Here is a 144,179-nt window from a genome sequence, read left to right as displayed (position 1 = left end):
ACAGCCAATACTGTCCTGGAGAACTGGAGCTGTCTCTTTCAATTTCCTATATATTGTTGTACAAGACTCCTCCAAAGAAGTTCTCAGATATGATCTTTCTTTCTTTTGGTGTATGAATTACTTCTTCTAATCTGAAGAATGGCTGAGCACATCGCAACTGCAACTGAAAATTGTAGGAACTGCTTTAAAAAAAAATCTAAAAAATCATGTCTAGTCATTTAAAATTGGGCTCTGGGAATGACTGTGCACTTTCTGACCTTTATGTGTGGTGATGAGAATTTGTAAAGTATGTGCTTCTAAAATGGGAATAACACCCTTTCAGATTCCTGAGGTTTTGAAACATGTAATTAATGTTTGTGAACCAGATATTATAGTTATAATCAATGTAGAAAAGCCTCAGGAAATTAATTATATTTTTTCTGATACCTGCTGAACAAAAAGATAAAATGAAATACTAAATACCTGCTTTTTAACATGAGCATCATCTATCCTGTGTTCTGAATGAATTAGAAATTCTACAAGACAATACTATTGTAACAATATAATTAAGTCTCTCTTAAGGCAAATGAACAATAGGACAGAATTTGTACTCTGCTTTAACTCTGCCATTTCCTAACTTCTGACATTGTGACTATGCAAGTTGAATTTTTTAATATGCTTGAGAAGGGAAAAAAAGTGAATTGCAGTTGTAAGAGAATGCAGTGACAACTGGAAACTGGTACTGAATACGTAAGTTCTGTGTGCCAAAGCACAGTCCAAATTATGTCCTAAGTACGTATCAATACAAATGAAAACAATGAGTTAGATTCTGTATATATATAGATGAAGCATAGGAGAATCGGCAAGGAATCAGAATCTGATCCTGCTGCTCTTTTTTATTCTATTTTGTGTACAATCTGAATTATAAAATAAGAAATGTAATATATAATAAATATGCATAAATAAAAAATTCTCTTCTCTACAGACAATAATTTTAGACAAACTTATATCACTATTAATATCATATTATCCTTTTAATTTTATTAGTGTGTCATAGCACAGTTAGAAGCAAAAATTTTCTACTTCATAGAATCGTAGATTCATAGAATCACACAATCATAGAATGGTTTGGGTTGGAAGGGACATCAAAGATCATCTAGTTCCAACCGCCCTGCTGTGGGCAGGGACACCCTCCACTAGACCCAGGTTGCCCAAAGCCTCATCCCACCTGGCCTTGAACACTTCCAGGGAGGGGGCATCCACAACCTCTCTGGGCAACCTGTGCCAGTGCCTCACCACCCTCACAGTAATAATTTCTTTCTGACATCTAATCTAAATCGACCCTCCTTCAGCTTAAACCCATTACCCCTTGTCCTGTCACTACACTCCCTGATAAGCAGTCCCTCTCCAGCTTTCCTGTAGGCCCCTTCAGGTACTGGTAAGCCGCAATTAGATCTCCCCGCAGCCACCTTTTCTCCAGGCTGAACAAGCCCAACTCTCTCAGCCTGTCCTCACAGCAGAGGTGCTCCAGCCCTCTGATCATCTTTGTGGCCCTCCTCTGGACTCGCTCCAACAGCTCCATGTCTCTCCTGTACTGGGGCCCCCAGAGCTGGACGCAGTACTCCAGGTGGGGTCTCACCAGAGCGGAGTAGAGGGGCAGGATCACCTCCCTCGACCTGCTGGTCACACCTCTTTTGATGCAGCCCAGGACACGGTTGGCTTTCTGGGCTGCAAGCGCACACTGCCGGCTCATGTTGAGCTTCTCATCAATCAACACCCCCAAGTCCTTCTCCTTGGGGCTGCTTTGAATCCATTCCTCGCCCAGCCTATAGTTGTGCTTGGGATTGCGCCAACCCATGTGCAGGACCTTGCACTTGGCCTTGTTGAACTTCATGCAGTTTGCACAGGCCCACCTCTCCAGCCTGTCAAGGTCCCTCTGGATGGCATCCTTTCCCTCCAGCGTGTCGACCACACCACACAGCTTGCTGAGGGTGCACTCGATCCCATTATCCATGTCACCAACAAAGATGTTGAACAGTGCCGGTCCCAGTACCGACCCCTGAGGAACACCACTCGTCACCATTCTCCACTTGGACATTGAGCCGTTGACCACAACCCTTTGAGTACGACCATCCAGCCAATTCCTTGTCCACCGAGTGGTCCATCCATCAAATCCATGTCTCTCCAATTTAGAGACAAGGATGTCGTGCGGGACAGTTTCAAATGCCCTGCACAAGTCCAGGTAGATGACATAAGTTGCCCTTCCCTTATCCACGGATGCTGTAACCCCATCATAGAAGGCCACCAAGTTTGGGACTTCTGCTTCTACTGTCCTTAAAAAAAGAAAGAATTGTTCCATTCTGGGTTCTTTTATCCCGCTGGTACAGGGATGAAAGTGTCTGGAAAGCTCTGCCTATTAGTGATCAGGGGCAACGGCTTCAGCTGATGATATGACCTGAAGACGTAAGCGCTGTCATTCTGGCCTGAGCCCCTTCTCATGTCATGGTAAGAGTGTTGTACAGCCCCTAAAATTATCACAGCTCACATAGAAGTGAACTAACAAACACCTGGTTACACCTGACATCTTTTCCATGTTAAAATTCTTATCTGGGCAAAAGCTCTAAAACAAACAACACAAATGCAAGTAAGCCTCCTACGCAGAGAGTCCCATATGTGTTTGACTTACTGTGCACACACTAAGTGCCCAAGTGTAAGATTTTGTTCTGGTTTTTGGCCTGGATAGAGTTAATTTTCACAAGAAGTTGGGAGGGGACACAGCCAGGACAGCTGACCCAAACTAGCCAAAGGGATACTCGATACCATATGACATCATGCTCCGTAGGTAAATGGAGGGAGCTTGCCAGGGAGAAGGGATCACTGCTGGGGATGGGCTGGGTATTGCGTTCCTGGTGGTGAGCAAATTGCATTGTGTATCACTCGCTTTGTATATTCGCTTAGTATTGCTGTTGTTATTTTCCTCTCCTTTTGCTCTCCTAGTAAACGGTCCTTATCCCAGCACATGAGTTTTACCTTCCCGCTGGGAGGAGAAGTGAGTGAGCGGCCACGTGGTGCTCAGCTGCTGGCTGGGGTAAAACCATGACAGATTTGCAAGAGTAAATTTTAACTATGTGAATGTTGTGCATGTGTCTGGATCATAGACCTAACAAGCTCCCTGTGTATGTGCTGCAGCATCCATGTGCCTAAAAAATCTTATATAAAAAACTTAGGACGATTACTAATGTAGTCAGGATCAGAGAGTACTCTCTCTCCCACTCTTTTGTATGACTCTATGCAGACTAACTACAATCTAGAAAATGCAGTAGGGAATCTTCTTAAATACTCATAGAATAGATCTCATCAACTCACTGACTGCAGTTACAACACATGCTCCCAGAATGCTTTCAAATTGCACAGGTAATGAATACTAGTAAACAATTTTCAGTTCAGGAAAGCAGTAAGTAATCATAAAATCATAGAATGGTTTGGGTTGGAAGGGACCTCAAAGATCATCTAGTTCCAACCCCCTGCCATGGACAGGGACACCCCCCACTAGACCACATTGCCCAAAGCCCCATCCAGCCTGGCCTTGAACAGTTCCAGGGATGGGGCATCCACAACCTCTCTGGGCAACCCGTGCCAGTGCCTCACCACCCTCACAGTGAAGTATATCTTCTTGTTATCTACTCTTAATCTCCCCTCCTTCAGCTTAAGACCATTACCCCTTGTCCTATCACTACATGCCCTGATAAACAGTCCCTCTCCAGCTTTTCTGTAGGCCCCCTTCAGGTACTGGAAGGCTGCTATAAGGTGTTCCCAGAGCCTTCTCTTCTCCAGGCTGAACAACCCCAACTCTCCCAGCCTGTCTTCACAGGAGAGGTACTCCAGCTCTCTGATCATCCTCATGGCTCTCCTCTGAACTAGCTCCAGCAGCTCCATGTCTTTCTTGTACTGAGGACCCCCACAGCTGGATGCAGTACTCCAGGTGGGGTGTCGAGACTCACAAGCGCTCAGTAGAGGGGCAGGATCACCTCCCTCAACCTGCTGGTCACACTGTTTTTGATGCAGCCCAGGACACGGTTGGCTTTCTGGGCTGCAAGCGCACATTGCTGGCTCATGTTGAGCTTTTCATCAAGCAACACTCCCAAGTCTTTCTCCTCAGGGCTGCTCTCAATCCATTCTCTGCCCAGCCTATAGTTGTGCTTGGGATTGTGCCGACCCACGTGCACTTGGCCTTGTTGGACTTCATGCAATTCACACAGGCCCACCTCTCAAGCCTGTCAGGGTCCCTCCGGATGGCATCCCTTCCCTCCAGTGTGTCAACCACACCGCACAGCTTGGTGTCATTGGCAAACTTGCTGAGGGTGCACTCCATCCCACTGTCCATGTGACTGACAAAGATGTTAAACAGTGCCAGTCCCAATACCAACCCCTGAGGAACACCACTTGTCACTGTTCTCCACTTGGACATTGAGCCATTGACTGCAACTCTTTGAGTGTGACCATCCAGCCAATTCCTTATCCACTGAGTGGTCCATCTGTCACATCTATGTCTCTCCAATTTAGAGACAAGGATGTAGTGTGGGACAGTTTCAAATGCTTTGCACAAGTCCGGGTAGATGACACCAGTTGCTCTTCCATTATCCACCAATGCTGTAACCCCATCATAGAGGTCCACCAAGTTTGTCAGGCACGCTTTGCCCTTAGTGAAGCCGTGTTGGCTGTCACCAGCCACCTCCTTATTTTCCATGTGCCTTAGCATGGTTTCCAGGAGGATCTGCTCCATGATCTTGCCAGGCACAGAAGTAGGACTGACCGTCCCGTTGTTCCCTGGGTCTTCCTTTTTGCGTCTGTTTAAAAATGAGGGTTATGTTTTCCATTTTCCAGTCAGTGGGAACTTCACCGGACTGCCATGACTTCTCACATGTGATGGATAGTGGCCTGGCCACTTCATCCACCTGTTCCCTCAGGATCTGTGGATGTGTCTTATCAGGTCCCATGGACTTGTGCACCTTCAGGTTCCTTGGATGGTCTTGAACCTGACCTCCTCCTGCAGCTGGTGATCCTTCATTCTCCCATGCTCTGCCTTTGCTTTCTGAGACTAGGCCGCGGTGGCTAGAGCCCTTGCTGGTGAAGACTGAGGCAAAAAAGTCATGGAGTACCTCAGCCTTCTCCATATGCCAGGTAACCAGGTCTCCTGTTTCCTTCCAGAGAGGACACACATTTTCCCCTCATCTTCCTTTTATCACTGACATACCTATTGAAACTTTTCTTGTTGTCCTTAACATCCCTGGCCAGGTTTCATTTTATCAGGGCTTTACGTCTCTTAATCTGATCCCTGGCTGCTTAGACAGTTTCTCTGTATCCCTCCCAGGCTACCTGCCCTTGCTTCCACACTCTGTAGGCTTCCTTTTTTTGTTTGACTTTGCCCAGGAGCTCCTTGTTCACCCATGCAGGCCTCTGGGCATTTTTGCCGGACTTCCTCTTTGTTGGGATGCATCGCTCCTGAGCTTGGAGGAGGTGACCCTTGAATACTGTGTCTTTACAGAAAGTCTAACTAATCTCCAACTTTTTTACAAAAGTTCTTATATAATCCATTTTTGAAAACTGTTTTCCAAACACTGTAGCTCTGATAATTTCTTTTTCTCCCCCACTTCCCATAAAATAGTAGATTGAGCCTTAGATATTTCCTTTTGGCCTCTCTCTAACTCTAATTATTCTACTGCAACAGCTACAGCCATGGCTTCCACGAGAAAGGGATGTTAGTTAAGAATTTACTATATATTTCTCTGTATTTTGCTGTATATTTTCTTGCAAAATGACAGAGTAGCTTTTCAACAGCCTACTTCAGCAAGGGCTCTGCAAGCCACCAATTTTCTTCAACAGTAGCCTGAGAGCCCTAACTTTTGTCTCATTGCCATTACACGCACAGAAGTGAATCTGGTACTTCTGATTCATTCACTTATCTTAAAAGTGTGCCTTTTTATGTCCTTGTATCTTATTCATTGACAGAAATAAAGGGGAAAATGATGAATAAAAACCCCAACTTACTTTATGTGCCATTACAATGTAGAGGGCTTTGCTGGTGCCGTCCACTTAAACCTTTTTTTTAAACCCAGATAACTGGGCTTAAGTGGCATGGAGAGATTTGAATGAGCTCTTTCCAACCAAATGAATTGATAAAGAAACCTAAATGTTTGTACAGTCTCATTGAAATGATGGAAGTGTTTTCTAATTGCTCTGGGAATGACAAAGCCAGCTTCTTATACAGGAATAGTAGAATAGTCACTGTCCTCAACTTCTAACAAGAAGGTAATGGTGAGGCATCCAGCACAGTGCTGACCCATAGGAAGGAGAGCTGTTTGTCATCTTGGAGAAAGGATAGCAAGGCAGGAGGGAAGTTAAAGTCCAAACTGAGCTCAACAGCCTCTATTTAAATTGCCTTTAAGGGGGCATAATCCAGGTTTGTTTGCAAATATTTGATTGTTTTTAACTTCTGCACAGGTACAGGAAAGCATAGTGTTGGAAAATGTATAATCTGATCAGATGGAAAACATTGTGTAAAAGCTCTTAGAAAGAATGAGCAGGACATGGTACAAAAAGATTTAACCTAACAGTATCCTGGACACTGAAAACGTCATATATCATTTAGATGATGTCTTGCTTTGTTAAAACTTTAAACCAGAGGAGGTATTCTGACCAAAAACTTTCGAATCTTGCTAGTGTGCCACTTCAACCCAGCTGAAAATGTACGATGCTCAATTAATTATGCTTACTAGCTGGAAAGTGGACAGAGTTTACTAAGTATACTTTGCGATGCATCCAATTGAACCATTCTGGGAAAGGTAGTGTATTACTATGCCTATTATTCATATTCTAATCAAATCTTGCTGTTTATTTTTGCTTTGTTACCACGTGGTTTCTGATCATAACTGTAGCATTTTTCAGTTTACCTTGTGCAACTTAGTATCAACATTAAAAAGTTGTCACTAGGATTTTTTAAATACTCATAGATCTGTTAATCACTTGGAACTTGCACCTTGGCTGGATTAACAGATTGAAACTAGTGGGCTGAACTACAACTTCTCCAAGTGGTGGAAATTTCTGCAAATACGCAGGTTCTGGCAAAGCCAAAGGCACATGTTCCCTGAAAATTATTAAGTACAACATCTGTGTGCCCAGAATGTGGAAAAATCAGTGGGAGTGATTGTCCTGGTTTCAGCTAAGATAGAGTTAATTTTCTTCATAGTAGCTAGTATGGGGCTATGTTTTGGATTTGTGCAGGAAACAGTGTTGATAATATAGAGATGTTTTCGTTCCTGCTGAGCAGTGCTTACACAGAGCCAAGGCCTTTTCTGCTCCTCACACCACCCCACCAGGGAGTGGGCTGGGGGTCACAAGGAGCTGGGAGGGGACACAGCTGGGACAGCTGACCCCAGCTGACCTAAGGGATATTCCGTACTATATCATGTCATGCTCAGCATATAAGGAGCTTGGGGAAGAGGAAGAACACAGTGAGGAGCAGCAGCATTCAGAGTGATGCGTTTGTCTTCCTAAGTCACTGTTATATGTGATGGAGCCCTGCTTTCCTGGAGATGGCTGAACACCTGCCTGCTCATGGGAAGCACTGAATGTATTCCTTGTCTTGCTTTGCCTACACCTGTGGCTTTTGCTTAACTTATTAAACCATCTTTATCTCAACCCACAAGTTTTCTCACTTTCTCTCTTCCAATTCTCTCCCCCATCCCACCAGAGGGGAGTGAGCAAGTGGCTGCATGGGGCTTAGCTGCCAGCCAGGCAACTAAATCACAACAGTGATGGAGGATTCTTGTCCTTTCATTGTTGAAATTTAAATCAATATGATTTTCTTTTGCATCAGATAAAGAATAGCTGCTGCAATATTTCTTATCCGGATTGCTCAGCTTCTGCAAGAGGATAGACTGGTGGCTCTACAATGTGATTTTTTGTTTAAAAAAAAAAAAAAAAAAAAGGACAAAACCCCCCAGAAATCAGGTTCTATCCTTGGGTTAAAGTCTAATATTGATTTATAATTCAACTAACCAGTAAAGGCTGTTTCATCTGAAATGATAAAGCATGCAAAAGATTGAATAGAAATTGTTAAGGATATATATGAACTTTTAAATGCTCCACACTGGAAAAAAGTGGGAATATTAATTAGTAGAAAATGGAAAATCTGTGGAGGTCAAGCATCTTGACACATGTTATTTTATACTGGGAACACTGAAGATGTCATGAGGCTCCAATGTAATACAGATTTTTGTATAGACCTTCACTAGTTTACAGGAGTGCTTCTAAGAACTCTCCCTGAAGTCTCTCTGTTCCTGAGCTCTGTGAAGACCCCTGTTATGCCACTGCATACCTTCACTCATGCACAGCACCCCACCTGGAAGCAGGTGGCTTCTCAGGAACCCAAGTCTGAGACATTATGAAGGTTAGAGAGACTCATCTATCACTCTCACAACTCACATGCTACTCAATCCTGTCATCACTAATGACTTTGCCAGGGATTTGGCTACGGGGTGCACTAAAACTCAAATTGTTTTAGCGTATAGTTAAAATCCAGGCAGTTGAATATGTGCCTGTCCAAGTGCTGTTGCCAGCTGAGACTTCCCTGATGATGTGATGATACATCATAGGCAGACAGGCAATGACGAAATTCACCTCAAAAAAAGGGAGACAAACACCACCAGGTACAAATCTGCTGACTTAATGGGAGGGACATTTTTCCAGGAGCTAGGAGGACAAAGAAAATGTTAGCATGTAACTATGAAAAATTAAAAACTACACAAGAGACTAAGAACTGGAATAAAGGCAAGGGGCGAGATGGACTTCTTTGTGATAGGGGCTAAGGAAGGATGAAAAGAAATACAATAGGTCAAAATACTTAATGTTGTGACTGTGTGTGAAGCCAAAGAAGTATGATGAAAAGACAAAAGGAGCTGGCAACTTGAATATGTGATCAAAATTGTGACTTAACTTCTCTTCAGAAAGAAGAGAAGCCAAAGAGAAGACAGTAGCTTCTGCACAGAGCTGTGACCACTTGGGAGGAAGTGAGAGTGAAAAATTGAGACCAACTATAGTACCACAGAGCTCATGATCATGCAAAGGATTGGATGAGATTTTAGGTGACCTGCCAAAAGAAGAACAGGTAAAATATTAAAGGAGCTCCCCAGTGATAAGAGCATCTTCAGACAGGGAGGACTGTAGAAAATATAGTTTCAAAGTGAAGGTTTACTCCAGGTTCTTGTCTTGATGGGAATACTCCTGAGTTTGTGCATGGTTACTCTAGAGAGGCTAAACTTCAGAATTACAGAGGCTTGATTTCTTTTTTCTTCTGCTCAAAAGACTAACAAACAACATTAAAAAAAAATATTTTTATGTCAGAAGGTATTAGTCTTTTAATATGCCCAGACTTATGAACAAAACCACAGCTTGCAATAGTTGCCATCAATTTAGAATATGTTTTATTAATCTTAGAAATGTTTAATTAAGATATTAAGATAAAAAATATTAAATATAATAATCCCAACCTTTTAAGATTCAGCATTGCCAGTTGTATCAGATACCAAAGGGATACTATTGGACCTAACTCCAATATGCACCCCAATTTCATCTGGAAGAGCTGAACACAATATCCACCTTTGCTTTTACATGAAAGTTATTTAGATGCTGAAATTCTTCTTCTTGTTATCCAGAAGCAACTAAATCTTCATGATACTGTGAAACATAATGCCTGTCTTATGCCTTGACCTTGTAAAGATAGTAATTTTCAGCATCTCTCTGTCTTGCCTAGGGGCTCAATCTGGTAAGCACGGTCCAAAGATACACTAAATAGCCTTTTTATGCATAAATAACTCGAGAGGCGTCTTCATCAACAACATAGGTATCTGAAATTTACAGAGAAAGTAAAGTTTCACCCTTTAAGGTGATTCGAGATTTCTTCCTCCATTTCCCAAAAGGTACCCTCAGTAGCAACTACTGCATACCTTCATTGGCTTTCAATCCTTCTTGCTGAAGATATTTGACTTCACATAGAATGATTAATGAGAAGGAAAGAAAGAGAGGAAGAGAGAGTGAATGTGGGTTGGCAGTCATGATTGCCACTGACAGCATGGGAGACCTGTATTCCACTCCCTCCCACTCTGAAGGGTTAATATAAACTCACTAAGAACCATCTAACTGGAACTAGAAGGCCACAGTCCACCACCCTCCAAAGAGCCTAAGTATTATAACAGGGTGAGGAGTCTACAGTTTTGGAGACGCACAACTCTGACAAGCTATTGTGGTGCAGCTGCCATGCTGGAGCTATATTGCATGTCCGCTAGCAGGGCAAAAATTTGTGCTGGAGCTGTCTGGTGAACTCAACCTCCACCTCTGAGAAGAAGTGGCCTAGCAGAGGCTTCTGAAGATCACAGAATCACTGAGGGGATGAGCTTGTAAGGGTCCTCTGGAGATCATCTTGTCAAACATCCTGCTCAAGCAGGGTCAGCTAGAGCAGAGTGCCCAGGACCATGTCTAGTATCCTCACATGGAGACTCCACAACCTCTCTGGACAAACCATGACAGTGTTCAATGACCCTTACAGTAATATGGTTTTTCTCTTTTTTTAAATTGAGTTTCTTGTATTTTCGTTTGTGCCCATTTCCTCTTTTCCTGCTACTGGATACCACTGAGAAGAGTCTGGTTCTGTCTTCTTGACTCCTCTTGACTCCCTCCATTAGCTATTTCTACACATTGAAATTAGATCCTCCTGAGTCTTCTGTTCTCCAGGCTGAACAGCTCTCCCTCCCTCTTACCTGTATGGCAGATTCTCCAGTCCCTTAATCATCTTTTTGGCCTGTCACTGGACTTCCTCCAGTCTGCCCATATCTTTCTTGTACTGGAGAGCACATACCTGGACCCAGGACACCAGGTATATCTCACCAGGGCTGAGCAGAGGGGAAGGAACATCTCCTTCAACCTACTGGTAACACTCTTCCTAACACAGTATGCTGTTGACCTTTTTGGCCACAAGGACATATTGCTGGCCTGTGTGACCAGCAGGTTCTTTTCTGCAAAGCTGCTTTCCAGCTTCTTGGGAGTTGAGGACAGGCTGACTGGACTACAGTACCCAGATCCTTCTTCCTGCCCTTCTTGAAGGCTGGAGTGACATTTGCTTCCTTGCAGTTATCAAGAACGTCATGGACTTGCATATATCCAGATTTTTTTAAACTGTCCCTAACTGATATGCCTTCACTAAGGATGTCTTCTTTGCTCCAGTCTTTCCCACTGATCTCAGAGGCCTGGGATTCCTGAAGGTCAGTCTTACAAGATGACTTTCCTGAATTGTCCTGGGACTCCAACACACATTGTGTCCACCTAGACCTCCCTTCCATTTGTCAGGTGAGGCTGCAGTTTGTCGTTCCTTTACCTACCGAGGTTTATGTTTCATGTGCCTTCTGGCCACATAAAAATGTTGTCAGGCAGTTCATGGGTGAGAAAGACTGGCTGCTTGATAGGCTGTCCAGAGATTCCTCTCCATCTTTGGCTTAATTAGTGTTTAGTAAGTGTATATAGCCTTTCAGTGTGAAATACAAAACTTATTTAAATTTGACAAGGTAAGCATCCTAGGTAAGTGCTTTGGCAGATAAAAGCAGAAAGTAACTGGGAACTGTAAGAGCTCCTACTACAATGGAGCTCTCTGAGCTGTTGGAAAAGGGAGCAGTGTGGGAGAAAAGTTGATGAAGTCTCTTGCATGCGGATACAGGAAAGTATGTGTGAATAGAGGCAATACAATTTGGACCTTTGATATTTTCTTAACCATCCTCCAACACTTATATATCCTAATTGATTCACTATATCCTAGTGGATTCCCTCTACAAATATATGTAATGTAAATATTATGCAAAATTCTTCTGGAATCCTCATGATTTTTAAACATAAAATAAGAGTATTTCAGAATAACAACACCAAAAAACAAACCAGTACTTTCTCAGAATCTCAGAAACTATATCCTGCTACCATTTGTGCAGTATTTCATTGTGCAGTCTGGTTTTGGTTCATTGCAGTGATTAATATTTCAGCAAGTGATTCATGTTTAATTTCTTTTGCATCCCAAATGTCTCCCATATAATCAGAAGGTTTCAAATAAAACCATTTTATATTATACTGAAATGAAATTATCTCAGAAACAAGTAGAAATGTTTTGCATTTCTAAAAGCAAACTTGGCTGACTTCTCTCTCAGTTGCTCCTCTGTAATCTACTGATTTTGAGAACCTGATTTGCATAATCACTTTCTGGTTATTTTTCATTAATTTTACAGGATAGTCATCAATACTCTGAGCAAAAGAAATATCAGAGTGTAGTGATTTGCATAATCCATACAAGAGCATGCCACTCTTCCTGTTATGGTTGGTTAATAATCTTTTAGGTATGCGTTTGAAATCAGAGCACTAAGGCTGTTTGCCAGATGACAGAAAAACACATTCATATATCACTCTTCCATGCTGAACAAAAGAGGTTTCATGTTTCATAGTTTTCATGTGTTTCATTGGGTTTTTAACAGAAAATTTTATATTTTTCGTGTAACAGAAAACCAAAACTGATAAATAAAACCTTTGTATAGATAGTAGTAGTATGAAACAAGAAACATAATTACCATTAAAAAAATTATGCAAAAAGGCAGCAGCAGCAATATGGGCCCTTCTAATTGGTCAAATACTCTTCTTTCTCCACTGAAGATCTTAAATACCAATGTCTTCCTTATGAGTAAAACATGGACCTTGTTTACACCTCTCATAATTATGGTAATATTACAGCCTTCTGATACTCTTTACTTGCAGAATAAAAAAACAAAAAATTTAAAAAAAAAAGGAAAAAGAAAAAGAAAAGGAAAATTATGGATCCTTGTTTCATTTATCACATGAAGTGGATGCCCAGGTAGCCACAGAGGAACAGAATCAATAACTTCAAAGACTGTTGGGTGGAAGCGGAGCATCTGAAAAAAAGCCAGCAGCTTGAATTTGGAAACATAAAGTTCATATGAAATGGCAGACTTTTTATCAATGTCTCCTTATCAGAGATGTATAGATCAAAAAATACAGTCATATAAATAATGCAAAATAAATTTTATTGTAGAAAAGAGAAAAAGATGGAGCCAGTTGAACAGATAAAGAATACATTGATTGCTCAGGCATCTGAAAAAGTAAAGATACTTAATATCAGTTGATCTTTCTTGATTACAGAATCTACAAAACTGATGATGATCACTGTAAGTGAGGAGAATTTATGAAAAAGTGCCAGAAAAACAGCTGATCTGAAAGATTACAGAGCCTTTGAAAAATTACAGACAGCTATGAAGAACATCCACATATGCTCCTCTTCTGCAGTGCAGGAAATACAATACAACTTGTAAAAGGCACAGGCAATCCAAGACATTCCTGGAATATGTTGATGATAACTTCCTTCTCCAAGTGACAGAGGAACCAACAAAGAGAAGTGTCATGCTGGACCAACAAGGAGGGGCTGCTGGGGAATGTGAAGCTCAAGGGCAGCCTTGGCTGCAATGACCATGAAATGGTGGAATTCAAGATCCTCAGGGCAGCGAGGAGGGCAGACGGCAAGCTCAATACCATGGAGTTCAGGAGAGCAGACTTTCGTCTCTTCATGGATCTGCTTGGTAGAGTGCCATGGGACAAAGCCCTGGAGGGAAAAGGGGCCCAAGACAGCTGGCTAATATTCAAGGGTCACCTCCTCCAAGCTCAGGAGCGATGCATCCCAACAAAGAGGAAGTCCGGCAAAAATGCCCAGAGGCCTGCATGGGTGAACAAGGAGCTCCTGGGCAAAGTCAAACAAAAAAAGGAAGCCTACAGAGTGTGGAAGCAAGGGCAGGTAGCCTGGGAGGGATACAGAGAAACTGTCTAAGCAGCCAGGGATCAGATTAAGAGACGTAAAGCCCTGATAAAATGAAACCTGGCCAGGGATGTTAAGGACAACAAGAAAAGTTTCAATAGGTATGTCAGTGATAAAAGGAAGATGAGGGGAAAATGTGTGTCCTCTCTGGAAGGAAACAGGAGACCTGGTTACCTGGCATATGGAGAAGGCTGAGGTACTCCATGACTTTTTTGCCTCAGTCTTCACCAGCAAGGGCTCTAGCCACCGCGGCCTAGTCTCAGAAAGCAAAGGCAGAGCATGGGAGAATGAAGGATCACCAGCTGCAGGAGGAGGTCAGGTTCAAGACCATCCAAGGAACCTGAAGGTGCACAAGTCCATGGGACCTGATAAGACACATCCACAGATCCTGAGGGAACAGGTGGATGAAGTGGCCAGGCCACTATCCATCACATGTGAGAAGTCATGGCAGTCCGGTGAAGTTCCCACTGACTGGAAAATGGAAAACATAACCCTCATTTTTAAACAGACGCAAAAAGGAAGACCCAGGGAACAACGGGACGGTCAGTCCTACTTCTGTGCCTGGCAAGATCATGGAGCAGATCCTCCTGGAAACCATGCTAAGGCACATGGAAAATAAGGAGGTGGCTGGTGACAGCCAACACGGCTTCACTAAGGGCAAAGCGTGCCTGACAAACTTGGTGGACCTCTATGATGGGGTTACAGCATTGGTGGATAATGGAAGAGCAACTGGTGTCATCTACCCGGACTTGTGCAAAGCATTTGAAACTGTCCCACACTACATCCTTGTCTCTAAATTGGAGAGACATAGATGTGACAGATGGACCACTCAGTGGATAAGGAATTGGCTGGATGGTCACACTCAAAGAGTTGCAGTCAATGGCTCAATGTCCAAGTGGAGAACAGTGACAAGTGGTGTTCCTCAGGGGTTGGTATTGGGACTGGCACTGTTTAACATCTTTGTCAGTCACATGGACAGTGGGATGGAGTGCACCCTCAGCAAGTTTGCCAATGACACCAAGCTGTGCGGTGTGGTTGACACACTGGAGGGAAGGGATGCCATCCGGAGGGACCCTGACAGGCTTGAGAGGTGGGCCTGTGTGAATTGCATGAAGTCCAACAAGGCCAAGTGCACGTGGGTCGGCACAATCCCAAGCACAACTATAGGCTGGGCAGAGAATGGATTGAGAGCAGCCCTGAGGAGAAAGACTTGGGAGTGTTGCTTGATGAAAAGCTCAACATGAGCCAGCAATGTGCGCTTGCAGCCCAGAAAGCCAACCGTGTCCTGGGCTGCATCAAAAACAGTGTGACCAGCAGGTTGAGGGAGGTGATCCTGCCCCTCTACTGAGCGCTTGTGAGTCTCGACACCCCACCTGGAGTACTGCATCCAGCTGTGGGGGTCCTCAGTACAAGAAAGACATGGAGCTGCTGGAGCTAGTTCAGAGGAGAGCCATGAGGATGATCAGAGAGCTGGAGTACCTCTCCTGTGAAGACAGGCTGGGAGAGTTGGGGTTGTTCAGCCTGGAGAAGAGAAGGCTCTGGGAACACCTTATAGCAGCCTTCCAGTACCTGAAGGGGGCCTACAGAAAAGCTGGAGAGGGACTGTTTATCAGGGCATGTAGTGATAGGACAAGGGGTAATGGTCTTAAGCTGAAGGAGGGGAGATTAAGAGTAGATAACAAGAAGATATACTTCACTGTGAGGGTGGTGAGGCACTGGCACGGGTTGCCCAGAGAGGTTGTGGATGCCCCATCCCTGGAACTGTTCAAGGCCAGGCTGGATGAGGCTTTGGGCAATGTGGTCTAGTGGGGGGTGTCCCTGTCCATGGCAGGGGGTTGGAACTAGATGATCTTTGAGGTCCCTTCCAACCCAAACCTTTCCATAATTCTATGGTTCTATGATTTTATAAATCCAGATCTAAAAAGGACCTAGATGCCCAAAATGGCACCTAAGTACCAGACTTAGGTACTGGAAATTATGTACCAAAATTCCAGACGTCAGCTGTCTTATCTGTTAATTAAAATCCACAGACAGGCAACATTCCCAGTCGTAATAGCTGTGAAGGCTGTTGATTGACATGCCAGCATGGAAATATGAAGGTGGAATTTCCATTCCACGTGGTCCAGTATGGCAGTTTCTTTGTTTAAGCAAATGCAAAGGCACCATATAATAGAACATTGATAGAACTGGTGATACCTGACATACTTTGAAGGAACATGGCTACTGTTCAGAGTTCAGAGCTGCAATGTATGTTTTACCTATTTAAGTCTTCTTACTCTTACTCCATTTCTTACTATGCTTTCACTTAAATGATTAATGGTTTGGGTTTTTTTGTTTTTGTTTTTGGTTTTTTTTTTTTGGAGGGGGGGTTGTTACTCATTGTATCCTTTCACTAGCACTAATTTACCTAAATAGAAGACCTGTTTCTAAATAATCTAGTTTACTACTTCTAAGAGACTTCTGCAATACTTTTAAGGTCATATTAACTACAAACAACAAATAGTCGGAACACTTAACTTTGGTACACTGCATAAAAGTAGAATGATATAAATTTTAAGCATACCAATGTTACATAAACAGGCACTAGAAAGTTTTCTTTCTGAAAAAGCCAAAAAACATAAGTTTGCCAAAGATAGCTCTTAATGCTGTCTAATCTTTAAGGAATAATTTTTCTGATAGGCTCAAAATGTTAGTGGTATGAAATATCAGGTTGCAAATGGCTACCCCAGCAAGGAAATGTGAAACCTAACTAGGCTTACACAAAGAGAAATCATGGGGCAAAATATGAACATTATTTTACTATGCTGAATCCTAAAAGACAGCGACTTCTTTGTCACTGTGATGACTTTTTCTTGTCTACCTGTGAGACATTACTACTTCATAACAAGAAGTAAAAAAGTCCCTCCCCATCATGTTTAAGATATCTGTGAAGAAACAATAACAGATGAAGTGAAATGAAGCTGTAAGCTATAATTTCCCATTAATGAAAAAAGAGTTTGAAAAGTTCAAATTTAGTCACTAGGAAACATTTCTAAATATCTCAAAGTAACTGGAAGTGCTGCCAACACTGGATTAACACTGTACCATATGCAATTCCTCTTGTCATACACCAGAGGATGCATAGAGTGATAGGAATAAATTAAAATTTTATCTTTCAAATGTCTGTCATTTTTCAGAACTCCCTATGAGGCTGTTTATACAGAGTTCAAACAGAAGCCTTTTAACTGCACTGAAGGCAAGCCAGATACCATTTTCTGTACACTGAAAAGACAGAAAGCTTGGTCCTTCTCAATTGACATTGGTTTGCAGTTGATTTACTGTTCAAATGAATATTGTTTTACAATTATTTAATTTAAGTTAATGAGATAGATAGTTAAGCTCTTTTAGAAAACTTAGGGAAATTCTTTTGTCTCAGTGTATGCACCTAAAGGAAAACTGGAAGGAAACATAACCTCATTCCTTCACATGAGGCTGAAAGTATTTTAATACTTTTAATACAGGGGAAAAAAGGAAGACCCTAATCAATGCTTATTTGGGCTACAAATTTCTTGTATTAATCACATTGTAGTAACGCAATATACATCTTCAACCTTGCCAACACAAAAATAGGCATCAGAGAGCTTTTTGATACCTTTGTGCTCCCCAAGACACCCGACTGAACCAGTGGACTGCATCTGCAGAGATCACTTAGAATTCCATCAGCTTATAACAGGCACCATTACTCAAACAAAAACTTCCTCCAGCAACAGCACCTTCTGTGCTTCCTGTGACCAGAAGCCAAGACACTGGAAACCCTTATTCTGGGCCAGACCAGTGGTAGATAGAAGATCTGTTACTCCATCTCACTCCCTTCTAGATCTTGCAAATGAGCAAAACAACATTATTCAGTGTTTCTTATCCATACAAAAAATAGGATGAATATGTCCCTGTTATAAGACAACAGGAATTGGCACTGGTACACTATAATGTTTATTAAATAGCAGAATAACAGAATACAGTGCTACCATTTTACACACCTTATGTAAATAATTTTCCAGCATTTGAAATTTTAAAAATATAAATGGAATGTACCACAAATAAAAGAAAGATACACTACAGAGACACTGGGACTTATTTATTTCTTATTTATACATGTACCAAGAACAAGTGTAAAATTGGTGAAATTATACTAGTATAAAAGTGGCACAGGAGAGGAATACAGGACATTGTAAAGAACATACAGGAAATCATTTAATGTAATCTGCCACATGATTCCTAGATGTACCAAGTCACCAAGGAGGAGAAGCACACAAAGTTGGCTGTATTTGGCTGGTCTAGCACCAGAGCTGGATGAGGATGGAACATGTCTATCAACTCAGCAGATGCTGGGCCATTACAGCTTCCTCAGTAGCTTAATGACAATAATCCATTCGTGAATTAGTCATGAGTTACGCAAAAGATGCAGCTGATACTGATACTGAGCTCACATCAGAAATGGCATGCAAAAACCAAAATACATTAACCTTCACAGCCTTTCCTATGGAGAGCTGTTAATTTTACAACTGAACAAGAATTATGTAACCAACTATATCATGTAACCAACTATACATATTTCACATATGTGAATTTTCACTGAATTGTCCCCACAGCAGAGTGCCAAGGAACACGTTTCAAATTTCATATATTTATATATTTATAAAGTTCAGCTTCATATTTTTATATATTTCTAAAGCTCAGCTACAATGAGCTCACTCACTACTGTCTATTCAAAATCCTTGGCATGATCAACCCTTTTCTATATGGCACATAAAAAGGAGAGAAAAGAAAAACCAACACAAACCCTACTAAAAATGAGGTTTTGAAAAGGTGAGACCAGTGAGACAGCAGAGCAGTAGCAACCACGCAATACAGTCAGTGGAATTATCATGCAAAGCAGGAGTAGAAAACAGGAGATACAAATATCTGACATCTGTTGCCCAAATTAGAAGAGCAAGGTGAATATCACCTGAAGATGCTGACAGTGTAATGAAAACAAAAGACTATCTTCAAGCCTAGTGTTACTGAACACTGATAAAACAGTTGGGGTGAGCCTCTGCTCCAAACAGCATTTAGAGTCCAGCCTAGCAATGATTTGCTGGAGAAAGAATAAAGAATTGCTAAGGTCTCTTAACTGATTTTCAAGGATATAAAAACATAACAAGTCCTGCTCTGCCACTGACTGTGCAGTCAGTCAGCTAGCTAGAGTACGTAAAGAGTGCATTTTTCAGATTATTTTTTAAATAATGTTGTGACTAGCTACTCTAGGTTGCTTTATTTCAAGTAGGTTGAGAGGCTAGAGAAGGACACAAGAGAAATGTTTTTGCTCTGGATAATGGAGTGTGAAGACATGATTAGGCCCATTTTACATGTGCAATTATATTACAACTTCTCTTTTATAGGAACTGGTTCATTTTTTTCAGCAAGCCATTTACAAAATTAGAACATCGTGTTCATACACAGCCAGATCCATGCTCACTGTAGGCAATGAGGCATATTATCAACCTGCAAATCTGTCTGTGTGTTACTCACGCTATTGAGACGTGTGACGAATTACTTCAGTGTGACATAGCACACTTTGTTGCATGCTGGATTACAGCTGAAAATGTTAAGTTTTTTTCTAAAAATGGATTATCTTCTTTGATTTCACACACACATGGGATAAACTAATAAAACAAAAAGAAAAAAAATGGTTGCAGTCTCCAGGAAAAGTTTATAGTGCACCATTCCCCTGGTGCTCCACGTTTAGTATCTTGCATCTGCCAGGTTTTCCATAGGTAAGTTAATTCAGCCCGTCATCACTACAGTCTTACTATGACAATTCCCTCATCAAAACTTCCAGTAATGTTTTGAAACTTTCTTCACAACAAAAGGGTGGGCCATCCCTTTTGTGGGTAGAAAAACCTATAAGTCAATGCATGTATGTGGGAGATGGGCAAACTCTTTGCTGCCACACTTTTTTCTGGTGAGAGGGCACATAAGAATCTGTCAGTGTTTTGAGGTTTTGGGGTTTTTTCTTCTACTGCTGTGGAAAGTTAATATGATCATTCTGTTTCATATTCATCTGCAAACATGAAAGTACCTGAAATCCTGAATCTCCCTCTTCAGAATTCTCTTCTGCTGGGAGGACAGGGGACAGTAAAGGGACAAGAGGCCAAACAAATTACTAAAGTAAGATATCCTTCTTCTGTCTCTCACAACCAGAAGCTCTGTGCCACCAGTGGGAAAACCATACTTTCTTGTTTCTGTACTGAGAGGTTTCCCACCACAGTCTGCATGGTCAGACTTCCTCTCACTAGCAATGGAGGTATGTGTCAGTAAGCACTTAGAGAAGGAGAGAGCACATACACCAATGAGAAAAGAGGTTACAACACACACATAAAAAAACATTTATTAGGGCTTTTAATTTGATTTTACAAAGATTATGTTCATATTATTATCGAAGCTTCTCTGTTAACATTGATTCAGCCTAACGTAGTTGGTGTGAATGGAACTGAGCCAACATAGAGCTGAGGGCATGGCCAAATGATTCTCCAACCTCTATCATTTCATGTCAGAGGGAAGTGCTACTGTGTAAACTGCCAGTGCAGATGCCCCTTTGGTGTTGTCCCTATATATGCAAGTTGAATACTTCACGATCAGCTCTGTGCAACTATGGCAAACCTGCTAATAAAACAGTAAGGTCAAGGTCATTCAAAGACAGATGTGACATTCATGGAAAGATTTTCATCTGATTAAAGAAGAAAAAAATTGAGCTAAATAGGCATGACTAGAAGCACTAGATGCTAAATTATTCTGTATAATTCTGTGATTCAGAAACATGAATTAGCTCATGCTCAAGGCAATGAACTGTTGAAGTTTTAATGTGGAAAGTTCTGCCTATTGCCATTAATAAGAATTGCCCTGACTTCTCTCTCACATGCTGCATACGTCCATGCAATGATGCTCAGCAGGACATGGGTAACAAGAAATTTACTGCAACTTCTTCTGAAATCTACCTTAATACGTGCCAAGACTTATCATAATTCTGACATTTACTTTCAGAAAATGAATAATACATAGTGATGAATAGGGCTGTGAAGTTCAGATTTGGGATTAACCTCTGTTTTGAATGTACTATATGGAGATAAGACAAGGGCAAGATTCATCAAAACAGTGCACATATCATAGTGGCAGAGCAATGAGGCACAACATAATCATACATCCCTTCTATCAGTAATGGTACATTAACAGTATTTTTTGTCATGTAATAATTATTTGGGATGAAGGAAGAAATTACAATATACAATAACTGTTTGAAAATGTTCCTGAAAGTATGAGCTTAAATTTTTAACAGATGCTGACATGCATATTCCTCCTTAAAATATTCTCAACACTAAGAAGGGAAAATCAGGTTTGCATATTTTAAACAAAAGAGTACCATGGCGATATTCTGCATTTGAACCCATACTTTGTTCATTTATGTTGTCAAAAATTATAAACTGAAGTTTTATAGATAATATTTGTCTTATCTTCTGAAGTTTTGCATAAACAAATTCTTTAAACCCCTTCTATATTGTCATATGAGTTTCAAACAAGATCTCATTTAATTAACTTTAGTTCTCACAAGGTCTGTTTCTCTTTGAACTTTTGGTGCAATTTCAAGTAAACCAGTACCCAATCCAAAGTAAATATCTATTCTAAACCAGTACAGTCACACAGAAACTATACAGCAACTAGTTGTATTTATATGATATGCTATTAGGTTTGTGCTGTAGTGGTTGTAATCCCTCACAACATGGACCACCTATTTGTTCTTGAAAAAGCTCTTACTGGTCAATGTGAAAGGTAGATTTATCACTGACCCATAATTCTGAAAAATGACAGAGAATATTAATACAGTAGATTTTAAAACAAAGAAAAACACCCATAAAAGAAAATACATCATTATCCATTGCCATTTAATTACAAGAGCATTTCTCCTAAAGGATAAGGTCATAAAAATGTATCTCATTAACATTTCTCGTGCCTTCTTTTTAATCATTAATGTGTTTGTTTAAAGACCTCATAAAAACAAGATTTTTATCTTGAAGGCTTGTACTCATGGTCTGATTATGAAAAAAAAATAAACTTTTAAGCCCTTGAGTGCAGATCTAGAAAGAAGCTACCAAGTCCACTTACTTTTCAAAACTCATGTATGGATGCAGTTAACTATATTTGCAGGTTTTAGATCAAATGTTTAGAAACACCAGTTCCCTTGGCTCTACATGTCAATTCCTTTGTACGTTGAAGTCAAAGGCAAAATAGAAAAGCACATATGAACATAAAGAGATTTTTAAAACACTGAAACTCTACAAATAACAATACGGAAATATCTGCATGCTTTTATTAAATACATTCACATATATTAGTTTACATGTTTTCCAAATAATACCAATATTTTATGTTAGATAAACCATCCTGGAACCTCTTTATTAAAAAGCTTCTCATAATAGAAGTTAATAAAACTTTAACATTTCTGAAAACTACATCAGTTCTGACATCAGAAAACAATACTTGCAAGGTCTTGTATACCAGTCTTTTCACTTATTTACAGGTCATTGATTTTACTATTGGATATAGTTTGGAAATATGCTACTGTGAATTTTGTCTCAGATCATTTGTAATACCAGTGTGTTTATAATTGTGGTGGGCTGACCCCAGCTGGAGGCCAGGTGCCCACCAGAGCCGCTCTATCATTCCGCCTCCTCAACTAGACAGGGGAGAAAAGGTATACCAAAACGCTTGTGGGTCGAGATAAGGACAGGGAGAGATCACTCGCCAATTATTGTCATGGGCAAAACAGACTGAACATAGAGAGAAAATTCATCTAATTTATTACCAAGCAAAACAGAGTAGAGGAATGAGAAGTAAAATCAAATCTTAAAACACCTTCCACCACCCCTCCCTTCTTCCCGGGCCCAACTTCACTCCCCATTTCTCTCCCTCCTCCCTGCCAGCGGCACAGGGGGACGGGGAATGGGGGTTGTGGTCAGTTCCCCACACGGTGTCTCTGCCGCTCCTTCCTCCTCAGGGGGAGGACTCCTCACACTCTGCCCCTGCTCCAGCCTGGGGTCCCTCCCACGGGAGACAGTCCTCCACCAACTTCTCCAACATGAGTCCTTCCCACGGGCTGCAGTTCTTCACCAACTGCTCCAGCGTGGGTCCATCCCATGGGGTGCAGACCTTCAGGAACAGACTGCTCCAGCGTGGGTCCCCCATGGGGTCACAAGTCCTGCCAGCAAACCTGCTCTGGCGTGGGGTCCTCTCTCCATGGGGCCACAGGTCCTGCCAGGAGCTTGCTCCAGCATGGGCTTCCCACGGGGCCACAGCCTCCTTCAGGTGCCTCCACCTGCTCCGGCGTGGGGTCCTCCACGGGCTGCAGGTGGAATCTCTACACCCCCTCATCCTTCCTCCATGGGCTGCAGGGGGACAGCCTGCTTCACCATGGTCTTCACCACGGGCTGCAAGGGAATCTCTGCTCCGGTGCCTGGACACCTCCTCCCCCTCCTGCACTGACCCTGGTGTCTGCAGAGTTTCTTACATCTTCTCACTCCTCTCTCCGGCTGCAAAAGCTCTCCCTTTTTTCCTTCTTCAATATGTTATCACAGAGGCGCTGATGGGCTCGGCCTTGGGCAGTGGTGGGTCCGTCTTAGAGCCGGCTGGCATTGGCTCTATCAGACACAGGGGAAGCTTCTAGCAGCTTCTCACAGAAGCCACCCCTGTAGCCCCCCTGCTACCAAAACCTTGCTATGCAAACCCAATACAATAATGAATTCAAAATAAATTTGTATGGCAATCTACTGTTTGTGAATGTATCATTACTTATTAGTGTAACAAACACCAGTGGATGACACTTTTAAAAGCAGACAATACGGGACTTTAATATCCATCTTTAGGTGTCATTTGATGGATGTGAGTAGCTAAGAGTTAAGAGGAGTTCACCACTTCTAAGAAAAATGAGAAGGATTTAATACTCTCTTTCCCTAAGAGTAAGAAATGAAGTATGGGGCAGAATGCCCAATAAAATGTACTTGCCACTGCTGGGCTGTGGTTAAAGGTGAGAATTCTGGCAAAGTGCTCAATCTCAGAGTAAAACTGGGATAACCAAATAGCTTTTATATTCATTGCTGAGTGTGCATTGGGTCTGGCTGAGCTGGAGGCAACTTTCCCCATAGCATCCCTGACAGTGCTGTGCTGTGTATCGGTAGCCAGCAAGGTGTTGGTAACACACCAGGGTTGTGGCTGCTGCTGAGCAGTGCTGGCACACAGCAAGGCTGTCTCTCCAGTAGACTGGGGGTGGGCAAGATCTTGGGAGGGGACATTGTCTGGACAGCTGACCAAAAATGACCAAAGGGATATTCCATACCATATGGTGTCCACTCAGCAATAAAAGCTAAGAGAAAGGAGAAGGAAGGGAGGGGCATTCAATATTTATATTTATCTTCCAGAGTAACCACTACACATGCTGAAGCCTTGCTTCCTGGGAAGTGGCCGGACATCGCCTGCTGATGGGAAGTAGAGAATAAATCTTTGGTTTTTCCTTTTCTTCCATGTGTGGCCTTTTGCTTTTGCTTTTGCTTTATTAAACTGCCTTTATCTTGACCCACAAGTTTTTTTCTATCTTATTTTTCTCCCCTGCCTGTCCTGCTGAAGAGGGCAATGATAGAGCGGCTCGGTGGGCACCTGGCATCCAGCCAAATTTAACCTACCACAAGTGCTCATGTCTGAATTCATTAATTTGCAAACTAATCCTTGATTCTATCACCTTCTCTGCCAACATTTGAGCTGTTTGAGATTCTACTTGAGCTAATTGCTTCCTTCTTCATTCAAATTGGTTTTATGCAACTTGACAGTTTAATCAGAGACCTAGTGATTTGTCGGGTAGAAATACCATGCCATTGAGCTGCATAAGCCCCAACGGGTATGTTAGACATAACTTGACAGTCCTCCATATTGAGCATTACAAGTTTTAAAGGATTGTACGTATGTGTAAAGAAAATTATATTTATGAGAGCCAGCCTGTAGCACATTCCTACTTCCGGTTAGTCACTCCATTCAGACACTTCTGTTACTGCTTCTGCAACACAAAGAAATCTGTTGATAGCTGTATTCATCTTTCAAAGCCATAAAAAGCTAGAATAAACATCATGAATTCAGTATTGTGCAGGATAACTGTTAGGGTGCAAGAAGAACAGTAAAATTTAATGTAAAGTAGATACTAAGATTTTGAGTTGAGGAAAAAAGTGGCGAATACACTGAAAAATATCTGTAGTTACAGCAGAGCACCAAGTACTTCATTTGTTTACAATACAAAACCTCTCCCACTAGCCAGTCACTGAGATAACTTGTTAGGCACACATATACCTCTCTGAAGCAGGTAATTTAAAACTGCATCTGCAATTCTTAGCCCAGAACAACTTGTTAGTTTTTCAGTATTATACTATTTATATCCCTTTCTTCTAAAGAAGTTGATACTTGAAACAACAAAGCAGAGCTGCCAGACCAGGTGTTGCACTGCAGAGGCAGCACAGCCATAGGGACTGGCAGGGTCCAGATCCGCAGCTTCCAGCAGGCCCACTGAAGAAAATGCGACTAGCTGCAAAACGTGGGTCTGGCTCTGAACTTCTAGCTCAAGGTATCATTTTGCGTCCATTGTCATTAAGAAACTTACTCCACCATTACACATGCTTTTTCTGGGTCTACTTCTCCTCCTTCCAATCTTACTACTTTTGGATCCGACTGTGATCTTATTTTGACAAATTTTTGAGCAGCACAACTTCACTAGCTTCAGGGAAAGTGAATTTGATTTACAGTGGTGCAGTTATATTAGAGTTAAACCAATGATTTTGACATGATCATTGTCAATGTCAGACCCACTTTGCAAAAAGCTGATTTTTTTCCTCATTTGCTGTCCCTATGGCAACAACATCCAATGACTTGCTGCGACAGCATAGGCAGGGGTGGGAGTTGTGATGAAAATGAAGCCATAAAAATATTCCTCTTGGCAACAAATTAAATCTGAAGTAGAGTCATGTTACTATTTTATCTCCATACATCTAACTTTTCCATACTATCTTTCAATCTGATTGTTAAAAATCCCTGGTTGCTATTTCTAAACCATGTGATGTGTGAAAAGTTTTTTGCTTCGGCACTTTTAAGATTGGAGACTGCTGATGCAGAGTTCTCAGGCTAATAAATTCAGGATTTAGCATTTACCTTGGCTCTTTAAGGCAATATTTTATTACTTCTCGTAATTACAGAAAAGCCCTGAGGGGACCTTGAGTGATATATACAGTATAAATATGAATATTGATTCAGTCAGTCAATCAGCCAGGCCTTATTTTATATAGTACATCTACCTTTCAGTGTTCATCTTTGGTCACTGTAGATAAATAATGCAAAAGGAATTAGAACCATAAATAGAGCTCCTGCACAGGAAGAATAGTTCTGACAGAAGATGTAGCACATAATAAATATGCACATGCGAGAAACTTATTAATAAGATAGCTAGTATTATAGCTTCTGTAGTAGCGCTCTCAATCGTGCTATGAACCAGATGCCAACCACATTCCCGAGAGGCCAGCTATTAATTCCTTGGCTAAGCAGCAATATAAGCAACATTACTTTAAACATGGGCTGTTTCTTCTCTACTCTTTAACTATCCCACAGTGCTGAAATTGTAATGAAAAGAGATATGGAGCTCAGCCAGACAGTCATTTGCAATCCAGTCAAGTGGCTATAACTGCACAGAGACTTCTTTTTTTTTTTCTTTTTACGCTTTTTATCAAATTAAGGTTAAATACACCTGGTTTCTTAAAATTCCTCCTTTCCCTCCTATAAGTATATGTACTTCAAAGTGACCTTTTAATTTGTAGATCCACAAATTGGATCTTATTTTTGAGAGTGTTAGCTCAGTTTGAAGTGAAATATATGTGTAAGTGTTTTGCTAGATAAGATAGAAAGTTTTTACATTTCCACTATTTCCTTGACAAATAATTGACACTAAAAATTTAAAAAATTGACAATAGAATATCTGAAATCTGGTTAAGTTTTGAATACTATGCTAAATCTTGTTTAGTAAGAAGAGAAGTTTACTGGTATTTCAACTCTCAAAAAGACATTCAGATTTACCAACAAAATATGTGCTGGGTTAACTCTGGCTGGCAGGTAAGCCCCACCTTATCGCTCACTCAATCCCCCCCACAGCAAGATGCAGGAGAGAACTGGAATATCATTAATGAGTTAAAGATAGTTTAACAAGTGAAGGAAAGGAGAAGAAAGAAAAGAAAAAAAAGGGGGGGGGGGGGGAAGTGATACAAAGGCACTCACCACCTCCCACAAGTAGACTGATGATCAGCCAGTCCCCAAGCAATGGCTACCTACTCAAAACCCAGTTTTAATGATGCTCATGGTGTAATATGGTATGGAATATCCCTTTGGCCATTTGGAGACAGCTGTCCCGGCTGTGTCCTCTCCCAGTTGCTTGCCTACCCCCAACCTACCTGCTGGGCACAGTGAGAGACAAAGTAGGCCTTGACAGTGTGCAAGAGCTGCTTAGCAATAGCCAAAACATCAGGGTTATCAACACTGTTTTGGTAACAAACCCAAAACACAGCACCATAAAGGCTGCTATGAAGAAAGTTAACTCCACCCCAGTCAGATCCAGAAGAGCTATAATTCCAGAAGAAAAGAAGGAAAAATGTTCAATTCACAATACAGAGAATTAAAAGAAATTTTTAAAATAGATTGTGATTGTTTATGCATCAAAGCAGTATTAGATAATTTGCAAGTAAAACTGAGTCTGTCCAATAAAAACCAGAAAGTGTGAAGATGAGCCTGCACAAAGACCTAGACTCTAATATCTTTCCACTAAGACTGATGATCTAGTAATCATTTTCTAGTCTTACTTCCTATGAATAGTACCTGTTCCACATACTGTTTATTTCAGCAGGAGTACTTATAAAGCTTTCTTCCTATAATCAAGGCAGCAGAGTTTTTCCTACATGGGTTCCCACCTGCAATTCAAAACCAGTTGGGAGAAATTATTTTTTGATCTGTGCCACAGTCTAGCATGAACTATTAACGACCTACAGCCCAGTGAATGGCTCCTGCTAAGTTAATCATATCTGATCAACACTGCTGCATATTAACAGATCACATAATACCTTCTCCAAATCAGATCTGAAGTACTCTAATAACATAACATTGTCTTGTTGCTTCCAATTTCCTGTCTATTCAACTCATAAGCAAAGTTGTTTGTCAAGGATGCTGATATACGACCTCTTGGCAATATTAAATTCTTTTAAAGAAATGTAAATTAATGCCTGACCATTTAGTTGTTATTCTGTTTGGTAAACCTTTATGGGATTCTTAAATAACAGCTGAATGAATAATGGACTTCACCTAGAAAAGAGTAATTTGCTAAATTATTTCAAAGTGGCATTTACCAGAATTATATTAGTGAAAAGCACATTATTGTATTACTTTTTCCTTGACAGTATGCTGAAATATAAAGTACTCTTTGGAGAGGTCAGCAACATTTCACTTTGTTCAGCGAAACTGATTTGATTTCTGATTTGAAAGTTGCTCTCCACACCTTAACAAGCCTATCCAACTGTATCATAGCAGGAAGGCTTTTAAGCTGACAGTTTAAGGAACAGAATGTAAATATCTTCATGTTTTCCATTCACACACACACACATATTGACAAGAACACAACTGCTGAGATGGAAGGATATTCCAAGAAACACATAACAGAGCCTCAGTACCAAAATTAATTTGAATTCTTGTCAATTTATGTAACAATTTATATAATCTATACTTTATATAATATTTCATAAATAGGGGAATAATTCTGGGGACATTCCTGTTTACTTTCCAGAGCTGACCAACATGTTACTATTCTGAAAATCCCTAGAGCATCCAAGTGCAGTCTCAAGTATCCTCAAAACTAGCACTATTCCCTCTGAACACGATTTGTCTTAATTGTCTTTGCTTTTGAAAACTGTCAGGTATATAACAAACGAACATCATTATTAGCATCATAATGCTGCCAGGATGATTGAACACTGAATAATGTAGAAATATAATGCATGAGTCTAATTTAAGTCTCCATTTATTAGATGCTGTCTTCCCAAGATCTATTTGCAAAGACTGTATGAACCATTTCCAGTCTTTTACAAACCTCTCTTTACTTATACATTGTTAGGGGGAAAATGTCAACATTTCTAATTGCCATTTAGAAGCACAAAAGAAGTGGGGGAAATGCTACCACAGAAATCTTGCTATATGCCTATCCTCCCAAATTCTGGTTGCTTTGGAAAAATGGACTTTCAGACTCTCTCATCTCAGTTATTTAAAGTATATAGATACTTCAGAAGTAATGAATATTCTTCTCCATGTCAGGCCAGTGAAAGTTGAAGATGTGCAAAGATGCAGCCTAGCATTTTATAGGATGAAGCTAAAGGGCACCTCATTGCACAGGAAGAAGGCAGGCATCCCTCTTGGAAACGGGTTACTGTAAGCTGACTCCAAATAACACAAGAAGTTTTGTCAGACCTGTCCACACTCTCTCTTTCACCTAAGATTCCTCACTCATAAGCTCTGGCAGTTTGCAATGGGGCAGTTTAAGAATTTACCCTTCTTGTTTTTCCCTGCCCCTGTGCCTTGCCCGAGCTAACAGAATGGACAGAGTCTGTATGAAGATCACAGGAAACTCAAGACCCTGTCAACCTCCTCATTGCCCACCCTGACACTACACAGTCTGTTCACTTCTTCCACAGCTTCTTCCTCTGCAACTCAACCAGGACCACCACTTCCTCCAGAGGAGGGTATGCAACAGGCAATTCCTGAACCCCAAGACCTAGTCAGCAACATTGTCCTTCCAGAACTCCATCCAGGTCAATGTCTCTGCTGTGTCAGGACAGCTTCCCCAGCTAGCCCTGAGATCATCCTGGCACATCACCACTGCATCACTGCACAGTGTCAAGCAATCTCATGCTGTCTAAAACAGAGTTTCTAGTGCCCTTTACATTCACCTTCGCTGCCAAAGTCGCTATTAGTTGTTCCTGTTTGCAGGACTCTCGTTAACAAGAAAAATGTTCCCACACAGCCAGTCATCTGATATATGCAAATCACGCACAGTTGAAGTCTAAAGATGGACACTTTCCCTAATCAAGAACCAGATAGTCAGGAAACACCTAACAGAAGCCATTAGATGCAGACTAACACAGAAGCAACTAAAAGCAGAAGCAGAAAACTAAATAAAGCAAGAGCCAGTGGGACGCAGCATGGAGTGTGCCCCAAACCCTTTCAGAAAGCTTGGGAGTTCCTGGAGATCTCTGCAGCCTTCCTCAATCTGGCACCTGCCTATCCTGCACAAAATGTTGAGCCTTCAGCGAGAGTCAAAGCATTGTGTAGGCTCCAGCAAGGCCCACAGTTCAGGAGAGGTGCCTGCAGTGGTCTTTGGAGGCAAGCAGCATTGTGTAACTGTTGCCGGTCCTTCTTGCAGTTAGGCAGATCCAGGTTGAAGGCCACTTCCAAGATGGTCAGTCTCATGTTGACTACAACACTGTGCTTTCTAGGTGGCCACTTGACCCCTACACGGAGAAGGCTCCCATCCTGCACCTGGCATGGCGCCCACCTCACTGTGCAAGCAATGCTGGCCTTGCTCCTCCCAGGCCTCCATGTGCTCAGGCTTTTGCAGCCAGACCCCAGGAGGGCTCTGACCATCCCTTCTCCCACCTCCTTCCCCTCTTGTTCCTGACTCTCTCCTTTCCACCATCTCTGGAGCTGAGCTGGTTATGTGGCAAACTGGCTTCATGGCAAGTAAAATAGTCAGATTACATTGTCGCTTAAAACCATAACACTTAGTGAAGGAGGGGATGGGAAGACATGGCTGGTATCAGAAGGAAGACAATGGTGGAGACAAAGGGAACATCATCTTGGGTTGTTAGGTCTGTCTCATGGCATTACACTTCTGACTCTTCTGTCTTCCCTGTTATGCAAAGAGCATCTGCATTTTCCAACTCATACCTGGCAAAAACTTTGCTAGATTTTTATTATTCCTGACATGGCTGTTGTGGGAACAGTATGCATGAAGTATGGAGGGTTAAACATTTGCCCTTTTTGCTCTGATCTTGGTTACAGCCAAATTCATGGGTTCCATACAGAAAAAATAGTCAATATCTTACCGCAAATCTGGGATGCCCATTTAGGAATACACATCCTAGGGCATTCTTCTGCAAGAGGTTATTAATGCTTCCTTGTTTCTGATACATAAGAAGAAATTACATTGGAATTTGCCTTGTTCTAAGTTTTAGAGAGATTTATCTGTGTGTGAATGAACAAATGAACAAAGCAGGGTGATGTAGTCTTTTCTAGTGAAATCCCTGCTTTTAAAAAATGTGCTTAACAAACTTGTATACAACATTTATGCATAAGTCAGTATTTGGTCATGATGACTTATGCTGAGAATCATCTGTTAACACTCTTCAATGGCTATCAGAAGCACTAGATTAAGGTGGCTTGACATAATACTGTTTGTGTAAATACATAATTAAAGAGCACTAGAGATTGCAAGAATGTATAAATCAGCTTTAGCAGATAACTGGGACAATTATACTCCCAGCAAAAGATGAACTGAGAATACAACACAAATTATTTAATGCTGGTTTTGTGAAGGGTTTTGGAATATCAATTTGTGATGAACAAAATACTTGAACAAAATACAACAAAGTTTCTCTCTTCAGGCTGCACAAAACTATGTATCACTCTTAGATATTTGTTTCTTTGCATCTCCCTTCCAGAGATCTGATTATTTCTGAAGCCACAGTCTCCATGCAGATCTAGTGATTATGCCAGATTGGCACACATAAAGCTTCTAATCAGATTCCAGTACAACTAAAATCTTTATAACCATAAACATTTGATAGATGAACTCAGGAAAAGACATTACTTTCCATAAACAGAAACATGTCAATGACCTGTAGTTTAAGAGCTGATCTTGTCTATCCAAAATAACCAAGTCAGCATGTTCCTTGCCAGCAAACACACTAATAGGCAGTGTCCATCTATCACTCATGCTTTCAGTGTTTGCATAAAGCAGTCACCATGATGTTAATTGACAAACACCACTTGTAAAACATCCAAGTTGCACTGATGTAGCAGTACCATCATAGCTGGAAAAGGAAAATCTGCCAATATATAACACAGTTTCATGGTATGAAAGGTTTTCAGAAGGGATGTATACTCTCGGAACATATGGGGATAAAGCACAGCATTCTTACTAGGGATCATAGAATCGTAGAATCATAGAATGGTTTGGGTTGGAAGGGACCTCAAAGATGATCTAGTTCCAACCCCCCCTGCTACATGCAGGGACACCCTCCACTAGACCGCGTTGCCCAAAGCCTCATCCAACCTGGCCTTGAACACTTCCAGGGAGGGGGCATCCACAACCTCTCTGGGCAACCTGTCCCAGTGCCTCACCACCCTCACAGTAAAGAATTTCTTCCTAACATCTGATCTAAATCGACTCTCCTTCAGCTGAAACCCATTACCCCTTGTCCTGTCACTACATGCCCTGATAAACAGTCCCTCAGCAGCTTTCCTGTAGGGCCCTTCAGGTACTGGTAAGCCGCAATTAGATCTCCCCGCAGCCACCTTTTCTCCAGGCTGAACAAGCCCAACTCTCTCAGCCTGTCCTCATAGCAGAGGTGCTCCAGCCCTCTGATCATCTTTGTGGCCCTCCTCTGGACTCGCTCCAACAGCTCCATGTCTCTCCTGTACTGGGGCCCCCAGAGCCGGACGCAGTACTCCAGGTGGGGTCTCACCAGAGCGGAGTAGAGGGGCAGGATCACCTCCCTCGACCTGCTGGTCACACCTCTTTTGATGCAGCCCAGGACACGGTTGGCTTTCTGGGCTGCAAGCGCACACTGCCGGCTCATGTTGAGCTTCTCATCAATCAACACCCCCAAGTCCTTCTCCTCAGGGCTGCTTTCAATCCGTTCCTCGTCCAGCCTATAGTTGTGCTTGGGATTGCGCCGACGCACGTGCAGGACCTTGCACTTGGCTTTGTTGAACTTCATGCGGTTCACACAGGCCCACCTCTCCAGCCTGTCAAGGTCCCTCTGGATGGCATCCCTTCCCTCCAGCGTGTCGACCCTACCACACAGCTTGGTGAAAAATAGTTGTAACTATTTGAGTACAATAGCACATCCATGACTCTGATAATCACAGCAATGTGAAATGTATACATTATCTCAAAGACTAAAAACTTTTCCATTATTGTCATATGTAAATTAAATTTGGGTGCAAAATGTACTGTTCTGAAAGATGAGAGGAAACAAGCTGGAGTCATTTCCACAGAAATTTGAATTGAATGCACTGGTTGCACCAGCTGCTTACAAGAAATAAGGAAATTTGGTCCCAGTTACTTCTTTGTTTCCTTATTCTAGCTTAATGTTATTATTTTTAAACATAAAGTTAAAATGCATTTTTGTTCTGAAAAGGAAATCTGTAAATATTGTTTCATTATGTTTCTCTAACTGCCAACTACTCTTTTATTCTTTCTAATCAACAGCAATAATATAACCTATCTGAGATGCATTTTAAGGTAAAATAGATTTGCTGCAAGGTTTATATGCTGCAAAGTTACCATTCTGCAGCTGAAATACAGTGAATACCAAAGATGAAATACAAACTGATTTGCAGATCCACACCACTCCAGACCACTTTCCTATAGGTTTAACTATGCATTTTTAGCAAACATTAAAACCCCCCCATATTTCTGTAAATAAAGAGGCAAAGCTCTGAACACATGCAGATAATTAAAAAACCCCCATTGCTTTACTAACACTTAATTTGGAATAGAAGTATACTTAAGTCAACTCAAAATGGAGTTAATAATGATTTGTTCATATGTAGAGCTTCATTCAGTTACACAATTGCAACTTCTTATTTCAGTCAGGTATATTCAGCAGAGGGACCTCTACAATGCCTAACAGCAATTAGGACTGCTAGAGGAAAACAAGACCTGGGAGTCGAGCATGAAATGTGTGAACATGTGGGAACCACAAACAGAAATTAAAGCACCATGCAAAACCAGCAATGATGAAAACTTACCGGTCCATATTTCAGTTGAAAGAGCTTGTGCTCTACAGTTCTCCTTGGGATATACATCTAAATTCACGCTTCAAATCAGTAAAGCGAACAAAAACCTGAAGTCATATCTGAATTTCTAAGCTTGCAGTGTCAGAGCCCGGGGTGAGGTACAAAGCAGCCTCTATCCCCTCCCAGGGGTTCGTGCTCACAGCTGGCCCTGGCAGGGTGTAGCCCCTGGTAGGGTGCAGCCCCGTGGCCTTGGGGCAGCTGCTGGGAAAGAGCTGGAGGGCAAAAACCTGTGAGGAACCTCCCTGGGGCCTCCCTGCCCTCACTCAGAAGATGCACTTCAGCTCAGGCCCTCATCCTTTGCCTGCTTGTTCCCAGCCTCACGCCTTGCTGACCCTGGCTCGCTGGCTTGGCTTCCCGGCTTGGCCTCATGGCCGGTGTGGTGGTCAGAGGTCCCTTGGCTGTCCCTGATCATCATCCCAACCCCGCACTGCTCTCCTCTTTGGGGTGGGTGGGTCTGTGCCCTTGGTGCAGCATGGCGCTGCTGGCCTCCTTGTCCCTGTGGAGCTGCCTGCTTTCTTGCTGCCTGATATTGGTACCCAAAGCAAATCTGGTCTTATACCCTCAAAAGCTGTTAGGCATGGGCTTTTTATTTATGATTGTTAAAGATATGACAAATCAGGATAAAATATAAAATCACATGGTAGAAGTACATGGTTTTAAATTAATCTCCTGTATGTCAACATTAAACACAGGCCTGTTGTCAATAGAAAAATTGTGTACAATTTGAACTGGTCCACACTTCCAGTATCTACAATAATAAGAATCAAAAATACCCTTGGGGCTCACAGAAATTCAGCATGTTTGCTTAACTGTGGTTTTGCTGCCACTGTAATGGACTGAAACCCAAGATAGGCACAGGACTTAAGCAAACTCTGAAACTTTTCTATGGCACTGTCAAAGTTCACTATACCTTTAATTCAAGAAATAATTTTCCTCATCTAGACTATCCTAGAACTCAAAATTTTCCAAAATGCCAAATGAAAATGAGCCAGAGTTAATGCACGTACTTCACGTACTCTCATTCAGTTCACATTTGCACTTGTGGATCTCAGCTACCCAAAGTGGATAAGTAACTACTTTCAGAATCATGGTGTCACAACTAGGTCAGAGTCCAGGATCTTGGAAGAAGAAGAAATCAAACCCAGTAGCTTTGTAGAAAAAAAACTCCGCAAAGGTAATAAAGGTCAAATAATGCAAATGAGATGAATATCAATCATAACTTCACAAAGATTTAACTGACCATTGCAGCACAAAATGTCACTACACTGTCACCCAAGAAAATTCCTGTGACTGATTGGAAAAGAAGTTCATTTTTCTCTCCTGTCATGAACTATTAAAGTGTTATAATAAGCTATGTAAGTAGTAAAGAGCTTGTTCAGCTTTATCAGTTTTGACGGCTAACCCCAGGAAACATTTGCTTCCACCACAACTGGATGTTCTCATTACTTTTTTGTTTATAAAATTTTTTACCTTAACCAGCTCTCCTTGAGCTCTCCAAAGGTCCCACTCCTATAAAGTATCAAATATATTATAGTATGCAGTCAGCATATAGCAAGAGTTTGCACTGTTATGCCTAATTCAAACAGAAAGTTTTGACGTGCTTCTATAGTCAATAGTGCTCTTCCGCAGAGCTCCTTAGCTACAATCTTTTGCCTTCTCCTCTCCCATATCCAGTCTGTGGCTGTTTGCCCTTAACTACCTCAAAATTCAGGGTATTTTGTAATCTCTATGATTAAAACTTCTGCTAGTTGTTGGTCTTCTCCTATAGCAAGTACTGCCACTTTGTCCCTTTTCAGTTTGGAAAGCCACTGTCAGAATCATCTTTCACACTCACAAATCACAGAACATCTTCCTTTTTATCTGTTTATTGGCTTCTTATCTATTGTGATACAATTTCTGACTTCTCATAAGCCTATGTCATCCTGCTTAATTTCCTTTCTTGTTTGTTTTTCCCCAGCACCCTCAATATCTTACCAATTCTTCAGTGTTACATCTTTCCCTGCTTAAGCCTTCATGCCTTCCAACATATGGCTCCAATACCAGTTCTAGTCTGCTGAAAAATGCCACCTCAGACAAATGGGTGCAATAGTACACACAAGATCTATAATTGTCAGTGCATGACAACTGGCCATAAAAACCATTCTGCATATTTGAAACGTGCCAGATAGCATACCTGTGCTTCAAACACCTAGAATAGTCAGCCTGTTCCCCTGTACCTTGGAAACTGACTGCACATCCTCATGTTCTTCATTGCTCTTCTGAGTGATGTAGTTATTTCTCATGTCTTGTGTAAATTGCAAAATCTTTGAAACAAGAAACACACACTTTATTCATGGTAATAAAAGTATCATTTATAGCTGCCCACTCAGATGTGCTGATTGTGATTATTTACTAAGGTCTTAGGTGAGATCTTCAAGCTTATTTCATTTGCAGTGAGCTGTAATGCAAAATTTAACTGTAAGTTCCTCTGCTGGCTTTAATCAGCATTTTGTTCTGGACTTAGCTATATATGTGAAAGGATTAAGCTTTTTTCCAACCTACCTTTTCTACCTGAACCTCTGTAACTACTGCTTAAAAATTACTCTTTGCATAAATCAGCACAGTTTCACAAAACGTGAATTTGGCCCCTAATGTTTTGCAATCCTTTTATTCAGGATGAACACTAAGCAAGTGGAAAAGTTATTCTGGTTTTTTTGCTTTCCTACTGGATATTCTTGGCATGACTCATTCTTTCTTACCTTCTAACATTAAATCATAGTAAGCAAGCCTAAAATATTAATCTGTTATTCCAAAAGTGCATATATACATTTAAAACCAAAACAAAACAAAGCAAACCACCACTTTAAAAAAGTATGTGCATTTACTGACATTTGTGTTACTCTATTTCACTGTACCTCCTTTATCACCTATGCTTTATTACCCATGAAGCCAGTATGGCTTAGTCATGTCTTCCCTCTGGGGAAAATCAGATTTAATACTGTAACCATTTAATTTTTTACTATACCCTTCAATTTAATTTAGATTTCACCTTGAATTGTTAATAACTTCTTCTCTTTACTCATTTGCACTTAAATAATGGCAGAAAGTTCATTGGCAATGTGATGTCATTTCTTGACTTCTACCTTTGTTCTTTCATTTTAATCTACTTCACTTGTTTTACTTTTACTTTGAAACTGTTTAATTTATTTTTCAAGGCTTTGTTTAGCTAGCAATTAATTCCTTGACTCAGGTTCAATGCAAACACAGAGAGCTGATGTTCCAGAGTCTGTTTTCCCATTAGCTGCTGAAGAGCCTTCTCCAGATAATAATCTTCCCTTTTATTATTTCCCATCAGAGTGAGAGAGCTCCATTTTAATACAAAATAATGTTTGAAGGTGTTTTGGTTAATATGTTTGCTTTTTGCAGTAGTCTTCTTAGTTAAAAAAAAAAAAAAAGGAACCCAAATGAATGAAAGCATAAAGGGAGCAACTTGTAGTGGATTTACCTTTGATAGAAAGGTGTTCTTTTAAAGGAGTGATACGCTTATTAGATCCTATACATGACAATAAAAGTCATACAAAGGCTGAATTAATCACTCAGCAAAGACTGCCAAGAACCTCTAAGATTAGTTGGAACTGAGCATTTCAAAATAAGAAGCAAAAGGCAATACTTCCTCTGCTGCTTTATTCCCTATGTAGCATGTTCAGAGTCTACTAGTTCAGAGGAGACTGAATGGATTTATATTCAAATTCGTCAGCCAGAAGTGAAATGTGCAGTCACTAAGATACTACAATTATGTTCAAAAAATGACAGGAATTTAAACTTATCTTTCAAATTACATGTAGACAGATGGAAAAAATAGACGGATATAGCAGCAGGGGAGTTTAATTTTCTAGTACCCATGAGATCATCAGCTATTTTTAAAGTAGTGTCTTACCAGGACTACTGACAATGGTAATTAGCTAAAATTGACAAAGTACTCATTGTGACATATTATGACAGGGAAGAATTTGTATCACATCTCTACTTTAGCACTTCAACATATTATAATAAATTAGCCTCATGGCCTCAAAAGGATATTCAAGTTTCCTCTCTTTTGATGTTTTGTAACTCTAACATCTTTTCTAGGGTATTACTATAAGTATACCATCAAGATGTTCATAGAAGTGTCTCTATAAAATATGGTTTACATCTCCTAACCACTGACTTGGTGATTTTTACCTCAATGCATAGCAACATAGAAGAGTTCTTGCTAAAGCAGAAAAATTGTGTGGCATAATTTCCTGTTTACCTTGAAATACAAGAAATCTTTGGCACTTCAGCAGTACTCTATCTAAGTGTTGGACTTCTGATTTATTATTTCTTTGGGAATTATGAAGTTTTTATCTTTTTGCTTCCATTAGTACTGCATTTTGGTGCACCTCTGAGAGAGCGAGCAAAGGAGTTTAGGAGCATGTTAAAACTAACTCAATACTTTATAACCTGCGCTTGCTTGAAGCTATTAATGACACATCATCAGAAACATTAGATGCCTGCCTAAACTTTACACTAATGACTCCTAGATTAAAGGATTTTTTGACATGCAAAACAGCACAGGCAGACAACCTAAGAGTAACTACAAGAGAATACTGCATTTCACTTAATTTTTTAAAAATTATTTATAAAGAAAAATGTGGCTTTTTGACTTTCATCATTATGCACAAGTGTAGGGGAAAGTGAAGAGTGCTCCTTCCTTGAACTGTAGTCACAACTTCCATTAATGTAAACACCATGGAAGTCTTCAAAACCTCCTATAAGCTATTGTTATTCAAGCAATAGTTCAGTGTCCTTAGCTGAATTGGAAGCTCTCCAACATGGGCAATGTGCAATCAAGTATTTAAGCAAGTTAAAAAGACAAACAAGTTGTTGGGTTTTTTTTAAACTTAGAGCCCATGGAGCATGGATACATCTTTGTTTTGTGCCAGATTTTTTATAATTCAACAGATATCTATGAAAATTTCCACTTAAAAATCTTGATAGATGTAAAAAATTATAATTCGTGACTGTAAAGCTACTGTAAGTAACATATTAAGAGCTTCTTTTGGGCCTATGCAATTGTCTAGCCCAATTATAAGAGAATTGCTTCAGTGGTACTTTGTGTGCTCATTAAATGCACGTGAACATAAATGGAGGGCAATCACCTTTTGCCACTCATTTGTCTTAATAATAAATGACAAACCCTAGGTTGTCTGAAGAAAAAGACTGTATTTGGCTGCCATCAGCAGTATCTTTGCATGCAGACTCTGCACAGGGGTATCAGTTCATTTCATTTCAAAAACTAGTAAAGCAGCTCTTCAGCAAGAGGAAGAATAGAAGAAATTCTAGGTGATACTGCTAAACCTCTTTGCATAGCTCTATCTCACAAAAGTTAGCTTTGCAACACAGATCTTGTTTTAAAATCACATTCTTCTCCATGTCATAGAAAGTGCTAAAGTAGAAAAAGTCACCATTTGTGTTTCAGATCCTGTGTGAGAATTTTAAGTTTCCAGTGATATAACTGGCACCATCTGGAAAGCTGGCATACAACGGCCTGAGCAGAACTGCTGATGGGGTCTCTGACAACACTGCTAGTCTGCACTAGGCAGTAATAAAATTAAGAATTGCAAGAGGCTGTGTCTGATAACATTAAACTTACAGCACTGAGCAAGGAACTTCCTGCACACCTAACAGCAGCCTCAATAGCACTACTTTAGTTGTCTGTGGTGCAGTAAGTCTCAGACTTTGACCACATCATATTTTCACAGAAGCTACTAAGGCTTGAACTTTTGAAGCAAGTCCTCTTTAAAAGTCTTTCTACTCTTTCCTTACTACATCCTCCTAGTGTTTTTTCCTATGTCCATGCAGTAACACAGGATACACATCAGCACACACATTACCTTCAGGAGATCAGAGCTAACAGAAAAAGTTTGAAGTAATGAACTAAATCAAACCAACTCTTCAGCTGTGTACTAAAAAACCACCCAGAAATAGGAGATATAGTCTCGAAAAGATTGTCATCTAGTTAAGGCAAAGGACTGGAACTCAACAAATTTCAGTCTTTTCCCTACCTCTGTCTCAGATCCTTAATAACCTTGGGATGCTTTCCACAGCTGAAAACAATAATAATAGTAACTGCTTAACAGACTCAAAAAGTACTCGTGAGGCTTTATTCTCCAGTGCTCTTAAGAGTGATGAAGTGTTTGTCAGAAGGCAATGAAGTACACAACAGTATTCTTTCACGCGCAGTGGACTGTAAGAACCATGACATCTGGCAGCATGATCACTTTTCCTTCTGGGTTCATATCCATACGTATTTGAGACTGACACCTGAGCTCTCCCATTTTTGACAATTTTTGAAGTATCTCTTCAGTTTTCTGCTTCTCTGAGCAGAAGATGTGAAGGCCCTACCCACTTTCCACAGCATTTTCTGTATTTTATTGCAGTAATGTAGGATTACTCACTACCAGTACAATCATTTAACCTTGTCTGCTATTGCTTCTAAACTGTGCAGATGATTTTTAATATACAAAGTTGGCATACCTCTACACAGGACAGTATTGTCTTGCTTGCAAGACAGTATTGTGAAAAAAAAAAATGTTTCGGAGTGTGAAGGTATATAAAGTGATCCACATTTGAGCATGAAACTAGGCAGATGCCATCTATGGAACTGACTGACCAGCAGCTCAGGATTGGATTATTGCCTGAAAACATCAAGTTTTGGTTAAAAACACTTTCAGACTAAGTAGTTGTACAGGAAATTATGCCCATAAATGATTCAAGATCAAAATTCTGAAGAACTGAATTCTGTACACAGGGGCTGAGAGAAGGGGAGAAGGAAAGGCTGTGATTCATTATTTTACATGTTTATGGCTGACATGCAAAACTCTTCTATTTTCCAATCAGTGTAAGTACTCACAATGCTCATAGTATAAACATGTTTATGACAAAAATTGTATGTAGTCTTTAGAAATGTTTCTTATTAATTTTTACTAGAAAGAACATGACTCATGTTAGAACACCAGTTTCTACGAATGTGTTGGTCTTCCTGAAGGCTGTTGGATTCATATTAAACATTTACTAGAGCTACCACGTATCCACATGCTTAGTGAATAAAGTTGTTTAATTAATATTAATAATAAAGCTCATTGTGAATTTTCCACATTAATGATTTTATCTAAAACCTGATTTTCTGATGTAAAGTCAAAATCAAGTATTTCATTGTAGGTGTCTCCAAGTCATACATTTTATGCTGTGCCAAAAAGGACACTCTTATTTTTGAAATAACAAAATATTGAATAGCATTTCCCAGGCACTATACTGCATTATGGAAATTATATGTCAAGCTTCCATTCTATTTTGGCCTAGGCTCTCCCAATAATGTTTCCCACAATGCAATGTGAACTTCTGTCTGTTCAACCTGGCTGGTGCTACATGAGAGAAAAATTTGAATTAATTATAGAAGGAACTGGAAAGCAGAAAAGATGCTGGATGCAAAGGCATTGTATAACACGTTCAATTTAGTCTTTTCTTCTCTTGTCGACTACTGAAATGCTGAAATGCAACCGTATAGTAGTTTGAAAAAAAAAAAAACCTGAGCGCTGGCTGGTATCTCTCAAAGCAGTGTCTATCTGAACTTCTGTCTGGACAAAATAGATGATAGCCTCCATTAAACTTCCTTTGCCGCACTTTGTGCACAGTACTTTCTTTTAACTCAGCACGGATTTCACCTGTGTTGGACCATGCCGCAAATACACCAACTTGCTATCACTTGAGCATTCTTAGTGTCAGAGTAGTTCATGTCACACTCGCAGTGTTAGAGTCCTTTTTCTTGGCAGCCCATGAGTGACCTGCCAATGTCCTCTAGAGAAACTGCAGCTTCACAGAGTTCTAAGAAAACTTTTCACTCTTTTAGAAAAATATCCTATACAATTTTATTCTCATACCTCATTTATATGTAAAAACCCTTTAGAATTTTTGGACAATATTCATCTGTTTGGTTTTGGGGGGTTTTTTTTGGCTTTTTTTAAAGAAAATCCAGGGATATGTCAGTTTCACTAAATCTCCTTAAGAAACATGTTCCTAAAATGTTTCCACTGGGCACTTGATGAGGTGGGAGATGGGTTGTACTGCAAGTTCTTGTCAGTGAAACCTGGACCAACTCTAGCAGAGTGCCACATCCTGACAACTCTTTGGAGCATCTTGGCTCTTCTGAGGTAAGTGCTCTGAAAAGGACTGCTGCCCACTCAGTCCTGGTAAGTGATTTTCCTGTGAAGGATGACTTAGTCCAGATCAATAGACTGTCAGAACTATTTGCAGACCACAATCTCTACAACACCTTTTGGAACCTGATAATCATCTATTAGCCTTTTTTGCTGCCTTTCTTCTGTCATAAAGTTGGCTAGAGTTTTTCTTCAGAGAAAAAATGTAGAATAACAGTGAATGCACATTTGCATGTCTGATGGTGTAAAAAGAAAACATTGTAGAACATTGTTGCCTGACCACAGTTTTAGGGCACCAGAAACTCCTTTGCATTTCTTTTTCCTTTTGGCAGCTCCATTTCACAGTGAGGCCCAGACGGGGCAGGGAAATAATGGAGTACAGAAAGTTCAAATAAGAAACAGATGTTAGGAAAAAGTGTTGAAACAATATTCAATGTCCCAACAGCTATTTGTTTCAGCACCCAGAATACCCCAAGAATGTCGTGAAAATATATTACAACAAATCATATATCAGTATGGGGATCGAAATTAATACTACATCAGCTTTTAAAAGAAACCTTATAAAGTAAAAAGTACTGAAAACAGTATTCCATATTTAAATAATTATTTATAAACTAATTAATTTATGATTTACATAATTACATTCTAACCTAACAATGCAGAGTTTGGCAATACGATTTTGTAAGTTATTAGATGGCAAATTATTCTGAAATTAAATTCATAGGCAAAAATATAACTGAGAGTTAGCAATGAAATGCTAACTTTCCAGTAGCTCCAGCAGAAGCTTTTGTGACTATCATGGTTTCAGTACCTGTAGAGTAAACTAAGTGCCATAATATTAAATCATTAATGACGGTCAAGACTTTTCTGAATGGGAAGTCCTATTTTGTTTCAAAAGTCACAATGTAGACTGACCCAACTAAGGATATTCATGCACAGCTTTTATCTCTACAGGCAAGCTAACTTCCTTTTTTTTTTAGTTAGATGAACACAGTGACGTCTCCAATGAGGATCTCAGACCATGTATAGGAAGACAGTTTTTCTGCCACACCATTATAAATTTCCTGCTCCATACGATACACATGTTTGGGAAGAGAAGAGAATACTTGCTCCTTCATTTTTTTCCCTAGCAAGAGGTCTTTGTCATATTATGTTCCATCCAGGTGGCTGCAGGTAGTTGGTTAGGCTGTCTAAGGGGTTTTCAAGGGCACTTTGTCCAGTTATATTTTTCTGAAGGGAATGCCACCTCAGTCCCATTACTGTTTCCTATCATACTTTGTAAAGAGGTCAAAAGGAACAACTGAAGAAACATATTTCTTATCTTGGTTCAGCTGTATCTAGTTATATATATGACTTCTTCATATTCACATTTATATATTTATTATACTGGTTGAGCTTTATTACAGTATATATCTCACTACTTCATAAAAAACAAATCTTGAATTTTGGCACCTTTTCTGCAGTAGTAAAGAGGCCTTTTTTACAAGAGTTCTAACATTTGAGTAATTTTTAAACTCTACCCTCTAACTTCAGCTGCTGTAATTTTATGATGCAATTTTGCTTTCAGCCCATCGTATTCTTTGCCACAAACCATATTGGCAACAAACATTTGTAATGACAGCTCTCCTACAGAAGACTGCTGCAATAATCACCCTGGTATCAAGCAATTTGGAGTGAATCAACAGTAATATTATTGTTAATACAATTCTGTTCCTCACATTTCTTGTTTTATCGAGAACTAGAAATTGCAGACATGAGCTGGTGTTCACATCTAAACCTGAATAACAGTGGCTTGTAGATAAAAGGATCGATTTTACATATTTCAGAAAATCCCAAAATTATAACTGTAATTTATTTTGACTTACAAGGAGGTGAATATTAAAGTAACCTTTAGAGAAACCTTGGCGGACTTTTTAAAGAAAAGTTTTATATTCCCAAGAAAGCACAGGATTTAAGGATGTATATACAAAATTGATTTCTACCAATATACAAAGCTACAAGGTCTCCATGACAGAAAGCACTTTTACAACTACATCCTTCCCTATTCATAAAAACTGCGAAATATATCCTTAAAGTCAAGATAATATCTAAGCATTGCATTATATGCTGTGGTGGCTTGACCCTGGCTGGGGGCCAGGTGCCCACCAGAGCCGCTCTCTCACTCCCCTCATTCACTAAACAGGGGAGAAAAGGCATAACGAAATGCTTGTAGGTCGAGATAAGGACAGGGAGAAATCACTCACTAATTATTGTCACGAGCAAAACAGACCGAACTTAGAGAGGGAATTCATCTAATTTATTACTAGGCAAAACAGAGTAGAGCAATGAGAAATAAAATCAACTCTTAAAACACTTCCCCCCACCACTCCCATCTTCCCGGGTTCAACTTCACTCCCGGCCTCAACCTCTGTGCCCCCCTCAGCGGCACAGGGGGACGGGGAATGGGGGTTACGGTCAGTTCATCACACGGTGTCTCTGCCACTTCTCCATCCTCAGGGGGAGGACTCCTCTCATCGTTCCCCTGCTCCAGCATGGTGTCCCTCTCACAGGAGACAGTCCTCCACCAACTTCTCCAACATGAGTCTCTCCCACGGGCTACAGTCCTTCACCAACTGCTCCAGCGTGGTCTCTCCCATGGGGTGCAGTCCTTCAGGAGCAGACTGCTCCAGCATGGGTCCCCCACGGGGTCACAAGTCCTGCCAGCAAACCTGCTCTGGTGTGGGCTCCCCTCTTCACGGGTCCACCGGTCCGGCAAGGAGCTTGCTCCAGCGTGGGCTTCCCATGGGCTGCAGCCTCCTTCAGGTGCCTCCACCTGCTCTGGCGTGGGGTCCTCCACGGGCTGCAGGTGGAATCGCTACACCCTCTCATCCTTCCTCCATGGGCTGCAGGGGCACAGCCTGCTTCACCATGGTCTTCACCACGGGCTGCAGGGGGATCTCTGCTCCGGTGCCTGGAGCACCTCCTCCCTCTCCTTCTGCACTGACCTTGGTGTCTGCAGAGTTTGTTACATCTTCTCACTCCTCTCTCTGGCTGCAAAAGCTCTCTCTAACTGTTTTTTTTCCTTCTTAAATATGTTATCACAGAGGCGCTGATTGGCTTGGCCTTGGCCAGCAGTGAGTCCGTCTTGGAGCCAGTTGGCATTGGCTCTATCAGACAAAGGGGAAGCTTCTAGCAGCTTCTCACAGAAGCCACCACTGTAGCCCACCCCACTACCAAAACCTTGCCACGCAAACCCAACACATATGCATATACGTATTTTATACATATGTGCTTGTATGTGTATATTATCTACAAATATTATATATTCTAAATAAACTAGAGCCTAAATTTTGGAAGAACAGATATTAAACTTGAGAATGTTTACTTTCAAAGCAATGTAAAAACACCTGACCAGTTTCTCCTAACTTTAAATAATATTAAGGATCTTGTCATTGAATTTAACTTTCAAAAAATTATTCATAGATTTTTCATTTACTAAGATATTTTCTGGGTCTCCTGGGCAGTAAAATCACTTAATGATACATAAGTGTTAAAGAGTTTTTGTTATCTTGAAATACAGATCTCTCAAGACCTGAACATCTCTACATCTCCCTGCCATTGTCAAGATTTCCCTTGAAGACTGAAAAAGAAATAATTCTCTTAAACAGTGTGAACTTTCAGAAGAATAGTGTGAACTTTTAGATAGCTCTCTCTTCTAGCAGTACCGAGTCCTTGAATAACTCCAGCAGTAGTCTTAATTTTCTTTCTTATAAATAAAAGGAATTTAGTATCAACACAACAAAAGGTGGGACACACAGGCTTATAAACACCTAGAAGTCTCCTTTAATCAGTGAATACTTCCTTCCCAAAGGAGCTTCCAGGTTTTGGTAGTAGAAGACAGGCTATTTATTTGTTAGTGGGCAAAATGTGTAAGAGCAGCTGTAATGTATGATTAGATCTGACTGTTGAGTGATGGCTGAAGGCATTGCTCGGTGATATTAAAAGCTGGAGAATTTCTCCTTCCATATCCACCTTAATTAGTAGTTGCATAACATAAAGTTACAAATACCAGCTTTACATTTTTATTCTTTCTTTTAAGAGAAAGAAAACACATACTGTTCCAATACATGTGGTGTGCCTCATGGCTGTGTCATGTGGCTAACTATTTTCACAGGCTACTATTGCTGTCATGTAGAATTACCACACATCAGACACATAACACCACACCTGCTCGCCATACTTTAACAAGCATTTTCATGGATTTGTATTCATAAAGCAGATAAAATTTGGCTTTGGTGGGCACCTGGCCTCCGGCGAGTGTCAACCCACCACACAATGTTACACGAGTAATCTACCACAGACAACCCAAATCAAGGACCTCAGGTGGAGCAGGCATTTTATGAGTCAATAATAGAATCATTCAAAGCATCACACATGGCAGCAACTGGGGATTTTTAACCATTCAGACATCCATTGCGAAAACAATATGGCAAAACAAAGACTGTACAGCAACTTTATTTGAATAAAGTGGTGGTAATTTATTGATAACTTTTCAATAATTTGTCAGACAATAATACAAACAAACGTGAAGCAAGAAAAAATGTTCTTTTCTAGATGCTCTTCCAAATGCTATTCTACACAATAGGAAATATGGGGTTTATATGGGAAGTGCAAAATTGGTGTAAATGGCCACTATTTTAAATTCATAATCATATGATTTTGAACTTTTTTCCTTCAAGTTTCCAGGTTTGACACCAGGCCACAAAAATAAATTATTCACACAGCATTTTTCAGAGTATGTATGCAAGGTGAATCTCATTCTTTTCGCTGTACTTGCATAGTCCGTGGAGGCTCATGTATTACTTTAATGACTGTATAATCATTCAAAAAGCAGTGTGGAAATTGGCTTCTGGTCTTTTTCACCAATTTTTCATTTTAATGGTATCATAAACAAACTCATCAACTCTAAAAGAAATACCTTCTAGAGGTAGTAGAAAAATCCCCATCAGTCAGATCATTATAATGAGACTAACCTTCTGCCCCTCCCAAACCACTCAGGGCTCAAGAGTAATCTTAATTAGCGAGCTTTAACAAGAGACTTGAAATTAATTTGTATAAAAAAGGTCTGGCTAAGTGGATGAATTACTTACATGAGCTGAAGCCAAACTACGTGTGAAGCCTACGCACAAGGGTGCTTATGTGCTGCAGATTTCAGATACACCGATTTCAGCCTAGATGTTCTGGTTCCCAGTTGAGCTGTGCTCAGCAATTGAGGTTTTGCCAGTTTTGAACTTCCAGCAGGCCTGCAATTGGCTTACTTGACCCTCACATAAATTAAAGCATCATGATAGCCTGCTGCCAGTAACTGCAGAGAACAATTCAGTGCCTAAGGATGCTCCTGACCTTGCTTGCCTTCCCCAGGAGCTTCCATGTCAGGGTAAGGAGTACAATCAGAATCCATTAGCATTCTCTACCCCTCTAGAAGTTATGCAGAGAAGTCATATGGAGGCTGAGCCATCAACTTTCTGTCTACTTTCCAAAACTATTCCATTGCACAATAGTCATGCAGTCAGGACTTTCCACCTATAAATAAACAAATGAGGAACCAGAAGAAGGACTGATGTAACCTTCCTTTGGAAACCAGTGATTAAAATGTTGTTAATGCAGTAGATAGATAGGCCAGGAAGCTGAAAAACAGAAACCAAGTTTACTTCCCTGGCTTGATCACAAATTTGAGCAAGAACTTTGAGCAAGCAACTTAGGACCTTAACAAGTAAAATTCTGAAATCCTTAGCAGTCTGAAAAGACTGTAACATGTCTGTGATGGCCATCCTTCTCTCTAAAATTATCCCAGAGGTGGGTATGCATCATTGGACAGCAAGAAATCAGAGGATGTGAAATCATTTCACAGGATTTCTTATTCATATATTCATTGCTGTTGAAATATGCTTCTTTCTGATCGGAACAAAATGAATATACTTTTCATTTTCCAGGCATGACTGACATGAATGGAAGAATCAGGTCTTAATCAAGATACTATTTCAGACTGTAGGAATTTTCAGTGTTCACTGGCAGAGAACTAGACAAGATCACTATGTGCATGCATTTCTTCATAAAATAACTGCTATTCATTCAGAGCCTTGTATCACCATAACTGCCATCCACTTATGGATATTCACTTATGGTGACCATTTTCAGGGGAACTCATATGCATATTTACTTATTATATCAAGCCAGTCATTGCTTTTCAAAACCAATAAAAACCAAGAGCCTACAACAGTCCCAAGGTATTGTGACTGAACAATTACCTGCTACTGTTGTCAACGGTTTGGGGAGTTTTCTGTAGCAACAGAAGCAAAAGAGAGGCCAAGTAACTCACTTAGCTCCTCTGCTATTCTATTTGCTTCAAAAGAAACAAAATCTGAGCACATCTGTGTCTGCACTAACTCAGCTGTGCAGATGCTGCTGCACCAGCCTTATGAAGACCTTGTGAATGAATTCCTGTAAATTTTTCTCAGTAGTAGAAAAGACTTTTCTATTTATTCTCTCATGCAATAGCAAAACAAAGTCAAAAGTCCATGGCACACTTGTGCACACACACACAGAAGTCAAACAGTGATAAAAAAGAAACACTAATGTATGATAACCTATTTATTAGCAGGCTTAACAATTTGCTAATACTACAAAATCAAGAAAAAAAAAGAAATTAAAATATTATTCCTATAGTTATTATAAATTAAAATGCACAGTTTAATAAAATTGCTGGAGTGCTAGCTGAAAACTTCAGTGCATTTGCAAGAGAAAATGAAAAAACCCAACCCAACAGACGTTACTACTTACACATTCTGTTTCACAGCTTATTGCATCAAAGGCCGGCTTTTATTACAGAAATGAAAGGCCAAGTTAGAACCAAGACCAGACATATATAATTTAAGCAATTTGAAAAAAGACAGTAAGAAAAATCAAGAAATCCCTGACAATCACCAGACAGAGCCTGTACTCAGTCTACTCTTCAATGGACTGAAAAGTGAGGCCTAATTTGGAGCATGTGAAGAAAACCGTGGCAGGTTCCCAAACTATTTATGCAGTAATACCATCCATGAGTCTTACATGTTCTAGCATGTTCCTCCACTCACTTGCTACAGAAAGTCCACCTTCTTAGAAAATTACATGTCAGAAACTGAAAAATAAGAAAGAGGAAATCATTCTTTTTTGTCCAAATCATTCAAGTCTGTTGACTAACGTCTCTTTATCATTCTAGCAGAAAGCCAGATGATGAAAATACTAGATTCTGCTGCTGGTGTTCCCATAGACATGACATTAAAGTTGCTTAAAAAACCCCAAAGAATTTGGACTTGCATCATAAACACGGATCAGTTAGGAACTGCATAGACCCTTCTTTCCATCACTTACCTATGCTCTGTTTCAAAACAGAAAAATAAATGTACTTACATCCTGGGTTTTGTTATTATTATCAGTTTGTGCCCACTGCCTCCTGTCCTATCAGTGGGCACCACTACTTCCATCAGGTATTTACATACATTGATAAGATTCCCCTTAGCCTTCTCAAAGCTGAACAGTCCTAGATCTCTCACCTGCTCCTTGATGTTCTAGTTCTGTAGTCATCCTCATGACCCTTCACTGCACTTGATCGAGGATGTCCATATCTTTCTTGCACTGGGGAGCCCAGAACTGAACTGAGCACTTCAGATGCCTCTCAACAGGTCTGAGTAGAGGGGACGGATCACTAGTGTACATCCACTGTGTTTACATGTTCTCTAACCTGATCCTCCTCCACCAAGGATAAGTCTTCCTTGGTCTGGACTTTCCGACTGCTTTCAGGGACCGAGGATTTCTCAGTGCTGCTCTTACCAGTAAAGACTGCAAGGAAGAACGGTTGATTGCCTTGGCCTTTTTTAAGTCCTTTATCAGAAATCTCCTGCCCACTCAGTGAGCTCTCGTTTTCCCTAGTCTTCCTTTGGCCGCTGATACTCCTGCAGAAGCCCTTTGTGTTACCCTTCATGTCCCTCACCATATTCAACTACAGGTGCACACTTGGACAGTGTCTCTATATTCCTCCCAGGCCATCTGCCTCTGTTTCCACCTTGTCTGCTTTCCTTTTACATTTGAGTTTGTCATGATCCCTTTGTTCATCCTGCAGGCCTCTGCTGCCTTTGCTTGACTTCCTTTGTGTTGGAATGGTTCATTCTTGAGGTTGGAGGTGGTGATACCTGAAAAATCAACCTCTCATGGACTGCCCTCCAGGACTGTATCCCATGGGATTCTTCCAAGCAGCTGACTGAGAAGGCAAGGGTTATGATCCTGCTTATTTTTTTTTTTTGTTCCCCTCTCTCAGGATCCTGAATTCCAGCATCTCAGGGTCACTGCTAGCAACGCTGTCTTTGACTTTCCTATTGCTGATCAGCTCTTCCATGTTTGTATATATTAGGTTCAGCAGAGCATCTTCTGTCATTGGCTCCTCAGTCATCTGTGTTAGAGTTATCATCAGCACTCTCCAAAAATCTCCTGGAGTGCTTGACAGCTGTGATTTACATCACTGCAGCAGACAGTGGGGTGATTCAAATCTGCAGGCTGTGGACGTGAGGCTTCTTTCAGCTGTATGAAGAACACCTCACCTATGCCCCAGGGAGGGTGTGCGCCACCATGGGGGAAAGCCGGGGGTGGGGAAAGCAGGGCTGTGGCAGGGTGGGGGGCTCAGGACAGTGCTGGCTCAGGCCAGCAGTGAGTACTGGGATGGGAGACCACCTGGGAACGCCCTTTTGTCTCTGACCCTTTCTGTCTTGCTTTTTTCCCCTTCCTTTCTTGCCCTGGATTTTGTGGTCCTCCTTCTATAACCTCCTCGCGCATGATGTGGAAATTGACCAGATGGGTGCTAACGGGTGCAGGGCCATCCTCCCACCTCCTTTTTGACCTGCCGGTGTCACGGCCTGCGGTGTCAGTGCCTCTGATGAGACTGGGAGACACATCTTCCACCTCCTTGGGGTGGGCTGAAGTGTGAGGAGGTCTTTCTGTCTCGTCAAGGTGGTGCAGGGGGGTGGGTGTCCTTCGGCCCCTCTGTGGAGCTGGGGCAAGTCACCGGACCTGGGCCGGATGGAGAGTGTGGTGTGCTGGGAGGTGGTGGGAGGCAAGGGCATGAGGAGGCAGGCAGGACAGTGAAGGCAGAGCACCAGTGCTGTGGGTGTGGTGGGGAGCACGGCGGAAATCAGACACTAACCAAGGCTGGGCCTTGCTGGTACAGGGCACCCTAAAAGGACAGGCTGCTATGGTGCGTTGGCCCACAGTGTGAGGCATGTGCACACTGCTGTGGGCAGCCTTTGTGTGGCAGGAGCTGTGTGGCATGGGGAAGTTGTGCTTTGCGGAGGGGATGGGGACTGTAAAGTCATCTGGAAGGGTGTCTTCATCTTCGTATCAGCAATAGTGTGGCCAGCAGGACGAGGGAAGTGATCATCTCCCTGTACTCAGCTCTGGTGAGGCCACACCTCGAGTCCTGTGTTCAGTTTTGGGCCCCTCACTACAAGAAAGACATTGAGGTGCTGGAGCATCCCCAAAGAAGGGCAACAAAGCTGGTGAAGGGTCCAGAGCACAAGTCTGAGGAGGAGCAGCTGAGGAAACTGGGGTTGTTTAGCCTGGAGAAAAGGAGGCTGAGGGGAGACCTTCTCGCTCTCTACAACTACCTGCAGGAGGTTGTAGCCAAATGGGTGTTGGTCTCTTCTCCCAAGTAACAAGGAATAGGACAAGAGGAAACGGCCTCAAGTTGCACCAGGGGAGGTTTAGATTGGATAGTAGGAAAAATTTATTCACTGAAAGTATTGTCAATCACTTAAACAGGCTGCCCAGTGAAGGGTGGAGTCACCATCCCTGGAAGTATCTAAAACATGTGTAGATGTGGTGCTTAAGGACATGGTTTAGTGGTGGACTTGGCAGGATTAGGTTTACGGTTGGACTCTGTGATCCTAAAGGTCCTTTCCAACCTAAATGATTATATGATTCTATTAATTACCTAGAGAACAAAGTGCAAAACTAAAAAAAAATATAAAAATACTGCCTACCTGAGAGGTCACTTGGCTATATTCAGAATCCACACTTCATGAATCCCAGAACAGTTCTCTTCTCCTGATATTAAAAAAAAAAAAAGGGGGGTGGGGGTTCCTAATTGGAAATTTCTGAAAGATTATTTTTAAAACAACTCTGTAGTTTCTGGATTCTGCTGGTAATACTGAATGTGAGTTAAAAGTTCAGTGAGCTTGTTAATGTGTGATTTTGCTAGATTGCAAAACCAGCCAAATTCCAAAGAAAATTATAACCAAAAGATTTCATTATATCACAAATTAGAAGTAATCTATGGAACAGGTTAAGAACTACAAGTTGCTTTTTGCCAGAAATTGTGCATATAAGTTCCCACAAAGAATTAATTTTGTCAGTGAAAACATAACAAAACTGAAACACTAAGTCAGCACCATAAATTCCCTGGAAGCTCAAAAATAGGGAATATCTGTGTCTCTAGCATAAATATTACAGCAGTGATTTCCTTTATTGTCACTTTCACACCAAAAACACTTCTCTTCAAACTGAATATAGAAATTACTGTGTAGCCACTGATGTTACTTTGAAACATTGCTATAATAGAGAAAAGTATTTGAAGTTAAAAATAATATATATTGTCTTTAGAATTCAGGAAATTATGTCCAGTTTCAGTTTTTCTGGTCTCACAGCAAACATTCAACAATTGCTTTGACATTAGAAAGACAGCAGATTTTTTCCATCATTTTGTGGCTTTAGAGCTCAGTAAGTTTAACCTTTGCCAAAGGATCACATTATGTAAACTCTTGGTATATCACACAATGTACTCTTTTGCAATGATACAGAGTGCTTTCAAATGAAACGGTTTTTGCTTGTTCGACAATCCTGTAAATTAAGAAGACTTATTAATTTTTCAGCTGTATTTTTCAACTCCATTTATAAAAACCTCAAAATACATTTCTGCTAATGCTGCTGCAGTGACAGATTCATCAGTCAGAATTTCCACTACAGACTCTTAGTCTCAAAGCTACATCATAAAATTGCATTTAGGTATTAACATTAGCTTCAGATTGCTTTCTAAGACTAATGGCAAACTATTTCTAAGCCAGGACCACATAAAAAAAAATAAAGCATAACATCTCCCAGTTTTTTGTTCCAGCAAGTTGTATAAAACAAAAAGCAGCCTGTGTTATAAACCACATTTTGAAAAGAGATTATCCAAAATTTTTAGTTTTAACCTTTTGCTCATTTTGATGAAAGAAATGATGCCTTCATCTTTGAAAACTTGTTACTACAAATTAGTATTCATTGATTGGGGTCACATGCTTATAAGTAGAACTTACTGCTCTGAAGTTACTACAATCCATCTGCTATATTATACAGATCTTTAAATTGACTAGTAATGTACTTTCCTATTCAGAATTGTACCAGATGACCAGGTGAAGACATAGAAGGGCAGTTTATGAAATATGTATGAGAACATAAAATCTAGTATGCACCTAATACTGCAACTTTTACTTATATTCTTAGCTACCCAAACTTTTTAGAACCTACCTTAGTTCTGTAAGTGATTATGCTCACAAGTGCCAGCAGCTGTTTCTTTAATGGCAGAAGACCAGTGATAGAAAATGTGATTGTTCCAAGAACTACTGTGAATAACTAATTACTTTAAGAAGACTTATAGTGCATTCTAGACTTTTGTTTATATTTTGCTTTTTTGCTTTGAAAAAAAAAGGGGATTTTTTTTCCTAGTACAAATTTACTTTACTTTGAGAACAGCATATGAGGAAACAATCCCTTTAAGAAGCTTAGGTTAAAATGCAACAACCCTTTGCAAATTCTGGTAAAAACAACTGTTAATTAGTAGACTGAAAGAAATTTAGAGGACTTACACCGTTACAAATTTGTTCTTGTATGTCTGTCATCTTTCTCGATATATCAAAACTATCATTAGTATCAACACTGAAAGGGGATTCTCATTAATGACCACCTAACAATATTGTGCAAAACTGCAACTCCAAAGCAGTACTCTTCCAAATTCTGATTATGAAAAACTCTAATCATTTGAGTTACCAAACTAAGGCTTCACTTAAAAAGCGAGCAGACTCCACCAGACAGCTTGAAGTCACCTTCTGGTCTGTGGAGTTTGATGAGTTCCTTGGATTCGACTCCTCTGAGAGGAATCGTGGCTGAATTCTGCTCAGCTCCACAGACTTAACTCCTAGATCAGTTTTAAAGGGGAAAGAAAACAGAGAGTGAGCTTTATTAGTCAGATGCCCTTTGAAATACACTATAAGACTCCAATCCCCCAACTGCTTTTGTACATGAACCTGATGAAAGATGACACTGACTCAAACACTGATTTTTAATTACCACTGGGAGTACTCAAGAAACACCTTACGATAGCTGCAGTAAATCACATCTGTTTATGATTTCAGTCTTAGGTAAACAGTAAATACCAACTATACTGTTCACATTTTTGAGCTTTTCCTCACAACTAAAATGATACCAATGCCAAGACTCATCCTACCCAACTTTAATTGAAGCATTTAAGTTAAGAATCTAGTCACCCTAGCATCCTATTATCCTCAGCAGCAAGATCCTAGATAAGTTCAAGTGCTCTCTGGAAGAATCCCTCTGTTTCCTCTGAAGGGAATGGAAGGGACAATTAATGTTAATTTGACTCCTGGTTAAACATCCTGTATAAAAGCCTAACATTGGTTGTGATGAACTTTGGCCCTCAGACTTTTCTATACAGAAAATTTATTCTTATAGAATTTAAATTCTGGAATAAAATAATTTCTAAATTATCAGAGTACAATTAAACTATGATTCTTCACTTTCTACTTTCACATAAGTAACTAACATTATTCTATGGATGCTAAATTCTCTGCCATTTTAGACAAGAAGTTTTCTACATTTGCACTAATGACCCCATGCTATTCCTGATCCACTTACTTTGAGTTTCAGACTAAAATTTATCCTTTCCTTGCCCACTCATTCTCTGCAGCTTTTTCTTTACAATAATCAGCAGGCAGCCACACTTAATCCCATCAGGCACTCCAGCTACTATCCCATAGACCCCTTCCCTGTCTACCTCCAAGCTCCAGCACCCACTTCTGAATTCCCTTCCAGGGACTTGGTATTAGGACTCACCCTATCTAGCTTTCACCCTAGATGCCATATATACTACCAGTGCATCTTTTACTATGAATTCCAACAATCTCTCTCTGAGCAAGAGTCAGACCCGCTTCTCCATTCTCATCTTTCCCAGCATGTCAGTTGTTTTTGTGTTGTGACAAAGACCCACTGTTAATCTTGATATTTTATGCTCACAGAGCTTCTGCTCATGGGATCTCTAGAGTGCTTCTGCAGCTTAATTGTCAAGTGATCCTCCTGCAAGGGATTGGAGAGAGCTCGGTCTTTAGTCCTTTTGTCCCCCTGAATCTTACCTTTGAGTAATCTTTTCTGCTGTCACAAAATCAGCAGTCATTTCTGGACTGAAACATACAGATGTAGCTTTCTACTCCAAAATTGCCCCTCAGTCAGACTCATGTTTCAGCCTGTCTTCCTGCTATCTTGTCAGGTCTAATCATCAACTAGGCTAGTACCCTAATTTTACCCTCCAGCCATTTCTCCCACCTCCCATCTGAATCAACAATGACAGCAGCACCATTGCCATCCTTTCTATAGACATATAGTGGGCCTTGAATATTCAGAGAACTTCCTTGTCTAAGGCATAATAATTTTGCCTCCAAAATACAGTCTTTCCTATCCACTCATGGAGCTGATACTCTCATCCAGGTTTCTGTTACCATTTTTGTGGTATTTATTGTCACATCATAGTCCATGGCCTTGCCTAACACAGTTCTGTGCCTTTGCACTCTATGCATAGATCATCTTCCTAGAAAGTAATTTCCACCGTACCACCCTTCCCTTTGCAGCCTGCCTTATGCATTAAATACAAGCTTCTTGTCTTCACTTTCAGGACCTTAATATTCTTTCCCGGACACTACTGGAGTCAACAGAAAACTGTGTATAGACAGTTATCATGGTGAGGTGAGGGAGCAAGCAGTGTCAAACTTGAGGTCTGCCTCTCAGTGCTGCTCACTAGTGCAAGCAAATAACACCTGTATTTGTATTTACAGGTACTATGAAAAGGAGGACAAAGATACATTAAAATGACATTAAACTAGGAAATGCAAGATGACAACAATTCTTTGCAGAAAACCAATTATTATACGCTCTTTCTTCTCTATCAGACGTCAAACTACATTCATACTTCGAAGAATCTCGATTTCTTAGTATTATTTGAGAAAGCATATTTAGTGTATTTTGAAATAGGCTTTTTACTGTCTTAGAAATGTTATTAAAATGCTGGCACCTTTTTCTCAAGAAGTTTGGTGAGTACTGCCACTGTTCTGGAATACCTTTTAACACCAATTTCCATTGGATATATTAACAGAATCCACCATTTGCAACGCAGCTGCAAAAACTGCTACACCAGACAATGTTACTCTTCTGGTGGAATGTTTCTAGGCTCTCATGTATTTAATAATTTTTTACAAACTCTCAGCCCATCATATAAAAAAATAAGATTACGCGTAACATGTGAAATGCTTTCCATTTAAGTTTCTTGTACTATAGTCTCAACACGCAGAAACTACTATGCCATATGTATGAGCCCAGTTATAGCTGGATCTTATTCCAGTCAAGCCAACATGCTGCAAAATGCTAATGTCATTATTTCTGTAACAGTGTGTTTTGTGAAAATATTGGTAATTTCATTATATTAATTCACACCAAAAATCCAGTGAACGTGCCCTTTAGAAAAAGATTAGTCAGAAAATGCAATTGACCTTGTTTTTAACATATGAACAAGCCAATATTAATACAGAGTGAATCTCATTAATAATTTAATTATTGTATTGAAATGTGAATTATTATTTTCATAAGAAAAAGACTGAAAAATATATGTAAAAAAATTCCTTGGTAGTCTGCAAACATGTTTTATGAAATGAGTTATTTTGACTTTTAGGATAGAAAGAAAAACATGCGCTTGTTATTGCAGACTTATTTTTCTTATTACTTTCTTAACCACTAAAAGTTTTTGTGTTTTCATACACGCTTACTGGCTACTTCCCTTGTTATGAACGCACTAGAACATGGTCTTCGGTGAAATTCAATGTATTTCAACTTGAAGTGATCAGATCCCTCCTGTATTAAAAAGTTGAATTAACTTTGAGATTGCTTCCTACTTAGAATTCATTCAAAGTTCAGCCATACTATGAGCACTTAAATTTCAAAAATATTTACAAATTTAATAAATATTTATAAAAACAGAGCCTGGAAAGATGACCTTGTGGTGAACTCCAACCTGAGACATTAAGTTTAAATGCGTAATCACATTGTTTACTTCTGCAACCTATCATAAATCACTTAATTCCTATATCCTATGTTTTCCTTTTATAAGAAGCATTTTCAGCAGTTCACTTGGCTATTTCAGTTGCTTGTTGTTTGATGCTGAAATTTGCTCTTACTACATATATGTAGAGAGCTAAGCAAAAAAAAGGGCTCCTAATGTCAGCTAGATCCTTTAAGTTTTATTATAATTTTAAAAAAATAATATAATTTCCAATACAAGAAAGGAAGGAAGCCCAGAACAGATGCTTTGGTATCAGTAAAAAGAAACTCCTCCAGGAAAAGTCAGAGCACTGGCTGCTATACAGGAAGTTACAAGTCACAGAACACCTCCTGGTTTTGTGGTCCTCAGTGTCTAGTTAATGTTATTGGCACTTTTGTACTGTGAAACTTTTTAAATTCTTAAATCTGGTTCACAAAACACGAACAATTAATTGAAATTGCTAAAATTCGCTTATCATCATTTTCAATACAAAACAAACAATGCATATTTCATTAGGTCTGGACTGTGCATGTGAGTGCAAGTGTGTGCAATCATCACAAATTTCAGCAAGTACTCCAAAAACATGACTTAAATGCATGGCCTCTGGGATCAAGGCCAGATGTAGCTGCAGGATGGTCTGCACAGCTGCTACCACATCACATAAGCCTGGAGAGTGCCAAGATAAAGGGGACCCAGTCATAACCCCCTTTTTCCTCAAGTAGCTTAGCATTCTGACTCCCCTGTGTTGTTCTGCAACGTATGCATGCTGCCCTACCACGTGCACGCACAGGCAGCTGTTCTCAAAGTAGAGAAGATGGTCTGGAAAAATGCTTTCAAACACTGAGAGAGCATGCCAAAATATCTGAGTGAAAGGAAGAAAAGTCAGAACAAAGCATCCAAGTATGAAAGTGTTATATGGGGCAATGCCTCAAAGCATCCTGACTGTGACAAGCTGACAAGAAAATCTTGACTTGGATGAATTTAAGTTAAAAAATAGTATGACAAAGAGCCAATTACCAGCTGTGAGGCACAGCAATTCTAAACTCTGGAAGGCCAGTGAGGCTTAAAAAGATGAAAGCAACAAAAATACTTATTTTCATCAGTGACTGAGTAACAAGAAGACAAAATAGTTGGAAGAAGAATGGCCAGAAGTATGTCATCAGGGTCTATGAGAACCTTCCAAAGCAAGTTATTTCAGTGTCCAGGGGAAATGGAAAGGAAAATTGAAGTTATGACCCAGTAGGCTACACGGGCAGGGAACAATCATAATTGATGTGAGGCTAGGCTGGCACTGGTTGGAGTCACAGAACCATAGCTGGCTCCTGGGTCCCAATTTTCTCCTTCTCTTTGCTAAGGTGCACCATGGAATTGAAGACTGGCATATCTAGGAATTAGTTTTGCATGAAAGATCAAGACAAAGGAAAGCACCTCTTTATTTTCCTTGGAAAATCTTCCCTTATTTAGTTTCTGATTCCCGTTTTACACTCAGTGCATACAAATCCAATCAAGATCTGAGATTATATTCTTTAATTTTTAAAAATACATTGATGGTATTGAGTGCATCACACCCAAGACTACTTTATCTGAAGACAAAATCAAATGCAGCTACTTCTTATGCAGAACACTATAGCTGCTTACATCAGTGGTAATAAAAAGCAAATACTATATGACAGTTGGCTGACTTTACGTAGGCTGGATGTAACTGCCCAAGTCAGAATTTTTCCAAAACAGCAGCTGTGGTAAATACCCCTTACCTGCAGTTAGAGCCAAAGCACTCTTGGCAACTATATGTTTAACCTGAAGTTCAGCTCCTGTTGGAACCAAATACCTTTACTACATTATGAAAGGATGGGTTCAAAGTAGTTTCAGTTGGCTCATTATTAATCGAAATGAAACCTAGACTGCTACTGAACAACCAGTGCCACTTTCTGAAACATCCTAAATGGAACTTCAAATTTGGTTTTACTTTGAAGGACTAGCCTGGCCTGATCCCACTTACATGCAAGACTTGATAACAACTACAGCCAAAGGTGATTTAGCTGCAGTTCACTTACAAGGGATACCTGAACACCAGTTAGAAATCAAACATCAAAATCTAAATGCTAGATCATGCAGACAAAATGCATTACAGAGACAGCTGACAACAGCTGTATTTATTTAAATAGTCAGACTTCAAAGCAGAATTCCAGGCACAACAGTGCCATCCAGGGGCCAGCTAATTGCTGGTGAATGTCCAAAGCATTTCCTGAAACTGATTTTATTCATATAAACAAAAAAGGTTTATATTTAAAACAATTTCCCCAAATATTTTCAAATATGATCTCAGTTCTTTTAAATGCTGCAACAGATAAACAGTAATGTGAAACAATAACTGATTCATTCTCTAGACGTGCTAAGACTTGCTTACATTTAGGCATGAGTTTTGTAAAAGTCACGTTTCAGTAAAATAGAAAAATATTTGTAACAATTTAAATCAACAACCCCTTCTAGCACAAAGAACTGGAAATAATGAGGAAAAGTTCTGATGAAACTTTGCCAAACTTTTCAGACCGAGATCTCGCAAAGGCTAAACCACATGCTCAGCCCCACTTCACTACATCAACTTAAAATGAATTGTGTATATAACACTTTAGGGCTAAAGCTTCAGACAACTTAATTTCTGCACAATCCATACTCTGCTCTCTGCACAAATGGAAAAATCAATCTCAAAATTTTAAAGCAGTTCAAAAATGTTTTTTGTGTCATAGGGAAAAGGGGGGAGTGGGAGAGGATAAAGCAAAGTGTTGAAATACAGCACTGTTCACCATCCACTCATGTAACTTTTCTTAGACTAGTTCCATAATGGCAGTAACAAGACGAGAAAAACAAGAATCCCAGACTATTTCTGAGATTATGAATGATTCGGAGGGGCAGGCGTCTCTTGTTTAAGGATTTGGAGGTGTACATCTTTTCAGGTCTTTGATTCAGCCAGCTGATGATGCAATGTAGCAGCACGAAACGCAACGCAACAGTGAGAAGCGTCAGGTTTAACCTGACGTGAGGCGAGCTCTTTCCAAACACGCGCCTCCGACAGGCCAGGCTCGGGATCCTCTTCCTTATCCCCCGCCAGAACCAGAAGAAAAATCATTTCACCCCCCACTTCGAAGGGAAATGGGACTCCGGGCTGGGGGCCGGAGGCTGCGGGGCGGCCGGGACCCGCAGAGCCCACCACCGGCTTGGCCCGGCACCCAGGCCCGCGCAAGCCCCAGGGCTGCGGGGCGGGGGGGACACACGGACCCCGCAGAACAAGGCGCGCACGAGTCACCCGGAAGTCGCGCGGCTGGGGCGGAGTCGGAGGACCGAGGCCTTCGAGATCTGGCCTAGAGAGGCTCTACCCATAGAGCTTCAGCCTGGAGTGGGCCTGCTGTGGCGCGCATGGCGCATGTGCGCAGTTTCGCTTAGCGCTGCCCGTGCAGCGGCGTGGGGAGAGCTCGGAGGGGAGGCGGCGGCGGCGGCGGCGGGGGCCGGGTCGGGGCACGGCGGACCGCGGATCTCTGCGAGCACGGGCCGGCGCCATGGCTCCCGTGCTGAACCTCAACAACGAGGTGAGCCACCCGCCCTCATGTCCGGTGGGGCGGAGCAGGCCGGCGCGGCCGGTTGAGGAGGCTTGGGCCGCGGAGGGCCCGGCGGCGCAGGTGGAGGTAGCGGCCTTTGGTGGGGACGGGACACCGGGAGGGGAGGGAAGTGGCAGTGTGTTACCCTGCGAGCGGACCGGGCCGGAGGCGACTGGGCCCTCCCTGGGTCCGGCGTGGCTGCCGCTGTCGCCATGTGGCCTGAGACGGCTGCCGCCGGCCCCCTGGGAAGCGCTGCGCACCGTGCTGGCTCTCAGCGGAAGGGCTGTGTGGTGACAATAAAGATCTGTCTTGCCAAGGTAAACCACCGTGAGGGGGGTGCTACGCCCCGACATGTGTGCCTCGGTTCAACATCCTGTCACTAAGTGTCATATCATCATCATATCACGTCATGTCTTATTGTGTTTGCACTGAAGATTTGCAGGTGACTTTAGCGGACCTACCAAAGTCTCAGCTGCCTGTCTCCTGGATAGCAAATATATGGCGTTGCCCTATTTTCTTGGAGGTGGAGGAGCTGAGAATAAGAAATTAATGGGTTAGAGCTAACTTCTTGTTCGGTAGCAAGCTTGGTGTTTCGTATTTCTTTCAGAATTTCTTTCTGCTCTATAGCGTGAGTGTCACTTGTGATGGGTTTTGACTACACATTTGCAATTCATTGTGTACAATAGCTCTGACACAACTAAACTGGCCTCTTTAAACTATTGTTGCAGCACCTAAAGAGCAGCTGACAATTCTGCCGATCATGTGCGTATCAGCTTCTGTAGAATGGCATTGTGTACTTCCAGGACTCCTAGATAGTACACAGTATGGTTAAAGTTACTATTTGTCAGTAGCAGAACCAAAATGACAGGTTATACAAGCATTCTCAGATTACACTTGCATTTAGAGTAAGTTTTATGTTCTAGGCACATAGTAACTCTGGGAGATGTGGATTTGCAAGTCAAGAATTTGGTCCTTGGTATTTACAAATGTAAGGTCAAATGTTAGTGATTTCACATTGAAATATGCCAGTGAATCACCAAAGAAGAGAGTACTTCATTCGTTATTGAAGCAGGGATTTTTTTTTTTGATTGATCAAGTTCAGGTGGTGATTCATAACCTTTCACCAAAGAGGTACTCATTTAACAAGGGATGAACAAAGAAGCATTGTTTGACTGAGGAAGGACCAAACTGTTCTTCAGAAGAAGGCAGAATACAGTGAGTTTCTGTACAAAACATAGAAAAATTTCAGTAAAGACACTGACAATGCTGTTCCTTCTTATAGTTCAAACATCACCCTATCCTAAGAGGAATCTGAAAGTAAGTTCTTAGATTTTCTGGAGATGGGAGCTTTCATCAGAGCTCAAACAAAAAGTAGGCATTCTCTAATAATAGGTCCATCCAAGATGTAAGGTAGTACAGAGATTGAAATGGTGGATGCCATGTCATCAATAGGGACAGAAGGTCAGGCTGGCTAAGAGTAGTATGGAGACCTAGTGTGAACAGATTAAACATTTTTTTTCGGTTTATAACCCATGCCTCTTCATAAACATCAGAGCTGTATTAATTACTGTGGTGACTAGTCATAAAGTCTGAAATAGGTATTTTCTTTACCAATATTTGGATATCCTCTGTGTGTTTATTAAAGTTACTGAGATGCTCTTGTAAGAATACATTTTACTGGTAAGAAATATTTATCTTCCTCTAATAAAGGTGAAGTGGTGGAATTTGAGCACCAATAATGTAATGATTTTAGAAAGTCTAGTGTTTTAAACAAACTATTGAATTTTTCTTGTGTACTATTCCAATTTACTAAGGGAAAGATTTACTGTAATTACAAAGCAGTGTTATACTGTGCATCTGTGGAATTCCACAATCAACCAATGCTAGGGATCATAGAAATTTCTTCCCCCATTAGGCTATATCAAATAGGCATGATGTTAGTTGTTGCAGAAACAACTTTGTGACCCTTATGTAGCTGATATACCTGTTTGTCTTAGCTGGATTTACAGAAGTTCTGTGTAAGGCCTTGTCAATTCAACTGTATTGTAGTTACGTATTCCAGATTTTAATTCTGGCAAAGGCAGACTTCTGCTATTAATTAATATCATACACTATAATGGCATGCTAAATGATAGCATCTTAAGAAATTATAGGATGATAGGTTTCAAAATTTCTTTTACCAATTCATGTTTTGTTTACAGGAAGAATAAATAGTCTAAGAGCAGTGTTTCTTGGTAAAGTAGATTGTCACCTTTCTTAATGTTAATTGAACTTTATTTTCTTCACTTTCTGTTACGTGTTTGATACTAGTAACTAACAGAACAAATAGTTATTGATGTCCAAAAACTTCTTTGTTCTGAAGTGTCTACAACATTCCTGTAAACTGTATTGTTGTAGGTAAAAGTTTCACAGCATCTGCTTTGTACAGATAAGATATACCTGTTTAGCTTATTTCTGAATGGGAAGGATAATTACTGACCTCTTTAGTAGGTAGCTTCAATTTTGTGTAATTCAATGGCAGGAGTTGTTCTGGTATTACTGTCATGGTGAAAACAAAAAACACCCTCACACTCTTAATGGAAAATTTTGTTAGTACAGTGTAAAAATCAAGCCTTTGGTTCCAATATTAAAATGAAGTGTGTATGTGTTTTGAAATCAAAGGACATTTAGTTGGGTGATGATTTAATTTCATGTCACCAAAGAAACTTGAAAATTGAATATTATTATGTAATCTAATCTTCCAAGGAAATGAGACAAATAAAGGACTGTGATGTGTGTCTCCTTTCTGACAGCTTTTGATTTCATTGGCTAACTTCAGAGAATTTGGAAAGGTGTAGTCTTCAAAAGTCTTTTGTTTGGGGGTTGTTTTTTATTTTTTTAAATGTCATTTGGTAAAAGAATAGTGCTTCCATGAAGCAACATGCTCCCAACTGTTCTGATCTAATAGGGAAGAAAGAATGAAAATGTCATGCTATTTAGGTGACTGTATGAATAGGATCTGAAGTTACTGTACAGTGGTAAGGATCCTGGGTGAAAATAAGAGGGAATTGCAGTTGTGATGAGGTGAAATAAGACAGAAAAATATAAGAAATTGGCCATAATTATTCAACTGTTCACAGAATAATTAGTTTAGATACTCTATTAATAATTTATTTTATTTTTTTTATGTAAAGTTGTTTATATCAGTGTAACAACTTCAGAAACTCACGTTATTTCCATGTTAACAAATGGGTATTGAGCCAAAAGTGTATAAATGTGGGTTTTTTTCTCCAATTACATACATACCAAGATAATAACAGCAGAAAGAAAGATCTTAGCAGAACCCACAGTTTACAAGGTCCAGTAATTTTAAGAAGCCACCATCTTGCTGCTGGCAAATAATGTGGTGCAGTTTCAGTGTGACTGCATGACTGAAAAATTAAGATTGAAGAGAGTTAAAAAACACAAATGTTTTTGTAATTCAAACATCCCATTCCCGTATGGGATTATTTCATTTTGATTTCTATGCCCAAGGAGGAGTTGCAGAGGGGGAGGGAGTACAGATTGCAGAAAGTTAGAACAAAGTGAAACAGTGAAGACTAGAATTTTTGAGAAAGAGGAGGAAAATGCAGTGTTTCTTACCATTTTCTACTCATCACATTGTTTTATATAAGGGAAAACATAATTTGTAGAATGAAAAAGTACAGTTTTGCAATTATTATGTATCAATTGCATATGATCATGCTTTTGCAGGGTTTGTCTATATTAAGCCTTAATTGTATTCTGACTTTGTGTTTAATTTTATAGGCATGCAGACTAAAGGAATCTTTTTTAAAAAAACTATTGCTGTCTTGTATGCGTTTCTTATTTTAAAAGGATTTTAGGTGTCTTGTCAGAGAATAGCTTCCAAAGATGAACTTTTGTGGAAACATTTGCTAGATGGCAGCATATAATCATCAACTGCCGTGGACAAGGGCAAGTGTAAAGGGAGATAGTTCACATTTAATGTGAAAAATGGTAATTGTTGATCAGCAATGTACAATAGTATGAAACTAAAACCTTTGAATGGGTACCAACCCAGATTTGTGTTTTTTTTTCAGAACCCATGCTTCTTAAATTACGGTGTTCTGTTTTTACAGTCATACTCTGCTACCAATATCATATGATTACAACAAATAGAGTTATGTCTCTGCCCCCCTCTTTTTCTATGTTGTAAGTAAATTCTGCTTGCAACTACCTTAAGGAATTAAGCTACAGAAAGTCCATGAAGCTAATGCAAATGACGTTTGTATGAATTATTTTAAAAATAAGTGTTCTACTGTTGTGTCTACACAAGTGCTGTAATGGCTGAAGTTGAATATTAGTAAGGCATCATATTATGTAAAGCAAACTTATATCTTCTCAGAGTTCAGAATTGTTTCTGTCCATTGGACATACGAATTGAATTTGCCAGACTTGTTTGAGTATGGAAACTTTGTTATCAGGTGAATTTTTCTCTTAGATTTCTATTTATTAATCAATTGCATGCATCCAAAATAATTTCTCTATGTAATGTTACAGACCTCTTACTGAATTAGAAACAGTTGAGCTTTATTTACAAAGCTATGTTTTTTAGGTAATAAAAGCTGATGTCTACATAATGCTTGTCATCCATGATTGTTCTTTTTTTTTCCTAAAAAGATAGAGTCAAGATAAAAGTATATCTTCAGAGTAAATATGTGCACATGCGTTTTTCAGTCTGCTAAACAAAGTGCAGATTCAAAAAATGTTACGTAGGGAGCTTCATGGTGAAGCTCAAGGTGGCCAGTTTCATTCAGTAGTGTGTTGTGATACTCAATACTCAGGCTCTTTTATTTACTCGTTAGACTTAGGACTGACATCCTCACTTCTGAGTTATCTGGACTGCAATTTAGATGAATGATATGTTCACAAAGCAATCTGGACATATGGCTAAGGATTTAGACTGGTGTACAGGAAAGAGAAAGATAGATAGCATGGCCGATTATGAAAAAAATGCCCATGACAAAAAGCCTTGGGACCTGAACTCGTGAAGAAAGACTGACATACAGTATCTGAAAGTCTGAAACTGCAGTCTGAGTTATGTTTGTAGTCCTGTAAAACTTGCATCTTTTATCACGGGGCAACCAGAAGTAAATATATATTTGGAGATGGTTGTATAATGGCTGGGTTGGTCTGCTGTAGCATGGGTAGGTGTCATGTTTGTCATGTTGTCATTAGGTGGTCAGACACAGCTAAGATAACAAATGTAAATAGAAAAACAGTTACTGCATTTATACATGCCTTCACTCAGAAACTGCTGAAAAAACAAGTATATGCTTTTAAAAGTGAATCACTTTTGGTGACCAAAGTTTCTATATAGCAATGAAAAAAACATGGTCAGATTGGGATATCAAGTGAAATTATTAAATAATGGTGAGGGGGGAATTTGAGAGGGTCATGCATTCCTCCTGAAGCTGAATTGACTTGTGTAGTCAGGAATTGCATCATAATTTTTGTAAGGTGCATTAAATGTGAAAAAACAGATTACTTACCCCTGCTAGTCCTCAGCGCATTATAGATTTCTGTTATTGATACAGTAGGTCCAGCATGCTTGTATAAATGTCAGTTTAAAATTGATCCAAAATGAAATTAACTTAAATTTTTTTTGTCACTGAATGATCACCATTTTTGTCAAGAAACATTCCATACAAAGTGAATTTAACACTTCTCTGTGGTATTTATTTGCAGTTACTTAAGATCTTCCTTATTTTCAGCCTTCTTCAGTGTGATGACTGCCATGTCACTCAGATGTGATGCGCCTCTCTGTGCTATCATTGACTTAAGATGACAATTTAGACACATAATTCAAGATTTTGTTTATTAATGGGGGAGTTTTTCTGAAGCTGTGGCTTCTCACTCTCCTTGCTCCTTGCCCATTCCGGCTACATGGTCCTGCCTCCCTGTTCTCTGAGCAGAATAAATTTTTTTGCTAGGGTAGTTTTCAGCTACTGCTTTGAGGTAGCAGGGTGTTAGAGAGAGTGAGAGGAGCAGGAACATGGGACCAGGGATGAATGGGAGTGGAGGAGGAATGGAGGCAGACTGTCCCCTTCCACCACAGCAAGCTGTTCAGTTGGCTTGGGGAGGCTGGTAAAACTGTGCTGTTCTTCATCTCAATTAAGTGTTTGTCTTTAGGCAGTGGCATTTCTGTGAAATAAGCATAAGATTTGGGGAGGGTGTTCAACCAGCAAAACCTAAAATAGTCAGGATGACTATATGATGTGCAATTGTGTTGTCTCCCAGGTGTTTATGTTACAGAAATTAATGGACGGTCAAGGCTACAAGGGCAGGAGAACTAGAGGGTTCAAAGAGGAAGCCACAGGAGCCCTTATATTTGTCTGATCTTGATTATTTTACATAATGAGTTCATTGGAGAGTAGTTACAAAACAGCTTGAAAGAAGAATCTTATACTGTCACTGTTATACTCTAAATAAGTTTATTTTTTGAGAACGTGATGAAGGGTATATCAAGGGGAGAAAAAATGCTCTCTTACCTGTTGCAAAAGAACTCTTAAAAAAAGTTACAGTCCAGTAATAAGTAAAGCAAAATGTAATTTTCAGGAGTTTTATTTCTCACAGTAATCAGAGAAATGAACAGTTAGGCCTTCTTTATTCAGTTTTCTTTAAAATTGCTTTTCACTATAATGAACAAGCTGATATGAGCATTCAGTTTTTAGTGTATTATATCCAAATGGCTAGTGTTACCTAAGGTATGTTGTGCTATTTTTAAGCGCATACCTGGTCCTTCTTTACCAGCAGTAAAAAAGAATCCCAGATGGAAACTTTCAAGGTAACAGTGACTGAGTGCTGTAGGCATTATGGTGTTTAAAGCAGTCTGAAATACTGGGCAGCCAGTCCAGTGTGGTGATCCAAGCTACTCTTTGAAATAAAGTAGCTACCCCCAAAGATCTGTTTTGTGTGCCATCCCGTGGGCTGTGAGGGAATCTAGGAGTCCTTTAGGGCAATTTAATATTTCTGTGTACTGACTTTATAGCTGCCTGAAGTGGAGGTAAGGCATGAGATGAGATGTCTGACCAGTTATCTGGTATTGGACTGAGCTGTGAGATGTCTTACTGCTCATAATTCAAAATATCATGCCTTCTTTCAAGGCATGTCTCTGTCTGATGGGGAAAATGCTACATTTTTTGTTTAATGGCACAGCTGTTAGAAAACTTTCCAGTAGTTGAAAAAGCTGGTGTATAGGTTCCCTCAGTCTGAGATGAGTTGAATCCTGTGATCTCAATGACCAGCAGAGTGCACTAATCACGAATACTAACAAATGCTAATGCTGGGCTACTGTCCGGCAAAGAAGGGAGATTTTATGGGGTGAGGGGAGCCCGGTCGTGTATTTCACCAGTGGGAGCATTTCCGTAGGAAAAGTCCTTGGCAGTGCTCCAAAGGCTGCTTATCCAACAATTAACATAAAATACATGAACTCCCTCAAAGGAAATACTGGAACTCAGAACTTTTTACTCTTGAGGAAATTCTTCTTGCTGGTCTACAGATGAGTTCCCTTTTGGTATTTTGTCTCTGGCTTATGAGCCGTGTTTGTTCCAGCATCCAGCATGCTGGCCAAGCCCCTCTCTTGAAGTAGAAGCGTTTGTCCTAGACTCCCCCACATTGAAGAAGGTCTGTAATTTTAGGCTTTTCAGTTCTGGTAAGTGCCCCAATATCTGGACTGTTCCTCAGAACATGAGTTCTGGTACTGTTCTCAGCTGTCTGCCAGTATGGTTAAGCTATATCAGAGAGACTTTGTCTCTTGGGCAATTTAAGTCAGCTTTAGGTTCACTTTGACCACTTCAGAATTATTCTTATGGTAAAGTGGTTAGCACTTAGATACTATTGAAGAAGTGCAGGTGCCTAGGATACTCTGTGGTCAAAATTGAAGCTGTGGTTGAATTCTGGCACTGCCAAGATCTGCGTATCCCTCGCTTGCATGTGGTCTTAAATACTTCCTTGAAGCTGGTCATACAGTATCTTATATGTCACTGAAATCAGTCTGAAGTCTTGGAAAGGTATACAAACAAGTTATGAGAACTGAGAAAAAAGTAAATTTCTACACAATTCAAAACCAAATAGCTACTTTATTCCATGAGTTTATTTCTTGGTATACTGGCAAATCACTACATTTGCCGTGAATTACAAGTCTGTGCAAAGTTAAAAAGCAAATAGGACTTTCTCTTTAAACTCTGGAATACTTGGCAGCAGTCATTTTAGCTCTATGGAAATGCATGTAAAAATTCTTGCATTGCTTATGTTACTAATAAATAATTCTAAGGACAACAGTTTCTTGAAGTAAAAGAAAATTATGCTAGATTGGGCTTGAATTCTGCTTAAAACAGTTCAAGTGTTAAATTACTGACATTCTTTTACAGACCATGTAAATGTCCTAAGGAAAAGGTCTTTTGAAAGCTTATGAAATTTCCAAACTTATACTCTGTGAGATAGAATTCTGAGGAATTGTGGCTTTTTTTTTTTTTTTTTGCCTAGGAACTGTTCCAGCAGCTGTTTCTAAAGTTTCTAGAGTTGCCACATCATCAGTTGTACTAATATTAACAGTAAATTCTGATCTGCTATTCACACAGATTTTGTTTCCGCAGATTACTGAAGCAATTAAACATGGCAAACTATGCAGTTTTTTGCTTCTGGCAATACTGTATACAGCCATTATCAAACTACTGTACTTCAGGACAGAAATGAAGACTTTTCCTTAGCTCAAGTGGTTTATATAAAGTGTGTGTGGTAGGCCACGTAGACTAGTAAGATGCTCTCATAAAACAAAACATCTGTGGTTCCTTGGTGTGGTAGTGTACAATAATGAAAAAAACATGTAAACACAGTCATGGGAAACTTTGTAACTTTTATTTTAAAGGAACTGTGAGATACTTGCAGTACACAGTATAGTCTTTTATCATATGTAATTTATGGGTATATATGCATGCATAAAATACAATTTTAAAAAATGGTTCTATTACAGTAAACGTGCTTAATTGCTTACTGCTGTCATTGCAGACATCTATCCACAACCTTTGCATTGCTGGGCCTGAAGCCTGCTGCCAAATGAAGAAGGAAGCAAGGCTGAAATGGGTGTAGAAGGGAAGGGGTGGTGTTGGATTTTTTCCTAATAGAATTTAGGGGCTTGGGGGAGGGAGAGTTCCTAGAAGGAGAATAGTATCAATTGTTAATTCATTGCAAATTGCCAATCGGTATGGCAATGATAAAATTCCTTTCAGTTTGCCTTACCTTGTGGAGGTCAGTAGTGAAAGCAATTAAGGGAAAAGTTTTTTAGTTAGAGTTTTCAGCACAAAAGCGGCCAGCTACTAAATGCAGTGATTTTTTGATTTTAAATCATAGAAGAGAAAGGAATTTAAAATTCTTCTACTGATTTTATATGGGGAAAAAAAAAACCCACCCAAACAAAAAACATTACATTATTTCCGTTGCAAAGATGGGTCACAATGATACGTATTTATTCATATGGCATTGAATACCAAGTGAAATGTATGTGTGTATATATATATTCAAAACTAGCTACTTAGAATGTAAACCAGTTATCATTTTTTTGAGTGCAAATATTCCGTTCATTTTTATTTTGGTGTATTTTCTGTTCTGTAGTCATCTCAGTCATGCATTTCTGTTCTGTAATTTTTGTGTTGAGCAAACAGGTCAAAATTAGGTCCAGTAGAATGTGTGATGGCTGTCAGAGAACTTCCATTTAAATCATCAGTAGGCTTGGTACTGAGATCTCTATGACACCAAAAGTAAGCTAGGGGCTCTAATTCACAAATTTAAGTTTGAGTGTCCTGTCTAGAGATCTGGTTGGATTCATTCATTTGTGTTGGAAGCTAGTTTATCATATGTTTGTAGACTTGTTTAAATTAGTTTTATCTGTGGTCAGGCAAATATTGGATATAAAGTGGCTCTCAGCAGTTGAATTGGACAAATATCAATTTAAGATAAGATACTATTATATCTTGGTATGATGAGAAGTTAGATTGCAAGGTCTTTAAAATTCATACAATGTGAGAGTTCAGCCTCAAAAATTCATTACCCTGACTAGAAGCAGAAATGAGTACTATTCCAGAGTGAGGAGTAAAATGTGAAGGACTTTTTCTTTCCTGTTTTTAATAAGTGTTGGAATTAGTGTTTGTCTTTCTCCTAAAAGACGCTGTGTGTTAGGTGCAAATGTAAGCAGTAAATCTGGAGTAGCTCTTTGTTTGGAAGCTATTTTAGAAAAAGAATCCCATCTTATGATTTGGCTTACTCAGTTTCCAAATAACTATAGTAATGAGAATAAGCCAATAAGTTTCAAATAAAAATCTCCAAACGTGCTTTAAAAAGGCTATGAAATTGTGTTTATTCCTTCGTTATTTCTGTTCTCATTTTTCTTCTGCAGTTCAGGAGTTCTTAGCTCCTTTCCCTAGATTCTCACCTTGATAATTGCAGTAGAGAATGAGAACTAGCCATCAAAATAAAATTGACCAATGGAAAACAAAACTTACTGCTCGGAGTGCAGCTCTTAATACTGTTAAAACTAAAAATATTGAAATAACATTTATTTTGTCTTGAAAGAAAGTGCTTACAGGAAAGTGCACCCCTTTTAAAAAAGCAAATTATTTAAAGCTAATGGTGGAGCAAGGCAAACAGAAATGAGATTTTCTGTGTGACACATACAGTATCACTAACATAGAGCCACCAGTAAGTGCTAAGTATGGATGTCTGAATCTCTAAGTGGTTAGGGGAACATTTTCCATTAAATTTGTAGCCATTATGAGGTGTCAGGTAGATGGCATCGTAAAACTTCTTACTGTGATAACAGGCTAGCTTTGTTATTTTCAGAATGAGCTATACTTTCAGGATCCACCCAAGGGTACTGAGGGAGATTGCAGAAGTGCTCACCAAGGCACTTTCCATCATTTCTCAGCAGTCCTGGCTAACCGGAAAGGTCCCAGTTGACTGGAAGTTAACAAATATGACACCCATCTACAAGAAGGGGTGGAAGGAGGATCCGGGGAACTACAGGCCTGTCAGTCTGACCTCTGTGCCAGCTAAGGTTATGGAGCAGCTTATCTTGAGTGCCATCACGCGGCACGTACAGGACAAGCAGGTGATCAGGCCCAGTCAGCATGGGTTTATGAAAAACAGGTCCTGCTTCACTAACCTGATCTCCTTCTATGACAAGGTGACCTGCTTAGTGCATGAGGGAGAGACTGTGGGTGTTGTCTACCTGGAGTTGAATAAAGCCTTTGACATGTTTTTTCACAGCATTCTCCTGGAGAAACTGATTGCTCATGACTTGGAAAGGCGTACTCTTTGCTGGGTAAAAAACCAGCTGGATGGCCATGCCCAAAGAGTTGTGGTGAATGGAGTTAAATCCAATTGGTGGCTGGTCACAAGTGGTGTTCCCCAGGGCTCAGTACTGAGGCCAGTTCTCTTTAGTATCTTTATCAATGATCTGGACAAGGGGATCGAGTGCACCCTTGGTAAGTTTGCAGATGACACCAAGTTAGGTGGGAGTGTCAATCTGCTTGAGGGTAGGAAGGCTCTGCAGAGGGATCTGGACAGGCTGGTTCAATGGACCAAGGCAACTGTATGAGGTTCAACAAGGCTCAGTGCCGGGTCCTGCACTCGGGTCACAACAACCCCATGCAACGCTACAGGCTTGGGGAAGAGTGGCTGGAAGGCTGACTGGCGGAAAAGGACCTGAGGTGTTGGTCAACAGCTGGCTGAATGTGAGCCAGCAGCATGCCCAGGCGGCCAAGGAGGCCAATAGCATCCTGGCTTGTATCAGAAATAGCATGGACAGCAGGACGAGGGAAGTGATCGTCCCCCTGTACTCGGCACTGGTGAGGCTGCATCTCGAGTACTGTGTTCAATTTTGGGCCCAGCACATTGAGGTGCTGCAGCTTGTCCAAAGAAGACCTTTTCACCCTCCACGACTACCTGCAAGGAAGTTGTAGTGAGGTGGGTGTTGGTCTCTTCTCCCAAGTAGCAAGTGATAGAGCGAGAGTAAATGGCCTCAAGTTGCACCAGGGGAGGTTTAGATTGGATATTAGGAAAAATTCCTTCACCAAAACGCCTGTCAAGCACTGGAACAGGCTGCCCAGGGAAGTGATTGAGTTGCCATCCATGGAGGTATTTAAAAGACATGTAGATGTGGTGCTTAGGGGCACAGTTTAGGGGTGGACTAGGCAGTGTTAGGTTTATGGTCGGACTCTGTGATCTCAAAGGTCTTTTCCAACCTAAATGATTCTATGATTTTTCTTTGCTGTTTTATGAGAGTACATTAGAAAAAGTCTGAGGTCATGTACAGATATGCTAATGTAGGAAGGGACAAATGAATAGAGACTGGTTGCATGAGAGACTGGTAAGAATTTTTTTGAATAGCAACTGGTTCAAAGGAATGAATAAAGGATTTCATCCAGAGGCAAAAATCAGTGGGGGGACTGCTGCAAAGGAAATGAGTACCATAGGAGCAGGAGAGCATATCTTATGCTTAGTTGTATGATGAAATAGGAATTCCAGATGATCTAAAGCAAAAGGGCAGTTGAGGTGATTGCTTGCTCGTGGAACAGTTCAGAAATAACAGGAATGATGAAAGGAAGGAAAGAGAGAGATAGCTGGTAATTCTTTAAATATTATAAATATAAGCAGTCAAAAATGATAGGTGGGTAAGGTGTGTGGGACAAGAGGAAATAGGATGGGGAATGAGGAGAGCTCATAAGGAGGGGAAATGCTATGGAAAGCTGGGTATTTGAAGAAGAAAGTAGCAAGCTTCAGAAGGCAGCAATCCCCCAACAACATCAGCACTTAGTGTGAGAGAGAAGTTCTAAATGGCTGGACAATAAATATACCATACCTGAAATAGATGAGTAATGTGAGAGTACTTGTCCTGTTACAAGGAAGAAGATTTTGCAGGAACCTTTGTGCACTGCTCCAAGTGGTTAGCAACTAATACTGGGGTAGTTACACAACCACTTTTATATCTGGTATCTTGGCAACTGCCTGATGGAGAGCTAATTGCTTGAAGGTATAGTTTTTAACTAAAAGATTAGTGTATGTCAGACATCTGGCAGGGATATTTTAAGCTCTTTATTCCTTCTACTTTTCATACTTGTCCTTGTCCCCAGTTTCTATTTTATGTCATGAAGAAACTTCCAGGAAAAATGCAGATTAGATTTTTCTCTAATTTTTCTTTTTTCTAAATACTTTCCCATGTGTTTGTGTTCATGAAAAAGTCTCATCATGAAATCGATTTTTTTAAAGTGTTCATGGAGAATAAAGAACACTAGTGTAGCAAATAATTCTTCATTCCCACCAGAAAGAATTTTTCCTGTCCTTCCAAAAAGACTGAAAAGTAGGTTATATGGTAGTGCTGCTAAAATACCTCACTTCTTAAGTGTGGGGTTTTTTCGTTTTGTTTTTGTTTTTTACTAATCTGTGACTGCCTTGTGAGAGAGAAAGAGTTCCCACAAAAAAGATAAGTCATAGAGACATGATAGCAGAAATCACCTTAATGGAAGAGCAGGTTTTTTGTGGAAAGTAGTATACTGTTTCAGAGTCTGGCAGGCCAATAATACTGAAACATGTTGAAAGCCAGCAGAAGCTCACCTCACGTTCTGGTGACTTTAGTAGTCTTTGACACAGGCTGAATATTCACTCTGTGTGAATAAATCAGAAAAATCTGTGATGCAAATCTGGATTTCCCTTATATCAATGGTTATCAGAGTGTGGTCCCTGAGGACTTTTGCCAGGCACTGGAGTACGCTACGTCTGAACAGGGGTTGTACTCATTGGATGTTTTGTGATATGTATATTTTATATGCATGCTAGATGGCCTTGTGCTAGGGGCAGCATAGGGCATGTGAAAAGCCTTATGCTAGACTTTATAGTCCATTAGTAAAAGTCTGAAATCTGCTTTTGTTAGCATTTTTGAAATAAGGAGAAGACAGTTTTTGTAAGAAGGTATGCAAAGGTACCAAATATTTTGAAAGTGTAAAACTACATACACATCTCTTCTGTTCTTTCAGTCTTTTCTTGTTCTCTCTTTGCGTTATTAATAGAGGATTTCTTCCTTTGAAAACATGTATGTTAAATCTTTATTACGTGTTTAGTGCCATAGCTTTTTTCTAGACATATAAAAAATTGCTTATGATTTTTTCTTTTTTCTCCTAGAACTTCATTCACTGTAACTTTTATTTGATCATTTGATTCGACTAGACATCATTCCTTACTTTCCTTATATTCCCTCATTCCATAACATGCCTCTTTACTTATGTCCTGTGTGATGGTTTTTGTTATAATATTGTGACACTGGTTATACGGATATTTTTTTCTGTCTAAACTTCAGAAGTGTTATATTTGAGCATCAGACAAGAAAATACACACTCTTGGGAGTTACAGATTAGCGACAGGAGCAAATTTTATCGTTAGTTTAAAGTCTACTTGCATAACAGAAATTCCTTCAGCTTGTGACAGGAGTGTAGTACAGGGAAGAGCTTCTTATTCCTGCAAAATGTATCAGTACTGATGATAGTTAGTAATACGATGAAAATTAGATTTGTTGCAAGATTTAACTTCAGATGTGGTTTGCTTCTATCCAAAAGTTAATTAAACTTAATATTGAGTTTTACTTTAGCAGTGGGAGCATATACCTAAAGAACTTTGCTGCCTTTTGGTTTCCTAGGATTTTTTCCTGTTCTTGCATGCATGGACAGGGACAAACTTTACTGAAGAGCAATTTGAAGGAAAGTAGTTTAGATTTTAAAACAAAGTTTATTTTTCTTGTCATAGTAAGATCAGTTACTTTTATTTTCAGTGTTCACAAAACCAGGTTAAACATACACTTTATAGGCAATCTAAAAATTCTGGTATGTAGTTCTTTTTTTTTTTATCCTTCAGATTTATAGAGAAATGGAGAAATGACTTAGTAGGTTTTTCTCCAACTTGATCATTCCTCAGCTGATGCTGAGTTTCGCTTTATTTGTTTAATGAACTTGAAACCATTTTTCCTTTATGATTCCTTTATGCCTGCATAATCACAACTATATAGTGACATTGAAACAGAAATTTTGAAGTGGATGAGGCTTAGTACAAAATGAGTGGTTATGTTGAATGACAGATTCACAAAAATAATGCATTTTCTGGTAATATTAAGATATGAATATTTGCAAAATGTTATGCTGCTATAATGCTGCCTAGGCTTCCCATTTGTTCCTTGGCTTCTTAGTGTGTGAGACTAGGGTAAGCTGAAGGTAATTGTAGTAACTATAAACATGTCTCTTTAACTACCAGTATTCTAATTTCCGTTGAACCTTCAACCACCAGATGAAAACCATCAGTCCAATGAATGTGGTAAGAATAAAACGTATGTTCAAGTTGCAGAACCAGTGATTCCTGGCATCTTACAGCTTTGAGTCCAAACTTCATGCAAGTATCCTCAGTTATTCCTCTGTCTCCACATTTTTTTTTACTGTATTATCCTTGGAGTTGCTCTCTTTGAGCACTAATTGGTAACTGTAGTTACGGCCCGTGTTTCCCACCTGTTTGGCCGATCAGGAGATACGACTGGTCTTCTGTGGCTGGTTCAGAGCCAGACGTGCTGGCAGATGAGTATGGATGTACTAATTGTCAGCCAAAATGGAAAAGATTTGCATTCTGTTTATGTATTTCTTACATGCTAGGCATGCTAATTTTAGTCCTTATCTCCTGGTTGGCTACCAGTTTTCACAGAATGTGCAGTAGCTCTAGCCTGTGCTCATTTGTCAAAGCTGGTTTCTGTTTAGTAAGCCCAAAAGTTACTGGGTAGTGATACTGACAGGCAAACAGCGTGATGACAAACTTAATTTCCTCAGAAACCAGGTTAACAAATTTAATTCCAGAATATACAAAGTTTTAATGTTCCGCTCTCTCAGGATAGCTGAGAAAAGTTGTAATGTATTGGCTGTAAGGACTCTGAGGTTTTTCTATGGTGACTTAAGAGGCCAATAACACCATCTCTTTGCAAAAATAATCATTAATTAAACTCATTTGGAAACGCTGAGCAGCAAATAAATTCTGAAAATCTAAATTTGAAACAAAGTTGAGAAAGTGGTACTTTTAAGATGATATGAACACAATATGTTTTAAATGTAGGATATGTTTTCCTGCATTTTTTTTGAGCATGTAAAGAAAGTGATTTATCATAATATCAAAGTTACATAAAAGTAGTTATACACATTGATGTCATGTTTAAAGAACTTCAAGTCTAAATAAACTCTTAAAAAGCAAAATTATAAATAGAAGAATCAGCTTGGCTGGCAGTCTTCAGAATTTCCTTCTTAAGCTTTGAGTCAGCTCAGGTGCTGATTCTCTGCTTTAAAAGCCCATCATAAGCTGTGCCACCCTCCTGGAGGCAAATAAGTGTTTTCAGTGGATGTTGTCCAAAGCACTTCCAAAACAAATGCATGGGAGGTGATTCTCCCCTTCTACTCTGTTCTGGTGAGACCCCATCTGGAGTACTGCATCCAGTTCTGGGATCTCAGCACAGGAGAGACATGGACCCGTTCGAGCAGGTCCACAGGAGGGCCACAAAGGTGATCAGAGGGTTGGATCACCTCTCCTGTGAAGACAGGCTGAGAGAGTTGGGGTTGTTCAGCCTGGAGAAGAGAAGAGTCCAGGGAGACATTGCAGCCACCTTCCAGTACCGAAAGGGGCCTACAGGAAAGCTGGAGAGGGACTGTTTACAATGGCATGGAGTGATAGGACAAGGACTAATGGCTTTAAGCTGATTCAGACTAGATATAAGGAAGAAATTTTTTACAATGAGGGTGGTGACACACTGAAACAGATTTCCCAGAGACATTGTAGGTGCCCCATCCCTGGAAACATTGAAGGTCAGGTTGGATGGGGGCTCTGAGCAACCTGATCTAGCTGAAGATGTCCCTGTTCGTTGCAGGGGAGGTTGGACTAGGTGACCTTTAAAAGTCCCTTCCAACCATAACTATTCTATGATTTTATGAATATTCCACAGTCAAATGCTATATGGAAGTAAAGTGGCATATAAATGCGGGAAGGTAGAGAAAAATATAAGGGAAGCAGCACTGCATTTACAGTTTGCCAAAGTTTAGTCATTCTCTTACCATTCCCCTCTTGTAAACATTTCTACAGTGCACTTTTTTCAAGTGACTGATACCCTATGACTGAGACAGTCAAACACAGGTAGAATAAGGGAAAATGATCTGATGCACTGGCTTGTCCTTTCAGTTGAGCTGCCAACTGGTTGTTCTGCTGCTGCTTTTCTTGCAAGATGGAGTGATATCTATTCAGATGCTGTAGTTCTACATTCTGTTGCAAAGGCATTGGTACTTAATAGACCTCTTCCTGTCTTATGTTGCAGGGATTCTTACATCTCTTAGTTCTGTCAGACAAACCTGTCCCTTGATGTTTTGGGGCTTTGACAGATGGACTGAATTTAACTTGCATTTAAAGCACATACTGATCTGACACCAGGCAGTTAGAAGAGAGAATTCTAGTTCCTCGATGGTGGTTAGGCCAATGCTGTGGTTCGTGAATTGTGGTGAGCGCTCAACAGTGTTATTCAGGCTCATTTTTAGATAAAAGGAGGTTAATCTTTAAAATCTATACATTAACTTGAATCATGTTATATTTTTAAAATATGCTCAGAACAGGGGTGTAAGTTTGTAAACATCTTTTGACTGGGTCTTTTTTTTAAACAACTGTGCAGTTTCTACAGATAAGTGCCTATCTTACTTAAGTGGAAGAAGAGGGAGTACCCACATGACAGTGGATCTTTAAAGGAGGAAAAAAAAAAGAAAAGCCAAAGCAATCACACACACCACTCCCCCACCCCCCCCAAATTAATACTGGAAACACCATTGTTGCATTTCTGACTTTGTTACGTGAAAGGTGTCATACACAGTTTTGCCACAATTTTCTTTTCATGATAGCAGTTCAACTCGACAGGTTTGGATAGTGTTTGCAATTTTTATAATTAATGCAAAAAAAGACACAGATTGATTGTGAGTTAGTATAGTCAAGTTAAGCTGTTATGCTTCAGATTATGCAAGTGTAATAGAGAGTCCTAGTGTTGCCATGGAAACGATGCTCTCTTTTTCATTTGCTTTTAAAAAGTTCACAATTTGAAGAGAAGGGAAAAAATGCTCACCACGCTCATTATTTATTCACCTGTGTTCATCCTGATAATTCTTGTGCCACTATCGTAACTTTTGCTATTACTGTCTTGCTGTGAAATCAAAATCTAAGGGAGCGTAACATTTACATGTGGCTTCTAGTTAGAGCTCTGGTCTAATTAAGAAATCCTAGACATAGAAATCCATTGATTTGAGCTTGGATGTGTTGACTGGCTTGAACACATTGCCCTGCAACATTCCATGGAAATATTTTTAGCAGAGTGCTAGCTGGGGGCTTTCAAACTCATGTCCAGCTCATCAATTAAATATAGGGTTAGAATCTAATTTTTGTTTGCATGTAGTGACCTATGAGCTGATTTATATAGTATAGCATCTTTGGGCCAGTTTATCACAGTTATTTCTTATCTGGACGTTTACAACTACTGCTGTTTATTTATGGTTTAGAAACGTGTCTAGCCAGCTTATGATCCTGGTTTGGACTTACGAGCTCAAGTGCTTTCTGAAGTACTACATAGAGCCTGAGTCCATACAGTGAGACACCGACTTTGAAGCATTAAATCCATTAAATTTTAGTCTTTGGCAATGAGCAAGTAATTCTAGACTAGCCTTACTCCCTCCCAACTATCTGAGATATTTGGAATTGCTTTTCAAAACCGTTAGATGAAAATGATCTTTACTAGCAGTCCGAGTACTCATTGTGGTTTCCACTTGGAGAAATTATGCTAGAAATGACAACTGTTCTCCATGCAGGAGGAAATACAGTGCTATATTGAAAAAAGAAACTCATATTTCAGTGCTTCAGTTGAGAAAGTACAAAGAAAGCAACATGGACAGACTGTGGAGGAAGGGTTTGATGGTAGCTCATGAGGAGTGTTGGCATTACTTTTCCCGTGAGACAGGTGGAAACATGCCCAAGTGGTCAGTGTGCTTTTTCCCATTCATCTTTAGGCACCCCTCTTTTGAACCTGACAGAGTGAGTGCCCAGAGGCCTGAGAGGCTGTAGGTGTTTTGGTTTGTGGCTACCTCCAGCTAGTGATGGTGCTTCTGCCTGCTGTGGGCAGCAGGGTGGTATATTTTAATCCAGAAAAAGGTGACTCGTTTCATGAACTTGTTTACATGTTGTTAGATGTATTATGATACAGTTCAGTCCACTTTGTTTGAACCTATTTGCATGTAGCTGAAGATGGCAAAGGCAAGATTAAGACTACAATGGTATGGCACAGACACTAGCTGAAAAAACTGTATGTTTCTTAGCACTCTGTGCTGAGATTTCATCCTTATATTAAATGAGGGCATATTTCATTGATTGTAGTCTGATTTCTTGTAGCCCATCTCTCCGTCTCCTTCTGTACATTCTCACTTTGCTCTTTTGCCCTGGAACTAGCTAGTGTTCAGGTGGCCATGAGAGGAAACAGTTCAGGAAACTCATCTGGCTGAAAACTCACCTTGTTTTGGTTTTTATAAAGTTAGGATAGGTGGGATTTTCCTTTTTTGTGGATATATATTTCTGTAAGACTGACCTGGAACTGAACAACTGAACCCTCATACACCATATAGGTGCATTTATGTTTTCTTGCTGGCTTATATATGTTTTTATAATGCAAATATATGAAGCTATAATAAGTCTAAGACTGGCTATTTCCAGATACTATATTACAGTATATCAAAATATGATTCTTTTTCTGAAAAAGAAAAAAATAAACTTGGCAATTCCTAACTTTTCCTAAGAATCTAAAAATCGTTAGATCTTTCAAACTGACATTCCAGATAATAGAGAGAAATATTTGTAATGAAGTTCCAGAAACATTTTTTCACTTAGATTATTCACTCAAAAGATTATGTACTATTGTTAGTTCTGGCTAACATGGGATCCAGCTGCAGGTGTTTTGAATTTTAAAACACTCTGTTGCCAAATAGCACCAAAAATTAACATTTAGAATACTTTGTTGCCATGGTAATTTCTTGGTTAGAAGACTGCCAAGTAACTATAAAATGAAACCAATGCTTTTGGTGTGCCCTAAAACGAGGAAAGGAAAGAAGGTCAGTGAGAACTGAAACATTACTTAGTTCCATGTTTTTCTTGTAGGTATTAGAATTTGAATACTCAAATACACTTCACTTTTTTTTTTAAGCCGGATTTCTTGCTTGGACGTTTGTTGATGCATAATTTAAGCAACATATGTGACTGGTTTTGGTGTGGTTTTAACAACTTTTTCCCTTTCTACATTAACAATGCTGCTTAAACTTGAGGGGGTTCAGAAGCAAATTTGTTAATGCAGTAAAATCAAGAAGCTATTGTATACCTTTGGATACATGTACATAATTTTTTCCTTTTGCTTTGAGACATTTTTATGTTAATGGCTCAGATTCTCATTTCAACTTGCTAGGGTTCTCTTGGCATGAAAGGACTTCACGAAGACTGAGATATAGCTTGTACCTACAATTTTATTTATCACTATCATTCATTCACTAGACCCCGTTTGTGCAAGTATGTGGTAGTTTGTTGACAGCAATATAATGAGGTGTATTTAAAATAGATTCTTTCCTGAGACAGAATTTACGAGGTAGAATTTGATGCTTTCTCATTATCATCCCACTCTCAGGTGTGAGCTTCATGTTGGATAAAGGCTTGAGAGCACAGGAAGAAACTGAAGCAGAAAAGCAAACTCGGAACTACCCTCTTCCCCCCTTCCCCAAGTATCAAGTGATAAAAAAGAAGAGACCCTATATTGCAAAGTGGATTTGGACATGTCTATGTAAAATTATAGAACATTCTTAGAAATGATATCTTCAAACTGTAAATGAAATTTTTTTGCAGTTTTTTCTGGTCCTTGAAGACAGTATTCATATAGGAGAGACTTCATGTTGGGGGAGAGGAGGGAGGCCTCTGTTTAATGGCTGTGTGTTTGTATAACATTATGGATATTTCAGAACACTGTAAACTCTTACAATTAGTTTTTTCACTGGATGAGATTAGGTGCAATGTACTTCCTTGAGAACAGAATGATTTGTCTTTTCTGGTTACTTGTACAAGAACTAGGACTAGACTGTGTGCTGGCATAAGGCAGAAGTGGATGAAGAAACTCTAGTCTGTCTAGTGCTGGTTGTTTAAGGATTTAATAATTTGTCTAAGTGCATTATTGGGTCAGGACCAAAATGTTCAGCACCTCATGGGCTGAAGCCCAGGGAGAACAGTTGTATGTACTTCAGGCTGCTCAGAGGAAAAAGACATGGCCATCAGTTTATTGGCTTTCATGCATTTTGGATAGCTGGGGCTGACTGCATAAGTAAACTTTTATTAACTTTGAGTTAAGAATTTAAGACATTCTGGGTCTTTTAGGTATTTGCATGTACAGTACTAGCTTTTGTACATGGTACCATGAAAAGAACCACTTTTCGTATTGTTAACCTACACAGTTCTTCTAGTATTTCAGTGATTTTGGATAGAGTATATTCAACAAGTCATGGGCAGAAACATGTTATTGCTTATTTTTTCTCTTAATCCCTTGGATTAATATTTTTTAAAGAATGCTTTGGTTTGGGGAGGTTTTTTTGGTCAAATATAGTTGATACTATAGTTCAGAATAGACACATACCTTTCTTGATACATCTATGAATTTTTAGTCACACTTTCCTTTGTTTTTTTTTAATTGGCTGAACACTAGCTTCGTTTGGAGGCATGTTGCCTGTACAAACCTCAAAACAAGTTTCAGAAGTAGCCAAGTATAACATTTTATTCTAATGTAGTGTTCCTTTGAGAACTTTGCTGCTGTTGTCTTAAAAATATGAAGGCAAATACCTTTGACTAGTCATGTGAATTTGAATGTAATATTGTGCCTATTCTGTCATTTTGTCCACATTGCTTGGTGTGTTTTTGTTGTCATCACCAGTATGAGGGCTGTTCTGTAGTGATTTAGGTTTTTGAAACCTAAACTAGATATTTTTTTAGTTCTTTGATCTAAAAATACATCAGCTTTCTCTTCAAAAAACTTGAAAATTTTCAGTAAAGGTTTTTTGCAACAGCTTAATTGTGTGGGAGGCTCTTAAAATAACTTTCCATTCTATTACACATGTGTTTTGTCTTGTGTTATATACAATAACCATGTCTCATTAATTTAAAAGGGATATGTATGTGATCAGAAGCCCATTCCAGTCCAACACTGACTCAGCCCTTCCAAGCTTTTTTGTTAGTTGAAATTAAGCAATTTGTAACTATGACTGAAATATCAGTATTAAAACGAATCTATTTTCTTGCAAAAAGCTAGAAAGAAACTTAGAGATCAAAGGTGTAATTAAACAATCCTATGTCAGTTTCTCTACTTTTATTCCCCTTGTTTGGGCATGAGAAGGGCTTGGATGTGCTGAGGATTGGGAAGGGCTTTCATTGACTAACACATAAGAGGACAAATCTCTGGGAACGGTTATTCACCCTTCAGAGGCAGGAACAACCTGGAATAAGAAGGCAAAGTCTATGAAGCTGTTGGTTTCTCCCTTCCTCAGCTGGTTAAATACAGTTCTTGTGATTCCTTTAAACACTTGTTAGATGCATTTTTTGCTGGAAATCACCCTCTTGGTTTGACATATACCCTCTTGTGCCTTTGTACCATGCCAAGTATACCCATCTGTCCAAACTGGGGCTCTTTTTATTGCCAGATACTGCAGCTGCTAACAGTGAGTATGAGGAGCTATGTAGATTGTGCTGAGGTCAGCAATTCCTGTTATAATCCCCCTCAGTAATGTGCACTCCTTGGACAAAGGTAAACTGCAGGAGAGAATTTCAAGTTCTGGTCTGGCTAGTAATCTACTGATCCCATTCTGTGCTCTTTGTTTGCCCTTTCTCCCTTGAAACAGCAGCAGCTGCAGTCTGTCTGTGGCTTGAAATGACTTGTGTGCAGTTGGCTGGTACTTGTCATGTTTTGTGGCTGTGCTTACTGTAGGTTGCAAGCTATTGGGCTGATGGAGTCTTCTCTGTGTGGAATACCTGCAGTCCTGTGATTTTTTTGCATTTCACGTTTGTTTAGGATCTGTAGTAATATGATAAATACTTATAGTATACTGTGGAAGGCACAGTGCAGATGGATGTGATTTTTATTTCTAACCATAGCTTTTGAAAAATACTTATGTGCTTTCAGGCTAGGCTTGTTTTCAAAAGTGAATTCATTTCCCCTAGGATTTCTCTTAGATTTAATAATTTATATATTGTCTATACCTGTTCTTACTTACACACTACCTGCTCTTACTTACGCACTACCTATTCTTATTATTTAAGAATTGTAATTAATAAATATGTACTAATCATTAATAAACACAGATATATGTTAGTATTAATAAATAGTAATAGCTAATTGCCTTATAGATAATTTTTCCTACAGAATAAGAAGTGTCTAAAACAAAGGAAAGAATCTCTTGTTCTTTGTTGCAAAGAATCCTTGAAGTGGTTATTTCCACTTAGAATTGCAGGGATCCTAGAATGTGTTCCTCCTAGTGATAGAAGAAATAGTTTGCTCTGAGATTTGCCTATGGTTATAATTATTCTTTTGCATTTACTGCCACCTGTAAGTAGATTAAAAATCCTTATTGCCTTATTGTCTTAAAGCATTGGTAAGTCTGACCCTGACTTTCACTGCAGCCTTTCTGAATTTCAGTGCAAAGACTTCTTTTCTTGTTGTTTTTTCTTAACCTATTTATAAAAAATACTATTTTACTTATTATGAGTAAATGTTTGTTACTATTTTTCAAAATCTACTACTGTTTTTGATGGGCTTTGTTGTTGTTGGGTTGTTTGTTTGGTTTTGGTTTTGTTTTTCCTCAAGAGGAAGTTGCCTATCTCACTTTGTAACCAAGAGGCAGATAGCTGAGTGAGTCCTAGGAGCCACCCTGGTGGTCTAAGCCCCGTTGTTTCAGGCACATGGTAAATCTAAAGCAAAACTTTTTTGATTTCTGTCCCAAAGAGCCGACTGCTTTCTTGAGAACTTTATGAGTACTTCCAAGAACACAGTTGATGCATACTGTCCCGTGTGAAAGAAGTGACTGTGGATTATATAAATTGATATTCCTAGTCTGCCAAACAGTGAATACCTTCCCTCATTCCTGCTGTCATATGTCTATACACCCTTCATTGGCTGGCAGGAGAGGAGGCTGGGTTTTGGCTCTTGTAAGCCCCGGAAACATGCTGTGTCTGCCTTAATTTTTCTACTAAAAAATACATTACTTTTTTTTTTTTTTGAAAGAAAGTTAAATATACTTTGTGGTTGGGTACACAGTAACTAATATATAAAGTACGAGTTATTTAAATTCAAATGTGTTTGTAGCTTGTGGGTGTTTTTAATGGTTATTTAAAAACCAAAACAAACAACTCACCCCCCTAAACTTTCTAAAAAGGCATACCCAGTTTGCTTCTGAAGTGTCAAACTCTTTGAATATGCGTAGTACCTAAGAGGTATTCGACCTGAAGATGCTTTATTTTCTTTCTTCCATATAAAAGAAGATGCAATATAGATAGCTGTGATAATTCCATTCAATATCTTATAAATTTTTGCATGCTTAGATGGCAAATTGTAATGTTAAGGATTTTGTACTTAGCACAGTGCTGCTGTCTAGCAGAGACTTGGCACAGATGCTTTTTGGCACGTGGTTTCTGCTGTTAACTGAAGTAGAAATGCTTGTAGGTAGACCTGTGTTCACAGTTATTTTCAGTAGGGTAACCAAGGTAAGTACCGACCTTTGCTGTACAAATTTTAGAACAGGAGACCAATTTTAAGTCAGCCGTTCTTGTCCCGAAAACCTTCTTTGCCTTTTCCCTTCTCTCTGTGCAAGTGCCAGTAACACTGCCCCACTACAATTCCCCTCCCCTACTTTTTGGGAAAGTGCTGCTCCACATGCTCCTTCTCTGCTATGACAGAGGCAGACATAATCAGCTGTGTAAAATATGTGGGTGGTTTTGTTTTGGTTGGGTGGTTTTGTTTGTTTGTTTGGGGGATTTTGTTTTGTTTTTTTTTTTTAAGTAAGTAATATAGTTTCACCTTTATGGTCTCTGCACAGGGGGATATATACTAGCCAGGCTTCCCATCATGGGTGTGAAGTGTTCCTCTGTGAACTTTGAAGATCTATTTTTTTCTCTCTTTTTTTGGTCAAGCTTGATGCAGGTTTATATACTGTTATTCTAAAATAGAAATCTGAGGTAAAGAACTTCCTTGAGAGAGAGGTGCCAACTTACTTTGAAGTTTATCCCACTGGATAAATCTAAGAGAAATTTGGATTTTTGTTAGGAAGGCTAATAATTTGTTTGTTTTAATATTTTATATTTTCTAAGTTTAACTGTTAAATACAAAATCTTAAAAGTGATAGCAAGATATCTCCAAATAAATAAGGGAGGTTTTTTCGTTGTAAAAAAGCAAAAGTCACTATTGACTCCCTGCATCTCCAAAATGTACCTCATTGACAAGACAATGCCTAGGCCTAGGGTTCCCTATGATGGAATTTAACAGCAAAAGATTCCAAAGATTTGTTTGTCTGTACCGTCTGTCTGATAGTAATTAGATTTCTGTTTCTTTTATTTTGAGGCACAAAATAAGACCAAAACATCATTGTCAAGTTTTCTTTAATACTATCTACTTTGAAATACAGGGAGCACATTATTGGGTACGATGGGAAGTTGAAAGAGACTATAGTGAGTTCGAAATCACTTTGATTTTATTTTCAACAAAGTCAATTCAAATACATAAAAAGATTTTCATATTGCAAATTCTGTTCTGTAATAAATAATGTTTCATTTTGGAGTCTTAATATTTCAAAATGTTTCATAATGAAAATGCTTTTGCATATTTTGTACTAATGGAAAAGTACTGGTGCTTTTTCACTGGGACAAAAATAAACAAAGTGAAGGCAAAAGGTGAGTCTTTTCAAATCTCTAGCTTAGTCTAGCTCTAAGAATAATATTAAAGTATGGGTAGTTAGGAATGTCTTGTCTTCTGTTTAGACCTCAGACACATTTTTAGACTGTTGGTTGTTCTTCCTCTGATGTTTATGGCAGCAGTTTAATTTTAAATGAAATCTGAATTCATTTAAACTGGGATTCGGTTAGCAGGGGAATGCATTCTGTTTTCAAAAATGGTTCTTTTTGTTGAACTAATTTCTAAAATTTAAGTCAATGTAATGAAGGTATTGTATATGGAAGCTAATCAAGGAAAACAAGTTTTATAGTGTCTTCCATCTTTCTGACAGGTTGTGAAGATGAGAAAAGATGTGAAGAAGGCCAGAGTCCTGACTATTCGCAGACTAACGAGACACATTGGGAAATTAAAGTTGAAAAAGTCAGTTTTAAATATCAGTGTTCTTGTTTGTGTGTTTATAAATGAGACAGTATCTTTTTTCACAAGAACAGAGAAGTGGGAGAAATATATGTTACATTTAAAACTTAAGGCACTGTGATGCATAAATTCTACGTCTTATTTTTATGTCACTTTAGAGAGGCTAAAAATACTAACTAAAGAGCAATTTCATAAAGCAGAATTGGGATAATTTTTTAAAGGGATTTAGTGTATTGGAAACTAATCCCAATCACTTACAGAACCTTTTACAGCACTTTTATAGGTGTCAGACTTAATATTTTAGGTTATTCTGCTGTTGAACATGGTTGTGCAACATTTTCTCACTGCAGTGGTCTGCAAGGTTCTATAGCAATAAATATTGTTCAGTTTGCAAAGAAATACAGGTCATACTTGATTTTTAATAATTGCTATTAATTAATATTTAAGTAAATAGTTAAAGCAATATTTTGCGGGTTATATTTTTAAAGGTTGCTGGCCCAAAGTAATTTATGATGAGTCGTACTGGAGACAGTAGAAGATACATGTGTTACTGTGTTCAAAGTGTAAATCAGGTGTACTTTTCTCCCACAATTTTAGCAAACTGTGCAAAATGAGAAGCAAGCCCAATTATCTTTTATATTTAAATACTACAGATCTTAAAATGTATTTATATTTGAAATATCAGTGTCTCCTATGTATTATTGATAGGAATTGTAGTTACTGTTTTCCAATGCAGTAACATTTGTTTTTCTTATTATTGTGGTAAATCCTCAGGTTTTTCTCCTCTGTTCAGATCAGCAGAAGCATTAGATTATGTTCAACTCTTTGCTAAAATGTTTATTTAACAACAAGGGAAGGGCGTTTATGCTCATTCTTGTGATATTTTTATTTTGCTACTTAGTATTAGCACACGGGGAACTAAAGGGAACAAAAATAACTTTTTAATAAAGACAGACTTCATTTGCAGGGGTTCAGAAGACTTGAAAATGAAGAACCAAAAACGAGTTGAGAGATTAATAGAAGAAATCCATGCCATGAAGGTAGTACCATGTTTAGAGGTTTAAGTGTTACATGCAATTAATTTTAGTAACAAAATGCTTTGTTTGTCTTCTGGGATTGCATTGCATACTGAAACTTAACTGAAATATTTCCAGAGTCAGCTTGGTCATTGCAGTGACACAACTGGAAAATTACGAATATTTGCGTATTTCCATTTTTGTTTGCTGCATCTGTCAAGGTGTGAGACAATTTGAGTCGTAAGCTTGCTAGATTAAATATGAATTTCTGTAAAAATGTATGTTGCTCAGAGTTTTTACTGTAACAGTTAAAGCACAGAAATTAAAGTTCTCATGCCACTCAGGAGCGTGGAAGACATTTTGTGAGTCTGACAGTACAGTATCCTCGTTGTCAGTTCTCTTACCTTTAAGTGCGATGCTACTTGTATTTTACTTTCAACTTACAAGTCCTGTAGCAGGTTGGAATTTTAGCTGCAAGGGACTGCTAATGCTTGAGTCAGACCTTTTTTTTTATCTTCAGCCTTGCTGTCAATTGATATAATTTTTGTCTCTTATACCTTATGACATATCAGCAAATGCTTCAGAAATTTATAACTTTCTAATGTTTTGTATTAGTCATGTCTCAATTTTAACCGATACTGCTTAAAATTGTGTGTGGTGAAATGAGGTACAAATTCCAGTCACAAGGCTTGAGCACAAGAGTACCATATAGGCCAAGAAAACTGTTTTCAAGTAAAATTACTGCTTTGATTGGTTTTCCGTGATGACTTTAGTAATTAAATCACCCCTGCCTCTTTCTTATTATTTTTTATTTTTTTATTCTTTCCTGATCCTTGCACATATCGTAGTCTTCAAAAAACCTGGTAAATTGAAAAGCTTCATTGACCCATTTAGATGTGCTTTGTGCCAGATAGGTCAAGTGGAATCGTAGGGATTTTTAGCACAGTGCTTGCAAAACAAGAGTCCTTACAAATCAGTAAAGGGGAAAAGAAATTGCACAGCACTGTATTGAAGAGTAAAGCACTGGTCAAGCAGCATGACATTCATATTGAGGCATTCTGCTTTTTTGGCTTACTGTCAGTTTTAAACTTGGTCTTGTGATTGCTCTTTTTTTTGATGACACATTTATGTGTCTGTTGGAGCATGATGATTATTTTGGAAACATATCTCAATTTGTAAGACTACATATAAGTGACCAGGTGTGGTACAGCACTGAGCTCCCAAAAACCTGTTTTACAGGGCTTCTGTGAGGGTTTTACTGCAAGATCCATTCTGCACACATCTCCCAGAAGTGTTCTCTTTGCCCACATTGTGCTTTTCCTTCCACGACAGGCTCATGCAGACATCTTAAAGGCTGCCTGCACTCAGGGCTGTATTGGCCAAGTACATTCAAGCTGTTTCTTCATTTGGCATTAATGAGTGCAGAATTTGTGTTAACTTTGAGAACAATTGTCGAGGGAGGATAGATTTAAAATCTCGAGAGCTGAAGGCAAACAGATTTTGCCTTATAGACAGGGAGGAGTCTTCAAAGTGAGCAGCTGAGAAAGAGGAAAAGCTCTCTCACTTTTCAGGCAAATAGCTAGTAACTGTGCTTGGTTATCTGAAATTGTGCTGTAAGCGGTCTTTATTGTTAAAAGAAACGCACCCTTACATTAATAATATTTTTATAGCAAAACAGTTCTTTTTCTTGAAGTTTCTTAATCTTTCAAAATGAACAAATAGACACATACTAGCTTTACAGTGTGTTTGTTTCATAGATGAAAGAGAAATTCCTGTTTTTTATGAATCACAGCCTAAAAGGCACTAGTTATTTACATATTTTTTCACCACTGTTGATTTCTACACTAAGAGAGCTTTCTAGAGTTGGTGTAGAAATATTCTTCATTCAGCATTGAAGAGTAACACAACAGCTTTTACAGAAATCATTGATAATATTTGAGATAGGAGATTTTATGTTGGCGAAATGTCACTCCCAGCAACTCTTTGTCTTAAGTTATTGATAGTAGAATTTCATAAAGAATGGTTTGAATAACCTGAATGGATATTTTACAATTTTTAGGAAAGAATGGACAGAATAAAAATGGTAAGTGGCCCACAAAGTTGCAATTTAAAGCAGGCTTGTATTATCCAGACTATTCTAGCAGTTTTGGTGTGTGGATTCCAAGCACTTGTCAGAGGAGATACAAATCCTTTCAAAACGGATTGACTATGTGCAGAATACAGGAATTGGTCGTTTTCCATAGAACAAGCAGAAATAGTCCATAAACTTTTACTTACGTGTTTTATGTAAATAAAACTCTTACTGAATGTTTAAGCTTAAGGAGTACAGCAAGCTGCAAAGAGAAGTTCAGTTGAAAAGACAAAAACCAAAACCAACTACACCAGTTGAAGTGGTTTGGAGCCAGAATGTGGAAGTTACACCAGAGTCTGATAGCATGTGTATTTTCAGATTAAAAAGGGGTTTTTGGGATGGCTACTTATAACTTCTAGAACTTCTTTATTGGTTGGACAAAGACACGAAGAGTTGCTGTTGATTGAAGAAAATACATATTTGAAAGAAAAGGAAAATAGTACAGGTTTTTCCTGGTTTTTCCCCCATTGCCAAAAACAGCACACCTCTCTCTAAATATGCATTTTTCTTCCATCTGTCAAGAACAGGCCCAGACCACCTTTCCCCTACTACATAACCAGAAAAAAAAAGCCTTCTGGGGACTGGTGGCATGAACAAGGTCTTTTGTGAAGGACTTTGTGTATCCTCATGACCTCAGAAGGCACAAGAGGAGGATTCCATTTCACAGGGAATTTGTTTCAAGATCAGGAAAGACAGACTGAAACTCTGGGACCTTGACATAATTGTTTGTCTTACTGAAGTTTTTAATGTGATGGCTTAAGTTTCTCTTATGCAGAAAAAAAAAAGAGGGGTTGAAATCTCAATGAGGGAGAATTGCTGCCTTAAGAATTACATTTCTACATTCAGCTACCTGTAAACCCACAAACCTTTTATACTAGTTCATTTACTTAAGGAGTGTAATTTCTTGGTCAGCACAGTGTTTTAGTATGGTTGCTGCCACTTCATGGAACAACTATTATCTTTCATCCAGACTGTAACAACAGCAACAAAAAAAATCAATTACCTGATGCTATGTATGTTGTTAGAAGCTGGCTGCCTGCAGCTCAGCAGGACTTGTAAGTGCTATGGTCCTGAGTGAGACAAATACGAACTTTCAGTTACAAGTTCTTAACTTCCCTTTCTAGTGTTGATCTTTACTAATTACAGCCCGATAATATAGCAGGGAGAAAGTGCTTGCTATTAGCACTCCTGTCTTATCCCTGACTCTTGGAGATGCTTTTTTCCTGTCCTCAGGTAGACTCTAAACAGACACTACTGACATAATTTCACTTAAATGTACTGTTTTGTAGGAGTAGGACATGATAAGATGCTCACTTTTCAGGTTAAATGCTGTCTGTGTCTACTTTTTTTTTAATATCCTATATACACTCATACATCCACAGTTCTGCATATATTGAAAACCTAAGAAGTGTTGGTGCTGGACTGTATTAAGTTTTTTCTTATTTGAGTTTCAAATAGCATATATTGTGTTATTGTTGGAAAGACTTAATTTTTGATTCTATATATTTTCATTGTTAGAACTGGAAATTTAAAATAGGCAAATACAATTAATATTGTCTCAAGCACAACAATCAGAAGTAAACATTGTGGGAAATGAGAGCAGTTAAAAATTCCAGCTACGTGGATGCAGGAACTGGGTTAATTGTTTGCAGGAGTTCTCAAAGCTATTGGAATAGTACACTGTTTTTTTAGTTCTTCAGATTTCATTTTGCCAAAACTGTATAAAATATTTATTTAACAATTCATGAAAGATGGGAAAAAAGAACAGTATGATCCTTTCTAGTCCTTCTACTATGATATTACTTTTTTAAATATAAAATTGTGTATGCTTACAGGAATTTTTTTTACTGCTTTGTCAGGCTTGATGGTACTGTCCAAATGGATTAGTTATCCATCGTGGAGTACTTCTTAACCTATTTAGGAAGCTATGATATTTTTAAAAGTTTCTTTACACAAAAATAACTAATTAGCTAGTGATTTCTTAGCAACATGTAGCTTATCTTGAATTGCTTAAATTTCATGACTGACATTAGATCTCAGTACATCTTCATGTAGTTGCTTTACTGTGTATTTAGGAGTAGTTTTTGCCTTTATCTTACAATGAAAACCTTGGTATTATAGCAGATGTTGCTATAGCAATATCATGTTTGGAGAATGTCTATTAATGAGATATGGAAGAAAAGGCTATTTGCAGTGTTTGAAGGCAAAAGTCTTCCAGTGGTTGGGAATGAGCAGCAGTTGGTTACAGCCGTTGTTACATGACTTGGAAAGATACGTTCTCTATCCTGAAAATTATCACTGGAGAAATAGTTCAGTCAATACAATGTTTTTGTTTTAATACACTTAAGACACAATACTTATTGCAGAATAATGATTTTAGTAGGAGAGATACAGGAAAAGATATTGCTTTGCTTTAAATTATTTTCTCTCAAATTTATATTTTAGCAAGATATGAACAGAAGTAGACTTAAGTGTGAACCCCAGTATTATTGTCAAACTTCTGAAAGCCAAATTGTTTTGTAAAGGTAGAGCTTCAGTCTGAAGGATGTTTTTACAATCTTCGGCCTTGGAACAAAAATCATCTAATTTCCTGAAAGTAATAGTGATATGGGTGAGAAAGGACTTTTGCTCAGGACTGGGTAACAATTTTAGAGTAGGTCAGCTTAAGGACCTTGGGGGTTTTTTTTGGTGGTTTTTTTTTAGTATTTTGCATAGAATTTTTCTATCCTGAAATACCAGGCTTTTTCAAAAAAATATCATTTTCTTCTAACAGTGATTTCTCTTTTGGTTAATGCTTTCATCTTCTGTAGCCTTACTTTTAGTTAACATCTCACAGTAGAATTGTCTTCAGTAAGATTGAGGACTAATGCACTTTTTTGCTTTTCCTTTCTCCTAGCATACGTTTCCTACAAGAGTCTTACATATTTTCTTTCCTAACAGATAGGAGACTTTCGTACTGTGGTGGGTTGACCCTGGCTGGAGGCCAGGTGCCCACCAAAGCCACTCTTAACTCCCCCTTCTCAACTGGACAGGAGAGATAAAATGTAATGAAAAAAATAAAATCTCCTGGGTTGAGATAAGTACAGGAAGAGATTGTTCACTATTTAACGTCACAGGCAAAACAGACTCAACTCAAAAAAAACCTCATCTAATTTATTTCTAAGCAAAACAGAGTAGAGCAATAAGAAATAAAACCAAATCTCAAAACACCTCCCCCCACCCCTCCCTTCTTCCCAGGTCCAACTTCACTCCCCATTTCTCTCCCTCCTCCCCACCAGTGGCACAGGGGGATGGGGAATGGGGGTTGTGGTCAGTTCATCACACGGTGTCTCTGCCGCTCCTTCCTCCTCAGGGGGAGGACTCCTCACACTCTGCCCCTGCTCCAGCATGGGGTCCTTCCCACGGGAGACAGTCCTTCACCAACTTCACCAACTTGAGTCTTTCCCTTGGGCTGCAGTTCTTCACCAACTGCTCCAGTGTGGGTCCCTCCCATGGGGTGCAGACCTTCAGGAACAGACTGCTCCAGCGTGGGTCCCCCACGGGGTCACAAGTCCTGCCAGCAAACCTGATCTGACATGGGCTCCTCAGTCCACAGGTCCTGCTAGGAGCCTACTCCAGCGTGGGCTTCCCACAGGGTCACAGCCTCCTTTGGGGGCATCCACCTGCTCCGGCATGGGGTCCTCCACGGGCTGCAGGTGGAATCTCTACACCCCCTCATCCTTCCTCCATGGGCTGCAGGGGGACAGCCTGCTTCACCATGGTCTTCACCACGGGCTGCAGGGGGATCTCTGCTCCGGTGTCTGGAGCACCTCCTCCCCCTCCTTCTTCACTGACCTAGGTGTCTGCAGAGTTTCTTACATCTTCTCCTTTCTCTGGCTGCAAAGACTGCCACTTCTTTTTTTTTTTCCTTCTTAACTCTGTTATCCCAGAGGCACTACCACCATGGCTGATGGGCTTGGCCTTGGCCAGCGGCAGGTCCTTCTTAGAGCCAGTTGGCATTGGCTCTGTTGGACATGGGGGAAGCTTCTAGCAGCTTCTCGCAGAAGCCACCTCTGTAGCACCCCCCATTACCAAAATGGTAATGCATGCCCTAGTAAGTCAGATTATTTTTCTTACACAAACTCTGAATATTCATTTAATGGATATCTCAAATTCTGTCAGGGCTGAAATAGAAAGCTCTTCCAAGTAGGAAACACAAATGTAAAGAGCACCTAGGGTAATGCAGAAGATGACAACATAAATAAACAGTGTGTTCCTGAGACCAAACACGAAAAGGAAGTCCACCAAAAGTGGAAGCAACAACAAGACTACCTGGGAGGAAGGTAGACACACTGCCTGAATGCACAGAGTGTTAGAAAATACAAAACTTAGATGAATTTCCAACTAGTGAGGAATGTGAAGGTCTGCAGAAATGGCTTTTGTAAGTACACTGGGAGCAAAAGTAAAGCTAAAGGAAAATAAGGGACCACCGCTCAGTGAGGGAGTATGGAAAAGGGTGAAGAATTGGGAATAGTACACCAGATAGTTGTACTGCCATTCAGAGGGACGTGGACAGGCTGGAGAAACAGACAATGAGGAAATCTCCTGAAGTTTATCAATGGAAGATTTCAAGTACTGCCCCTGGGAAGGAGTAAAGCCTTGCACCCATCTGTGCTGGGGGCTGACAGGCTGGAAAGCAACTTTTTAGGAAAGGATGTTGGTGTCCTGCTGGACACTAGCTGATCATGAGCAAGCAATGCACCCTCATGGCAAAGAAGGCCAGCACTCTTGTGGGTTACATTAGGAAAGGTGCTGCCAGTAGTCTGAGGGAGATGATCCTTCCCCTGTACTCAGACTTGATGAGAGGCATCGGGTATTTACACTACAGATGGAAGTAGTGGTGCCCACTGATAGGACAAGAAGCAATGGGGACAAACTGAAATACAAAAAACTCCATTTAAACTTAAGAGGAAACTATTTCACTGTAAGAGTGATTACTCACTAGAACAGGTTGCCCAGAGAGTTTGTGAAGTCCACATCCTTGGAAATACTCAAAACCTGTCTGGACATAGACCCGAGGCATGTTGTCTAGTTGACTTGCTTGAGCAGGGAGTTTGGACTAGAGATCCAAGCTCTAGCTGGAGTAGTACTCCAGAGATTCCCTTCCAAGTTCTAAAATTGTGTGGAGAGAGATGAAGTGGACAACTGGGCAATAAGAGTGGGTGAAAAACTGTCAGGTTCAAAGGATTGTAATCAGTGGTAGAACATTCAACTGGTTGCTGGTTACAAGTGGTGTCCCTTAGGGGTCTGGACTAGTACCAGTAGTGTTTAGTGTGTTAATAATGCCATAAATGATGATACGGGCTGCATTCTCTGCAGATTTGTTGATTATACTAAATTGGGGCATATGGATGATTTGCCTAAGGGCAGGGCTGCTGTACAGAGGGATTCGCACAGGGTAGAAAAGTGAGCTGACAGGAACCGCATGTAGTTCTAGAAAAGGAAATGCATAGTGTTGCATCTGGGATGGAATAGCTCCATGCAATAGCCCAGGCTGGGAACCAGTTGGCTAGAAAGCAGCTTTATGGAAAGGGGCCTGGGTCTCCTGGTGGACAGGAAGTTGAACATAAGAGAAAAAAGTGCTCCTGTGGAAAGGAACGCCAACTGCAATGTAGGCTATGTTAGTGTAATTGTGACAGGTCCAGGGCAGTGGTCCTTCCCCTCTATTTGGTTGTGATAGGACTGCAGCTGGAGTGCTGTGTCCAGTTCTGGGCTTCCCAGTATGGGAAGGACATGGACATACTGCAACAAGTCCCGCAGAGGGCCACCAGACTGGTTAGGGGCTGGAGCACATGATGTGCAAGGTAAGAGACCTGTTTGTTCATCCTTAATGAAAAAAAGCCTAAGGGCAAACCTAATTACTGCCTGTAGCTACCTAGGATGGCCTAGGAAGATGGAGCCATTCTTTCTTCAGAGGTGTCCAGTGGAAGGATGGTGGTCAATAGGCTAAGTTTCATTCCAGACAATTCTGACTTGCTGTGTGGGCAGGAAGGGGGGAATTCACCATTGGAGTGATAAAATGCTGAAACAGGTAACAAAGAGAGGGTATGGGATGTCAGTCCTTGCAGATGTTTAAAACTCAAGTGCCCTGAACAGCCTTCTCTGTCTAGAGCTGCTTTGGGCAGAAGGTTGCACTAGATCTGGAGGTCTCTTCCAGCCTACATAAGTCTGTGTTTACACAATCATAAGTAGGAGGAATTTTAAACTTAGGAACAGTAAAACTGTAGAAGTACAATAAAATATTTTAGCTTTAGTTAGGGGTGAAAACCATGTCAGTCAGTCAGTTGTTATTTTTCCCCTTTAAGAAATAGCTTTGGGAATAAATCAATAGAGTTACATGCCTAGGTTTTGCTATACACGAGTAACTGTGCTATGCTGAGATTTACTTTCCAGAGAATTGTGTGGAAGAGCATCATAAACAGTATTGAACATAGGCAGCTAGATCAAGTGCTTAAGAATATACAGTGTGGAAAAGTACCATACCTCTACTTGTCTGGACAGTGGAATTTAATGCTGCTTTAATTGACAAACTTATGGATATTCTCTTCTGTGCTAGTTTGTATTACTGAACTGGTACTACCAGTAAATAGACCTGTTTCACAGAAGATTGGAAGAAGTGGCCCTTAGTACATTCTCCATGCAAAAATGGCAAAGATATTTGTATGACGAACAATGTTTTATGACTGGAGGTGCAGAAGAAAGCGTCATGTATTTCTGTACTTAATTGGTTGCAGCATAGTATTTTGCCATCCTTTCCATATGAATATTAAAGCATCTTGGGTATTTGATTAGAAGGGGGAAAGGGTTGGTTACTGTAACATCAAGGTCAGGGTTTTGTCTGTTTCACTTTTACAACATGCTCTCTCTCCAGCTCATCCATCAGACCATCATGATAGATGGCTGGATGTGCTCACTGATGCCTTTTATTTTTTTCTAATCATGAAGTTCCATGGAATTCTTCTTCTGTGATATCCTTGTAGGAGATAATTCCTCAATAATTCATGAGTACTTTTTTTCAGCAGTGTTATGACTTTTGGTACTGAACAAATTCTTACTTGAAAAAACTTCTTCTCTTTCTGAAATTAAAAACATTACATTAACATTGAAATAGTGAGCAAAGACAATGTTATACTTCCAGAGAGAGGTAAAAGAGTCTGAACAAATATAAATTATTCCTGGAGCAAATGCTGGTGTATGTAATTGCTTTCCAGTCAAGACAGTAATGATGTTGTTTCCAAATGGATTTTACTTCATGGAAATTTGACTTATGCCTGTCTACCGATATGTACATGCACTTATCCTTAGAAGTGAATTATGGCAACTCTTTTTTATCAAAACACAGATGTTTTAGTCTTCATAGCTGAGGTCGAGTAAAAGTATACAGAAGAAGTGATAAGCTGAATGAATGTCTTTTGGGATGCCTTTCTCAGTGTTTATGAGGTCTGAGGCTTGGCTCTTGATATTCTTGGTTAATATGAGGGAGGAATGTGTTGTCAGGAGACTACATAATCGTGTCTCCTCAGTTTACCCACTTTCTGTGACTAGTCCTACCTACCACGTTTTCCTGACGTGATTCTTAAAACAGTGAGAAGGCAGGTTGGTATACTCACAGGCTGAGTTCAGCTCTGTTCTTAATCTTAAATATTACATTGCTTCCATTCATGCTTATAGTAAAGTGAGTAAAACCCCCATTTAATATAACTGCTTTCCCAAGTCAGTCTCCTGTTTGCTTCTCTTGCAGGGTCAGAATATCTTAACTGAGCAAGCGTAACAATCTCAGCATGAGAAAGTTGTAGAATACGATACGTTTTTTTTCTAGATAGCAAGCATAAAAGAATACTTAGAATTGTAAGGAAAACAGAGAAAAATGTGGGGGAAAAATCTTGTACAATTTTAATTTTGAATGAGAAAACAATTGACAGTCATTCCTACTGTTTTATTTCATTATGATAACAGAAGTAATGATTTTATTTACACCAAATACTGCTTTGGATTGCATAAAAAAAATGAGTTGCATTTCTTATATATAAAAGTCAGTAAAAATATCACCAGCTTCATTTTCAAAACTTCATCGTTGACCAGATACTTAAATAAAAGCAGTTATCATGTGCTTTTTTTCTTGTGCACTAGATTCTTAGTTACAAAATGAAAACAGATCACAAAGGCAGCTTTTTGATGGATTTGAGACAACTTAAGGAAAATATTAAAGTAGGTTCTAAGTAAAGGTTGTCAACTATCTTAAAAATATGGCTTGCAGATGAAGCTTTTTCCTCAAGTCTTGCGTAAGAATTTTACCATCTTATTTTTTTTATAAGGATGCAAAATAAGCTATTTTCACTTTTTAAAAAATATGGCTTGCAGATGACACTCCATCTCCTTTCTGAATTCTGCATAAGTATTTTTATTGTTTATTTTAATAAAGAGGCAACCTTTGCAGTAGTACAAAAAAACAGATTAATGCAACCCATATGCCTTAATCTATTTGAAAATTGAGCAGTGACAGCAAACCAAAACACTTATTGTTGTTATTAGTCAAAATAATGACAGAAGTGTCAGCATGTTTCTGTGCTTATTTTGAAAATATTTATGTATATTCCAAACAAATATCTTAGTCCTGTTGTTGACTTCTTTCATCATCCCAACATCTATTTCACTTTAGTGCACCAACTTGGGCCTCTTCATTAACCTTCTCCATAATTCATCTGAACCTGAGGTAGAAAAGAATGTTTCTGTAAGCACTGCATACCTTTTCTTTACATTTTGGCCATCCCATGCTGAGGTGTACTAAGAGTAGCCAAATAAGATGGTCCTTGTGAAATCTCTGAGGCAGTTCTAGTTAATTTCTTGCTGTGGACTAGCTGGTCTTTGTAATTAATTTATTCTGGAGAAGCTAAAAAGTAGCTCCAGTAAATAGTGAATCTACTTAGTATGGCGGATCAGTATTAAACTGTCTCAATATACTTAATGAACTATTCTTTTTGGGAGTCTTTCTTCTGAAGAAATTTCCCAGCAGAAATTAGGTCTTTTGGTCTTCACAGCTGTAAAAGAAATTATTCTTGAATAATGCAGTAAAGGTTTTATTCTTATTTCTTCTAATTGGAAGGTTGGGGGAGGGAAGAGAAATTGGAGACCTACGGTAGATATCTTTATAGTCACTTGGAAACTAATTAATTCAGAATGGTGACTGCAGCTGCTATGACTCCTTATTCCAGCTGATGCTTTTGTGTGTAAAATCTTATTTCCCCCATGGTTGTCTCCTGCTTACAAAAAAAAAAATATATAAAGTCTGTTCTGGGAATGTAATACTAATGTAAATATGACTTCAGTGCTGGACAGACTCATTGGCAGTTTTATTAAAGAATGGATTTAGTGAATATGTGGATGAATAGGATGAGGCAGAATAGTTGTACCTTTAGGAGATGAAAGTCATGCCTTGGAAATCAGTGGGAGTTCTTTGAAGGAATAAATACATACAGTGGATGTTGCTCATTGAGTCTGTATATTGTTTTAAATTTCCAAAAAGCCATTATCTATCTTTAACCAAAACCTCTAGTGGTTATTTGTGGTGATTTTTGTTTGTTTGAGTTTTGGTTGGGTTTTTTGTTTTGTTTTTTTTGTAAAAAAGGCTGTTCATGGATGCGCATTTTCTTCTTTTAATTACAGTTAAAGATAGTAAGCGGAAGAGGAGAGTAGATGGTTAGCTTTCATAGTGTTGGAAAGCTAACAGTGGAGTTCTGTGGGGATCAGTGCTGGAAATGATTCAGAAAAAGAGAATGAATGACAGAGCTTGATGATCCAAAATTTCAGGATAGTGAAGATACTAAGACACTGAGGAATAATATTACAAAACTGACTAACTGGGCAATAAAATGATTAAAGAAATTCAGTAGTGATAAATGCAAAGTAATGCATGTTGTAGTGGTGAGAATTACATTTCCAATGGTTTGTTTTTATGGGGTTGAAATTCACTGTTACCAGTGGGTGGTGGATATGGGAGTTACCATAGATAGCTGTGTGAAAATGATATGTTGCTGTTCTCTATTTTCAGACAGAAAACAATCTGTTCCTATTTAAATCAATTGTTTTACCATATACTGCATAAGTCATCATAGTGTATTTGAAAAAAAAAAAAAAAGAAGAAGAAAACTAGTAAAAGTATAAAGAAAAGTGTTAGGATGATCAGAGATATGGCATAGCATCTACAGAATGTATAACAAAATTGGAATAGGATTTCCTGGGATACAAGGTGAACTACTGATATTGGAGGCTTACACGATTCATATATTTGTCCTGGATAGTTCTTTTGCATTTTGTATACCAATATTTTGCTCAGAAGCTTTTAGAAGCCAATTTGGAAATCTGCAGGTACTGAAAAAAATTGTATTTTTCATGATTTGTTGCCAGATCTCTTCTTTCCACCTTTACCCCTCACCTTAAGCAAATGACATAGCATGTTTATCTTGCACAAGTTTCAAGATCTCCTGGGAAAGGACATAAAGTAATTTATTTTCTTCCCCATGGTGCTTTAAGAAAAGACTGGAGGAGGAGTGCTTTTCCTGGAGATAATGCATACTGAGAAAGGGAATAAAAAAAGGAAATTCCTTCTTTCTCCATTGTGTCTAATCTTTGAACTCTTTTTCTTTTAAGCCCTCTGGAAGCAGACAAAGGGGCTGTGTAATACAGCTTTGTGTTTTCACACTCTTCTACCTCTTTCTGCATCTTTCTGCGTTCTTCTGTCTTCATTATTCATTTCTGTTTCCATATCTGTTTCAAAGCAACATCTAGTGCGTGAGGATTATTAGCTGGATTGCACCCATTTGTCAGTCACAGTCCTCATTGGGAGCGTTGTGAGAATACAGCACATCCTTTTCCTGGCTGCTTTGGTGGCAGTCTTGCTGGCTCAAGCTCCTGCTGGGAGAAAAGAGGCCGAACTGAGAAAGTTGTGCATAGCGTCCCCTTCTGACAGGTAACGCTGTTTTTCTTTAAATTTTACAAAAACAGTTCATCTGGCAACCAGCAATACTGGCAACGGTTGTGAATACCGGGGATAGTAATTCAAAACCAGAGATAGTTCCAGCCAACACAGGACTGCTTGGAAATATGTTAACCCTGAAATTGCATGCGGTTGTTATTTTAATATTAGAAAAGCAGCGTGGAACAAATTGCCAGTACAGAGTGAAATTACAGATTGTACCAGTCCAAGAGAACACTGACATTCAGAAATAAAAGATGTTTGAAGTGAAAGAATATTCAAATAATGATAATTTTGGCATCATCAAGTTTGCTGTAGTGAATAATCCAGGGAGCTTTTTTTTCCTTTTTTTGTAACTTTTCTTTTGAATGTTTCTAATTGTAGTTTACTTTCTTAATAGCTTCTACTTCTGAATTTGTCACAAGTTTACAGACTTGCTAACTTTTTTCGTATCCTATGGTAAAAAACAGTGACTTGCTCCCTGAACGTGGCTACTGAATCAGATGGGAACCTCCAAAATTAAACAATTCATTTAATCTAATTGACTAAATAAAATGCCAAGTTCACAGTGTTCATCTCGGTAGACTGATGTAATTGCTGGCATTTGACTTGCATACCTCTTGAAATATTAAATTAGTTTATAAACGTGGCAGAAAAGAGCAGCCTATACTTGCCAAATAAAGTTTGGGTATTTTACAACAGTTTAAGCTAGCCATGTTAACTCTTGTTTTAGGGAGCTGTTTTTCATTTTGTTTTGTTATTAAACTGCATGAATAAGTAGTCTTTGCTTCAGCTGCATGCTTTGCTTTTAAGAGAGCTTGTACAGCATAGCAGAATAAGGTTATTTAACTAGAGCAAGGTAACCGTTTGGACAGAACTATGTTTATAGGAATATTCTGAAGTTTTGGTTGTTAAGTATTTTAATAACTGTAATTTTCCAGAGAAAATAAAAACAGAAAACTATAAAGTTTTGTAGTGTGAAACTTAGTAGATGAAAACTCACAGGTTGACATTGAATTTCACTTGGATCTAAACTGAGACAGCAATACTGTAGACATTTAGTAATGTTTAAAATTGGTGCCAGCAAAAACCTGACACCAGTGTAGTTTACAAAAAGAACAATTGCTAGACAAGTTCCACTTGAAATACATTCTTTCATTCCCAATGATTAACTGTAATTTTGGAGTGCTTTGTTTTCTAACAGGTTAATAATAGTTAATTCCCATCAAAATCAAATGCCATATATTCATCTAAAGTGAGACAGTTGTATAACTTTGGATTTTTTTGGGAAGTTCTATTTTGATAATTTCCTCTAGTGACTACTTTGGTTTTGTTATTTTAAAATGAGAATTAAGTTTTACCATTTTTTTCCTAATCTGTTTTGTAGTATTCCTGCCCAAGTTGTTATTAAACAAACAAGGCTAAAAATTACAGAAGATTTTTTTTTTTATTTTGAGAGTCATATATTAAAGTAAAAGGCAAGTTAAAACATTACATTCTATAAAGCTTTTGAAAATAAGGCAATCGATGAAACATACAAAGTCATTAAAAATACGTGAAATTTTCTTTAGCATATACTTTAGGAAAAGTAGCAACTGTAGAACCCTTTTTAAGTTTTTCTTCCTCTTTGTAATACAGAATCTAGATATTTGATAAGTGAAAAAAACCTATAATTACTGTAGGACATAATAATAAACTTAAACCCTAATGACACAGGGGAATGTATTTAAATTATAATTCACTTAATTTGTCTGCAATTAGAGAGAAAATGTCTTCATTTCTACAGGCTAAAATCTCTGGTTTCAGTATGTGATGATATAGAATCAAGTCAACCAGTCAGATTGCCGGAAAAAGCTTTGTTGGCTAGACGGGTGGAACAAAAAAAGATCTATGGAATCTTTTTTTTGTTGCGGTTTTGCTTTCCTGTAGTTGTCTGTTCTTTATGACACAGGTATTTACAGTAAAACTTGAATTTTGTGGAAAGCTAAATCTGTACATCCACATACTTTTATCATACTACATTGACTGTAAGCTTAGCAGAAGTTTAACTTCTTGGAAGTCATTTATTAGAAGAAGATGTCATTCCTGAACATGTGAATACTCCTGAAATAGTATTTATTCAAACAATATTAGTAAATATTTGTAAGACTGATATCATGAAAACAATTTAATAGTAAGAGGTTCCTATAACATGCAGAGCATTGCTAATTGGAAAGACATTCCTACCTCCATTGTAATGTGACATGTCATTTTCACTTACAAAACAGAATACATTAGTAATATGCTGATTTGTCTTGTTTATAATAATTTTCAGTGCACTTACGCCTCAACACGCAGTCTTTACTTTGTCAGTATATTACATTGTACTGGGCGAGAAGATTGGAAATCCATCTTCCCAAACACATTCACCCACAGTGGTTGATTATTGTCTTTTATGGTCTCTGTTAGCACCCAGTAGAGTACTATGTATTTTTATAAGCTTTGTATGTTTGCACCACTCACATCTTGTAATTTAAAAAGCAAGGATTTATGCCAGTGAGGTGCCAGCGAGTCACCAAAGAAACCAAGACAGTAGCTCCCAAATAGACTCCCTCACCTTCTCTGTCCGAAAGGTGCAGGCTGTGGCATGTTATGCACAAGCATTGAAAATCCTGAATGTCATCTTGCTAGGAAGAATGGTGAGTCAACCTGAGCAAGGCAGAGAGCTCTTTAACCTTTGTGTGAGTAGATTAAGCATATCTTGTCTTTCATTTCTCTACCTAGGCATTTTATATATGTTTCTGTCTGTTTCGAATATTACAAATAAATGCTTTTAATTACATTTTATTTAAATCTAGCATGGGTGTGGCTTGGGAGGCACAGCAAGGCCCTTCTCTGTGTAGTACAAGGGATTCTGTAAACTGAGAGAGCTGAAGTGTTGAAGCTTCCCAGCACGTCCTCTGCCCTGAGCCCCAAGTGTGATTCACCCAAGAACCCCAAGAATGAATCCACATTTGAGCTGCATGGGCTGGCAGGTGACCTGACACTTCCAAGAATGGCGGGTGCAGGCTTTTTCCAAATGACTGTTAAAAAAGTCAGGAAAGCTTTTAGTATGGAGATATCTAGATATTTACTTGACTCATGAAGGCCAATAATATTCTGAACAAGTGACCTGGGAGTCTATATACCTTCTTAATTTTCTGGGCATCAGTCAAATTCATACCTGTGACAGGGATGGCACCATCCTAGACTCCCTGTGAATCAGTCTACCTCTAATGAGACTGTTACTGGCCCTCACTGGGTTCTCACCTGTGGATTGAAAACTTCAGACCTCCTCAGCAGTAATTTGAAACTCTTGGTAACTGTGGCATAACGCTCACATCCACGGATGTGAAGCATTATGTAAAAATGTTTGTTTGCAGTCTGCTGCAACAGGAGGCAATGGCAGGTCTTTTAGAATTGAAATGCTGAAATGCTGGATCGAATTCCTGATGAAAAAAATCTGTTTTACTTGCCACGCTTTCAGATTCTGCTGTGTTTTTAGTAGAAATACAGGGATGCAGACTGGAGATTTCTTGGGGCTGCTGGCAACAGAATTTTTAGTGTCAAAGTAGTGCTACTATATCCATTTAAATAAATGTATCAGCTTATTTTTTTGTTAATTAGGAATGAAACATTTTAATTCTCCAATCTATTTCTTAGGATCAAGTAGAATAAATGGTGCAGTTGCATCATTTGGGCGTTCTCATGTTGTCATTCAGCCAGAGAAGATAAATGGGTTTTCAGGATTACTTGTCACAGTCAACAAAGCAGGAAATCATTAAAACAAAAGTCTGAGTCTTTGGGTGTCAAAAGCTTTACTGCAGAAGGTGCAGTCACAAACAAGTAGCAAATAGTGTTCTGTGTTTACCTAACATAAGGTTACAGTTAGGGAAATTTGAGACAAATTGGTAGACCTGTCTGGAAGGATTTTATGTAATTTAAAGGTGATGGATAAAGATGAGAGTGACCTGGATTGCCTGGATTCCATTGAGGAAAAAAGTAAAGCCAAATGGAAGATTAAATTTCCAGGAGTAAGGAAGGCTTGGGCTTTTTGTCTAGAATGAGAGTTTTCTCCTTCTGTAGGATATTACCAAGGCAGATACTGCATCCCATGTTATTGCTGTTTTTAAAACTGTAGTTAAATGAGAGCTAACGCAGAAAAGACTTACCAAGATTACATATGGACAAATTCTCATTCTGTGGTAGATGAAGTTCAGGAATTTAATTACTAAAAAGGGGGCTTGAGAAGTGATTTGGTAATACTTTGTAAGCACTGGCAGGAAGACAGCCAACCACTCAAAAGTGCTTAATTTTGTCTGTTTGTAAAATCATGTAGTGATTTTATAATAAAGCAAATATCTCAGTGTAGCACTGGTCTGTTTAATAAACTTATTAATAAGCGTAAGCCACATTTAACTAGACAATATCAGACTTTTACTTACCAATTTAAATCTTCTGTCCTACTGTTCTGTTTATTAATTTTATCCAAATTCCCCTCCTGGCAATACTACTCATCTTTACTTCACATCTGGTAAAATTGGGGCTTGGGGGGGCATATGACTAGGGGGCGGATTTTATTTTATTTTTTACGTAGTCAGAGTGCCATTTAGTTTGTTATGGTGGTCCATATGAGTTTCCAATGAGACGTCTGTAGAAATTCTCGTCTGTGTGTACATATATATATACACACACACACATATATATTTGGGTCACAGGTACTGAGAAACAATTTGGATTTGTAAACTGTCAAGGGAAAAAGTGTCCCTTTTTCATAAACAGTTTGGTATATAACCAGTTAGCTGCATTTCTTGAAAACAGGCCTTCATAACTGAAATGAACTTGTATTCTTATCATGGATTTAGTTTCTTTTTGAAAAGCATATAAACTTTCAGGTGAACCATAGCTGATTTATTTCACTGCTTTGAAGATACCCTGCATGTAAGTGCATGATCCCGTTTTTGTGTACTTTCACAATTAGTTCTTTTTTGTGTGCTTTCACTTAGTATTTACACTAAGAGTCAAAGACTACTTTTGCTCTGAAGGACTAAAATACTGAACTTTTACAGACTTAGGGAAACAATTGGTTATGACAGGAAGGCATGCAGTTACTAAATTATAGAAAGAAGAATCTTAAATGAAGTTGGTTTTTTTGCTATCCCCTTTTCCTCACTAAGGAACCTAGAAAAATTGACAGGAAACAGCAAAATGAGACTGACTGCTGTGGAAAAATATAAGAAACTTTGTGAGAAAGTAGTCTCAAACACCTCTTCAAGGGTAAAAATTATGGTAATGTTTTAAGAAATGTAAGTACAGTAATGGGTAACAAACTACAGTTGAGGTTTCACCAGAAGTATTTGATTTTTGGGATGGGTGTTTTCTTACCTACTTATATACTACTGATTTATTAGTTATTTTTTATAGCAAATCCTCCATTTTAAGACAAAAAATCATCTTACAAAGATGGTGCCTATGGAGTGATTTAATAAGGAAAGGCTTAACACATGTACACCTAAGAAAATGTGAAAAATAATGCAGAAAATGAATTAATTGTATGATACAGGTAAAAGGAAAATACTAGTCAAAATAAAATTGAAATTGGGTAGGTTTTAGTAGTGTGAGGACTCCTAAATTACTTCCACAGGCCACTACTGGCAGACTTTTTTCCCTGAGTCATCTAAAACTGCCTTAGACAGCATAGCTGGGGATACATTTTTATGTGTATAATCTTGCATTTCTGAGATATGTCAAAGCCTCATCTGACAGGGTTTTTTTGTCTTTCCTGTCTTCCAAAGGTTATTCAATAAATTACATTTCCATGCCCGTTAAGTTAGAAACTGTATGTTCCTCAGTATCTCTTGGATAACGTATTGTCTGAGCAACCACGATCAATGTCAGCATGAAACTTTATTTTCAGATGCCATTTATGCTTGACATACTTCTGTTCAATATAGTCTTGCCTTTCTGTGTAAGATAGTTATGGCTTATTTAAGTAAGTTAATTGTTCAAAAAACAAAAGAACCAAACTTTGCTGTTCTAAGTTTCTGTAAGTAGTGGGATGAGCTTTCTGCCCCTGGTACTGGGATTTGCTTCAGGAGAGCTGTGTGGCTGCCCCACAGCTACCCCGCTGTGTGCCACCATATCCCTTCCTGTGCCCCAGTGCTCCCTTCTTCCAGTCTGGGCCAGTCTTTGCCCACTTGTAGTTCCTTTTTCCCAAAATCTGATATTTCAATGTGACTTCATAGGTGGTCTTGACTTTGTGTGCTATTTCCAGTATGGTTACCTCAGTACCATCAGCCTTACAAGATGCTCCCCCCCGCCCCAACCCCAAAAGCTGCCCTGTACTCCTCTTGTGGAGCTTGTCTGCTTTTCACGTAACTCTCCCTTAATGATCTGTAAAATCCAGCCGCTCTGTCAGCTTCTCGCATTATCTGTCACATCCAGCAGTTTTCTTATGTCATGTCCAGTAGTTTTTCACATCCTGTTTATTCAGCTTAATCTCAGGCCAAGGCCTAGTCATCCGCCTGCAGCTGTGACAAGGTCCAACTGGCTGACGGGTCGGTTAGCCTGACGTCCCCCCACTGGAGTGCAGAGCAGCCGCTCGAGCGGCAAACGCCTGGAGGAGCCTCAGCTCCCTGCACCGTGGAAATTGTTGAAAAATTGTGCAAATCCCAGCTCCAAGAGTCAGGCTGATCCTGCTACTGCTGCTCTGTTGCCTTCGCCACCACCTTCCAGTCTCATCTTGGTTGCTTCTGTGGCGGTTGTTGGCTGCCAGGTACCATGACAAAGAGACAGAGCTACACCACTATGCTTTGTATTGTGTTCATTGACCTGCAGAGTCTTCCCTTGCTCACACCCCTGTCCCTTAAAGGGTTTCATGACAGAAGTGGAGATAAGGGTGCAGTCCATAACTAAAAGAAAATTATCTGTCCCGTTGTTGCTCACTACCCATTATCTATCAGTGTGCCAGCATTTGCCAGCTAGGACACTGGTGCCACGAGTGCTGGCAGTGTATCTGAAAGTCAGTAGCTCTTGTAGTTGTAGTCTCTTTCCCACAAGAGAAAACATGGTCAGCACGCAGGGGAGAAGGGTCTGTTGATCGCAACAGTTGGTTTTCATCATCCCTCAAGAGGCAGTCAGTACTTCAATAGCTCATTTTTAAGGCGTTTTTTTTTCTTTTTCTTTCAGGTATCTGGGGGTCGTTTAAAATGTCAGAGATGATTTTCAAGGAGAGAAGGAGAGTGTATGTGTTGATTGGTAGGCAGACTTTGTCCGTATTTACCTAATCTGGATTATTGTGGACCGGATACTTCATAAAGTTGTATACTTACCTGGTTCTCTTATTACCTTTTGTATTCCCTTTTCATTTAGAACATAACACCTCATTAATCCTGGAAACTTACTGGCACTGGATGTTATGATACTGAGTATTAACATGATTTCAGAAAGCAGCTATAATCTATGAGGGCATGTGGAAGGTGGTGAGAGCATTCTTCGTTACAAGTGTCCATTTGTGGGCCTTTTCAATACTAAGGGGATAACAAGTGAAGGGGGAAGGGGTGAACAAAAACATGGAGAGGAACAGAGCTGGTGGACAAGGGGTAAGAGAGACAAAGACAGAAAGTTTCCAGTTGCTAAGTAACAGGTCATTAAGAAACTACTGGTATTGCTTTGGGGAAGGCCAGCCTGGATTTTGTGACTGACAAGGAGAAGCAAGATGAACATGAGGATTTTGGGATATAGGGGGACTTGTGGACTATGTGAAACTTACTGAACAATGTTTAGGGGCCATAGGTAGGAATGAGTATTGGACGGGCCAGCCCTAACCAGTGCCAGTCAGTACACTTCTCTGACCAAGCCCTGTGTCTGATCGCCACAATCTGTCATCTTTTTGTAAATCTTTTCTTAACTCTCCTTCTAATCTCACTCTCTATCCTGCGTGTGTGACCACTGTAAACAGTAGGTGCCAGCTGCTGGGAGAACCATCATGAGTGGATATGGGGCCAGCAACTGGAGTCAGAGCAGGGGTGTAGGTGCCCCGAGTCTGTGGTGTCAGCAGCAGGAGTGGATGCGGGTCTCTGCTCCAGCCACAGCGGCAGGAGCAGGACATGTCCCAGCTGGGAGCGTGGGAACAGTGTGTGTCCTGGGCACAGCAAAGGGTGAGACTGGAGTGAGGGAAGCAGTGAGGCTCTCTGCGCAGCATCTGGACTGGGACCGCAGGTCACAGCTCATGTGCCTGGTGCCTGCTGCCAACTGGGGCAGGCAGAGTGTCTGTACTTTCACCATACCTGGTGGTGTGGCTTCACCCCACTTGTGTGTCTCTTTGGTGTGTGTAATTCACTAGCAAACTTCAAGTTGGACTAGCAGTGAGTGGGAGGGGCTGAGTCTGGGCAGGGGTGTCAAGTGCGTAGAGGGCCCGTGCTGGTGTTCGGGAGGGACCTGCGAGACAAGAATAACCTGTAAGACAAGAGTGTGAGTGCATACATCTGCCTGCTAGTGACTTGCTGCCAGTCAGCAAGTAGGAGGCCTGTAAGATGGACTGAGGCAGAGGGGTATTAGATGGACAGAAGGATATGCTGTGCTGATATTTGAGGGACCCATGATTGTGCATGTACTCATGAATCTAGAGGGGGTGGGAGGGGGCATACTTTCAATAGTGAGCTTCAGTGCTGACCAGACAAAAAGGAGGAAGAGGTCTTGGCTGAACTTAAGTTCATATGAGTCCTTGGAGTGTTATATGTGGGTGCTGTCGAAGGCAGTACCTTGTCTGTGGCAGCTATCTGCATAGCTGAGCTTCACTACTGGTTGAACCTGCTAGAAGAGAAAGCAACTGCCACATCTATGGACCTGGAAGGGAGATCTCCAGTTCTCTGGATGCACCACGCTGGGCTCCAGCAGTAGAGCAAGACAAATCCCTGGACTGGTCTCAGAGATGCTGAAGGTGACAGCAACTTATAACATCCCTTAATATAGTTGGTGAAAGAAGATTTCATAATAGATATACAATACAAAGGTTCTCTTTGTCACTCAGGCGTTCTCAAGCTATGTGCATCTCAAAGTTGAGAAAACTGTGCTGGGAAAAATATCACTATATCCTTTTTGTGTTTTCCTGCCTGCTGCCGATGGTTAATAGACACAGAAGAAAGGTCTGTTTATTCCAATAACTTGACTTAGATGGCTGCTTTTACAAAAGCAGGGTGCTGTTGAAGACCATGTAAGTAAAAAATGCTTGGTTTGCCTTAAATCTAAAAGAAGTGAAGGAAATGCTTTATAAATTTGGGGGTTTAAGCCTTAACAGGAGGTGGTTCTTGGCCTCATTCTGCATACTAAGCATTTCAGTGAAGCTCCATTCATAACTGCGCATTCCAAACTTTAATTCTTTCTCCATTGTTATCCATGATTCTGCAATGTTAAGGGAATTCTGCAATATTGTCATATAAAAATTAAGAGTTTAACATTCTAGTGTAGGGATTGCTGAAGTTTACCTGCCTCCCCTCTGAACCAGGTTGTTGTGTTTAAATCCTAAAGAGACGGGAAATAGGCAGTTTTATTTGGGATGAAGATCATATAAATTATCTTTTTTTTAATAAAGCAATACCTTGGTTTAATGAATAGTATTGGCTTCCAGAGCTTCACTCATAGCCCCCAACCAACTATGTGACAGTAAGCATGTCGCTTAACCACCGTGTCCTACTTTCACCATCTGTGAAATGCTTTGGAAAGTCATGGAAAACTGAATCATAGGTCTTTTCCATCTCTAGACTCTATTAGGTCATCCAACTGTCCTTCTGCCAGTAGAAGATTGTTTCCTACATCCACCAGTGTTTTTCCAGTCTGGATTCTGTCCTCCAAGTGACTGGGCTTTCACCAGTACCTTTGGGAGATGATTTTGCAGACTTCTAGACCTCATTGTCAGGAAGCTCTTCTGACATTCACAAAAAGAGATTAATTTTTTTTTGTTGTTAATTTAATTTTGTTCTGTTACTTTATTCCCATTATTATATGTTTGCTTAAAGTTTTAAGACATATGCAATTTTCACAATACTGTAAAGATCTAGGTAAGATGCAAACTCTCTGTAAGGTTTCTAATGTATAGAAGGAAGGACAACATAAGTTTTTGAAATGCAAGGTATGGCCCTCTAAGAAAATAAGCTACTTGGTTCTTGAAATTCTGTCTAAGTAAGTGTGCAGACTGCTCCGGATTTAGGACAGAAACAGGATAGAATATAGAAACATAACAATGGAGCAGGATGTTAAATGAAAGTGTTGGAATACTTATCAAGGATGATTAAGTAGGGGAAAAGAGAGAAAGGAACAAGTATAATTTAGTTACTGGACATGAAAGTATTTCCTTATTTTATAGTACATTTTTTTTCTAGGCACTTGTAAATTATCATGTCTCCCGTAATTTGATTTGTATCTGAATCATTACTAATACATTAATTATTCTGAGCCAATAGTCATGGTAGTTGCTTTTAAGGGTTTTCAGTTAGTGTCTTTCTTGTCCTAATCTGAACATAATGTTAACTATAGGTGCAGCCCAACGACCTGGATATGTCTCATTTTCTCAAACTATACTACTTTGCATGGGCACTTCTAATTTAGGGTTTCTTCTCTATTGACTGCAAGTGTTGCAAAATTACTGTATTTTATATTCAAGTCATTTGCTTTCTTGGACCTTTAGAAATTCAGCAAATGGATAATGTTCTTCAGGTGTTGAATCCACCAGCATTGTGATACAGGCTAGATCTAGATGAAAGCTATCAGAATATCTAGGTTTCTTTGTACAAAGTTTTTCATTTTTGAGAACTTTGAATGTGACAGTTATTTGAGCTCTGCATAACAGTAGTTAAACTGCTTTTAAAATGGCCATCTGGCAAACAACTGGTATGTAACATGATTTATTTGACAGAATGCCCTAGGAGGAAAAAAACAATATTCAGTGCATTCAATTGATAATGTTAATAGGGCATTTTGTAATATAACGTATATAAAGTATGGATTTTAAAATTACAAGAAATCAGTGATGGGGGGCATGTTTATTAAAATATTCAATTTTTAACAAAATCCACTTGTCCAGTATTTTCATTCCTCTATTTCAGCTGCCAATGGAAAGTCCAGGAATGAAAACTGCATGTGTAGTCAGTCTCTTCAGAAAAGAGAATTTTTTTTCTTCTCAACTTCATTTTCATTGTCTTAAACTTATATATTCACATATGTTGATAAGTTCTGATGTAACTTCAGAGCTAAGCAGGGCATCTCAAACCTTCTGAAGTTTATTTGTAGCATTTAATCATTTCTGTAAATAAAATCACCTTTCTGCCTGCTTCGCTGTTGAAAATCTCTATTGCCCTCCATAGTAGTAGATACAGTCAGAGTAGATGTAAGTAACATTTTGGAAGTCAGTAAATGCAGTATTTACACACAAAAAATATCTCTATGTAACAAGCAGATTTTCTTCCTTTCAGAAACCAATGGGAGATGCCATGAAGTTAGAATGTTTATGAGGAAGGCGAACCTTAGAAATATTTCATAAAGAAGAATAAATATATCTTTCATCCACAGGAAATAAAGCCGGATGAAGTTACCAGACTTGCTCTTAGGACAGAAGTTAATTTTGAAAGTGTCTGCAGAAAGGTAAGTCTTGTGTTTTTGTTTTCTTTCCCCTGCTTGTGTGGGTGTGAGAGCACTCCTTAGGAAAAGGTGCATGCTTGCAGGTGGGACTGCATGCATTTGCACAGTGTGTTCTGTATGTTATATTGCATCTTCATTGTATATCTTCCCTTTCTAAGGAAATTTATCCACTAGGACATATCTACAAAAAATTGTGTAACTGTTTACTACAAGTGGCTTGTCATCTAGGCTGGTGGGCTAATCCCTAGTAACTGGAATGGAATACCAGGGACCATAGTAGTGGGTTTTGAGTCTTTATAAATAGATTTTATTTTGTTTATATAGTACATATGCATGGTTCAGTTAGTGTAAATAATCTAAACTTTCAATTGGAAAAAGGCTCTGAATACTTTTATATGCAGAGAGAAGTTTCCATATGTGAACAAAACATGACAAACAGTAGCCTGAAATAAAGGTGGAATTTTAACACCCCTGTGGCTCATTAATTTCAGTGCAGTGTTTCTCCTGAAGCCCATGGATGGTACATTATTAAGTGTTAACTGTCTAACTAGTGATGTCTGTAAGAGATGAAATGATGACATACAAGTGGGAAGATACTTGTTGAGATAAGCAGTTGAGGTTGAGAGCAGACAGGACACTCTAAAAGAGGAGCGAAGAGCAGAAGTAAGTACCATTTTAAGGGCTGTGCAGCAGAAGTGATGCCAAAAAGCAATTCTGAATCAAAAAATATCAATATATGAAATTGTATGTTTTCTTCCACATTATCATAAATTCCTATGGATGGTCCACGGAGGGACTCTGAAATCTAAAATGTTTATAGTCCACAGGTTAAGTTTTAATGTAGAGTTGGATCATTTCCTCCTATAATGGCATCATTACTTTGTAATATAACTATGCTGTTGCAAAGCACAGTCATGATGTAATTCAGCTATTAGCATAGTGTGCAGCAGGATTTCCACGCTTTATGTGAGCAAAATCAATGTAATAGGAAAATATCATAGAGGTTTGGTATTTTGGGAGCAGTGTTTGGGTGGAAGTGTCTCACTGCTTTTCCTTGTCTTAATGATAAGAGAGAGTAAGGAAAAGGTCAGAAATATACTGACATGGAGCTAAAAAGCAGCATTCATCTTTTAAATTTATTTGACCAAGATTTTCCAGTCTGAAGGTGAACTATTCAGAAACGGGTTACTGTAATGTGAGAAATGGTGCAGAAGTGAAGGTTCTGGTTTTGTGAGGACACATGGAAAAGAGGGATTTCATGCTTGAAGAGGGATGTTGGATTCAAACAGTAAGACATTTTGTCACTTCTTGTAGGAGATTCTTCTGCCAAGAATTCAAATGCACCAAACTTATGCTGGTTGCTTAAAGTATAGGAGCCCCAAAATGAAATAATCAATGCTGTTGTTTTAAAGGAGTTTACAGGTTTACAGTTGGAATTTTATATTCTTAGAGGACAATTTTACTGCCAAGAATACAGAAGAAATATTAATCTTACTAATTTATTTTGTCTCATTATTTTTGATGTATTCATAGTCATGGCTGACTGTATGCTTTCCATATTTACTTAAAATAGGCTTTCATTTAGCTGTAATGCTTGAAAACAGATAATACAGGTATCTTCATGGAATTGTTTTCGTTTTTACAGCTGTTATTTCTGTTACTTTCTGCTGCTGGTCCTGGTTTTCAGTGACATGAAAGTCTGTTAATCTCACACCTAGTAGTGAATGGGTCACATGTTTCAAATCATGTTTATGGGTGGGTGCTGATGTTTTTTTTAAACCCATAGAGGGTTTTTAACCTCTCCGCAGTAGAACAACATGCACAATTAATTATTACAGTACTGTTGACAAGTGGTGGCTAAGCCATTATAACTTTATTGGTTGCTGTTGGTTGGCCAGAGCATATCCCCAACTAAAGACGGGCATCCCTTCTGTGTTTTAACAGAAGTAGTTAATTTTCAATATATTATTTCTTCTTTTGTCACAGTTAGTTATTAAACACACAATTTAAAAATTCATTGATTTTTCTATCCCTAGCAATATTCTGTAGGTCACATGAGATGCAGACCACATTGTTTACCTTTTCATTAACTTGAGTTTCGAAATATTTGAATGAAAACATCCTGTGGCTGTTTTCGTTTTCAGAATAAGTTTGTTTTCATTGATAAAAGACAATCTGCTTTTAATTCACTGTGGAATGCTGAATATTAGTTTTGTGTAGTGGACATGTAGTCAAGATATTTGTTTAATTTCTTCTGCCCACTGAGATTTTCTGTTCCATTACTATGTTTCCCCATATATTTTTCAGAATAAGATAAGCATACTTTTCTATTTAAAAAGAGTTTGAAAGTGTTTAGCAAGTGGCACTCTAACTTGAGTTCTTATGGTTTAGCTGTCAATATTGTTATACTGTTGGTTGCTACTAAGCAAATCCAAGTTATGATAGTTGCAGAGTGATTTGGCAAGAGTCATCAGCCACACGACACAAGACTTATTCCTTTTCTAATTTATAAAAATGATACAGGGTTTGCCATGTTAATGTAAGACAAGAATCAGTAGGTAAACAGTTTTTCTTTGTGTGCCTGTACTGAAATATTTTTAATCCATTTTAATATTGCTGCAGCTGGTACCATTGCTATCAACAGGTGATAAATTCTATTGTAAAAATTGTAATGAAAGTTGCCATGCAACTTTAACTAGACTTTATATTGCTGGTGCTTAGTTACAAATGTTGAAAAATGGAACCTGTATTTTCTAGGTTTTAACTAAGTTTTTGTGCACTTTCTGTACACATTTGTGTACTGTCTGCAACAAATACATTTGCCAGCCATTAATAAAATTAAAAAAGATGTTGTAGTTCTGTTGTCTAATTATTTTTTTTTAAACTGGTATTTCCAGCTGTGATTGCATTTTGAAGTGTTCCTTACAGCATAGGTACCTAAACTGTTGTGGGAGGCTTGGTTCATTCTTCACACTGAAGTTACAAATAGGAAGCTAATCTTAAAAATGCTGTTCATTACATGCAGGAAGCTGACTTGGGAACTGACAAAGGTCTTAACTGTTATCTTCAACGTATTGCTAACATAGGTTTAAGGTAACTTAAATAGATTAAGATAGGCAGGATAGATAGGTTAATATGTATTAATATTTTTCTAGTATTAGAGAAATTATGTGTATAATCTGTGACATTTCTCCAGAAAAGGGGACATTGGTCCACCTGTGAACGCCTTCATCATAACCGCAGTTGGTTTTGTTGCCTTTGCACTAGTGCTAGCACATATTGACTAACTTATTGAAGCATCTCATTTAGTTTTTCTTCCAATAGTCTTTGGTATATAGGATATGAGGGAAAAAAAATATGCGTTTTAAACACTGAGAATGACAGAATTCTGCTCCAGCATAATGGAACTCTGTACTACAAGCAATGATCTGGTGTGCCAACTTGCCTTCAGTCAAAATACTTCTTATTTTTTCTAAATAATGAAGTCTATGTGCTTCAAAATGCAGCAACTTTTGGATTTTTTGGGGGAGGGGGAAATTGAAATTGAAACTGCAAAGAACTATTGTATTTTTCTTTCAGTGGAGAATAGAGTACCAGTATACATTATTGTCAGAGTGTATTTTCCCCTGTTACTTCAATGCTGTCGTGTTTGAATCATGCAGATGCTTGTCTGCGAAGAGGATTCTGCACAGCAAATTTTGAGTATATTTTGATCCTCGAAGTTTGTTGAGGTCATGCCACATCTCTCTGAGTCTCAAGATTACTGAAAAGCTTGCCACCATTTCCAAGTGTGTTAAGAAATTTCTTCTAGACCAGAAATGGTAAACCATTACTAGCTCTTAGTAAGGCCTGGTGAGTTTATTTTGGATTGCTTCATGTTCAGGAACCAACTTTGTCTTGTTTGGAATTTAAAAGGAATTCAAAGGCTTTTGAAATAGAATCTTAGGCAGCTCGTGCTCAGCCGTAGAGAGACGTGCCAGGATTTGACTGAGCAGCCTGGTGCACAGTAAAATTTTGATCATTAGAAGTCTAAGCTGCCTGATGAAGACAGCTGTACTTAAGATGACTTTGGAGGGATGACATTAGTGGTGTGTAGCTTCAAGTCCAGATATTTTTAATGGATGCCCAAAGGCTGTGACGCTGTAGTTAAAGTTCTGGGGGTTATTTCGGGAGTAATGTTTTCTGTGATTTATCAAATGAGAGTTCTGTTGCTTCACATGTGAGAAGACCCTCTTTCACCTCCCAAACACTCTCGTGAATTCACTGGATCTCTGGTGCGGGACTAAGGAAATTCTTGGGCAAGAAGGACATGAGAAAGATGTAATATTCTGCCCAGGACAGACAGGAACAAAAAGGGTGGAGTTACAGGACTGATTACGTGTTACCTTTATTCCTTTTGAAAGAGTGTTTAAATCACATTATCAAAATAGAATTTCTCAGATTCATATCACCTTCTTTTTAAACTATGCAGGTGATGGCCTGAGATTAGTCTGTTTATCAGTCCACAACCCCTCATCAGTAACCAAAAAAAGACCAAGGATAGGGTAATCACAGTGCTTGTGCTTGTTTATGTTCTTCTTTGTAGATTTACACTGAAAATGTGTTTCACACCAACAATCTGTGAAAGGCAATTTATGAAAGGCTACTAACTTTGAGGCATTAATTAACAGTCAGTAAGTAATTATTTGAAGCATCAGGTTCCCCAGAGTATATCACTAGATGGTAATCTTTGGTTATAACACACTAACACATAGAAGACATGGTTACACAACCAATAAGTGCATAATATTTATTCTAATGAATACACTTATTTATTAAGGAAATTGTAAATTTGATACTGCTAGTACTTTTTAACTGTGTGACAGGCAAAGAAAGGAAGATGTAATTTCTGAATCAAGCAGAACTTTTGATTAAACACATCTGCATCTGAGGAGGAATAGTCGTATCTGTATTTTCTAACTTTGAAAAATATGAAGGTTTCTATTTTAGCTGAGAATCCTAAACATACAGTAGTGATCTTTGCCTTAATTTATTTTCAAAATGTGCTTTATAATGGAAAATATATAAAAACAAAACTTCTGTATTCTCTGTGGACTTAATCTGAGGAAATGCACTAAATCATAAAAGGGGCCTGATGCAAAGTCTCTTGCAGTTTAATTGAAGACTTTCTGTTAACTTCAAAGGCACTAAATCAAGTACAGAATAGTTGCTGTCTTTTGCTTGGGCTTTGGGGGATATTTCAACAACCTCCTCCTTCCCCCCACCCCCAGCCCCCCCAACAAATTCTACTCACTACAAAAACATTCTGATTAGGATAAATGTTGTTATTGATATAAAACTTCTGTTTCTGTTGTTAGTGTCTTTAATAGCAGCATAACTAGATAATTACTTATGTGGATTTTTAACATTCTTTTCTTATGAAAATATTTTGTTTGCAATCCATAAACCATAGGGAGAGGACTACTGTATGAATCAGTCTTTTGTGTAATACTTATGTGGTAGTCTTTCAGCTTTGTATAATATGCTTATCATTAATTCTTTGCACTTTGCTGTTTTTGTGGTTTGATTTTGGCAATGTGGGAGCGAATGGCTGGTGCTTTTGAGGGACCCACAAGTAACTTCATTCTCTTTTTTTTTTTCTGGTTGTTACACTCTTGTTAAATTAGAAATAGTGTATAGACAATCAGAGCATAATTATAAGAACAATATGTGATAATTTAATAGTTTAATGATAACTTACCTGGATTTTTAATCTCCATGTCATTCCCCCATACCCCCTTCCTTCTAAGAATCAATTATTAGAAACACTGTTACCAACTTTTGCTTCAGAATGAATGTATGGCCTTGTAGGTACAAGGATGTTTCCATTCTCCAATAATGTGTTTATGCTGAGAATAGTAAAATAATAATACCCCATTTATTTTCGTACATGTTAAAGTGTTATGTTCCTTTCTTATTTCAGTATGGAAATAAAGGTATTCATTTGTATATCAGATACCAGATATACTTTTCTCTGTGTAACAGTTGCATCTGTCAATCTGTTTTTGGAAATGTGTTGCAATTTATTTAATAGCACAATTTCCTGTAACACAGGCTAAAATAATTGGCTTGATGCTGGGAATCAATGTTGCAGAGTTGAATTCTTTTTGTCCTGAGTATTTTGACTCTGTCTGAATGGAAGTTACACTGAATGTATGAAGCCACTGTTCCCTGAGAATTTTCCATGTCAAACACCAGATGTTAACGTTAAACAGGAATGTCTGTGGTCTTCCTAAGACTACTGATGAAGTGAAGAATTTTGCATTCAATGATGAATATCACATTCAGGCGTAAATACTTTCTCTGTGTGACTGATTGTTTTGGTTGGTTTTTGTTTTCTTTTCCTGAAGGTTCCTCATCTTCCAAATTTGATCACTTGAACTGCAAGCTGTTTAGCATGCCTTTTATATATACTCTATCTTTTAGAGCCTAGAATCCATTGCCATGGCTGCAACTGAAGTTTTATGTCAGTATAAAACTAAGTCTCTCAATTTTTGACAAATCTTTCTCTGCTCTTCTCCCACCTACTTCTCCACCAAATTGTCCGTCTGTCTGCTAGCCCAGCCAGTATCAATCGCTTCCCAGGCTTCCACTGGGAGAGTTCAGGCTCCTGTCTGTGCTATGTTCTGTCCATTGCCCCCAATCTGTGGTTGCCATGCCTTCCTCCACCACACTCTTCCCCTTTACTTTCTCTGGGCCAATTTGTAGATCTGTTCTTCATTAGCCCCTTTGCATTCAGACTAGGCTGCCACACATAACTCAGTAGAGTCATCGTTTGAGAGCAAGGAGATAAACTAGACCCAAGTTACCATCATTTTCAACAGCAGAGTAGTTGTAGTGATCTCAGTTTAATTACAGCTTGGATTTTGTCCATTCTGGAAAGAATCTTTTTGAAGTTCAGTATTGAAATAAACTGCTAGTAACTTTGGCAGTTTTTTCACAGAGACACTATGTTTTCCTGTAAAATTTTCAATTACTAGTCCAGGGATATTTCTACCACTCATCTGCATTCCTGTGAAGCTGTATTACTTAATTTTGTTGCCTGGCTGGACTGATTGTTCAAGATTAAAGTGTATTCCTGTCCTTAGACAAGGTTCAATCTCAAGCAATGTGATTGCTTTTGATTCGAATATGCTCATTTCATTCACCTGGTGTGTCACACCAGAATGTGGTAGGCATGTTGTTGTCAGTAAAACACAGAGGGAGTCACTTCACATTTTCGTAGGTAATCGGCTCATCTAGACACTTAGACACAATAAACACACTTGCAAGAGCATAAATGGATAAAAAGGCAAGTGGGGAAGAGCAGTGGTTTTAAGCTTAGATATGCCTGGGGTAGTAATATTGTGATGCATGGTGTTTTACATGCACATGGCTGTATTTTTTTAGTCCCAGAAAGATTTATATCACAGCATTTACGAAATACAAGCAACTCTCAACTTACATTCCTATTTTAACTGAAATATTTAAGTGATATATAAAAATATCTTACTGAATATGAGCTGTCATGGGAACAATAGAGGAAAGTGTTAGAAGTAGTCTTGGTTTTATGCTTTCCTTGAAGAAAATGTAGTGTAACAAGAGGTTCTCAAGGTATGGTGGTTGGTTTGGGCTTTTTTTTTAAAAAAAAAAAAAAAAAAAGGAAGGCCAAGTTGCTGATGTCCAGAATCTGCTTGGTATCCTTCTCCAAAATACTGTTCATACTGTTCAGACTTGCATACGATGCCCAAAAGGCAGGTAGAAGTCCTGAATCTCAATGCATGCATGAGAGTACGGTATAGAAAGGAGAGATTTACATGTTTGGGAAACCTTTCGAGCAAGAGGAAGCTGGACAGGAAAGGTGAGCTGTATCATAATCAAAATTGTGCCAGGCTGCTGGCACTGAAAATTTTAAAGGTCATAAACAAATACTTAAACTGAAAATGGGGAAGAAAATATGCATGGAGGAACATCTGATTGACAATGACATGACCAATGGGGGGCATGTGGCTGCTTTTCAGTATGTCTCTTAAAGGCCAGCGAGGGAACAGTTTGATCCAATAAATATGAAGGTAAATCAGACTGCCTACAGTGCCAATTGATTGGCACCTCTGATACAAAGCTGCAGAGAAAGGGTGTAAATTATGAATGCTTCCATACCAGTCCTTGAACCAAAAAAATGAATGGGGGTCAACTAGAATACATGACATATAACGTCATCACCAATATAATAGATACCCTCCTTCCACCAGGTCTTCGGGATAATGAAAGGTAACATCTTTACAGGGGTAATGGGGTAGGCTGTACACACGAGTGGTGTTATGTTGTGAAGCACTGTATTTTAAGTCTAACACCACAAATGTATTACAGGAAGAGAGAAGCACTAAGAAGCCTTTTGAATGCAAGTTCCAACTTTCATAAAAGTTTGCTGCTAGTAATGTGCTACAGCCTCCAGTCAGAATGGTGATGGTGAACAAAAAATGTTAAATGAGATTAGAGAAGCTACAAATTTAGGACAGATATTAATAGTGAGAGTTTTTAGTTACCCTTAATTCATTTGGGTACTAAAGACAGAATCTTTGAATTGCAAGGATATGTTCAACCAAATGAGGAAGCAAAATGTTTTCCCTGTCTTGCCATCTATCTGCTAATCTTCTAGGTACCCAAGTGCTCAATTGGTACCCGTTGAGCAATTTCAACCAAGGTTGCTGGAGGTGGTTTTAAAAGCATAAACTTCCAAAAGGTTTTTTTGTGCCTGAGAAACCAAGATCAGTGTACCACTGAGGGAAAGGTGGCCATAGTTCGCTACCTTTTGATCTTGTTTTGAGAAGTACCATAGAATTGGCACAGAAGATAAGTACAAGGAGAGAGACTGTAAGGTAGAACATACATGAGTTGGAATCTTTTGTTAGAAGCTTAGAAAACTTAAAGTGTTAAATTGTCTTTAATGTTATGTAAACAATTGTAATCACTTATTTTAAAGACTGACAGCTACTAACACATTACTAATTGGAAGAGCTCTTTCTGTATATATTTTTGTCATCTGACTCAGAATTGGATTACAAAATCAGAAGAAAATAAGTCTGACATTCCTGATATTTTTAACAATTAAAAACAGCTGCTGCTCTCTTTTGCTCTTTTTATTTTTATAAATTAAACTCTTATCAGTTTTTTGTTGTATGTCATATAAAGTACAAAACCATTCGGATTTCTTCCTCCCTTTATTATCCAGATCAGCTTTTTAAAGTGCTGCAACTCTTAATTCTGAAATTGAGATTTATAAAAGTAAAAAAAATAAACAAAAAGGAGTTATGGAATTAGGCGAGGTCTTTCAGCTCAATATGAAGCCCATCAGTCTGTTAACACTGGAAAATTAGATGAAAAGTGCTAGATGTTTTGAATTATTTTAACTGTTTAAAGAAAAAAAATTGTCTATTGGGATGTCAATGAATGTAGCTGCTAAGGCTGGCTACATTAAAAAGTTACAGCTTGGTAAAATGAGAGCATAAGTTTACAGCATATTGCCCCTCTATGGTAAGGTTACTACGTAAGAGAAAGTATGGTAAACATGAGGTAGCTAGTCACATAGTGAAAGTGTAACAACATTAAATTTAAAGGGTGATGGTCTAGTTTTTCTTGGATTTGGAATACAAATATCTGTGTGACGATTGAAATGGTTGAGCGATTACACATTACAAAAATTCTGTGTGCCAAAGTTCACTAATAATAATGTAATGGCCTAGAAGATGCCCAAGAACCTCTAAGCATAAAGGTGACTGTTCTGTGTGCCACATGGTTAAATACCTGCTATAAAATGTGAACATCCAGGATTTCCATTTATTTTACATCCTTCATCTGCTGATATGCTGAAGTAATATCAGGGCTCCCATATATATCTGACATGTGTTTATCATTAGAGTAAGTTTTGAATGCATATATTCCCTCAATAGACTTAATGATGGAAAATCTACATTTTGTTGCCAAAGAACTGGTATGTTTATCTCAGATGTTTTAATAGTTTTTCAGTGAACTGAATTTGTATTTCCATTGTCTTTCCATTTCCAGAAAGTGGCTGAAAAAACATATAGATTAAAAGAAATCTGTTTTCAATTGTGCACGAAAATTGCGATGTGGTATGCCAAGAAATTCTGTCTTGTTTTGAATAGCGTATTATAAAATGGCCTACCCCTGGTTAGTGTGTACAGTGTTCATGAAGTCTTTAAGTCGTCTGTGCCTCCAAATCCTTGGCTCTCATATCTGGTTCCTTCAACAGTGCTCTGAACATAAATACATCTCCCCTGAGAGTTTTATCTGAAGACGTTAACCTGACAATACTTTAGTTATATATAGATGTGTTCCCTGGTGGCAGTGCTTGTAAAGGTCTGAGCAAGACAGGGTTGTTTGGCACAGATAAATCTTTTACCTTTACGTCATAAATTATCTGAAATATACTTGATTAAATTGGAGCTTGTTTTTCAAATGTTAGCTAGTTTTGAAGCTTTGCATCTGTTTTAAATTTGAAGATCTGAACTATGTCTACTTTCTCTTATAAAGGGCCTTTCATATGTGCTTATACATATGGTGCTGTATTGGGCTGCATCTGACAAGTGATAATTTGAGGTTTGAGCATCTGTTTTACAGTGAAATATTGTAAGGATGTCTTGAGATTACATCCCTGAAAGTTTGGTACGGAGTTTTGTCACCAAATTGACTTTATAAGCAGCCTGGTGGATATCTCAATTCTGAAACTTCTCAGGTTCGTGCCAGGCAAAATACTATGAACTCCGTGGCCCATTAAATAGTTTTAATAATATGGAGCTCATCCTTGTATCTTGCCAATGTATTTGCTACCATCTGCTTCCACTCAGTCTTTGGACATGCCCATGGTGCACAGCTGGATCTTGGGAGCTCAGATGCATTAAGGTTGTAGTGAACTCAGAGAATTCTGCTTCCTGCTCAGTTTGCAGCACTGCCTGAGTGTTGTTGGTCTGCTTTGTGTTTCTGCTCTCTTTTCTATCACAAATAAGTATAAGTAATCTATTTTTTTAAATTTTGTTTTCCCAAATAATGGTTGTTTCAAATTTCATTTTGAGATTGGCCAGCTTAACTCCATGTTTGGAGTTAATAAACAACTGCCTATTTTGAGTCTCCAAATCATTCTAGATCGCCAGTTACAAGCAAATGATCTGTCAATTTCACTTCTCTGCAAAAGTCACTCATGGTTTCAGATCTGATCTATAGTGGTTGTCAAACTAATTTATACATGACTTTTCCTACAAATTTCATAATGTTGTCTGAAAAAGTCCATCTAAATTTTGTAGCAAAGACCTTTCCCTTTCTATTGTTCACAGCTACTGCCTGTTATCTAAGATGCATTTTGTTTCTGTTCCCTCTGAAGTACATTTTTTGCTTCAGGGGTTCTGTTTCATCCTATTTTGCTTTCCAGTTTACTTTCTCAATATGATTGTCTTTTACCTGATTCATACTGGGAAGGGGGGAGTTTTTTGGTTTGGTGGTGGGGTTTTTTTTATGTTTGGGGTTTTTTTGTGGCATCTGTTTTGCTGTGCTATGTGCCAAATTTTTTTACTCAGTTTGGCAAGATGCATATATTTTATAGGGACATAGTACCTCAACTGTTCAAATGTCAAAATATATGAAAAGCATGTGTTTTATACAAACCTATATATAAAAAGACAAAATGTATCCTTTATACTATTAAGTTTTATACATTTGTTCTTACATTCCTATAAATCAGAACTGTACATATTTTATACTGATTAATTGTACTGGGTATAGAATTCATATTATGTAATATTTTTACATTACAGATATTTCTTAATACTTTCTTTTAGAATCTGGTACGCGTAGTACTCTCTTTACAATTGCTTTCCACTGGGAATTTGTCCACATCATACACAGGTTTGTCCATAGCATGAAGTAATGTTCAACGTGCTTCTAGGTTTTCTCACCGGCCAGCAGGGGTTTCAGCGTTGGTAGTCACAGTGAGTTAGACCACCACAACTGTGTGGGTGAGTTCGTATGGTGCTCACTTTATGTCCTCTTTCATAACCTTAAGAGGTTAACATTTTTTTCTTAAAAAATATGTGCGTTGTTTGTGTGGGATGCGAAATTGAGAGAATTATAGACACATGTTCTTACTAGCCCCGGAATAAATGGAGGAGAGTTAGCAGCATTTGAGTTTTCCCACAGTCTTGCTGTTTCAGCTTACACCTGGAGTTGACACTCTTCTCCATGAGGAGATAATTAAGAATCCATGCCTGCTTTATTCTGGGGTTTTTTTCTTTGACTTTTCTTTATTGAAACAATCATAGAAATTATTTTGTGCATAAAGAGAAGGAGGAAAGAATTAGTAGAAGATTAAGTACGTAATTTGTACTTGGGTATGTCTGGGGTTTATGCCAAGCTTTGCTGTAGATCATTATGGTAGTTTGGGATGAAACACGCCATTTCTCTTTGACCATTTCCCAATCTGAAAAATAAGCATTTACCTCACACCTGTGTGGTTGGCTAAATTAGTTGTGACAGGTTAATCCAGAGAAATTCTATTGACTCTTTTATACTCCAATTAAATGTGGTCTTCTAATACTGGTAAAGTGCTAGGCTTCTTAAAGTGCCTTTAAATGTTTTCATATGCTTAGATAGTAGGTATTTTTATCATGCATGTAGCAAAGAACAGCAAGAAATGTATTTTTGTTTGAATTTATGGCCTATTTTGAAATTCTTATTTTAAAAGGAGGGGAGACAATGATATGAACTTGTTTATACTTCGTACCCCTTTTTGATAAAAGAAAAGCCAAAATGGATGTAGGAGTGAAGGTAAATCTAAGTGAACAAATTACGGGGAAAAGAATAACTTTAGTCCAGGGATTCAAATGCAGTTAGGGCAGTGTAAAGACCTTGATAGTATTTGGAAGAATCTCATGCTTCTCCCTGATGCCGGGTATAAGAGTCTGTGGAATTCGGTGATGAATTGGCAGTCAGTGCTACTGCTGTTAATGCAAGCCCAGCTAGATTCTCCAGACCTCTGCCTTCTATTGTATGCAATTCTGCAGATGAGCAAAAAGGTTGTGTAGAGTACCCCATGTTGCCATTGGTCTTCTACTTCGATAACGCTTCTGTATTGGGTTTGCATGGCAGGATTTTGGTAGTGGTGGGGCAACAGGGGTGGCTTCTGTAAGAAGCTGCTAGAAGCTTCCCCCATGTCCAACAGAGCCAATGCCAGCCAGTTCTAAGAAGGACCCGCCGCTTGCCAAGGCCGAGCCCATCAGCCAGGGTGGTATTGTCTCTGGGGTAACAGAGTTAAGAAGGAAGAAAAAAAGGAGCAGCAGTTTTTTGCAGCCAGAGAGAGGAGTGAGAAGATGTGAAACAGCCCTGCAGACACCAAGGTCAGTGCAGAAGGAGGGGCAGGAGGTGCTCCAGGCGCCAGAGCAGAGATTCCCCTGCAGCCCTTGGACAAGACCATGGTGAGGCAGGCTGTCCTGCTGCAGCCCACGGAGGATGATGGGGGAGCAGAGATTCCACCTGCAGCCCATGGAGGACCCCACGCCAGAGCAGGTGGATGCCCGAAGGAGGTTGTGACCCCGTGGGAAGCCCACACTGGAGCAGGCTCCTGGCAGGACCTGTGGCCCCGTGGAGAGAGGAGCCCAGGCTCGAGCAGGTTTGCTGGCAGGACTTGTGACCCCATGGGGGACCCACGCTGGAGCAGTCTGTTCCTGAAGGTCTGCACCCCATGGAAGGGACCCACGCTGGAGCAGTTGGTGAAGAACTGCAGCCCGTGGGAAGGACTCGTGTTGGTGAAGTTGGTGGAGGACTGTCTCCTGTGGGAGGGACCCCAGGCTGGAGCAGGGGCAGAGTGTGAGGAGTCCTCCCCCTGAGGAGGAAGGAGCGGCAGAGACACCGTGTGAGGAACTGACCACAACCCCCATTCCCCATCCCCCTGGGCTGCTGGCGGGGAGGAGGGAGAGAAAATCGGGAGTAACATTAAGCCTGGGAAGAAGGAAGGAGTGAGGGGGAAGTGTTTTAAGATATAGTTTTTATTTCTCATTATTCTGCTTTGCTTGTTAATAAATTAGATGATTTTTTTTTTCTAAGTTGAGTTTGTTTTGCCTGTGATGGTAATTGGTGAGTGATCTCTCCCTGTCCTTGTTTCGACCCAGGAGCCTTTTGTTGTATTTTCTCTCCCCTGCCCAGCTGAGGAGGGCAGTAACAGAGTGGCTTTGGGGGGCACCTGGCCTCCAGCCAGGGTCAACCCACCACAGCTTGCAAGATAAATAAAGTAAATATCCATATATTTTCATGGTTGAATTACCACAATAACAGAAAACAGTGTAAATTATTATAAACTGTGACAAGCTTTGAAAAGAATGATAAACAAGAAGCCAAGTGGGACTTCAGGTTTCCTTGTGTATTTTGATGGTTTTTAAGAAATTGTTCCATTTTTCTTGTATTGTTCTATTACAAGACCTTATCCTGCTGAGGTTTTTTGTAAAGGGTTTAGATCTGTTAGGACATGCATTTTAGCTTCAATGGAAATTTTTCATCAGTCTATTTTAAAAATTGTATATAGTCCAATAAAAAAAAAATCTGATGAAACTTGTATGATTTCCTGAGATCCACACAGAATTAATTGCTGCAAGAACTTCCCACCTGTATTGTTATTAAGCTTGTGCATCAGCTACTTTGTAACACCTCTACAATCATTTTGATTACATGGAAAACTGGGAAGGCTTGAATAAAAACTGGGTAACAGTTGATTATAAATCTGACAGGTTTTCACTATCCATTTGCAGTGCAGAGTCTGAAGCATTTAGTGCTGCTGTTTCTCTCCTTTTAATGCTACGGGATTGCGCTCTCCTATTTCTGTATTTGGGAGAACCACTCTCTTTTAAACTCTTGCCAAATCCAAGAGAGACCTGTTTACTGCATCCCCTACTTGATCCATCCTCCTATTGTCAGGGTGAGACACAGTCACCAATCTCTTGCTGTCAGGAGCTGAGAGACATCAATGCTGCCACAAGTGATACCGTTAGCCAATTGCCAGTCATTCCAAAATCTTCACCGTGTCTGATCACCATAAATCACATACTGTAGGTCTTAGAGACATAAAGAGGGAGAACTAGCAGCATTTCACAGTCAGAAAGTAACTTTTGTCAAGGGTCTTATTCCAAAGCAGTATGAGGTCATGGGATGGACTTGGGTGGCAGCCATGTTCTGGCACTTTCAGCCACCCTGTGACTCCACATTAACCACATCTGGTATTATGAAGGACAGCTGTAAGTAGTTAGAGCTCCGGGAAGAACGTGTGGATTAACAGGTTTTCTGGGGTTTTTTTAGTGGAGACACAGCTCTTCTCCTAAGCCGCTACAAAGGGTATTGCAATGACATCTTGTTTTGGCCCAGAACTGAGGTTTAGCATTATCTCTGCCTTTTTTTTTGGTATAAAAACAGGCTGTTACTACTGTGATGGATTGACCCTGGCTGGAGGCCAGGTGCCCCCCAAAGCCACTCTGTTACTGCCCTCCTCAGCTGGGCAGGGGAGAGAAAATACAACAAAAGGCTCCTGGGTCGAAACAAGGACAGGGAGAGATCACTCACCAATTACCATCACAGGCAAAACAAACTCAACTTAGAAAAAAAAAATCATCTAATTTATTAACAAGCAAAGCAGAATAATGAGAAATAAAAACTATATCTTAAAACACTTCCCCCTCACTCCTTCCTTCTTCCCAGGCTTAATGTTACTCCCGATTTTCTCTCCCTCCTCCCCGCCAGCAGCCCAGGGGGATGGGGAATGGGGGTTGTGGTCAGTTCCTCACACGGTGTCTCTGCTGCTCCTTCCTCCTCAGGGGGAGGACTCCTCACACTCTGCCCCTGCTCCAGCCTGGGGTCCCTCCCACAGGAGACAGTCCTCCACCAACTTCACCAACACGAGTCCTTCCCACGGGCTGCAGTTCTTCACCAACTGCTCCAGCGTGGGTCCCTTCCATGGGGTGCAGACCTTCAGGAACAGACTGCTCCAGCGTGGGTCCCCCATGGGGTCACAAGTCCTGCCAGCAAACCTGCTCGAGCCTGGGCTCCTCTCTCCACGGGGCCACAGGTCCTGCCAGGAGCCTGCTCCAGTGTGGGCTTCCCACGGGGTCACAACCTCCTTCGGGCATCCACCTGCTCTGGCGTGGGGTCCTCCATGGGCTGCAGGTGGAATCTCTGCTCCCCCATCATCCTCCGTGGGCTGCAGCAGGACAGCCTGCCTCACCATGGTCTTGTCCAAGGGCTGCAGGGGAATCTCTGCTCTGGCGCCTGGAGCACCTCCTGCCCCTCCTTCTGCACTGACCTTGGTGTCTGCAGGGCTGTTTCACATCTTCTCACTCCTCTCTCTGGCTGCAAAAAACTGCTGCTCCTTTTTTTCTTCCTTCTTAACTCTGTTACCCCAGAGACAATACCACCCTGGCTGATGGGCTCGGCCTTGGCAAGCGGCGGGTCCTTCTTAGAACTGGCTGGCATTGGCTCTGTTGGACATGGGGGAAGCTTCTAGCAGCTTCTTACAGAAGCCACCCCTGTAGCGCCCCTTCCCCCCCACCCCCATTACCACAACCTTGCCACGCAAACCCAAAACAGTTACACTCAACATTAAACTGCAATTCTAGTTAATTTAGAAACTTGAGTATGACATACTTCGAGGTTGTTTTTTGTGTTGTGGCTTTTGCAATGTACTGCATACTAGTCAGTGGGGTTTCTGACTGTCTCCATCTGAATGTCATTATTTTAAATAACTGAGAGATCATCTAATGTGACACATACAGGACCACCAAGCATTACCAGTTTGGTAGCACTGTCCTTTGACCTGGTTGAAATTCTAGTAGTAGTTGTTATAGCAGTGTACTTTTCTGCTAGCATTCTTGTTTCTGGTGAGACCTGTAACAAGACAATCCCCTTTTGTACAGAAGTTAACTGAAGAATGGAAGTATGACTTCTGTTCTTATGGTAAACGGGATTACATCTGGCTGGTGATCAGTCACTAGTGGGGTTCCCCAGGGCTCCATTTTAGGGCCAGTTCTTTTTAATGTTTTCATAAATGACTTGGATGTAGGACTAGAAGGTGTCATGAACAAGTTTGCAGATGACACCAAATTGGGAGGAGCTGTCAATTCCATCAAGGGTGGAGGGGCCTTGCAGAGAGATCTGGACAGGTTGGAGAACTGGGCAATCACCAACCGCATGAGGTTTAACAAGGGCAAGTGCCAGATTCTGCACCTGGGAAGGGGCAGCCCTGGCTATACATACAGACTGGGCGATGAGACGCTGGAGACCAGCCATGCTGAAAGGGACTTGGGGATCTTGGTCGACAGCAAGTTGAACAGGAGTCAACAGGGTGCCCAGGCTGCCGGGAAGGCCAACTGTATCCTGGGGTGCATCAAGCACAGCATTGCTAGCTGGTCTAGGGAAGTGATTGTCCCCCTCTACACTGTGCTGGTGTGGCCTCACCTCGAGTACTGTGTGCAGTTTTGGGCACCACAGTATAAAAAGGACATAAAACTATCGGAGAGTGTCCAAAGGAGGGCAACAAAGATGGTGAAGGGTCTAGAGGGGAAGACATATGAGGAGAGGCTGAAGTCCCTTGGTTTGTTCAGCCTAGAGAAGAGGAGACTGAGGGGAGACCTCATCACGGCCTACCACTTCTTCACGAGGGGTAGCGAGGTGGCAGGCGCTGATCTCCTGCCTGTGGTGACCAGTGACAGAACCTGAGGGAATGGCATGAAGCTGCGATCAGGGGAGGTTTAGGTTGAATATTAGGAAAAGGTTCTTCACTGAGAGGGTGGTCGGGCACTGGAACAGGCTCCCCAGGGAAGTGGTCACAGCACCGAGCTTGACTGAGTTCAAGAAGTGTCTGGATAACTCTCTCAGTCATATGCTCTGATTCAGCTGGTCCTGTGTGGAGCCAGGAGTTGGACTCAATGATCCTTATGGGTCCCTTCCAACTCAGGATGTCACAGGATCCGATCCTATGATCCTAAGATCTTTCTTTCCTAATATTGATTGTAATTACAGCAGAGAGGGTATGAACAAAAGTAGACTTGAATGGGGAGAGTAATCAGAATGAAACAATGGTCAGAAGTCTCCATTTCATGTTCCTGAGTTGATCCCAGGTTTCTGCCCTTTAATTCTTCCTGAAGCTCTACTGTCTCAAGCGTGCTAACAAGGTATCCCTTTCAACTCCTGCAATCCCATCTGCCCCAGGGCCCTGAGACACTCGGTTTTTCATATCACTTTATCACCTGTGTTGTATGAAGCAGGTACTGCCCACACAACTTCTATCTGATGTTTCCATCATGCTGCCTTTTTTTTTTCACCCAGTGCTGCCAGCTCTCAGAACCAGTCTGTACTACTTCTGACCCCTATTCTAGCACATCTCAAAACTTATATCATGAGTGTTGTTTTTATCTTAGCAACCTTGTAATGTCCATTCTCTTCCCAATCATTGCCACATTGTACAAAGTTTGTCTCCCCTTTGTGTTTGCACGTTTTGTAAGTTACACAACTGCTGCTTTATTATGCTATAACTGACTAGTTATGTTTTGAGGTTTGTGCTTCTGTGTGCACATCTACAACTGAGTTTGAAGAATGCTTGTCTATGTGGTTTCAGTTTCCTTTCATTTTAACAGATTTGAAAATAGATATCAGTGCAGTTAATTCAGTTAAATGTCCACATGGAGTTTAATGAAGCATGACAGTGATGATAGTTGTCTTTAGTACTATATATAGAATGCAGCACTTACCAAGATAAAAAGTTTGAGGAGACTCTGATTTCCAGGTGGTTCTGTATGTAGCTTATAACTCCTCACTGAAAAGTGTGACTATGCACTGCTCAGTTGCTTTGTTCACTTTGCAGTGCCCACTGAACAAGGGGGAGTGTTCTATGGGAAGTACTAGGACGTTGTTGTGTAAAAAAATGAATAGTGCAAAATAATACAAAAAGTAGCAGGAACATGTGAGAATAATAAATATGTACAATACCAGTATCTGTATAATTAAACATACTGGGGGCAGGGGGAGGGGGAAAGGGTGTTCTTGCTGTAAATACGGTTGACCTTTTTCTGTTTAGTTTTATTTTCTACCAAGGTTTTATACACTGAAAAATACTTGAGGAAAAATAAATTGAGTATTGGATGTGCCAAAAAAAACCAGAAAAATGGGAAATTTTAGAGAATGTGAATGTCATATTGTATGTTTGTTGGCTGCTGTCTATCAGTGTGAGTAGTGTTCATGAAGTATTTTGCTATAAGGAAAAAATGTGGTTATTCCATATGGATTGGCATGTATATGCTTAAACCCTTTCTATAAATATTTGAATTAAAGGACACCAGATGTTGCACAGAAGCTGCTGCTGCTTTCTGAACTTCATGGTATATTCTTTCAAAACCCACAGGAAGTAGCTAAGGGAAAAAGTGTATTAATTAAGGTTAGAAATAGATTTTCCAGCTATAGAAAAATCTCCAAAGAAAATAGCGTTTGATCTTCAGAAATGTGAGCTGTCCCAGGAATCTGGTGGCAGCGTGCAGCACTGTCACATGGGGATCAAAATTCAGATTTCAAGTTCTCAGAGCTAGGCTAGCTTGAAAGTAAGCCAGTCTGTGGCCCTTGGAAACGGACCCATCTTTTGACCCATCTCCTCTGGCCAGTGTTCATAGTCCTGTAGACAGTCTACAGAGAAAACATTGTTCCAGTTTTTCTTGACCTGAAGAAATAACGTTGTAATAGCAGAGACTTGAGGAGAAAGGAAGGTGCTAGAATTCCCAGATGCTCTGCACTTCAAACATGAAATATGAGCAGACATACCCAGAGTATATTTTGTAAGCTCTAGAACTATGGCAAAAGAAATACCAATGGGATTTGCTTTGCATTGGTTGAGGAACAACCAATTAAATGTTTCTGCATTTAGAAGTACTGGCTCTGTTGTAGCTGTAGTGTCTTCTGCTGTTTCCTTCAGACCAAAGCACTCAAAGTGTCTCTCTTGCAGTAGTAGTTGGCATTGAGGTGTCCGTCTGTCTTTATGCAATGAATACCTAACTGTTTATATTAAGTGGCATAATTCTGCTGGAAGAAAATGTACATACAAACAAGTAAGATTCCCCACTGAGCACTCATTTCAAGCAAATCAGATACTTTAAACATGCATTGCTGATTTATTAGGTAGTGTTTGTGTCGTGGTTTGACCCCAGCCAGCAACTAAGCACCCAGCAGCTGCTTGCTCACCCCACCCCCGCAGGATGGGGATAGCATCAGAAGAGCGAAAGTGAGAAAAAGTGTGGCTTGAGACAAAGACAGTTCAATAAGTGAAGCAAAGCTGTGTGTGTAAGCAAAGGAGAATAAGGAATTTATTCACTGCTTCACATTGGCAGGCAGATGTTTAGCCACATCCCAGAAAGCAGGGCTTCATTTCACGGTTACTTGGGAAGACAAATGCCAGAACCACAAACAAAGTCCCATTCCTTTCCTTTCCTCGAGCTTTTAATGCTGAGCACGACTTGATATGGAATGGAATATCCTTTTGGTCAATTTGGATCAGCGGTCCCACCAGGTGTGTTTCCTTCCCAACCTCTTGCCCACCCCTGCCTGCTTGTTGGGAAGGCAGAGTGAGAAACAGAGCAAGCACTGCTCAGCAATAGCTAAAATATTGGTGTATTACCAACTCTAAAATGTTCTAGTCACAAATCCAAAGCTCCGCACCATCTTGGCTGCTGTGGAGAACATTAATTCCATCCCATGGCAGGGCTAGTACAATCTCCACCCCTTATTCGCTATCATTTACATGCCTGTGACTGGGGCTCCATCCATTGCAGTGATCGCTCAGGACAGGAAAGGCAGCATGTTGTGTTGAGTTGTTCGGCACCAAAACCAGCTCAGATTTGGTCACTTGCCCAGTTCTTTACTAGGCGCATCATCTATTGGTTTCGGTGGCTTCTGCTGTAGTACTTCCTGTAGCATATAGCTCAAATCACAGGTAGCAACAATTTAAACATATATCCATTACAGTACCACTAGGAGGGAGGTGTGTCTTTTCTCCTTTCTCCCAAAGAATTCCACTGCGGGCTTTAAGAAATCTTACTGCTAAATTTGTGTTTTGCAAGCCTGTTATATCCTCTTTCTGTCCCTTCAGAAAAAAAAAAGACGACAAAGCTGTCTGGAAAAATCTTGGATACCTCTCATTTTGTTTTTCAAGCAGACTGATGACAAGAACCTGAAAATGAGATAGCTTTTATAATGTGTCATACCTGTGACTTCTAATATATGAAAGAGTCATATACTGTCAGAAATGGAAGAATTTCCTACTTTTCTCCTTTTTCTTCAAATTAAAGCACGAACATCATTTTTGTTCTTTGAATCAGTCTACAGAGTTCCAGTATTCTACTACATCAAATTCAAGGTTGTTTGTCTTTAAGATCAGGTTAGACCTTGCCTCTCAACCACATCTAGTGTATATTCCTTCAATACCTGCTATGTTATTTTGCCTACTTTTATGGCATCCATACTGCACTTCTTGCAAGCTACTGTATTCCTTCATGCAGAATGCCTCTAGCAATATGATGTTCTTCATTCAGGGGGTTCATGAATTTGCTTTGCATATGTAAAAAATAGTGAATGTAAAAATCAACGTGTTAGCACTGAAAGATGTGTCTGGTATGCTTTTAAAATAAAAATCATGTTATGCCTATTCATTACCTGAGAAATAGTGGATTTACATGTCTGTTATGTTTCTGTCAATGTTTGGGCAGTCAGATTTTTTCCTCATTTAGAATAACAGTAATACAGGAAAAATAAGAAATACTCAAATATCATAGTGTCATAAGTTTACTCTTGTTTAGTTAATACTCCAGAATCACATTAGTATGCATTGTAGCGTAACTGATACAGAACTGTGTCAGTATTCATCTTTTTATTGACTTAATGCCTTTGAATTTATTTTGTATAGCCAAATTGTACTCCAACTGAGCGAGCCACTGCAAGACTTGCAACACACCCCATCTTGAAACCCAGATATGTTGAACTTAAAGGTATGAACTCTTATATTAACTTTTTCATTACTTCAGTAGCTAACTGGTAAATTACCTTGTTCCTGTATGTTCCTGATGTGAACAACCAGTATAAAAAGAAAAGTAAAAAACTGAAAAGGTCCTGAAAAGAACCTTAACTAGCTGCAGTGAACCAGGTGTCACAAGCTTGTAGTCATTTATATTGGTTGAAATGGGCTTATGACAGTATGCTACATGACATTTAAGATACAAGGTGCAGGACAAACAGGGCTCATAATGGGAAGTCTAAAAATCAAATGGATATAATGGAGTATCTCTAAATTAAATAGGACTGAACTGGCAATGAGCACAATAACATGCAAATAAAAAGGTAAAAGGAGCATTACAGCTAGGTTTCCAGAGGCAGCTAAAAGGTTTTGCAAACGGCTCCTTTAAACTTCCCTGGAAACTGTCCCCATACTCCTTAGGGAATCTTTCCTGGTTCTTCAGGTTATCTCCTTTTCTCTTTAAATTCAAATTTTCCAGCTAAAGTTGATGTTAAAAAGAGTCAAGTTATAATAATAATAATAATGTCACAAATTTACTTTGTTAATAACAGAGCATGTCAAATACCCATTTAATTATATCTGAGCAATTTACTATTTGCAGTTTTTATACATAAAGTAATGCCCTAAATGAACATGATTATCAGCTGCATATTATTTGCAGAAAGAAAAGTTCACAGTTAAACCCAAGTTTAACAGTGTATTCAGCTGGCAATAATTTCAGGTTCTTTCCCTTGCTTTCGTTGATGCTGTACTGTAAGGTAGTTCTTGCCCCATTGTGTTCAGTAAATGATTGATAAGGACATTTTAAATATGTTACTCAATGCAACATATTTAACTTGCAAAAATGTTTTATTATATTAAGATAACTTATGTAAACTCGTGTAGCTGCAACAAAAGATTTTTCTTCTGCCCCTTGTGTAGCTGCTGTAAAAGCTTTTAAGGATGCAAGAAAGAACACAGACAAAGCCACTCCTTCGAAAAAGGCTAAGTCAGAAGAACAGCCTAAATCAGTGCAACATTTTGCTAGCAATTTGGATGACCAAGCTCTTAACCTAGCTCAAAACCAGCAAGGACGTGAAAACAAAACAAAAATGAGTATGAAAATGGAAACTGACAGGGTGGCTGAAGAACTTTCTGAGAGTGAATCTGAGCAGAAAACTGTGGAAATGGAGAAAGCATATGCTCCAGAAGAATCTTCATTTCAGGCAGTAGAAGTGCAAGCAGTCACGCAGAATAAAACACAAAAGAAACTTGGCTATCAGAAAAGGAAAGAAAATATGAGCATGAACAAATTAAATGCAAGAAAAGAAATAATTAATGATGACAGTGATGAAGAACAACCTAATGAAGAGCAGTACTTTGATGATAGTACTGAAGAGAGGTTTTATAACCAGTCATCAGATTCTGACAGTGACAGCAATGATGATTTCTTCATTGGCAAAGTAAAAAGAAAGAAAAAGATAGCAGCAGTTACTGATCTTTCTTCAGCAACAGAGAAGGATGGACTTCAGAAAAACATAGTGAAGAAAGAAAAGAACACAGCGCCTGGGACAGCACAAGATTTGATCATGGAAGAAGGAAAGCCACATGCAAAAGCAAGCAAGCTGGAATCAATGTTCTGCAGTTCTTTGTCTAATCAGAAGTCTCAAAACAGAAGGTGAACCTTTTCCCCTTGTTATGTTCTCCATTCCCTGCCTCCTTCCCAGTAATGGAAATTGTTATGATTTTTAGTAGCCCTTACTAAACAAGGATAAATTCAGCCAATTACAGATTAGAACATTTTCAGATAAACTATTCTGCAATCTTCTTGTGCTTTCTTGACACTTATTTTTCGTATTCACATTAGCACTGACCTGTACATAGGATTCCTAACCAGATCTGCATCCAAATTAAGTCACTGCTGAATACTTCTACTTTTACTTCTTTATTAACAAATAGCAAACAATATATAAGGGGTTTGCATCTTATGCTTGAAAAGTCATTGCATGAGTGTTTTGGTAATGACGATTCTTTATTCACAGGTGTATGTTATCTCACAAGTTTCTTGAAAAATCCTAAATTCTCTTTTTATTTTTAGAAATACTAAAGACCAGCCTTTCAAAAATGGAAGAATAGGTATGTATTACTTAAGCCGATGAAGTTAAAAGAGTAAAAACATCTTGAGATTTTGTTGACTCTGCAGTCTAATCATGATAGGCTGATTTTTTTCATTTCAGTGTTGTGGCACGTATTTTAACATTTATTGTTAAAATAGTCAAATTGTTGAGCTCTCATTTTAATCTGTGGATATTGTTTGTTATTTTATATTTTTGAATATTAGAAATACTTAAAGTAGGGTTTACACAGGAAAGTGCTCTTCCATCTGTCTTCATGTTGAGCAGTTAGTGTTGCCTGTGCACAGGCAAAGAAGTGTCAGATTATGATACTTAACAAGTGGTTTATCTTGTAATTTCTTCAATAGCTCTTTCAATATTTTATTCCATTTACAGTATATGATTCCATTTTTTAATTCATTGTACCAAGGATATGATTTGAGTCATGTAATATCTCATTTGTTTATTATGAAGAAAAAAGTTGAGATTGTGCTGAATATTTGTCTACACAAATTTTGAACATGGTCAGTAATAAACCTTACCTATCTGCAGTCTACCAAGTGACAATTAACTGGGCTGCAAGATGAGGAAATCTTGCTGTGAACATTCAGATGAATGTTTTCCCCATGGCTCATTAAGAAATTCTTGAAAATAACGGCAATCCCAGGATAGTTTTACCATATTTTTATGAAGGTTCATGATATATTTAATGTTTCATTTTGTACTTCTGGCACAGTTCTTCTTAAAAAGGAACCACAGTTCAAGAAGCAACCATTTGCAAAAGTTGCAGATATTAAATGCGACAATAAGAAAGCACCTTTGGAGCAGCCTCTTCATCCTTCATGGGAAGCAAGCAGGAGACGCCGGGAACAAATGTCTCAAATTACAGCATTCCAGGGGAAAAAGATTAAATTTGATGACTAAACTATGTGCAAATTGAGATTTTTAAAAAAGATTAATGCAGATTTGCATCCCGTGGTATTTTCTTATGGATTAACAACTACATTTTTGTTATACTGTCCTTATCCTTTGCAACCTATAAAATAGCAACTGCTAGAACTTGCCATCTGTGAATAATGAAGATTGCTTCATTTATTCCATGTGTTTTCTGTTAATTAATGTATGGTCATATGGTGTTGGTTCACGAGTCCCAATATGTAGTGTCACCATTTATGAAAAATACACCCTAACATGAATGAAGCTTCTTAGGACCATCATTTGTGCCCTGTAGGAACAGTGCAGATTCTTTGGAGCTTGTTTTTTGTGTAAAAATATACTTTAAACTATATGAGGACTTGGATGTCAAGAGGGAGGAGAGAATATAAAATACTGAGGTGATGATCCTAGGACTATATTATCAAATACATCTTAACTGAGAAAAAGTAAAAGATTCTTAAACTCAGACGTCACAAATTCATGAATCTCTCAGGTAGGTGGAAAAGCCAATCAGTAGTATGCATGATACGAAAATTTCTGGAGATAATAAAATACAGATCTGCTAAATTGTGATCTCTGTTCTTTGATTATACTGCCAATTTGAAGAACTGAAAGAGTTGTCCTGGTGGATATATCTGGCTGCTTCAGTGTGTCTGTCTTGCACTTTCTGAAAGAATGCTGAATAAATGAAAGATCTTTGTACACTAAGAAACATTGGACTTTTAAGTGGCAACCTGAGTTCAGAAGTTCATTTGACTGGGATATGAGGTAAAATCTTCATTGTATTTTTCTTCAGGGGCTTTTCCTACTGCTTAACTGAAACAAGTTCTGAACTTGTAATTAATCTTTAACAAAGTTTTTTATTTAAATATAGTTACCTTTCATAATCTTGTATCTTTCGTAATCAAATTAATTCAGAAACTTGGTAAATTACTGCAGTGGGTGTAAGATAATGCATTGTACAATTCATGTAGCATTTTGTAACGCCTAAGAATAGCCCTGCATCAAAACAAAGGTCCATCTAGCCTTGTATCTTCAACAGTAGTAAAAAAGGAATGCTTTAAGGATAGAGGAAGCACACAATATATCATCCAACTTCCAACATGTCAAGCTTCCATTTTATAGCTCAGTGATATCTTGTGATATTGTAGCTTATTGTGTTTAATAATCCTCAGTGGATTTCTGTTCTGCAGATTTGTCTGCTCTTAAATCCATTAAACTTGTACAATCTGTAGTCCCTTAAGGTGTAGTAGTCCTTTCTATGTGTTACACTCTTACACGGGCTACAGGGGTGGCTTCTGTGAGAAGCTGCTAGAAGCTTCCCCTGTGTCTGACAGAGCCAATGCCAGCCGGCTCTAAGACGGACCCACCGCTGGCCAAGGCCAAGCCAATCAGCGCCTCTGTGATAACATATTTAAGAAGAAGAAAAACACTTAGAGAGAGCGAGCTTTTGCAGCCAGAGAGAGGAGTGAGAAGATGTAAGAAACTCTGCAGACACCAAGGTCAGTGCAGATGGAGGGGGAGGAGGAGCTCCAGGCACCGGAGCAGAGATCCCCCTGCAGCCCGTGGTGAAGACCATGGTGAAGCAGGCTGTGCCCCTGCAGCCCATGGAGGAAGGATGAGGGGGTGTAGCGATTCCACCTGCAGCCCGTGGAGGACCCCACGCCGGAGCAGGTGGAGGCACCTGAAGGAGGCTGCGGCCCGTGGGAAGCCCACGCTGGAGCAAGTTCCTGGCTGGATGGGTGGACCCATGAAGAGGGGAGCCCACGCCAGGGCAGGTTTGCTGGCAGGACTTGTGACCCCGTGGGGGACCCCACGCTGGAGCAGTTTGCTCCTGAAGGTCTGCACCCCGTGAGAGGGACTCCATGCTGGAGCAGGGGAACGATGAGAGGAGTCCTCCCCCTGAGGATGAAGAAGCGGCAGAAACACCGTGAGATGAACTGACCATAACCCCCATTCCCCGTCCCCCTGTGTCGCTGAGGGGGGGAAGGTTGAAGCCGGGGGTGAAGTTGAGCCCGGGAAGATGGGAGGGGTGGGGGGAAGTGTTTTAAGAGTTGATTTTATTTTCTCATTCCTCTACTCTGTTTTGCCTAGTAATAAATTAGATGAATTCCCTCTCTAAGTTCGGTCTGTTTTGCTCGTGACGATAATTAGTGAGTGATCTCTCCCTGTCCTTATCTCGACCTACAAGCATTTCGTTATGCCTTTTCTCCCCTGTTTAGTGAATGAGGGGAGTGAGAGAGCGGCTCTGGTGGGCACCTGGCCTCCAGCCAGGGTCAACCCACTACACCAGTACACAAGGAACACGGACAGCCTGGAATGAGTCCAGCAAAGGGTGACTAAGGGCTGGAAGTCTATGACATATGAGTGGAGACTGAGAGAGCTGGGGCTGATGAGAAGAAGGCTCAAGATCTTGTCAATGTGTATAAATCCAAGAGGGGTGGGGGAGTGTAAAGGAGATCAAGACAGACTCTTCTCAGTGCTACCAAGTGGCAAGACAAGAGGCAATAGGTACAGATACAAGAAACAATAAACCTGCTTAAACAAGAAAAACCTTTTTCACTGTGAGAGTGACAGAGCACTGGCACAGGTGCCCAGAAAGATTGTGGAGTCTCCATGCTTGGAAATACTCAGAATCTGACTGGACACAGTCCTGGGTAACCATCTCGAGGTGACCCTGCTTGGACAGTGCGTTTGAACTAAATGATAGTCTCTTCTTACCTCATGTACTACTTAGGATTGAGTTAAGGAATGACTCCCTAACCATCAGCATCTCCACAGGGAAGTTATGGGATGTGTCTAAAACATGTAGTCGCTGTATAATACCTCACTGTATTCCACTTGGGATGACTAATTAGAGTCAAATATTAGGAAGAAGTTTAGTTTTTTTAATGTGGTGTTACTCTGTTGCTGGTATGGCCACCTCTCCTGCAAACTTTGTATCTTAATATATGTAGCCCAGCAATTTCTGCCCGTTCTTCCATCCTGTGTTAAATTCTTGAAGGCTAAGTATTCTGGTTGGTCCATTTTATGTTTATTATCTAAGCATGTCTTTCCCCCACTTGGTTAGGCTCTCTTTTTTGCCTCCTAAACAAATGTCAGTATATGTGCTGTTATCTTCCTGAATGGCATCACCACTCAGAGGAATTAGAAATTCAAATAACCTTCAATTTCCCAGTGGTTTGTTTTTGTTGTTATTTTTACTGTACCATGTGGAACAACATTTAAGGCCAGCAGCATCAAAATAAAACATGGAAACGTGTTTACAGTGGTTTTGTAGGGAAGGATCATATTTTGCAGAAAAAGCCACACATTTACCTGCTATATACAAACTCTAAGTTTTCCAGATGCAAATGCTAATCCTTAATGCTTTAAATAAATAAGTAAATAAATCCTAGCCAAATGCTACACAAAAGAAATGTTTGGTCTGTGACTTCTCCAGTTCCAATAAAAGGCAAGAAAAATTTCTTTTGGTAGATGTCATCAGCTATAATACATTTTTTTGTGGACAGCTTATCTTCCTTTTAGCAGATGAGTGCCCTATTTTAAGAGTTGATTCACATTAAAGACCAAAAAGTTAAAGATTGAAAATAGTTTTGGGAAAAAAAAAAGAAGACTCTTTAAGGAGCTTATGTTCTAAATCGCTTTTTTGCATGTGCTTAGAGATCTAGGAGCATTGGTTTATCTTGGCATTTGAGCAAGTTTCTTACTCAATTCTTACAGCTGTAATTTGTGGCCATAGAATTCTTCCTGAAGGAAGCTTGACATCAAAACATGTTTGGTGCTTTGGGTTTTTTGGGGTTTGGGTTGGTTTTTTTTTTTTTGTCTTCAAAAACACTTCTGAGCTCTTTAAAGAAAAAAGATAACACACACTGAACATGAATGAGAGAAGGGAGATTAGGTTACTGGCATTGGTTCATATTTTAATGGATTACTACTACTTTTAGCTGGTGCTTAGTGACTCACCTGGATCACAGCCTTAATGGACTATACAAAAGAGTAGTGATGGTTGAGACTTGATAATTTTTAGGTGCAACTGGGCAATTTTTTGTGAACTGATAAACCCAATGAACTTGCCTGGAGGTTGTTGATAACATTCAGAACATTTTCTCCTCACTACAACATTTGCAGTATACACGATTTTAACATAACATATCTGTAATACTGTTTAGACAGAGACCTCTCACAAAGTATACCAATTTATTTTTATAGTAATATGGAAAGTTATTTCATTCTGTAATGATTAGATTTAAAAAGCCTTGAGAACCATACTTTCCAGTTCAGTACCATTCCATAGAAGAAATGTTCACAGGCAGGGTACATACTGTCAGATACTACTAAAGTGCTTCAAGTTCACAATTCTTTCACTTCAGACTTACTGACAAAACAATATCAGATTTTTCGGTATCTTCTAAGAGAGTCAATATTAGTTTAGATGTGATTTTTTTTTTAATTTTTTTTTTTTTAAGGAAGACAAGTATACTGTTGATAGCACCAGTTTGAAGGTTTCCAAACAGGCATAAATATTTCTCTCATTGTTTTTTATAGACTGATGAGATCAGGAGAAATAGGGCTTAAATGAAAATTCAGTTACAGCAGTACTTTCTTAACCGAAAGTGTTGGGCTGCTTTCTAACTGTAGACTAGTGATAGATCATTTTGTGATACTAGGCAGGTGATCTAATGTGAAAATGAAATAGTGCAATAGCAGGTAGAAGATACTTGGAAACTAGGAGATGCTTTATTTTCACTAAGTTTGAATAGACAGTCTGCAATAATTGTATGCAGTTTTAACTGCATTTTTGTATTTGTATGGATTCTGATCCACACCAAGTTCTGTGCTCTGGGGATAGCACTTGCAGGAATATTCTCAGTTTGAAGCTCTTAGCTCTGATATGTAGTACAGGAATAATTTTGTTAAATAAATTATAGAAACATCACAACATTGTTTATATCTGAAATAATTCTATATTTGTTTTATGAATTTTAAAAGATACTGCATCAGTTTTGTCTCCATTTACTCAAAGCCAAGAGTGCCATTAGATGATATTTAAGTGTTTGACAACCTCTTACTAAAGTGAACATTCCAAAGTTTTTAGCCATATTCTTCTGTGTTAATCCCTCGGTGAAGGGACAAGAAATGCTTCACAATTCAGCCTATTTCATCATTTTAGTGTACAGACTGAAGAGGCAGCAGGACATTGGTTTGTACTCAGAGAATGTAAATAACGGGATAAAACATTTTTTGGAGTAACTGAATGTTAAATGTGTTAGTCAATTTTCTAGAGTATGTAGACTTTCTACCATGGACTGCTCAAATGTTCTTTCCATGAAAGTAACAGGTTTGGAGCAGAAATTGTGAAAGCAGTTTCCAAGTTCCTGTTCCTACAGAGACAGCCAA

At 39.4% G+C, this 144,179-nt stretch overlaps 1 protein-coding gene across 1 annotated transcript; it reads left to right on the top strand.

Annotated features, from left to right (window-relative positions):
* The first annotated feature begins 61,137 nt into the window (after nucleotides 1-61,137).
* On the top strand, nucleotides 61,138-140,011 carry SRFBP1 (serum response factor binding protein 1). Its single transcript, XM_054809375.1, has 8 exons — nucleotides 61,138-61,320; nucleotides 87,741-87,829; nucleotides 88,794-88,866; nucleotides 113,568-113,639; nucleotides 135,643-135,724; nucleotides 136,672-137,407; nucleotides 137,828-137,865; nucleotides 138,580-140,011. The coding sequence occupies exons 1-8, from the start codon at nucleotides 61,291-61,293 to the stop codon at nucleotides 138,765-138,767; spliced, it is 1,308 nt and encodes a 435-aa protein (XP_054665350.1). The 5' UTR covers nucleotides 61,138-61,290; the 3' UTR covers nucleotides 138,768-140,011.
* The last annotated feature ends 4,168 nt before the right edge of the window (nucleotides 140,012-144,179 follow it).

This window comes from Grus americana, chromosome Z (assembly GCF_028858705.1).
Source record: "Grus americana isolate bGruAme1 chromosome Z, bGruAme1.mat, whole genome shotgun sequence".
NCBI classification, from domain to species: Eukaryota; Metazoa; Chordata; class Aves; order Gruiformes; family Gruidae; genus Grus; species Grus americana.
The sequence above is the reverse complement of the archived record's forward strand: the minus strand, read 5'-3'. Positions and strand labels throughout refer to the sequence as shown.

What these genes read in the sequence shown, in the direction of transcription:
- SRFBP1 (XM_054809375.1), top strand. Translation starts at nt 61,291, where the DNA reads ATGGCTCCCGTGCTGAACCTCAACAACGAG. An exon ending in AAGAAATCCATGCCATGAAG is followed by an intron (nt 88,867 to 113,567) that starts GTAGTACCATGT and finishes TTTCATCCACAG; the next exon opens with GAAATAAAGCCGGATGAAGT. An exon ending in TTTCAAAAATGGAAGAATAG is followed by an intron (nt 137,866 to 138,579) that starts GTATGTATTACT and finishes CTTCTGGCACAG; the next exon opens with TTCTTCTTAAAAAGGAACCA.